We start from the raw sequence: 121,896 nt of genomic DNA on the forward strand, positions 1-121,896 counted from the left end.
TTTTTATTAATATACTTTTCTAAACTTGAAAAGTTTAGACTTTTCAAGTTTAGAAAAACTTCTAAACTCCTCAAATAAAATATGAGTTAAGGGGACAGAGAAGAAACTGTCTTATGTCTTTCTATATTTCTGGTTCCTAGTACAATTCACTTAATATTTGCAGAATCCCTGACATCAGCATTAAATGTTGTGTTGAAGAAGAGGGTTGCTGTTTTCTTGATTTCCACCTCACAATTCAAGAGCATATGTGAAGATCTGTTTCCCTTAATAACCCATGAGAAATATCTTCCATGACTTTTTCTATATTGTAAATATTTTAATCAACTGATCAACAAGTGTGTATTTATAATCTGTTTACTGTGTTTGGGGCCAGATGCCTTGTGAAGGTAAAAAGAAAGTAAACTATCTGCTTCCTTTGAATTGAAGGTTAAGAAGAAAAGACAGATAGTAGGAAACAAATGGAGAGTGAGAGTGAAGTTCTGTGGGACATACACTTCAGTTCAGAAAAGGGGAACTGAAAGTAGGCCTTGATAACCAAGGAACTTGGCAAAGTAAAGCCAACTTTGAAGGCTGTTAAAGCCAGAAGCATGTTTTACATTATGCTCTGGTAGACATCAGAGAGCCCATGAGGAGTTTTGAGAAGAAAGTCCACAAGATGAGTCCTCTGGTAAGATGAGACTCACACAGCCCAGTCTGGGAACAGATTAGAACAGGGAGAGGCAGCAGAAGGAAGACTACATCAGAGACTTGGTTTTAGCCTAAGTTGGAAGAATGCATGTCTTCCTAGGGCAGTGGCCATGGAACTAGGCCAGGAGCAGCTTTTGAGAGGAACACAGGTAGGATTTGGTGACTTACTTAAAGATGTGGGTGAGATGGTCAAAAATGACCCCAGGGTTTTGAGCACACATAAAAAAATAAGTTAATGTTTTTGAGCATTTGCTCTGTGCCAGTGTTTTGTGTGCTTTGCATGGATTTTCCTGAGTTTCATGATGCATTTATTGATGTAAGTACAAATATTTCCCCTGTTTTATAGGTGATGAAACAAATTCATATAGGAAATATAACTTGAGCGGAAATTTTAATCCAGGCAGCCTAGATTCAAATCCCATGCTCTTCACATCTAGGCTAGTCTCTATCTCATGTCCTAAAGAAATGAGGGTGACATAAATAAATTTGGGATGAGGAGCTAACTTGAAGAGAATAAGAAATAATGACTTATATTTGAAACAAAGTCTGGACTTGGGACAACAATATTTGCAAGTAGATGTGTCCAGGTAAGATTTGGAGATGAAAGCCCTCAGCTTTCAGATCTAAATTTGACAGTACGTGTCACAGAGATTTCAAAAGTTCTCTAGAGAAGAGAATACATCAAAGATATCAAAGACTGCATTTTTGCATAGATATTATTTCTCATAGGTAATGAATTTGGTAAGCATGCATATTGGTTATTTCATTTTATATGACCCTAGACCAGTTCTCTACAAACTCCTTTGGTCACATACCCCTAAGACACAATTTTTGAGCCTATGCCCTTATGTATGTAATGTATTCTCCATTATTTTCACTTGATAATGTAGCTAATGATGAGTTTATACTGGGAGAAGAGGCAGCTCCATTCTTTTCTTGTCTGTTTCTCCTTGCACTATGAACAGGAACTTCAATCTGCAGTTCTTCTGCAGACTACTTTTTAAATCCATTTGTTTGTTGAGTTAAAACTATTCTCTATTATCCAGGCACATGTGAACTGCACTCTGTTACAACCCTAGATCTCTCACTCATATTGCATTTTTACAGAGTTGGCACCAAAGATCTGATTTAGGAACTAAATTAGGGCACTGGTTTCATTCCACATATTAAATATCATGATTTTTTTTATTTGCAAATTGCCATGCTAGCATTTTCACACCCGTAATTTCTTTAGCTGTCCTCTACCTGACCAGGGAACTTCTCAGCACCTTGGAGACCACTGACTTTGTCTTAACTTCTCAAGGGCCAAAAGGTGCTTCCTCCATTGTCTTCTTCTAGCACCTGCTGAGTAGACGGGTATGAGAGCACTGTAACTGCACACTTCTGTCCAAAATGCACTTGGGCTTTTCCTTCCTGAATTAGAGGCCTTGGAGATTTTAGTCACTTCATGCAACATCATCACTTTTTTTTTTTTTTTTACCATCTTTGTTTCCCTTTTTCCTTATAATCACTTTAGCTTCAACCTTCTCCTGTTTTATCTTATGGTTCTTGGAATATGATGTCAAGAATTTCATAATTATTTTCAGAGTAAGCCCCCATAGATTGGTATGTGGATGGATCTATAGTCTCTATACGTTTCCAGAATTTCCTTTAAGAATACCCAGAAATTCATGTCTTTTTCAGTTCCACTCACTGTGAAATGAGTACCTCCCTTTTATTTATCAAAAGTTAAAGTAGTAACAGAGTCAGAACTTCTCAAAAAATATTTGCTCAGTGAGAAATAATTGGGAGATTAGAGTCAAATGATAATGTCAAAAATATTTACTAATCCTTGTCAGGTGAGTAGAAAATAATATCAAGTAATATGTCTTTTTTTATTAGGTTATTGCTTTTACCTTATTTTTAATTTCTATTTTTTTTGTTGATCATTTTATTGTTTTCTTTAGTCTTGAATTAAAGGTTTTCCTATGCTTGGGCAGATAATCTCACAGATAGGCTGGCCATGCTACACTTGGAAATATATTCTCATTTGAGCCATAGAAAATAAACCTTAACATTGAAAAATGGTAAGTGTGAAAATTCAGATGTCAGACAATAGCTGGGAACCCCAATTGGATTATTTGAAATAAGACACAATCCTGGCATAGTTAAGTACACAGTCCAGAAAGTGTCTGATATACTCATCTTTCCAATATATATAAATAATTAAACAGATGTTAAAATAACTTGTAACTTCTACCATAGTTCTGATGGAAGCCATTTATTATAACTGTCAATGGAAAAAAGTTGAAGAATTTATAAATAACTATAGACCAGATTTCTTCCTAGCCTAACAAGAACAAGAGCATTTACTTTTTGATTTGCAAACAAAAAATATGGTTTTGGTTTTACTTTAAACTCAAAATCAGTGTGGAAAGATATCTATTTCTTACTGAAATAAATGAAGCCAAATGGATATTGCCACAAGATGGCTCAGAATTAGGTCTATTTTAGTCATTTCATCAGAGCTGTTTGGCTAATTGGCTAATTGGCTGCTTGATTCATACACATTCAAGTTGATATAGGAGCAGAATTAACTTCTTTGTCCTTTCCATGCAGCATTTGTATTTTCACATGACAGATGTACTTAAGATCTTAGCAGTATAATTTTTTAAACCGACTTGGAAACAGTTTTACAAGAACACCCACTTCTGTTTCTGAAACAATTTAATAATAGTAAATATACATTTCTCCTTTCTCTTACTGGCAGTCACTGGATTGCACCTATTTACAGGGAACTGCAAAAGGGCTATAAGATTTGGAAGAGAGGGGAAGAAAAACTAAGTGAAGAACAGCAGAAGAGAACAACAGAATGGCACTTAGTGTGGGAAGAGTTTAAACGTGGCAGGCAGAAGTCAAGAGCCCCTGTGAACCTGGCAATGGAGCTATGGTTGATAAAATGTATTGTTCTCTGTGTACAAAAGAAAAAATTCAAATTAGGCTACTGTGAAATACAGCGCTGCTTTTGTCAACAACATTCTGGGTTCCTCATTGAAAAAGGACAGCGTAAGGACGTAGGCAGTGAAATGCAACAAAGAGCTATCAGCTTTGAAAAGTCCCTACCCTGTTACATTGGAGAACTTGAATTTGACAGTCATGAATAGAAGTCTTACAGGTGCTGGGGCAGACAAGAGGCAGCACATTGTCACGTTGTTTGCTGTTGCCTACACAATAGCTGAACTGGAAATTCCCTTGGCTAATTTTCTCTCATTGTCCAACTAGAAGTCCTCACGGAGCAGACTTGGGGCAAGACTACCCTGCTGAAAGTAAACGTAAGGCTCACCCACATCATTGGAAAAGCCGTCAAACATGATCTAACGATCACTGTTCAGCAAACCCAGTACTTTTCCATCCTTATTAATGGGTCTGAAAACACAAAGGTTAATGCCTATGAAATGAGGTATATGTTCTATATGGGTAAGACTCCCTTGCCAAATGTTAAATTATTGAGCTTAAACGAGGCCAAGCAGATGAATTCAGAAGGTTTGAAGAATAATTCTTAACACAGTCTCAAAACTTGGAGTAGATATAAAAACAAATGTATTAATGTAATGGATGATGCTATTAGCTCTAATTTCTAAATGAAGAGAGAAGTTTCTGACCTGCTCAAGCAGGAAATGCCTTTCCTACTTCCACTACCTTGTCTTTACCACTTAGAGAGCTAGCAGCTGTGAACACATTGAAAACACTGGCTTTGTTGACATTTTTGCCACACTTCTCTTTATAACTTACATCAGACAGCCCCTGTTTGTCTTTGTGAATTAAAGACTTCGGCAGAATTTGTGGAAGACTAGCAACACTAAAGAAAGAATGAGATGCACTAGTTACAACATAAAAAAACAGGTAGGCAGAGCCCTCATTTCCTGTGTTAGTGCCTCGGTTTATTTCTTTTTAACATTTATTTATTTATTTTGAGAGAGAGAAAGTGCACGTGTGAGTGAGGAGAGGGGCAAGAGGGAGAGGATCTCGAGTAGACTCCCGGCTGAGCCTGATGCGGGACTCAATCTCATGACCCATGAGATCATGATCTGAGCTGAAACCAAGAGTTAGATGCTTAACCAAGTGAGCCACCCAAGCGCCTCTGTGCCTCAGTTTAAAAGCATGAGAAGATCACAAGTCCAGTCCTACAAGTGAGAATCCAGGGCTACCTAAAGATATTGACTAGTCTAAAATTTGTCCTACATTTTCTACTTATCATTGAGATATTAGACCTATTCTCCAAATAGTGCTGTCTTCCAGAGGGACAGTGTGATTGGCTTTTTGTCACATCATTTCTTGAGAAGTGCTGCCTTACCTAGGAGGATCAAGAAAGGGATCTTATATGGTGCACTCAGTGATTTACTCATGAATGCAGTAAGAAACACAAAAGTAGCATCTTTCAGTAGAATCTGACTAAATGGAGGATAGCATTGTGATTAAAAATTTTAGGGAAAGAGCCCTCATTTATATTAATGCAATTCAAAATTGTGTGTATCACATTTTGGGGGGCTCCATAAAGAAGCTGCACCTCAGTGTTTAAAATTATTGGATGTAAAACTATGACCCACAAATGAGCAAGACTTAAATATGCAAAGAACTCAAAGTGTTTATTAATCCCTTTGAAGGACTACTACAATTAAATCGTGGATGCTTCCCAGTTGGCTAGAGAACGGGATTGCTCAAAGGTTTCAGGTTGAAAAGCCTCCCACAGCTCTCTAGGCCAGAAATTTGGCAGTGACAGTGAAAAACTACAAAGACAAATTCCCAAATATTTATCATATGATTTGTATTCTGCAGTCATTTCCAGTTTCAATGGCAACAGTGGAGAGGAAAGGATGAAGTCAGGTTACAGGACTAAAATGCTTGAGAAGGGGCTTGAATATCTAATGCACATTTCTGCAGAAGGCCCAGAGTCAGGACTATGTAACCACGGACCTGCTGTGAACCTTTCCTTACTAAAGCTCACCAGAACAAACAAATTACCTTTTGGCAAAAGACCCTCAGAAAACCTGTTTTGAAGGAGAACCATATTCTTCTAATTAAAAAAAATGAAGAAGCAGAATTTTCTACTCAAACTCCCTCTGTAAATCACCATTATCTCTATTTGTAAATTATGGAGAAGTGGCTGGTTTGTAGTAAAGTGTAATAATAGAGCTACTCTGGCAAAATAGAATGAAGAAGTGAGTACATTTCTTGGCATTAAGGGGTTATTGTGTGTCTATTTAGTTTTTAATGTTCATAGAAACAGCAGTGCTCTATGGAAAAGGAATTCAAGGGATTCAGCCAAGGGAAAGAAAGACTTGCTTGCTTGATTTTCACTTGACCACGTTTCTTAATTATGGAGAAAAAAATACACATATGTCCTGTATTAATAAATAGCAATATTTTGTCATGTTTATGTTTGCATTTTTATTTTCACTTTATCTTCACATATAGTTTAAAGGTAGAAATTGAAGTTATTTAATATTTTTAAAAACATTTTTTATTTATGTATTCGAGAGAGCAGAGTGTGTGTGGGGGGAGCAGAGGTAGAGGGACAGGTGGACTTTGTACTGAACACAGAGCCCAACTCGGGGCTCGATCTCATGACCCTGAGATAATGACCTGAGCTGAAACCAAGAGTCAGATATTTAACTGACTGAGCCACCCAAGTGCCCCTTGATGTTATTAATATTAAGTAGGCCTTGCCATTATCCTGTAAGTGTTAAAATGATCATATTTTATGTCATTATTTAGAAATTGCCCAAAAGGATGCAGCATGGCTTAATAGTTGGGTGGAGTTCATTATTCTGCCTTTATTCCGCATGGCATAAAACATGTCCAAACACTGCTGAGGGCACAGAGTAAAATTTAAAAATCACACCTATTCCTACTACCAAGCCAAACTACTTAAATGTCCCCTAATATTTACCAGAGTTCTTGGTACCTACCAAGGAAAGGCTCAGTTAATATTTGAATAAATAAAATCAGTTACTTGTAAATAGTCTGAAATTCACAGGATAGGATTTGTGGCAATAAAAGTATAATTCTGCAAGCAGTTCTTAGGTGAGCATTACAGAAACTGCCTAATTATTATTTGCTTCATCTCCATTGTGATATTTAAAAATTATATCATTTCATATATCTGTTATTGCATAATTAAGAACCAAAAATGAAGAACAGAAGATTCTTAAGTCTGTATTTATTCCCCATTTGCAACATTTCGTCGTACTTTCATAGAGGTGTTTCTGAATTTAGAACTCCATGCAGAGAACTACAGCCTTAACATAGGCAGAAAAAGAATAGTAATTTATACGCAGAAATTACAGGTGTTTACTATGAGAAATGCAAGCATATTGGTTTTAACAAACTCACACTTCTATACTTAGCATCTCAAGCATTAGGAAATCAGCTGCTCTCAAGTGTATTTAAAAAGGGTTGGTAGTGGGGCACCTGGGTGGCTCAGTCAGTTGAGTGTCTGTCTTCAGCTCAGGTCATGATCTCAGGGTCCTGGGATTGAGCCCTGAGTCCAGCTCTCTGCTCAGCGAGGAGCCTGATTCTCCCTTTCACTCTCCCTCTGTGCTCTGTCTCTCTCAAATAAATAAATAAAATCTTAAAAAAAAAAAAAGGAGTATGGAGTGTTCTAATATTGTCTTGCCCCAGTAACTATTTATTATAAATTTTCCAAGTTTCAAAATAGATCTACTGAAGTCATATGTACAATTGAAAAAGTTACACATTTTCCTGAGTTTATTATAACAAAAAATACAGCAGTGCAACCATATGAGTATTTAAAAATATAAATGCCAGTGTCTTTTTAAAAATTAAATTCTCATCTAGAATTATTTTCTATTTTAATACTAAAAGTCAAGTAAGTGGTAGGGGAAAACAGGAGGAAAAACTATAACAAGGAGTCATGGGAATACTTTTCCAAAGAGTGTTCTTTGAATTCTCACTCAAGAGAAGTGAGTCTATTAGAATAATGAAGCTAAGATTAATATTTTATAATAAATAGGATGAAACATATGTATTTTCTCTGGCAGAAGCTTTTCAAGTTACACCAATTTGGAAGTCATTATTTCACTTGATCATTAAAAAATTCTTTTAAATTGCTCTTCAATTCATGTTATTAGCCCAAAAGCTAACACAGCTTCTGTGTTCATCTTATCTTTAATATCGCTTTATCTTTCCCTAATAATATACATCCCTACAGTTACAGCAGAAAGCATTTTCAAAGCCAGAAATCATTGTCTTCTGTCTCACACTTGAGACCAGAGTAAATTCATGACTCTTACAAGTCATATTTTCCAATAAGCCTGTCTGGAGGGCAGTGGGAATCAGATATTTGTGGTGGGAGGTGGAGGTTGGAGATGAGGAAGTGTTCTAGGTAGAGAAACAACATTTGTGAAAGTCAAAGGTAGGATACAAGGATTAGATTATGAGAGACCTTGTAAACCATACGTTTAGTGTATTAATGTTATCTTCAGGGCAATGGTGAACACTGAATGGCTTCTTCTGGGTCAGGGAATTGCACCATGGGGTAGAGGGTGGTCGAATTTGCACTTTAAAGAGATCACTCTGGCTACTGTTTAAAAATGTGCTCAAGGGGAACAAGTCTGTAGGCCAGATTAGAAATCCAGGTAGGAAGAGATGCAGAGAAATGAACATGTTTTAGAGATAATTAAGAGGTAGAACAGATTTGACTTAGGTTCCAATTAGTTGTAAAGGTGAGGGAGAGAGATGATCTCCCAGTGTCACCCAGCTTCCCAGATCTCTAAGACGATAGCATTTATTAACTTAGAGAACACAGAAGGAAGATTAGCTTTTCGAGGAACTATGATAGATTCAGTTTGGAATACAGTGAGTTTGTGGACGCTCTGGGATCTGAAAGTCGATATCTGAATGGATTATGGCATAGTCATGGAATAGAGATGATGTGAATTTCTAAAATTTATGGAAGATCTGCCTATCGGTAGTAATTGAAGCAATTGAAAGATATTACCTCCGGAGGAAAGGTAGGATGAAAACATGAGAGAGTCAAGGCTAGAAACTGAGGAACGTGAACTTTTAAGGAATGGCCAGAAAGGATACAGAGAAATGGGAAAAAACAGGAGGGCTGAGGTACAGAAGGAAAGCAATGTTCAGAAGGGTGGGAATGTTTATCTCAAAGGTTGATGAGTGAAGATTAAGATAAAAACTAACCATGAGATTAAACCATATGGAGGTAATTTTTTTTACATTGGGCCTGAGCTTTTGATAGGATGGTGGGTACACGTACATGAGTAGATTGGGTTGGGTGAAGGGGCAGGGAGAGTGCGAGATATGTGAACATAGATTCTTTTTCAGAAGTTTGATGATGAATGGGGAGAAGCAACTGGGTAGTACTAGAGAGCTATGAGAGTTTAAGAGAGTCGTTTATTTAGTTGGGAAAGAACTCAGCATGTTTAAATGATGTGAACTCTGATAGAAAACTAACAGGTTTTCTTGTTAAAGGTAAAAAAAAATATCTAATGATCACAGTGAACATTTACTAAGTGCTTAATATACACTAGACAGTCTTCCAAGTTCTTCACATATATTAACTCTTCCTATGTTCACAATAACCCTATGAGATAGGTACTGTGATTATTCCATTTTACAGATAAAGAAATAGAAACCTGGAGTCTTGGAAGGACTAATGGATGGTATAACTTTCTTTAAGAGGTGGAAAGGGTGGGATCCAAAGCCCAAGTAAAGGAATTACCCTTGTACAGAAGAGGGATAACTTCCATTCTAAAGGACCAGAAATAGAGAGGATGGGGTGGAAGCAGATGAATTTGTAGGTTTGTAGGCAAGAGACTGAGTTATCTTAATAGCTTTTATTTTATGTCAATCAGGAGATAAGGGCATGGAATTGCATGAGGGTGGAGCTGGTAGGCTGGTAGATTGGAGGTGTGGGGGTTTCAAGTAGACCCCGTGGAGAATAGGAGAGCATGCTAACAAAGGGGCATACAATGATTGCCAGACAGCACCGTGGTCCCCCTGCAGCCGGACAACAAGTGCTAGTGTGTCATCCACCCTCAGGTATGTGAGGCATACCTAAAGCTCAGCTTCGGGGCAGAGGAGAGGTAGTGCTGTTCAGAGTATCCAAGAAAGGTCCAGAAGTCTTGGCCTGGAGTCCACCATGAAGTCAGAAGATCTTGGAGGCAAACCAAGCAGGTAGAGTGTGCGGAGAAGGGCAGGGAAGAAGTGAGGGGTGTAGATCCATTTGATAGGCACTTACTTGCACCTTCTTCAGAACTGGAGTTTAATTAGGAATCGATTGTGTCCAAAGATTAAAAAAAAAAAAAGGGAATGGGTTGTGTCCAAAATTATAAGATCTATTTTCTAATCTTTGAAAGATGTATAGGAACTCTATACTTCCTGCTTAATTTTTCCGTAAACCTAAAACTCAAAAAATATGGAGTCTAATAATTTAAGAAATAGATCTGGAAATACAGACAGTAAGGACTATCTGAATATGACTTACAAATATGACTTGACTTTGCTTGTCTACTACAGTGGCTCAGGAGATAAAAAGAAGAAAAGCATTCTGAACCATTATCTATCACACTACAAAGCACATACATATTATCACATGCCCACTGAATATTGAGTCTAGTCATTGGTATTCAGTTATGTGTAGCCTTAAACTTTGAAAATTTTCTGAAAGTGATGAAAATTTGAATAAGGACACTGTTAAGGTTTTTTGTGAAGACTGACTTGCAAACTAAAAGAACTTTACCTGTCAGGAGAAAAATTCACTAATGCACCAATAGGTGGCAGTATAACATGGTGTTCTTGAAATTTTAAATAATACTACTAATTAAAATATTGATTGAAGCACCAGGTATGTGCTTGATGCTGTATTAGGTAATCAGAACTCTGAGACAAAGCCCTTTCTTCCAGATGGTGACAGTCAGACAGTAAAGATTTAAGGGGAAACCTAAAGCTTCTCTCTGTATCAATCCATCATAGGCCAGTATGTAGGGCAGCAGGTCTCTCAAAGTAAGAAGGGTTGGGGGTGGCAGGGAGAAGGTCAAGGAAAGGGAGGGAAGGGGAAGAGAGGAGACAGAAAAGAACAGAAGGGAAAAAGAGAAAGGAACTCTAAAGCAGCCAAAATTATAAAAGGACCTACTCATCCCTTGAAATTCATTTCACAATTCACCCCTGGAAGGCTCAGACCCCAAACTAATTTGGACATTGGCAAGCCCTCAGGGCATTCATCTATCAGGATGCTAACACAATGAGTAGTGTAACAGCCAATGGCCATGCCCATGTCTCTATTGGACTGTGAGATACTTGAGGACAGGAAACACTGTCTTTTAATATTCTGGAAACAGTGCCTGAGCCAGTACCTGGCTCAGAATAGGAACAAAATAAACACTAATGGATAGATGGATGGATGATAGGTATCAGGCTATTTATCATGGCTTCTACCTTTTTAATCTTACTTTGGGAAGAAAAGTCCTGTCAATATCTTTTCCCATGGAAAATCCACTTTCTATCTCATAAGTTACCTGGGGAAAAACTTAATAAAAGTTAAAATAAAAATCTTCCAGATAAGGAGATTATGAAAAAAGCAAGCAGGAGGTAGAAATGGTGGTTGATCCTGAGAAAGAGAAGGTATGTATTAAGCTCTGCCATGTGCCGACATAAATGATAGGCTTTGCTTGTATTCTTATCTAATCCTTACAACAGTATTATGAAGTAATTACTGTTATTAAGTTCATTTTATAGGTGAGAAAATGAGGATCAGAGAAGTTAATTTTCCCAAAGACATTAACTGGTAGAAAATAACCTTCCAAGCAACCTTCCTTCCTCACACCCCCCTCCCTCCCCCGTCCCTCCCTCTCTCCTTCCCCCCTCCCTCCCTCCCTCCTTTCCTTCCTTCCTTCCATTTTTTCTTCCTTCCTTCTCCTTTTAATTAACATGCACTTATCATATGCTGAATCCTAGAGGGATTAAACAGTTTGTCTAAGCTTTCCCAGTCAGAAAGAGGCAAAGAAGGACTCACCAGCCTATGGGATATGACAATCCATATTCTTTATTAAACTACTTTTTTTTAGAACAGATGTCTTTGCAGACTTCTGGGAACTCATTTCACTTTCTTGTTGTCCCTTGAATCAGCATCACATTGTAGGAGGCCACTAGCTGGGCTTCTATTTGAAAGGGACACAGATGTTTTTCTACCAGCCTCTGAGTTGAGGTCATTTGTCAAGCTTGAATTTGCTATTCTCTAGCATACCACTGGCAACTCTTCTGAAACATTTGGCTGGTCCAGTAAACACTAGGGCCAGGAACCTGGGAAGCTACCCTTGAGCTTCTGAGTTTCTGGCTGCAGCCGCAGCTGTTTGTCAACAGTGGTAAGGAGGACCAAGAGCCTCATATCCTTGCCCAATCAGAGGAAAACAGAGGTAACTTCTGGGAAAACAGTGGGCATGGGAGCTTACCACAGCCATCCAGAAATAGCCAGATATGATGGCATCAAGAGGCCCCAAGTGAGAATTTTATTCTCATTTTAACAGTCTTGTTTTTGATGCTCAGTAGCCTGAAAGCAAATACACAAAGATGCTAACAGAAGGAGTATGGATAATTGATGTTAGGGCAAGGAGATGATGATTAGTTTTTTTTTCCCAAAATTTTGATGACATGGTTTTTGTATTCTTTAAAAAGAAAATACTAAAGCTATCTTTTTTAAAAGTACTTTTTTTTCTTCTTTGATGAAACAGTATTCTAGAAATAGCTAAAGAAGACACAGGCAGATGAAAGAACATCCCAAATTCTTGATTTATTCTTATACAGATTTTTCTGCAGTGTATTAGAAATTTAGCAGAGACTAAATTTACTCATTAGGTCACAGGATTTCAGGTGATGAGGGAAGAGGGTTCACAGCAATGACCTAGGAGGTGGAAATAAAGCAACCCCTTCCCCCACCCCACTCCGAAAGTCCAACTGGCTTGGTGCTTCTTGGTTTCCCTTGGACTCCTGCAGCTGCATCATAGCAGTTGGCCGCTAGGGGCGCTCTGTCCCATTGTGCAATACTGCTCTTGCCCTTTGAGTAGACAATCTCAAAATCCCCCCTCCTCCCATCTTTTAGTAGAAATAAAAGCAAAATTACAAAAAATAAATAAGTAAAAATAAGAAGAAGAGCATTTACTAGAAAGATGAGCATAAAACAAGTACAAAATCTTGGAAATAAATGATATAATGGAGAATAGATTCTTCTAATGTAACTCAAATCTAGCCGCAGATCTCCTTTCTGGGAACACATTATAAACTTCTTTTCTAAACTGAGACTGGTGTGGATGCTGAATCAATCCTTCAGAGCCTCTAACCTGGGCTACCTGCTGTGCCCCTGCTGCATGTGAAAAGAGTCTCAGCCTCATCTTCTCTTTAGGTAACTCTCCCACTGGGCTCAGGCAGCTTTTAACCACCCTATGCTTCTCATGCTTCTGGTCTCTTGGTCTCCTAAGAATGGAAGGTGATTTGCCCTCAGCCCAGAATTCAGCCTCTAGATTTAGGCCTTCCTATGCCTACCTTACAGATAACTTTCTTTGCCCTTTCTACAAGTCCATAAGACCCACACATCTTACTGTCCTTCTAGTCATTTGAAGCTTTTCATTGGGTAAATGTCAAGACTCAATTTCCCCTATCCAGATGGCAAACTTTACACTCATACTTTCCAGAGTATCTTAGTTTCAGTCATTCTAACCTACTGTCCCAATAAGTATACACGTACTTGTTCAACCACGTGTTCCCAATTTGTTCAATATAATCCCATCCCTATGTCTTTGGCTAGTATCTCCCCCTATTCTCAAAAATGGGCAAAAGGCCACAAACAGCAGATGGCATTTGAGGAGGACTACCTCATGTTTGCTCCCCCATCAGGCCAGTGGAAGACTGTATCCATATCATCCTTTCAAGCCCCAACCCTCAGCCTCTTCCTGTTTACCTGGATTTTCCCTTAATTCCTGTTCTTCACCTGAAAGATGCATCTGACTTAAGACTCATTTGCAGAGCAGAGATAACTGACACACTCTGAACCTGGCCTTGCCTCAGGTTACCCACTCCCCTTTCTGTCCCACGTACTCTCTGGGCTCCCTCCTCAGGGAGTGACCTTGCAGAATTCTACTCATTACAGTTTTAACATCAAAATCCCTTAACCATATAGTAACAATAACACACATACAGTAAGAGGAGGATTGATCACTCACACGCTTCTAAGGGAAAATGGGCAGCTCTCTCCCTGGTAAGAAAAATATGAGTCTCCACCCCACCACAAAAAATCCCAGGATGCCCCAGAATGCAGTTTCTTCTCCTCATGACGTGTTGTAAAGCACGTCAGCTGCTCCTTGTTGCTGTGCAGATCACCCAACATCGGGTCACTGAGACAGAAGGCAGCGCTAGCTCACACAGCTGATAGGATTAGGAGATGGTGCTTTGTCAGCCTTGACTGAGTCGAGAGAAGCCCTCAGCATACGCAGGTGAGCTGTGAGAGACAGAGTGGATGTGGGGGGCTGTGATGGGTCTCGGTTGTATGGTGCAGACGTTTTCTCTTTGCAATGCATTCGTGTGTATTATCTTTTCTGTTAAGTTTGCAGTCTGCTGGTGGGGGGGGGTTCCTAGTGATAAAAAACCTGTCCTTTATCATATCTGATTTCAGGGATTGGCCACATGCACCTCACAGGATTTTTGTGAGGCTCAAATGAGATTATATGTGTGAAAGAGCTCTGAAAATATAAAGTTTTGTGTAAATGAAAGCTATTATTCATTTAATTATAAATGTCACATAAAGAATTAGATAATATATCCCAAAATTGGGGGCATAATTACCTGTACACACTCCTTTTCCCCCAATCTATAAGACCCTATCTCCCATTCCTTCCGAGGCGCGGGCAGGGATGTTATTTATAATCTTGAAAGGTTCTAGCCTTCTAAAGCAGTTGATATTCTCTAAAAACCAGCATTACATTCATTTCTAAAGGAAAAACCGCAAAATTACAAAACAAGACAGGAAAATAAGTAAGTAGAAATGGAAAATGATGCATGAGAATATTTTAAAAGATGAAAGATGAATATAATACACTATATTAGATTATATCTCTTTGATGGTATAATCCAAACGTTATAAGACATTATTCTTAATGACATGAGAAACACTTAAATGAAATTAAAGGCGGCATAGATATTATCATTTGTAAAACTTGCCTTTTAGAACAGCAGAAAAACAGGCTTGGGTTCCAAAAGTACAGAGCTAAGAGCGGTTAGAGCACTAAATCATCAGCCTTTCCCTTGGCGGGGTTGCTATGGTGACAGCAGGGCTACCACACAGCCTCTCACTGCCTGCACTTCTGCAGTAGAAGCTCTCACTGAACACATGTTGGATTTTTTAGGCACACACCCCATCATCAAATACAAAGACATATTGGAAGCAGCTTTATGAGTCATTTGCAAAACAGAAGTTGTGTCTCTTTCCTTCATCCTGTACTGATGGGCCCCTTATGGGGTTATAGAATTCAGTCATTCATGCATTCGTTCCTTTGACTGTTGTATATTGAGTGCCTACTGTATGACAGGACCTGTACTAGGCGCTACCTATGATCCCTGGTGGAGACAGAAAGATAAATAGGGAATTCTGATACAAGATCATAACAGCTCTCCTGGGGTACATTAAAAACAGGTGTCCTGGAAATATGTAAGGACTGACCTTGGGGGATCAAGGGAGGTTTCCTGGAAGAAGCTGTCTCTAAAATGAAACTTATGTATCTTTAGGAGTGGAATAGGATTAAGGGGAGTGAGCTGCAAGAAAAGCTCTACACAGAGGGACCAGCATGTGAACAGTCTAGAGGAAAAAGTAAACGTGATACCTCCAGAGAACTGAAAGTTCTACAGTTTGAGTGTTATCCATGTGCATGGAGAGGCAGAGTTGCCAAGGGGTGGAGGGTAGGGATGGATGGGGGGAGGGATGGGTAGACAAGAAGTGGTAATAAATGAGCTCAGAGAGGTAAACAAGACCAGATCATGAAAGGCCTCTGTGCCATATGCAGGAGTTTGAATACTACTTGGAGGACAACTGAGAAGTCACTAATGAGTTTTAATGAAGAAACGTGGCTTGATCTGGCCATTCTGAAAGGCCTTGTGGAAAAATTTAAAAACTGTCAAGAAAGGAAGAAGAGGCAAGATTGGAAGCAAGACAACTCCAGTTAGACCACTACTGCAATAATCTGGGATGTTTGTGGTTTAGACTCTAAAGGAAGATTGTAGAGTTGTTGAACAGTGGACATAAGTAATCAGATTCAAGATATTATTACTAGAGTGGCATGGAGATAACTTGTTGGTTTCTGTTATGTGGGGGCCACATGAGGGAGATGAAAAAGTCTAGAATGACTCTGAGGTTTTTTGTTGTTGTTTTTAAGGTTTTATTTATTTATTTGACAGAGAGAGAGAGAGACACAGTGAGAGAGGGAACACAAGCAGGGGGAGTGGGAGAGGGAGAAGCAGGCTTCCTGCTGAGCAGGGAGTCCGATGCGGGGCTCGATCCCAGGACGCTGGGATCGTGACCTGAGCCGAAGGTAGACGCTTAACGACCGAGCCACCCAGGCGCCCCGACTCTGAGGTTCTGACCGGGTGTTTCTATTCTTAGGCCCCCAGATTCAATTCTCAGTTCTCAGTAGGTAAGTCAGAAGCACTTTTTGGCCCCTAACAGTCCATTCCTGTGTCATATGTCCTTGGGCTCCTAATTCTGGAAATAATAGACTGTAGGAATCATCCTGGACCATCACTTTCCTGAAGTCCTTATCTAAGACAGTGCGGGTATAGAAAGTATGAATTAATCGCCCCTCCCTCCAAATAAAGAATTCTAAGATTACCAAGCTCATTGCTTAAGAATTCTAAGTAGATTGAAAAGGCATAAAGATGTATGGGATAAAATTTCCTTAGGGATATAGGAAAAAGGCAAATTGATTTCACTAATCCTCTGATTTCAGGCTCTCTCTTGCTCATGCTGCTTATTCCTAGATTTGAGATTTGAGGACTCAGAAAAATGCTGTTTGGAGGACAAATGGGGATGGTGGTGGTTCAAATACAATTTTCAAGGATTACAGTCCTCCCACGTACAACGCTGGGTGTAAGGATCAGACTGTTTCCTGTCCACATTGCTGCTTAGAATATCCTCCAATTCTGAGTGAAGGACATCTAAGTTATATATGTTGAGTTCCATCATTAGATAAGATTATATCAGGTGTTGTAAATAAGGCCCATGACCCAGCTGATGATCTCTATTTTAACTTCTCAGTTGGCTGGGTTTTTGAGCTTTTTTGAACAAATTTGCCTCACAAATGCTTTTTCTGCCTGTCATGTAAGAGGCCTCAGCAAATATTGAAGGGGTGACCTGGGTGTGACTCAATGACCCCTTGTAAAGTTCTGTTCAATAAACTGGGTACAGCTGTTTTGTTTTCCCCATCTAATCCTCACAGGTACCTTTGAGGTAGATATTATTATTATTTTCCCTCAGTTTAACAAGCATAAACTTGAAGTTCACAGAGGTCAAGAACTTTATGGTAAAGGCACTCAGCTGGGAGGGAGTAGAGTGCTGCCTTGCACCCAGGTTTCTGAGTTCAAGTGTAGTGCCCTTCCCCTAGCAGTGTGCCTGGAGCTCATTCCCAGCTGCTGCAGGGCAGAGATGGAGAAAAGGCTGCCCTGGATCTTAAAACAGCCTGGCTTCCCCAAGCCCTTGGGAAGCAGCCTCGTCGTTCTTTTCCTGGCCCTTCTGATGCAAATCCCCCAAGGAGAATCGGCCTTTGAGATCCCTGAACGAGATGCTGTGTCAGTCCTGCAGCATTAAGGTTGCAAGCATTGGCTTGGCTGCGGTTCGGGTGCAGGGGAACCCGCCCCATCTCTCTCAGGCGAGGTAATTGTGGGGAGCCGACTGTTGACTTAAAACCGAGATGGCAGGGAGGGGCCGCGGGGGAAAAACTTTCTCCATTTTGGCCCTCAGTGATGTCGCAGCTTTTCTCCGCTCTCCTATCAGACGTGCGCCCCCCTTCAAATCGGACCCCAGGTGCCAAAGAGAGGGGGTCGGGCACTTGCCGGCTGGAGATGCTCACAGCCCGGGCCTGCCCCCTCGGTGTCGGGCTCAGCAGAGAGGGAGGGGCGCGCGGCGCTAGGGGGAAGTGCCAGCCGCGAGACCGGGCGGGCGGGCCCGACGAGTCACCCGGGGGTCCGGCAGGTGAGGGAGGTGGCGGGGAGGCGGCAGCGCCCGGGGAGCGGCGGCGGGCCGCGGCGGCGGCACCACGTGTCCGGCCGGGGCGGGGCGGCCGGGCGCGCCCTCGGAGCGGAGAGAGCGGCAGTGGGGGCAGCGGCGGCGGCGGCGGCGTGTCGGCCCCGCAGCAGCCGCCGCCTGCAGCCCGCGCGGGCTCAGCGCAGTGTCCTCGCTCCTGTGCCCGCAGGTGCCTCCTCCTGGACGGCGGCAGCGGCGGCGCGGGGACCCGGCGGGCAGCAGAGCGATGGGACCCCTTCGAGAGACCAAGGTAAGGAGGGCACGTCGTGCGGGCGCGGCTGGCAGCGTCCGTGGGCGCGGGAGAGCTGGGCGGAGGGAAGGTGGGCACTGCGGGGCGATGGGCGAGCCAGGTGAGGGCTGGAGGGGTGGCGTTCAGAGTCGCGGGGAATGGGGACAGGGAGGTGGTGGGGGACCCTGGGAGGGTAGAGGGGCATTTGCTCAGGTGATGAGACCCAGGAGATGGGAAGATGGTAGTGGAGGAAAAGATTTGAGGGGTTGACATGAGGATTAAAAGATTGACTTTGGAGGGTTAATCCATCTCCTGAAATTGGGGATTTGGGATCTGGCTCTCAAATGATGTCCAGTGTGTGATGTGAATAAAAAGGATTTGGTGTTCTGGTGACTGAGAAATAAGGTCCCCCTGCATGTCAGCGACCCAGCATTGGTTCAGGGTCTGCGGTGTGCTGAGAGTGGCTGACGTGGGATACCTGCTGGGTGACTGATGTGCCGAACAAATCCCGAGGCTGGGTGCGGCTTTCGCCCTGGATGGGGTGGATGCCTGAGCGACCTTAGGAGCTCCCCGCGGCTGAGGCTTTCCCTTCAGTTCCTGCACTGTGCAGACCTCGTGAGGTGTTGACTTTGGCAGCGACCCTTCCTGGTAAGCCTCGTGGAAATGGGCAGGAGGTCATGTTTCCAAATAGTGTTTGTTACCCAATCCAAACGCCTTTTTCAGTTGCAGAGGTTGGAGGGAGCGGTGAGTTTTTTGCAAAGAGCTCCTCCTAGGAATCCATTTTAATAAGGCAGGGTGGTGGTGACCCCGAAAAACACGACTTAAGGCTTGCTCTGCTTCTAGATGATATGCCTTGTTACCTAAGCTTTTAGTCTCAGTTTCCTCATCTGTAAATAGGGATTTAAGTTAGTGTCTTCTCTGTGGCTTGGGTTGTAAAGGTCAAATGGGATAATGGTTGGGAAAGCACTTTAAAAATTAGAAAACCTTGCCAAAATATTACTTTCTATGCATTTTTAAAACCAAGGCATCGCCCTCTGTGTTTAATGCCGTATTTTTAAGGAGAGAGAGAAAACTCTCTTCTCCTGGGTGTCCTGTAAGGAAAACAAAAGCTAAACATGATGTAAAAGGTGGAGCCATCTTACTGGGTATTGGATTTTTGTTTGCTTTTCTGTTGGCAACAAGCCTTGTGTACCAGGATATTAATAAATAATTAAGATCCTGGCCGGAAGAGGAGGGATTTGAAAGATAAGTCTGCATGATCTATCAGGAAAGAATTGTTCCAGGTATAGTGTTCTACTTTGTGAGCAGACCGGAAAGCAGAAATCAGATTGTCACAGCTAATTCAGGGAAAGCAAAATGGAAGTCTAGAGGAAATCAACTAATAAGCCAGAGTGTGCTGTGAGTAATAAAGAAAACCAGCGGAAGCTTGAATGTGAGAGAAAAAGCCAGAGTGGGGAGGTGAGTTAGGAATTGCATGGGTGAATGGAATGGCTTTCCTGCTAATGGGTGGAAGTGTGTGTGTGTGCACGTGTGTGTGCGCACGCTCACCCATGTTCAAGTATGTGCTCTTCAGTAGATTGGAAGGATTAGCTCGGTGGCAGAGTTTTGATGTTCGTTTAAGCTACTGAGATAAGGACTGCTCTGTGAAGATTCAATATTCAGAAATGTGATTTCTTAGATGCTGAGCCCAGAAGGAACAAACAGGAGGAGTTAAGAGGGGGGGAAACAAGTTTCCGTTTGTTTTCTTTTTAATGTCCAATTTTGAGAAGGAGCAGAGAGTGCAGCATCATGAGAAGGAGATTACCCGAAGCCGCATTCCCCGTTTGATTCTTCGGCCCCATCTGCCCCAGCAACAGCACAAAGTGTCCCCAGCTTCTGAGTCTCCCTTCTCTGAGGAAGAGAGCAGAGAGTTCAATGCCGGCAGCTCTGGGCGCTCAGCGAGGACCATAAGCAGCAACAGCTTCTGCTCAGGTATAGTACCCCTGGAAGCCACACAATCAAGAAGTGTGTGCTCTGCTGGTGCACTGTGAATGGACTGGGGTGTGCCCTTTAGAGCCTAGATCTACACTTCCACTATTAGGATGAATTGTCTGAAGATGCACCTTTTTGGCCCTTTTGACCTTCACATGGTTCAACCCTAATGGAAATTTGCACCTGTTTTTCTATGTTATTCTAGTTTATAATTTACCACATGAAACTAACTTGTTTCTATGACTGTTTAGAAAACGATTCCTTTGTTAAATCTGGGAAATGTGTTAGCTTGCGTTTTTATAATAGCAACCTTTATAAACCTGTGTACTTCTGATTATAGAATCCCCAAAGACAAAACACCTCCTAATGAATGAGGTCAGGATCCAGGAGGCTTATCTCCCAGGGCGAGCCTGACCTTGTCGTTTAGAGGAAAAGAGCAGAGGCTTTGTAATCTGCCACACCTGAGCTGGAACCCCTGACCTTTTCACCATTTACAAGCTGAATGACCTTGGGCAAGTGGCTTAACCTCCTTCAGCCTCAGTTGTTACATCCATAAAATGGGATGATAACACCTACCTTGTACAGTTGCTGTAGTGTTGAATGAGACCTAAAGGTAATCCTAGTACAGTGCCTGACATAGAGGCGCTTAATACATGATGGTTCTTAAAAAAAATGGACTAGGGATGTCACTTTTGGCACACGATTAAGGAAGTTTCCTTAAAGTTGTGAGCACATTTGGTAAAGGCACAAACCTCTTCATAGCTTCTCAAGGTGCCACCGTTATCAAAGACAGAGCCTATTACAACCCATTAAAGCACATGACTTGGACTGACTTGTATTCTTTGAGAAGTATTAGAAAATTGGGTAAAATTTAAAAGAGTGACTATCTTGTGAGTAATGAAGAATGTTTCATAGTGGATAATTTTTAGGGCTTATTTAGGGAAAATGTAATTAGAAGGTTTATGTATGTGAAGGGACATGTGAATCAAGATGTTGTGATTAATTTCCTAATTTAGCAGGATACAGTATCCCATTATTTTTAGTATCAATATATTTTTCAGGGTTCTTTTAAGTGCAGCTTTGGATTTCTTACATAATTTCATGGAATAATTCTATCCCATGCATAAATTGTACATTAGAAATACTATGCTGCTAATTATTTTTCTCTGTAAAGCCTCAGATTTTCTGCTTGATTCTGAAAAAGAATTCTATCCAAATATTTAAAGTTTGTTTCTTGCCATTTGGATTATATGAATCTAGTTTAAAATGAAGACCCACTGATGGTTTGCTTGATACTCTTGCAAAAAGAAAACACAAAGGTACCTAGAACCTGGAAACATGTTTGCTGAAGGCAGTGCTGTTTGCTTTAACTCCATTTTGGGGCTCAGGGATCACTCTGTTTGCGTGTGGACGAACCCAGGGGATATCATTTCCAACTGACATCCTTTGTTTACATAACTCCATTCCACATTTATTCCCGATATTTTCTCCATATAGTCATTTTCTCTGTGACTGACTTCAGGGTGAGTAGTGTTAGAAGAAAAAAAAATGGTCAAAACAAAAGAAAAACTCCACATATATTTTAGAAAATACATTAGGCAAACCAAGAAAATTATTAATTTTGGTTATGAGTCACTCTTTCCAAGACCCATTCCTGGATGATCGCTCCTTCCCAGGAGACCTGTCTCCCACTAAGGCCATAATGCTGTACATGAAAATCGAAAGGAGATATTGATCCTTCTGCCATTAACTAGCTGAGAATTGAGTGGCAGAAGCATCTAATTATGGACGTCCATAAACCTGTCTTTCCATCTTTAGCCTCGCATCCAGTCTCTGGGTAGGAGTCCCTCTGTTCCTAGGCCTCATCTTTCTGTGTTGGTGCTTCCACAAGGTTTTGGTCGGTGCCTTTCCTTCTTTGCCTTCCTTTCCTACGGAGCCCCCCCACCCAAGACCCCACGACAGCTTTGAGTGCTGCGCTGACTAAAATTGACAGGAACCCCCTTTGGGGGCATGTTAATGATGCTTTAGGAGGTCAGTTGGTGGATGGAAATAAATGGGCTTGGGACTATGGGGAGCATTAAAGCTGTAGGCAGTGAGGTAGAGAATGTACAACATGTCCAACCAGCAGGGGGAAATAGCTGGTTTTAATCCAGCCACTTTAACACTGAGGCGAGAGTATGTGTTGGCTGCTTAATCATGGCATTTAAGTTAGAGACCAAGGCACATGCAAACATTAAAAATGCCATCCTCTGCTAGGACTAAACTAAAATAATTTAGCGATCTTCTGTAGCTTCATAGCCTTACAAGTGATCATTCTGCATTAGCTTGTGTTCTTTATAAATCATCACGTTCAGTAATGCAAAAGGTGACATGCAGAGTTAGGGGGGAGTCTTACAATCAGGTAGTGAAATTATGGAGGAATATGATGCAATTTAATTTATTACATTTTCACAACTGCAAACTGGAGACTCTTTCCCCAAATTTGTATCAAAGGCATTAATTGGGAAGAGCGTCGTATGTTCTAAGATACTCAGTTTTTAGAAGAAGGATGTGGTGAGTTTACATGAAATTAAATTTACCTAATATAAAGAATTATCCTTTACTTTGAGAGTCTGGCTTTCCTATCCTTTATATGTTATATTATATTATATTTTTATTTTATAATGTTATAACAAAAGTCAGGATGGTGGATGGTGTTTAAACTTGAGCAAAACAAATGACAGTTCTACGTTGGTGTGTTCTCCACATCTACCTTACGTTTTTTTTTTAATTTTACTGATCTGTGAAATTAAAAGATCAGGAATTGTGTATTTTCAAAGTGACCTGTCCATTTTTGCGTACTCTCTCCATCCTTCCCCCACTTCACTGCCTTCCCCTTATTTTCCCCCGGGAGTCTTGACAAGGAACATTTAATGACTTGATATTCTATATGCTAATTTGTATGTTGTATCTCCCTCATTTCAGAGAAAGGAGTTGTGTGTGACCTTTTGCAATTCATTTGGGGTGTATCCCCAAAGAGCGTTTCTTTTAATAGCTTCTTATTAACAGATTTCTTTGAAGATATGCCTGTGTTTTGTGCATTTCATCGGCACGTACGTTTTGTACTCCGACATCAGTCTCCCGATAAAACAGTCTATCCTTTACAGTTTGTATTTGGTCTTAGTCACTGTGACCTTTATTGGACACAGTTAAGTTTATATGGTACTGGAAGCCAGGCCCTATTCTGTGTGCATGTCAAGTAAAATATTATATATTCTTGGTAAATATTAACTAAAGTTTAAAAAAAAAGAATACATAAGGAAGTACAGTTAACAGTAAGTCAATAGAAACAAAACATGCTTTCATGTCCCCTCTTTTATTTTTTAAGTTTATTTATTTTTAGAGAGAGGGAGAGAGAGCGAGCGAGCAGGGGAAGGGGCAGAGGGAGAAGGAGAGAATTTCAAGCAGACTGCCTGCTGAGCGCGGAGCCCACTACAGGGCTCCATCCCACAACCCTGAGATCTTGACCTGAACCGAATTCAGAAAGTTGTACACTTAAACGACTGAGCCACCCAGGTGCCCCCCCCACTTTTATTTTTAAACAGTTTTTGTAACCAGTGGCTCAGAATACCAACACTGCGTCTTCCTTCCCCCATCCCTTCTGCCCCGTTGTTTCTTGTTTTAACACACCATGAGAAGTGATAAAACCCGTATTTGTGATTTGTGTCCTGGGTGTGGCCCATTGAATTAGTCCTCTTGTCCATTCTTCACCCCTCTCTTTGTTGGTAGTGAATTCTGTTTGTCATCCTACCGTGATGGTAGGGTCAGCCACTCTTGGAAAAGCCCAGGACCTGCATAAGTCAGTCCCCTCCATCAGTCACTTGACATGGTTAGCAGCATGCTGTGCATTCCTCCCTGCTGAGCTGAGGTAATAATTACCCCTTGCAGCTGGGAGGCAGATGGATTGCCGGGTTTTACTCTAGTTCTCCTTGGGGTGCCTTGTAAACATGGCAGGTGGAATGAACTATGGGTAGAGAACACTGGTAGTTTTATGGGAGACCAGTGATTTCTCAGAGTTACTTCTATGTTGCTAAGGTGCACACACAGATACATAGGCAAGTTTGTGACTTAACCCATTAAACACATGTACCGGGTCAGTACACTAACCGGTCAGATTCTAAGATTCTCTGCCGTTGAATCCCGAGCAAGGTGTTTGTGGAAAGTATTTTGGGTTTTATAGTGGCTGGGAAAAAATCCTTCTTAGAGTGCCAATGACCTAGAGGTAATCATTGTTGCTGTTTGTGGGAAGAATAATTAAGGCAAATTACAACCTGACCAGTGCCCTGCTGCGACATGACAATACCTCCAAAAATTTGCCAGGCCTTGCCAAACAGAAATATTTCCTCTTTGCCTTTGTCCCGTTGCAGAAACTTGGCATCTGGATAGAGTAAGCCTTTGAACGTAATAATCAGAATGGAGATGAACTGCTTCAACTAAAATGAGCTGTAATACTGAATTACACTGTAATTGAATGATTGCCAACCTGCTGTGAAGAAAAAAAAACAAAAACCCTAAGACTTTAGTATCATTTTAATGAGTAGGGGACCCAGGCACTGTTGTGTAATATATGTTTCAAGTGCTTAGCTGCCTCAGCCGCAGAAATAAGTACCTAATGATATAGGTTACAAATGAAGGATACATGCGCAATATTTCTTTGTGGAGGATGTGGTGACTGCAATTAAGAGGGCAAGAGCAAAATTTTTTGCCATTTAATAACAAATACTTAGCAGCAGGGACAGTGAATGGTAATCATGATGGAATTGGACCATGCCTGAGAGCAGATTACGGTACTTAACATGAAAATCTTTTATGTTCTAAAATACTAAAGATTGTCCTAAAATAATCTGAATTGTTTCTCAATTCCAGAGAATGGTGTTTGTCCACTTTTGAATCCTCAGGAAAACTTGTTTAAAATGCAGATACCTTGGCCCCACCCTAACCTATTATCACAGAATGGGAGGACCCAGGAATCTGTATTTTATAGGCTTTCCAGATGACTCTTGTGCCTCATGAAGTCTAAGCCTCAGTGGCCTGTGTGGGTTTGGGAATTTTGGATGAGGGCTGTGAAGGGTATGCCCCAGTGGCATCACAAGATGAAGAAAGATCAAAGATGATAGAAGTGATGGCCAGCCAAGGTGTTTAAACTCAGGGCATGGGGCAAGGAAATTACCTCCACATTCCCTAGAAATGATAGCTTCTCACCCTGTATTTACAATTCCCATGTCATTAGTCTTAGCATTAATATTCTTTATATCTACATTATTGGTGTAACTTGTGTCCAAGTGGTAGACGAGTAAAAGGGGAGGAGAAAGCATTTTCTTCCTTTATTTTCCTATATAATCCTCTCTCTCTCTGGATTTACCATCTCTAGCATACTTCTCTTTTGCATTTACTCTCTTTGGTACTATGGTGATTTGGGGTACACTGGAAGCAGGTGTACTGGGTCCACTCTTGGTGAGTACCCAGTGGACTCACTGAAAAAGAAAAAAGAGGAACTGTAGCCTGGGAGGAACAGGAAATTCGCCCTTTTTGCAAGCTTCCACAAAAATGTAGTATCCAGTAAGCATTTATTAAATGCCTGCTGAGGATCAGAATTGTGCTAAAGCCATGATAATGAATAAAACAGAGATTGAAAAATCAATTACTGCCTGAAGCCTGGTGCCAAGACTAAGCGGGATAATACATCTTTAGATGCGATTCCCACACGACCACCTTTACTCACCTGTGTTGGTTTTCTGACCCTTTTATCTATGCTCACACTGCACACACTTCTTCCTTATAATCTGAGTTCATCGCTCCATTTATTATCAACATTGGCCTCTCACATTTCATAAACCCAAACATTCAAAGAATAACATTAGTTAGTGTGGTGTAGTGGATAAACTTGAGCCTTGACATCATAGACCTGAGTTAAAAGCACGAAATGAGATTAGCAAGGCAGGCCAGGCCACGTCAGGAAGGGTTTTATATGTTGTGCTAACCCAATCCGTGAGATCAAGGATCTATACAGAAACTAGACTAGTAGTATGGAGAGTGAGGCCATCTGAATAGACGACAAAAGAGGGGACTTTGGAACTGGACAGCATGTGCTCCTTCTAACAATACTCAAAATTTTAAGAATTCAGGTTTTTCACTAACTCTGCCAGCTAAGTACCATGCATAAATAGCCGAATGTGGCTCATGGGCTGCCATTTTGCAATTCCTAAAGATCTTGCAGCGTCATGGAAGGGTTTTCAGCAAGAAAGAGTTGTGACTGGATTTAGAATTTAGAAAAATCTTTCTGATTATGTGTTGGACAGTAGATGGAAGGAAGCAGGCATGATGGCAAGGGGCCTGCCTGGTTTGAAGGCCATTGTGGCAGTCTAGTTAAAGACCCTAAAATGATATGGGAGAGGATTTGGGGGCTAGAACATATGGGTCTTAGTCACCAGTTGCAAGGAGAAAGGGCAGGAAAGAGTTATATCTAAATTTCTCCACTGGATGAACACAAATGGAGCAGCAGGGCTGGGGAGAAGGACACTGAGTAAGATTACGGAGCTCAGATTAAGCTATGTGGCATTTGAGATAAAGAGTAAGGTCTGGAGCTCCAAAGAGAAGTCAGAGATGTTGGTAGCTCAAGTCCGGGGAGTTGGTAATATTACCCGAGGGCAGTGCCTGGAGAAAGATTAGAGGCCCAAGGCTAGACCTCCAAGACAAAGCAAGAGTAGACAGAAAAAGGAAACCAAGACACCCAAGAAAGAGTTCAGAGAGGAAGGAGGGGAGTCGGGAATGACAGTGTCTGTAATCCTAAGGGAAGAGTTTCAAGACGAAAATAGCCATCAGCTTCTGATGTCACAGCAAGATTAAGGACTAAGGACGGGGTGCACTAAAAAGTGTTCAAGGGTAAAAAACCACAGGTTATCAGTGATCTTAGGCAGAAACAGTACCAGAAAATCATAGGGATGGAATCCAAACTGTATCAAGCTGAGATGTGAATGGGAGGTGACTAAATAGAGTGTAGACAACTTTATAAAACAAACTTAACTGGGGTGGGAAAGAGGAAATAGAAAGGATGAATACCTACCATTTACATCAACATGGTTGGAACTGGAGGGGATTCTGCTAAGTGAAATAAGTCAATCAGAGAAAGACAATTATCATATGGTTTCACCCATATGTGGAATATAAGAAATAGGCACCGTTTACCATTTACTTCGACATGGATGGAAATGGAAAGGATTATGCTAAGTGAAATAAGTCAATCAGAGAAAGACAATTATCATATGGTTTCACCTATATGTGGAATATAAGAAATAGAGCAGAGAATCATATGGGAAAGGAGAAAAAACTGGGAAGAAATCAGAGAGGGAGCCAAACCGTCAGAGACTCTTGACTCTGGGAAACAAGCTGAGGGTTGTAGATAGGGAGGTGGGTAGGGGGATGGGGTAAGTGGGTGATGGGCATTAAGGAGGGTACGTGATGTGATGAGCACTGGGTGTTATACACAACTAATCATTGACTACTACACCAAAAAAAAAAAAAAACAAGTGTTGCATTTATAATAAAGATAGGGCTTTTATCAAATGACAGGTGTTTTGATAAAGTTTTTAGGCTGAGGGAAAATGGACAAGAAAGAAAAAAAGACACACACACATTGGGGGCAGGGAGGGAGAGAGAGAGAGAGAGATTAAGGGAGAATAGAAAAGTGTTAACTTTTTAACAAGACTCAGGTGGACCCAAAAAGACCTGTATAGGAAGAAAAGAAAGGCTGGATTTAAATATAGGTAAGTGTCAGGTCAGGGTACGTAGCTGAAGGATACATTTCACAGTTAGTTTAGGTGCCCCTTGACGCTTCCTCTGTCATACCACATGACCAACCTGGTTTTTAAATTTGATATTTAGTTACCTGAATCCCCAGTAGACTGTAAGCCTCATGAAGGCAGGCACAGTATATTTCCCTGCACTATACCAGACGTATAGCAGTTGCTTAATAAGTATTCATTGAAATCTGGTAGAAGGCATAATTATGAGAACAGGACAAGTATTTTTATCCATTTAATAAAATTTATTGAGAGCAGGTTCTGTGTTAGTAGTTGGGAGAATAAAACAACTAGAACAGTACCCAATATTCAACTTAACAGGCTTATTAAATGAAAGAAACATTCCTGTCCTTGAGAGTTCAGCGTCTCTAAATGTCAAAAAGAGTAATCTCTATAATAGAACCATGACTCCAGTGCTGTGGGTAGCTAGAAGAGAGATCTCTTGCTAGGAAAATCAGAAAATGCTCCACTCATGAATTGGCAGTTGCAAGCCCTGAGAAAAACCAGCAGCCCAGTTTGGAGTCAAGAAGGAACTTAGCCCAAAGCCACACACCCACATTTCCCAGGACTACAACTGGACAGGAGCCACCACCCCACCCTACTGGGGTGGTATTGAGAAAGCACCAGTCTCCTCCCACTGACCCAGGGGAGACCAGGTGCACTTCAGGTATGCAAGGCTGCTGAGTAAGCCTGTATTGGCAGGTGGCTTTGCAGGCCCCGGGCACACTAACCGCTCCACACGTCCCCTGCCGCTCAGCTTGGCCGTCTCCCGCTTCGGGGATACAGTGCAGGAGAGAGACGCCTGCCCCAGCTGCTCCTCACACAGCTAGACAGTCAGAGTGCCCCAGTCTGGGGTTACATCCTCTGGCTGACTGCTCTCTTTTCTTTAATTTTTATTTGCATATGGTTGACATATCATGTTACATTAGTTTCAAGCGTACAACATAGTAGTTCAGCAACTCTGTACCTTATGCTATGCTCACAAGTGTAGCTACCATCTGTCACTATGCAGTGCTGCTACAATACCATCGATTACATTCCCTGTGCTGGACCTTTTATCCCTGTGACTTGTTCATTCCATAACTGGCAGCCTATAGCTCCCACTGCCCTTCACCATTTTTCCCATCCCCCCATGACCTCCCCTCTGGCAACCACCAGTTTGTTCTCTGTATTTGTAAGTCTGAATGACGGCCCTCTATTTTTAGGGAACCCAGACCAAGCTTTGCAGTGCATACCAGTGCTCAGCTGTGGGCTCATCCAGCACTCACCCCCATCCCTGCAGAAACTCATCCTTCAGGCTTTTCCCTGCTCAGTGTGAATTTTCCTGGGGCCCCTCCTCTCTCCTGGCTGGCTCAGGCTTTATTCTGTCTTCTTTTGTTTGGGTGCTCTTACAGTTAGCATTCCTCGAAGACACCAAACTGACCCTCAGAATTCTTGGGTCTGTGGACCCTAACCCACCCTTCTATTTATTCTGAGGTGTTTGTGAGAATTATATTTTTAACGCTAATTATTGTATTTTTTAAACTCAAAAGTAATAAAAATATGCAAACACATTGAGTGGATGTAATCACACTTACAGGATTTATTTTGTTTAGCTTTTTGCCAAAGTGAGATCATGCTATATTGATCTGTGATCCTTTCTGTTTATTTGTTAAATGAATATTTATTGAACATCTGTTGTGGGCAGGGCACTATCCCAGGAGCTGATCTAGAGAGATGGACAATCGTGACAGAACTTTTGCCCTCCAGGAATGTGTATCCAGGTAGTACCTGTACGTGTCCTTGCTTGTCAGCACAGAGAGGTCCCCTCACTTGTTGTGATGATGGCACGTATTTCACCCTAGAGAGGGCCATCACATATTCGGCCATTCTCCTGCAGATGGACATTTTGTCTATGGGGCTAACCTTCAAAATTCAGAATCTTATTTTATGAATATCACTGGAATTAGACTGTTATGTGAGCATATTTCTCTTTCTCTGTTCCCTTTTTTAAACAAAGTAAATACCATGATACACATATATTACCTAAAACAATTTTTTTCAAATAGAAAAAACCCAAATGTAGCAATTGCAGGAACTATGAGTATTGTTTTTTCCTTAACTTTCTTCCATTTGTATCCCTTATTCCTTCTTGACTATCACTATGTTCAAATTCTCAATGTGAGAAAAATAGAACAGAAAGGGAAAATATTTACATTGCTACAAGACAGCTAACTAGTTCAGGTGTCCGTAGAGTGGTTTGCAGTGTCCTTGTTATAAAGTTTTCAAGAGATTACGAGATAGCTTCTTGGTCTGTGTCTTTGTCTCTCTCTCCTCTTTCTTTCTGACCCTGCTAGTTCTCCTTCCGTCTCCCCATCTCCCTCTCCCATCTTCTCCCATCAAGGAACCTAAAAAATAAATAAATAACTGAGTCTTTAGGAAGGCATGGCTTAGACATTGCAGATAAACTAATATTGCTAAGGAGAGAAGAGGCCAGATGTATTAGTTTCATGCTTATTTTGGAAAGATCATAACCTTACAAAGGACAGAGCAAGAGAAATGGAAGCTTGCGGGACAGATTCCCTCCCCACAGCCCCTGCCAGGCGCACTTGTCTTGGGGCAGTGACACAGCCACCCTCTTCCCGAGTTTCCACACCAGCTCCTCCCTCACCAGAACTCCTCCAGAGATTCTTTCCTCGCACTACATTCACTAGTTGGACCAAGATGTTTTCCTCTCCAAATTCCTTCCCCTCTGGCTGCTAACACAAATCAAACTTGAAGCTTGGTTAAAAAAAAAAAAAAAAAAAAACACCACTAGGGGCGCCTGGGTGGCTCAGTTGGTTAAGCGACTGCCTTCCGCTCAGGTCATGGTCCCAGGGTCCTGGAATCGAGTCCTGCATTGGGCTCCCTGCTCAGCGGGAAGCCTGCTTCTCCCTCTCCCACTCCCCCTGCTCGTGTTCCCTCTCTCGCTGTCTCTCTCTCTCTCTCTGTCAATTAAATAAATAAAATCTTAAAAAAAAAAAAAAAATACAAATAGAGGCCTTTGTTTCCAAGACAGCATGTGTCCTGTGAAGAAATGGAGACTTACCTCCCTTCACTTTGCGTCTTCCTCTATTGCTGAGGCCTGTGCCAACATGACGTAAGAGAGCACTCGAAGCTCCAAAATAGCTCAGAAATCCCAGGAATGTTTACATGTGAGATGATTATTTTGTCTCCAAGAAACCAGGGAGACATTCATTAAATAATTACTCCTCTCTCCGTTTTTATAGATGTAGGTGACAAGTCTTGGAGGAAGGGTTTCATTTGCATTCCTTCCCCAACTCATTTCCATCAGCTCACACATGCAATCACTCGCGTATACACACCCTTAAAAGAAAATAAGCTGCCTTTGACCTCTCATCTCCTTGTGCCTGCCATCATGTTTCTCTGCTTCTCTTCACAGCAAAACTCCATCATTTGCCCTTGTCAAGCATGTGGGTGACCAAACTAGCAGATCTTTCCCTTGTCTGCCTTCATTTTCTTGACTTCTCAGCAGCACTCAACACAATTGAACAGACCTTTACCTTAGGAAGGATTTTCCTCCTCAGCCTCTGTGGTCCCAACTCTTAGAGGTTCAAGGGGCGCCTGGGTGGCTCAGTCGTTAAACCAACTCTTAGAGGTTCCTCCTGCTTCTGAAGTCACTCCTTGGGCACCATTGCTGGCTCCCGCACTCTCCCTGTCCCCACAGTATCACATTACCCTCTTCTCCTCCTGGCCTCCCCAATGGTGGCCATCTTTAAATTGCTCAGCTGTTGGTTGGTGATGTTCCCAGCCTGTACCCTGAGCTTCCATCTCTCACATCCAACTGCCTACTTGATATCTTCAAGGTCCTTGTTAATTTGTGCTTCAAATTTAACATATCAAAAACAATTTTTTTAGAGAGAGAGAGAGCATGAGGTGGGGGAAGGGCAGAGAGAGAGGGGGATAGAGAATCTCAAGCAGACCCACACTCAGCACAGACCCTGATGCGGGGCTTGGTCTTACAACCCTGAGATCATGACCTGAGCTGAAGTCAAGAGTCAGTCACTTAACTGACTGAGCCAGCCAGGCGCCCCTCAAAAACAGAATTCTTGGCTTCAGCCCCTACACACTCAGAAACCCATTTTTTTCTAACTCAGAAATGACCACCATGGGCCAGTTGCTTATGCAAGAAACCTTAAAGACATCCTTGATCTCCCTATTTTTCACTATCATGAGTTAAATGCTTTGGATTATTTTTCCAAAATATATCCGAAATCCGTCTACTTTTTTCAATTTTCCCTGTCACACCACTGTCATCTCTGATTTCCACGATGGCAGGGGCCTCTGCACATTTATTGGCTTCAGCTCGTTCATTCCCAAACCGCAGCACAGTGCTTAAGAAGGAAGCTTTGGAGTTAGGCTGTTTGGATTCTTATCATGGCTCAACCGCTTACTGCCGCCTCAGGCGGGTGGCGTAAACATTCGTACTAGTTTTATATGCCCTCTGCAAAGCAAGATGGTACTAGTGCCCGTCTCAAAGGGGTATGGACTCCGTTAATTAAGACCTGTGTTAAGTGTCTGGAACATGCCTGGTACTCAGTAGGCACTCAGTAAATATTAGCCAGATGTACTATCACTACTACAGTCTCTTCTCCCACAAACCAAATTGTTGTCATCTGCTTAATGCACATTATGGCTTCTGTCGCACTTAACATAAACTTAGGATTCCTGGTCTAAGGTCCTGCATGTGCTCCGGCGTCTACGTCCCTTCAGCCTCATCAGTCCTCTCTCCCTCTCAGCCTTCCGAGCCTCCTTTCAGTTTCCTCAATGCACCAAACTCCTTGTTGTTCCTTCTGCCTGAAGTTCTTTTCCTTGCCTTTTCCATGATCGGTTCCTTCTCATTTTTTGGGTCTCAGCTCAGATTACCTCCTCAGGGCCTTCCATGACAACCTGTCTAAAGAAGTACCTTCCCACCCCCCACCTAGCTAGTCCATATAATATTACCCAGTTTGTTTCATTAATGGTACATCACAATCAAATATCTTCTGTATGTATTTCTTGTTTTACTTGCTTATTAACTGTCTCTTTCCACCACCAGAATGTAAACTTCTTCAGGACAAGGCTCTTAGGGAGTCTTGATCATCATCATATCCCTAATATCTAGAAGGCTATCTGGTACATAATAAGAAATTAGTAATTATTTGTGGAAAGAATTGATGGGTGGGGGGCAGGTGGGGTGGATGTATGGATGGATGGTTGGATGAATGGACAGATGGATGGATGGATGGATGGATAGGCTTCTTGCACTTCAACATTTACTATTGGGTAGTGTCACATTGCACAATACTAAAGCAAAATTAGCGTAGAGCCTTGTAGACTTGTGAATTCTCGCTCCAAAATGATGCTAAAATTAGGTAAAGGATAAGAAGTTCAGATTTTCCTGTTCAAAACCTAGAATACAAAATTTTCTAAATGGCAAGCATTATATGGTTACTGTGTTGAAGCAAGAATATTGGAAAACTAGAACCAGGTAGAATTTCTTGCCTCAAATTTTTGTGGCCTGTTTATTATGGGATGGCTTCTTTCTAACAGCTTCCTTTGTCTGTTTTTAATTTGAGCCATTCCAGAATTGCTGCTGTTTCCTCTTGGAACAAACATAGGTAGAAAATTTTAGAAAGAAACTAGCTTGCAGTGGTGAAAAAAACGGACTTTAGACTCCGGCAAACCTGAGTATGAATCTTGAGTCAGTTACTTAGTAGCTATGTGATTGTGGAATCCTTAACCTCTCTGAGCTTCAGTTGTCTCACCTATAAAATAAAATATTATTAAAAATTAGTGTTGGACGCCTGGGTGGCTCAGTTGTTTAAGCGACTGCCTTTGGCTCAGGTCATGATCCCAGAGTCCTGGGATCGAGTCCCGCCTGGGGCTCCCAGCTCAGCGGGGAGCCTGCTTCTCCCTCTGACCCTCTCCCCTCTCATGCTTTTTCTCTCTCTCTCTCTCAAACAAATAAATAACATCTTTAAAATAAATTTTTTAAAAAATAAAATAAAAATTAATGTTAAGTGATAGCTACTAATAAACATCACTTTTCTTATTTTACCTACATCCTTTCAGTGCATTTGAATGGTTTGTGGTAAGAATTTCACCAGATTCAGATTAACCATGAGTTTAAGCTGTGACATTTTATGTCTCTATCAGACTGTCTTGAGAAATGTCAGTATCTGGAGCAGAAAGAATACAAATACCTATACCAGTGTTTGGCACATAGTAGATAATAAATATTTGTTGAATGGTTGAATAAGTAGTCTGTATTATGCTTTGGTCATTCAAGAGAATCAACTAGATTTCCCTATAGTTTAAAGTGATGTTTCCTTAGAATAGCAATGATTTTGTCCTCCAAATTATGCAACTGAACATTGAACAGCATCAAACCATAACTGAATGTTTCAAGACATTATGGCACAAAACCACGTTTTCTTCTCCATGATGTTATTTTTAAGTATATCTTCTGGAATTGTTTAGTTCAGCATTTTGGAAAACAAATGAGTTCTGAGATCTAAATTCAAAAGTGAACCAGAAGTTTTAGAAATGTTTCTTGGACTTTGAAGAAATATTGTATTTGTAATCTTTAGAACCTCGTGTTTTATTCTTGTATGTAATTGGTGCAAGGATGTTGAAGTGGAGACTTGGTCATCATAATTGCCACCAAAAGTTTGATGACACTGATTGGTAGGCACTTAAGTGCCTACATAGGGAAATTATGTAATACACACATGCACACACACACACGCACATACACTTTGGGCAATCTTAATATTTTAAAATGTGGATTTTAAATGTATATATACACAAAAGCATATACATATTCACTTTGCAAAAACTATTCATTGCTTTCAAAATTTTATCAAAAAAGCATTGCAAAGTAATGTGGAAAGAATAGACTTCTTAAAATTAAAAAAAATAATAAAGTTAGTATTTAACCTCACACTGCATTTTAAAATGAATTCCAGATGGATTAAACTTATTTATTTATTTAGATTGTATTTGTTTATTCGTTTGCGAGAGAGACAGAGAGGGAGACAGAGAAAGAGAGCACAAGCAGGGGGAGCGGCAGGCAGAGGGAGAGGGAGAAGCAGCCTTCCTGCTGAGCTGGGAGCCTGATGTGGGGCTCCATCCCAGGACCTGGAGATCATGACCTGAGCCGAAGGCAGCTGCTTAACCATTTGAGCCACCCAGGAGCCTGAGATGGATTAAATTTATATGAAGAGTGAAACTATAAATATCTAGAAGAAAGTATAAGTAAATATTTAATTGATTTTAGAGTGAAGGATATTCTAAGTATTAAAACATTGGAAAAAATCACCAAGGAAAATATGGAGAGATTTGACAACTAGAAATAGAAAAAGGTTTAAATGTCAAAACATAAATAAAATATAAAAAAAGTCAAAACATTATAAATTAAAAACAAACGAACTCAGTGAAACATAATGCTTTTCATATATAAGGATTTCTTACAGATCGGTAAGAAATCCTTAATATCTTAGTAGAAAAATTGTCAAACTAACAATTCATAGAATAAGCAAAAAAGGCCAGCACACCTATGAAAGACATTAAGCCTCACTAATAATTAAATATGTGCAAACTAAAACATCAAAAATATATTTTTCATTATTAAGTTGGCAAAAATGCAAACAAATAGTATTCAATATTGGCAGGACTTTTCTAAGTGGGATACTGTCATTCAATAATAAGAATTTAAGTTGTCTCAAACTTCTTTGAAGGCTTAGTAATTCCACTTGGGATATACATTCCATGGGATAATAAAAAATTTGACCAAAGATTTATTTTTTTATTTTTTATTTTTATTTTTTGAGAGAGCGAGCTCGCATGCATGTAAGCGGAGCGAGGTGGGCAGCGGGAGAGGAAGAGAGAGAATCTTAAGCAGGCTGCACACCCAGCGTGTGAGCCCAACATGGGGCTTGATCTTGTGACACTGAGATCATGACCTGTGCTGAAATCAATTAACTGACTGAGCCACCCAGGCACCTAAAGATTTGTTTTTAAAAAATGTTATTAAAACAATTTCAATAATAGGACAACATTGGAAACAACCTAAGAAATGCTACAAGATGGAATTGATTTTTAGGTGATATGTTTATAATCTATTTTAAAAATTGCTCATTAAAATGTTTTTTGAGAAATTAAATAAAATGAATCTTTTTAAAACATACTCAAAAACAGAATATTACAATGAATTCCCATATACTGCTTTTGTCCAGATTAAGTAATGACAGGATATCATCATATTTGCTACATCTATTCCTTTTTTTTTTTTAGTTTGCTGAAGCATTTTAAAAAGCAAATCTCCAGACATCATGTCATTTCATATCCATCTACACACCTCAGCCTGCATTTCTTTAAAAACTGGACATTTTCTTACATAATCATAGTGCCATTTTCATTACTACACAATTAACATAATTCCTTGGTATGATAGAGAACATGGAAATAACCCCAGTTGTCTTGAAGGTGTCCGTTTGCTTCCTCATAGCATTTAACCCAGAGGCCGAGAAACTTTTTCGGTACAAAATAGTAAATATTTACAACTTTGCTAGCTGATGATCTGTGTCACAATTATTCAACTCTGCCCTTGTAGCTTGATAGCCACAGTGGACAATATCTAAAGGATTCAACATGGCTGTGTTCCAATAACATTCTGTCTACAAAAGTGGGCAGCAAGCAGAATTTGCCTGCAGGTTGCGGCTTGCCAGCCCCTGATTTGACTCATTACTCTCTATTCTCTATATATTTTAGAAGGTGGACATTGGCTTTAAAGCTTGGTTAGATGCAGGGGAAATTTTTATGGCAAGAATACTTCATGGGGAACGCTGAGTGTTTCATGTGGCATCCCATCAGAAGGTACATAATGTCCGTTTTCCCACCCTTGGTGATGCTGAGAATGGGTGCACATGGGTAAGGCCTGAGCCCTTCACTGTAAATTCTCTATCAGACTATTGTCTAATGGTTCTATCCATTATGTGGTTCTCTAAATCAATTATTTCATTAGAAATAATTTCAAAATAGTAACTTTCTGTTTCCCTTATTCCATCTATTTTCATTAACCAGATGCTTCCGTAAGGAAGAACTTTGTAACATCAATGAAGGGTTTCAGTTATACTGAAACATAGTTTGTATAGGAATGGTTTTTCAATCAGGACTTACCCTAGTTCTTTCTTTCCTTTTAATTACCAAATTTCAATACAAAGAATTGGTCCCTGGGCCACTGCCAATGAGCTCCAGTGCTTTGGGATTCTTTTAGGTGGAAAGGGTCTTTCTTTCCTTCTTTAGTTTCACTTTTTTGTATGACCATGGCTCACAGATTTTTTTTTTGGGGGGGGGGGGATATCCAGTGGTTATCAGTCAGTTGCATTAGTTGTTTGTTTTCTCTGATGCTCAAATTATTCCATCTTTGGCAATGTGGGCCCTTTTGTGTTGGCTCCTGTCAGTCTTTAATAGCTTCTTTCTTTATAGCCTAAGTTCCACAGGAAAGTGCTCAGTAACAGAGTAATGAAACCGAATATACTGTATGTTGAAGCAAAGCAAAAAGCAAGTGAGCAAGTAAACCATATGCATAATTAAAAAATCAAGACGTAGGCTGGATTGTTCAATATTTTTTCTGGGTACCACAGTTTTAGGAAACTGTTGTCCTTTTATTTTCTCTTTCCTTCTTTATACTCTTTTGCATTCTATCTAGATCCTCTGCATTAAGAATTATTACTTTGATAATATCAAAGATTAAGTTAAAATTTTAACAACCCCAACAGATTTCCTTTAATTCAGCAAGTTCCTTTAGTGCATTTAAAATAAGATACAAATTATTTTAAAAGATACATCTTTTTTCAGAATTGTAAGTAGAGTAATTGTCCAATTATTAACTATATCCCATATTCTCAAAGAGCTTGTAAAGAGAGAGGAAAAATAGATTAAAAAACATTTTTTTAACCACCTCCAGGCTACAAAATTATAATAGATGCCTATTTCTCTCATCTGTCCTTACAGACTTTAACCTTTTTATTCCTTAACAACAATTTGGAAACTATTTAGTAGGTGCATTTCTTACAGCACTTGAGATGGGCCACAACTTCTGGGATTTCCTGGATCTGTGAGTATTCTTTCTGTATCCTTCAACCTGTGTGTTGACAGATTCAAAGCAAATGAACAACAAGAACAAAATAACCTATCCCTTGGTGTAAATCAAGGAGGAAATGTGAATTAGTCTCCTTCCCTATAGATGGTGATCAAAAATAGCCTTAATAAGGGTCAGTTTTACCCGTGTTCCACCAGGGACCATCCTGGGCCCATTGAAGTGGGATTTAAAAATTAATGACCCCAGAAGGAAGTTATCCTATATTTTCAGACGGATCACAACATATATAACATGAAACGTGGTCCTGTTTTATTTTATTTATTTATTTATTTTTAAAGATTTTTTTTTTAATTTATTTGAGAGAGAGAGAGAGAGAGAGAGAGAGATCACAAGCAGGGGGAGGGGCAGAAGGAGAGGGAGAAGTGGACTCCCTGCTGCGCAGGACCTCAAGATCATGACCAGAACCTAAGGTAGATGCTTAGCCGACTGAGCTACCCAGGCACCCCTGTTTTATGTTTTTTTTTTTTAATGAAGTTATACTGACCATGAATAATGAAGAAGTGTAAAAGCTCAATTATGTAAGCACTGAGGGAGGGTGTGTGTGTGTGTGTGTATATTTTAAAAGAAAAACTCCTCTCTCTCCAGGGACTGACAGTCTTCCACATGCTCTTCCTAAAGCCTTGCAGCAAAACTTCCCTCTGCCAAAACCAGGCTGAAATGTTCATGTTTTTCTCAGGCATTTTTCTGGAAATTTGAAACACTCCACACTTTTTGGGTAGATCATTCAGGATTTCTGTCATTTCCTGCCCTGAAATAGTTTCCTCATGGTGTCCTATTAGAATTTTTTGTAATTGATAATTTCTTTATACTAACATAATAAAAGCCATAATTATAAATATTGTAGTTATAAATCTATGGATTCCACAGGACAAATTGAGCTAGTAGCAACAGGAAACAGAAGGCATACTCAAAGGGTTTAACCGAAGTGGGTTTAATAAATAAATCTGTTTTGTGTTTTTTTTTTTTTAAGATTTTATTTGACGGAGAGAGAGAGAACAAGCAGGGAGAGCTTCAGGCAGAAGGAGAGGGAGAAGCAGGCTTCCTGCTGAGCAGGGAGCCCGATGCGGGGCTCGATCCCAGGACCCTGGGATCATGACCTGAGTCGGAGGCAGACACTTAACCGACTGAGCCACCCAGGCACCCCAATAAATCTGTTTAATATGTGCTTGATCCACATGTAGTTTGGCACATAGTAAGATTAGACATGAGTAACCAAGGAGCATCAACTTGGCTTTAGTCTTCTTAGAATCTTGGAGTAAATGTGAAGGAAACATATTTTACATAGAATTTTGGGAAGGAGTATTGCTTTCATCTGGACTAGCAGTTTGCTTCCAGCTGTGACCATGAAGTTGAAAAGGTGGAGGAGAAGGGAAGGGGAGGGAAAGGGGGAAAGAAGCCTTAAACAAGACTTGCTGGAAAAAATGACTACTTTTTCAGTGCCGCACAGAGGAAAATACCTCAGGTGTCACAGGCTACCAGATGACTCCCTGGTCCATGAACCTTTGTTGCCTTTGCTCGGGTCTTACTTTGCATAAGTTAAAGTTTGTTCTCTCTAGTAGGAAAATCAATGCCCTTTCCTTTCCAAACTAGATACCTTTGTTCGTGTTGATCTCATCAGACGAAACAAGGTGAATACCCCAAACTAGATACCTTTGTTAGTGTTGATCTCATCAGACAAGACAAGGTGAATACCCCAAACTTCTCTGATAACTCACCGATTTTCTTGAGTATGGATTTGTTTTAAGAAGCTTGCCGGTTTGCGTTGTAAGTGATATTTACCCAACTCCTTTGCTTATTTATAAGCTCCATCTGTATGGGGGCTGGGTATAATGCCTGTGGGCTGAGTCAATGCCAAGACTTAGCTTAACCAATGAAAGATTATGTCTGTATTCCCCTTGTTTCTCCCTCAATATGAAGCACGATATTAGACAGTTAAGAGATGTTGGGGGGACACGTTTATGTAGTGATTCAGATGCTGTACGAGGTACTGAAAGTTAGATTTTATTTAGGTCTTCATCTTCTCAGTCCCTTCCCCTGGAGATACTAGCTGTAAATATTGATGACTTGTGAAACACATATTCCAGGTAAAAAAAATTTCTGCTACCTTCCCTAAACTGCCACTATTCTAAATAATTCCGGGTCCCAATTTTTAACCAGACCCTAGCACTTAATTCTTGACATTATTAGTACTGAAAACTTGGCTTATACATATTCCTTCTCATTTAACTCTGGCAAAATGATAGTAGAACCAACAAAGCACATTTGCTTTCTATTTAGTTAAATTATAATCTTGACAGTGTTTCTCAATACTGGAAATTGATTTTGTCCCCTTGAGTCTGAGTGTTTTCAAGAAAGATTTCTTTTTAGGTTAGAGACTCTGAAGCACAGACTTTTATTTATTTGGACCATCTCTCTTTCAAAAGAAGTAATTTATGGAAGTGACTCATAAGGAAATAATTCTAAAGGCAATGGATAATTTCGAATGATTAGACTGCGTTTGCTTGGGTTTATCTGCTTGGGGATCAGAAAAGAAGGAGCCCCTCCTGAGGTGATGTTCAGGCCTCTGAGCCTTGTAAGAATGCTGGAATCTGTCTGAGCAATTAGCAGCTTTGCCCCTTTAGAGGGGAGCTGGGCTTTCTTTGGGTTGCAGCATGGGACATGCAAATGTCACAGAAAGGCAGGGAAAATAAGCGATGAAAGAGCTGAGCAGTAACCGCCAGGAGGGGCTCTTAGCCCCCTCCTTCATGGCCAGAGTTTCTTCCGGAGTTTGGTAAGGACAGGGGACTCTAAGTGAGCAGCAAAGGCAGAAGGCATGAGCAGGGCACTAAAAACTACTCGCTTCCAGAAATGCGTCAGTGAGGTCCTGTGGATACTAATATGTCCAACAGGAAAAAAAACAGAAGAAGAAGAATATTCAGAGAAATGAATCATTTTACCAGTGCCAAGTTCACTTTGTTCCAGAAACTGGGGCTATTTCATAATAAAATCTGAAATGAAAGCCAAAAATGAAGCAATGGCCATGATTTTTTTAGATGGATTCTAGTCATCTTTATTCAGGCAACCAGTATATTTTATTCATGCCTAGTTCTGTTTCTGTCTTTATTAAAGCTGTGGAGTTGAAGAGAGCCTTTCACAGATGGCAATTTTTCTTCCTTTAATATTCATAAAAGTGTAATAGTCCTAAAAGGTATTAGTACTAAAAGTCTCTGGGTTTTTTGTTGTTGTTTTTTTTTTTTTTTTGTCTAATGAGTTACTAAAGTAGCTCTGCCATCAAAATATTTCTGTATAATAAAGAATTATTTAGTAATGAATATTTACCACTAATTGACTATTTGGAGGAGACAGACTTTAAGTAATATTGATTTACTTTAAATCCCCATACAATTCTCATCAAAGTATAAATGAATTAACCAACCATCATGAATATTTAATAAATATGAAAAGCATTTATAGGAGGTCAGCGGTATGACTTTCCTGTTTGCCTCATAAGCATCTACTCAGGTCACTTCCTATCATGCATATTAGCTTATAATAATGACCGTAGTAATAACCTATAACTTGAAAACTAAGGGAATATTTCTAATTTGAATATCATTTTCATTTTATCAGTTTATCCCAGACAGCAAGATACTGGATTGATATATTTTGGGGTGGGTATGTATGCTAATAAAACAGGATACTTAATAAAAAAAAAAAAAAAAACTTTTTTCCTGCTCCCTTGAACTTCAAAAGCCAGATCTCTTATCTATTAAACTCTGTTAACCAGTTGATGGGCCAAGTGATCAAAAACTGGGTGTGGTCAATAATATTCAAGTAACTTTTTTTTCCTAACACAAACAACTCTGAAGAGTTGTATGTGTTTACTCACAGTAATGCCCTTGGTTTGCTGTGGTGAACTCTTTATTACTAACTGCATCAAAAAAATCTATGAACAATTTTGACCCAAAAATATACTCCCTGAAGTGTTAAAACAGACAAACCTTTAAGTGTTGGCATGAAAGTTACGGAAATATTTGTGGTCCAAAAAGCTTAGAAGGTTTTGCTTTAAGATATGTTTTACGATACCCGTTATTTTCTTTGTTAACAAAATTGGCCAAAATATGGAAAATAAACGGCGAGGCATCCGCAGGCGTCTACCCAGGTCCTCATAAGCAAAGTACGTTTTGTGTGAGTGCGCGTCTGCATGGCTTCTCTTTGCCATCATTGATTTCCTCCTCATTAAACACTTACTGAATCCTGTCTTCCAGATGACACAGGCTGTCCTAGCAGCCAGTCAGTGTCTCCTGTAAAGACGCCCTCTGATACTGGAAACAGCCCTGTTGGCTTTTGCCCTGGAAGTGATGAAGACTTTTCCAGAAAGAAATGCACAGTTGGAATGGTTGGTGAAGGAAGCATCCAGTCATCTCGATATAAGAAGGAACCAAAGTCAGGCCTTGTAAAGCCAGGTAAACGCACTCACTCTTCATACTTTTCTCAGAACAGTTATGACTGGAGTGATTTCACATTTGAAATGAAAAGCCTGTATATCAGGACAGGGAATACAGTACTGATGCTGTTTCAGTACCCAGAAACATCTCCCTTTTTTTAGGGAGGTAGGGCAGAGAGTGGAATGTTTTCTGTACTGATGGTTAATAATTGAATAAGACAGGGATGTATGTGCATTATAGAGGCATAGAAAAGGAGCAAAGTTGGAGACATGTAAAGTGGATGGTCTAACAGACATTTAAACTATGTAATTCTAGCATAAATTTTACTAAGAAATTACTTGGTACTGTCTAAAGTGCCCACAGATTATGAAAAGAACAGGTTATCTTGATGGGAATCTATAGGTGAGCAGACTGACTAACCTAGTGATTTTATTTGCTTTTAAAGAATTAAATATGAGTATGATGTTATATGTATACATATAGATGTTCAACAGTTACAAAATATAAGACGAAATGGAGATTTTTGTTGCATAAGATACCATGAACGCCAGAAAATGTCAATTCCCAGAATTGGCAGTATATAAATAAATATTTTATATCCCAGAAATATATGCAGTATATGAGCAAGTATAGTTTTAATAAAACTAAAGTTATAACTTTTAAGTAAAAGACCCTGAGCGTTGACATTGAGAGACAGCCTGTATATTGCATTATTTTCTTCAATACCCACAGTTAATGCTGTACGTACTTATGAGCCTGAAAGGACAGATTAATGACTTTCATGAGTCCTCATTCCTTAACGTTTGTCTTCTCATTTTTTTGGTGATGGTATCATTGTGCAAGGAGCTATAGACGGTTTTTTTCAATGGAGCCAAGGCTTGGTCCTGTGTCCTCTTGCATCTCTGTCTGCTTTTGTTTTTCCTGAATAATTGATTTGCACAGCATATCTTAATGGATTATTCTTCATCTTGCTTTTGGTCAACCAGAGACAATGTTGTCTAGTCTCAGGGTAAAACTTAAACTGTGTGAGAAGGAAATCCCCTCGTTCCTAGGCTCCTGATAAACGGTAGTCATGATGAATTTGTGAACAGTCCTTTGCTTTGAAATAATATGAAAAAGAAAGGGAATGATACACAGTGGGGAAGCCAGCATATAAAAGAGAAAAATGGTTATTGTAAAAAGGGTGTTGGATACCTTCAATACCTGAGACGGAGACAGTGAGTTAAAGAGTATCATGTGATTAGAGCCAACAAATAAACCATTACCTGTGTACCCAAGAACGAGAATTGCCTCCTTCCCTCCTTCAGCTCAGTGGTTCTTTTTTAAATTGAGATACAATTCACATACCATAAAATTTACCCTTTTAAAGTATACAATTCACTGGTTTGTAGTATATTCAAAATTATAGTTTTGAAAAAGTTTATTCAAAAAAATCTAATTTCAGAACATTTTTATCATCCCACAAAAGAAGCCCCTTGCCCATTAGCCCCTCTCCACTCTCCCTTCCTCCCAGTCCCTGGCAACCACTAACCTCTCTCTCTGTGGACCTGCCCAGTCTGGACATCCCATAGACATGGAATCGTACAGTATGTGGCCTTTCATATTTGGCTTCTTTCACTTAGCATAATGTTTTCAGAGTTCATCAATGTAGCATGCATTTGAATTTCATTCATTTTTATGGCTCCATATTATTCCCTTGTATGGCTGTACCACACATTAAAATGGACTTTTTTTTTTTTTGAGCAATTTTAGGTTTACATGACAACGGAATGGAGAGTACAGAGAGTTCTCACATACCTCTCCAGCACTGCTACCTCCAGCTTTTTCTTTATTAACATCTTGTCTTGGTGTGGTTATACCCCCCATTTTGTTTATCCATTCACAGATGATGGACATTTGTGTTGTTTCTTCTTCTTGGCTCTTATGAATAATGATGCTGTGAACATCCATGGAAAAGTTTTTTGTGAATATGCTTTCAGTTTTCTTGGGTATATGCCTAGGTAAGAGATTGATGAGTCATATGGTAACCACGCTGAACTCTTTGAGGAACTGCCAGACTTTTCCAAAATGACTGCACCATGTTACATTCCCACCAGCAACGTATGAGGGTTCCACTTTCTCCTCATCCTTGTTGACGGCTGTTACTGTCTTTTTTATTATACTTATTCTCGTGAGTGTGAGCTGGTATTTCATAGTGTTTTGATTTACATTTCCTCGATGGCTGATGACAATGAGCATCTTTTCATGTGCTTATGGGCCATTTGTACATGTTCTTTGGAAAAATCTTCTCAATTTTCTTTTAACCTGAGAGTACTCACCAGTAGAATCTGTTTCTCTAACATATGGGATGTAAGTTTAGGAGCAGGAGCCTTGTCATCCCCTTTCTATTCCTACCACACAGAGTCCAGTGCATTGTGGGGGCTCGACAGCAAAGGTAGGCTGTGGGATTGAAAAGATAAAATGGTGCGGGAAAGAATGCCAGCTTCATGAATTGCAAAGAAAGTGTGACTTCACTGTGCAGGTATTGTAGGGTTTGAATGCAACTTAAAATTATTTCATTTTGGTTTCCCACGCCCCACCTCCCGCCTTATTCCAAAAACATTTTACAGTGGTGACAATACAAAGGAAGCAGGGACACAGGAGACAGGTATGGTGCAGCAAGAACAAACTAAGATTAAATGGAAGTTAAGATTATCATTGCCCTTCCTTGTTTCAATAATCATAAGAGGAATAATCAAATGTTAACATAAGGCTTAAAACCCTTTGTGTGTGTGCAGAATTCACACTGAGCAAGTCCTTAATCCTACAGTAGGTACTCAACTTGCTAAGGATCAGCCACTTGTCTTGCTGAGCATGTTTAAGGCCTTAGGTCATCCTGAAGAAAATGTAGACAAAAAATGAAGGGAGGGAGGAAAGAAGGAAGGAAGAATGGAAAAATGGGAGAAAACAAGAACAGTTCTTTGTGTTGTTTTAATTCATGGATCCTTTGAGAATCATGAAGGCCATGAAACCATGCTCTGGAAAAATACCCATACGCACAAAATATCACTTACTATTTCTGAGGTTTTTTGGACCTCCTTTCTTAGAAATTATGAATCCTAACTTAATGACCCTTGCCCAGAGGCAGAACCTGAAACATCACTTTTGTCAAACACCAACTTTTGTCACCAGAATTCTGATTTCCTTGCTCATAAGCATACATATCACCTAAGCAGCCTTTACCACGCGGTGTTTTTATTTATTTGCATTTAACCAAGGTCGAAGGGATCCCTAAAGTTTCTTTCTTAGTTGCCTAAAATTCCTAATGTCATCAATGAAAAAGTTGCTCGAGCTTTTGAGGAGGACCCAGTTCTGTACAGTAAGCTCTTTGTAGAAAAATCTGCACCATGACATATAGTTCTCTGAACTTTCAGCAGAATAGATCTGTCAGTCTCATAAATATGAAGAGAGGAAATCCTGGAAATGAGGCCCCCAGATGACTCCACAATTTATAAAATGCAGAGACATCATCTGTTAAACCACAAGAAGATAATGCTCTCAGGTTAAAATGTTCTCCCTCCTCCCCAGCCCCAAGTGACCGGCTCCCCTCAGCCCAAACCCATCCTCAGCTCTCTGTGTGCGCTCTACTTTTTTTAAAATAAATCAACTCGTTAGAACCAATACCAGTTTATTAAAATAGCAAGTAATTAGTGTCTCTTATACGGATGTTCTGGGCCTCTTCAACGTTAAATAACCCAAGCCCATTTAATTTTAGGTCCGTTGTTCTAGATTCTGGAAAACTGCTCTTCACCTCAAAAAGGAGTTCTTGAAATGCCCCTTTAGTCATTCAGATAAAGAGCTAAGATGCTCACTGAGCATCTGATGCAGAAGGAGAAGGAAGATCTGTCACAGGATGCTGGGAAAAGCTTAGGAAGGTGGGCTGAGCAAGCCTGCACCTTGCCAACTGGGCACCATGTGCACACAGCGTGCGAGACCTTCCTTCCTCAGGCAGGGCCTCAGGCAGGGCTTGTTCAGGAGCTTCTCAGAGGTGGTGAGCCTTCTGTCACTTTGGCTTCCATCACTTAATGCCTATGCAGATTTAATTAAAAATTGCCACCAAAGAGCAAAAGAAAACATCCCTACGGTCCAGCTGGATAATGGCTTTGCATTTTCATGGTTTCCTTTTATCTACCAGTCAATTCAGGAAACACTCAAGACGGAATTTCCAGAGCCTGATACGGTGCCTGTCATAAACTTGGTGTCCAGTAAATACTTAAATGAGAAACACAGTGTATACCATATACAAGGAATTGTGTTTGGCATGGGAAGAGCGTCGGAGAGACAGGGCAAAGAAGACCTCAGGGTCAGCCCTGCGTTTAGGGAGCTTATAACGGAAGCAGAATACCATGTGATAAATTTGGCCTATGGTGCCGATCAGGAGGAAAGGAATGAAGGCATTCCGTCTGGGAGCTCTGAGGAATCCACGGTGGAAACAATCCTTCTCCCAGGTGCAGTTTGGTCAAGTTTGGTCTGCAGTCTTCCTGACGTTCCCACCCAGACCTGCAAGGCCTGACTGCATTACTGCACCAGTACATTAAATGACATTCCTGGGCCTCCTTTAATGTGGGTTTACTACTTGGTGTAGCTTAGTCCAGGGAAGAAAAAGACCTGGTGTCATTATTTTACAGAAAGAAATACTGAATTCTTTCTCCACAAGGCTTGATGGAGAGCTGGGGAAACAATTACATGATTTAAACAAATAATCAGAAGACAAGAAAGGGAGAAAAAAAACACCGGCTGATCGAGGAGACAGATAAAGAGCAAATGGTTAGGGTCACTATAATTTAAAAGAAATCCACTTTTAGAAACTGAAATGTTGAAATATGTCACTGTGTGCCATCAACATTCAAACTAAGATAGTATTCCCTTGTCATCTGACACCACCGGGCTAAGGCAATTGGAGACCTGGCCAGATGAACTATAATAACCTCACAACAATAACAGAGGCCTGGTTACTTTTTAAAAAGGCTATTTCCCACATTCAAAGGCATATGCTAGGCATATGCCTAGAAGGCACCAACTAGGTTAGCAATTAATCGACACTGGTTCCTGTTGTAGATGGAGGCTCTTTCTCACACAGCAGATAGCTACAGATGTTCTTGTGCTTATCACGAGCTTGCTTTCACTTCCGAGTTAGTCACGTGAGATCAAAGAGAGCTAGACAACTTACCTGAGAGAAACCATTCTTAAAATAACATGAGCTACCTAGAGGGGAGTTGAGAGCGGAGACATGCACAGCTTCTTCCCCAGGTTACTCAGCTTGGCTTGTCCTTGGGGGGAAAAGTGTGTGTCAGAGCCACCAGACTCCGGTGTCCAACATACTAGGTTCAAATCTTCATGCCGCCACTTTATAACCATGTGTTCTTCAACTGCTTGTTATCTTCCCGAAACCTCGTATGCAGCATCTGTAGAATGGGTTGTTTCGAAGATCAAATAAACTAACGAATGTAAAGTGCCCATTGTTAGACCTGCCACAGAATAATTCCTCAGTAAATGTTCATAGTGGTCCTTTGTAGCTCCTAAAATATACGTCACAAATTCCATGCACTTTCTTTACAAGGAAACCCTTTAAAACTCTCATGCAGAACCTGTGTTTATTTGAAACAGCATTCTAGCATGTCCTGGGCTCCTAATTCACATAAAATGGGAGCAGTGTTTGCTCCAGGAGGACACTGACAACAGTATGAAGTGACGGCTGATGGCTTGACAACGAAGAGATGGGAAAATAGGAAAGAGCACAAAAAAGACCGCTAAAAAGCACAGTGGCCTCTAAGTGTTTAAGTGCTTTGTAGCACTTTGTGCAGTAATTAATGTTCTAGAAACAGACTGAGTCATTGTGATGGTGGAGTCGGCAGAAACTGATGAGTCTGAGGGCAGAAAAATGTCTCAAGCATTTTAGAAATATTTTCATAGAGTGGAAAAAATTAAAATTTTAGTGCTAAAAGATTTTGGTTCTATGGAAACTTCCAGCCTTCTTGGCAAGGTGGTATTTTTCTAATAGCTTATAATTACAATCAAAGGTCTTGCAGCAGCATAGCCCAGCCTCAAATAAAGGCTGTAATGTATTTTAGATACTGAAAACCTCATGAAAATATCTGGAAGGGCATATTGGATGTAATTGTGGGGCCTGAATAACTCTCTGAAATTGGATTTAAAAATTTTTTAGCTAGAGGTGCCTGGATGGCTCACGCCCTAGAGCATGCGACTCCTGATCTAAGGGTTGTGAGTTCAAGCCCCACGTTGGGTGTAGAGATTACTTAAAAAAAATAAAATCTTTTTTTAAAAAAAATTTTAGCAAACATTTATGGAGCGCTAACTGTCCCCAGCAAAAGTCCAAGCATGTCACTCTTTAATCCTAACATCCATGGGAGAAAAGGATACCCTTGTCCCCTGTGTTACAGATAGAAAAACTCAGGCACAGAGAAGTTAAGTAACTTATCCAGGGTGGCACAGCTTGTAAGCAGATTTTAAACAGAGCAGTCTTGCTACTATCTCTTAACCGTGGCACTGGTTGTAAAGTCCGCCTTCAAAGGAATAATTTTAATTACAATAAGGGAGCATGACAATTGAGAAAGATGTGATGAATAAGACGGAAATTATTTTTCTTTAATGTCTGTAGAGCCCTAAAAATTCTTACTAATTTTCATAAATTAGCTGATATAGCCCATATGTAGATTATGCCGGCTGTTGCTGATAACAAAGTCAATGAACCTCAGTGTAACTTCAATAAAAGTCCACAGAATTGAACACATAAGACTGTTTCGGGGCAGATCAATAAACTCTGAGGATATGAACATCAGAGGAATGATAAGGTCTTCAGTGTTCTCCACTTAATCATACACTAGTCCTTTCCTACTTGTCAAGATGTTTATTGTGCTACCCTGCATATCATGAATACTTTCCTAAGCAGAGATCATTAGACTTTGTCAATTTAAACAAGAGCTTTTGCATTTATACTGAAATGGGTCTCTGAAACTTTTCTTCCCCCAAGCGAAAGAATGTTCACCAAGGATAATGCCGAGAATGTTTTGTGGTGGACTGTTGTACAATCTATCACTTCTCCCCAACAGACACCAGACCAGTAAAATAAAGCTTAAATGTGATGAGTGGACTGAAGGGTTTACCTTTAAGGCAGGGTTACATATTTACTCCATGCCTTTCTCCCATCTGTGCTTTTCATGGTGCACCCGATCAATGTAATGGTGCCAAATGGTCCGTTAATGGTTTTTGCCTAAGAATTAGTGAATTATAATCCTCTTCTTCCCAAAGGTGACTGCCATCCAAATTCTGGGTCTGGTAGGATTTATTGCATGTACAGTGTTCTAAGCCACTGGTTTGGGGGCCTGCCAAATGCTTACTAAGTGCTCTAACGTATTGAGAACGAAGCATTACTGGTCTCCCATACATGGCAGACGTTCCAGCAGACCACACACCCACCGTGAAACATATTTATCGACTGCCAACATAAGAGAAATAAACCTAGAAACTTATTTTATACGTAAACTTGGAAACCAGGAGTTATAAATCATGCAGACATATGCTTTAGATTGGACCTTTTTTTTTTTTTCCTTTTTCTTTTTAAGAGTTTATTTATTTATTTGACAGGGAGAGACACAGCCAGAGAGGGAACACAAGCAGGGGGAGCAGCAGAGGGAGAGGGAGAAGCAGGCTTCCCGCCGAGCAGGGAGCCCCGATGCGGGACTTGATCCCAGGACCCTGGGATCATGACCTGAGCCGAAGGCAGACGCCCAACAACTGAGCCACCCAGGCCCCCACAGATTGGACCCTTTTTTTTTTTTGTACTAATTGAGGTGGGTTTATCGAAGAGACTGTATGCATGCAATGGGCATAATTAAGGGAATCCAACAAGGCATGGTGAAATGCTTGGCCCTGGCAACAGCTTGGAGCCATTCCCATATCCTCAAGGGCTGAGGGGAGGGTAGAGTTGCCCAGAACACAGAGGGAGAAAATTCTGAGGCCATGTGTGAAGCAGCTGTGCACTTTGGTAGAGGAATGAAGCCCCGGACAGGAAAAGAGCCAGAGTGGTAAATACCCTGACCTCTCTGTCTTCTTTGCTGGTATAATTTGTTGGGTGGCCTTTTGGTTTACAGCAGGGTTATTGACAAAAAGTTATGTGTTGAACCACATAGTGTGTTCGTTTGGGTAATTCACTACATTAACATTTTCTACCCCCTAAGCTCGTATCTGATAGCAGCCAAGGATGCAGGTCATGGTTAACTGAGGTATGGCTTCAGGAACCTGGCTGCGGTGCGCTTATACTTGAGATGCACGGGCTGGAATGTTTATGGCATTGTGGAAAGGTGATGTCCGTGCCCTAGTCTAAGTGAAGGAAAGGAAGGAAACACTCACTTTATCACATATAAGAGGTTTCCGTTAAACCTAGGTTTGAATCCTGGCTGTACATTGACTAGCTTGCTTTCTTTCATTCGTTCATTCATTCATTCATTCATTCATTCATTCAACTAACAGTTATTAAGCATTTACTCTGTGCTGACGCCGTTGCCCCAGGCATTAAGGATAGAGGGAAGAAACAGACAAGATACCTGTTCGCATGGAGTCTGCCTTCAACATGGGGAGAGGGCTGATAGACAAGCAGACAAACAAGATGAGTTCAGATAATGACAAGCAAAGCAAGATAATGCTATATAGACAGTGACTGGGGATGAGGCAAGGGAGTGTCTGGGGCAATTACATTTGAGCTGAGAACTTAGCATATTCCTTCCTGTTTAGGGAGGGTTGTAAGGGGTGGGTGGGGCAGTGAGTTGAGAAGGTAAAGAGGGGTAGCAGGTGAGGTCTGTATTGTTAGAGTACTGGAAAGCCATTGGAGGGTTTTTAAGAATAGAGACATAATTTAAGGTAAATATTCGAGATCCTTCCGGCTGCTCTGTGGAGCTTGGATTATCAGGAAGCAGGTACACTGCATTTAGATGGCCAACCTAAGAAGGAGGCAGTGGAGACAGAGAAAAGTATAGAGATACAGTGTATATGACCGAATATAATGTCCCCCCGTTTCCCTAATGATAATAAAAAAGTTTTGTTTCATTTGCTAGCTCGAGTAAATCTTTAGGGATATGGATGAAATAGTATCTGATGGGTTTTTTAGTTTGTTATCTTAGTTAAATGTGCTTAATTATACTATATTGTTAATTTAGAAACATTGATTTTTTTTTAAGAATTATTTGTTTGAGAGAGAGCATGGGAGTGGTGGGAGGAGGGGCAGAGGGAGAGGGAGAGGAGAGAATTCCAAACAGACTCCCCACTGAGTGCAGAGCCCAATGGGGGGCTCCGTCTCACAACCCTGAGTTCAGGACCTGAGCTGAAATCAAGAGTCGGACGCTTAACTGACTGAGCCACCCAGGCGCCCCTACAAACATTGATTTTTGTATTCATGGTTAATATAAAATTTTTTATTCAGTTGTTCTCACCCCTAGAGCTACTTTTCAACTCATCTGACTTTTCTAAAGCACATCATTTTCACTTTCATCCAATTTGTTTGATATGAAGCAATTTTGAATCCATGTCTGGTGCTCTCGTTGGACATTTTTTTAAGCCTACAAGTGTTGTGAGGGTAGCAGTTAAGTTACTGTAAAAAAAAAAAAAAAAAAAAAAAAACCTCTAAAATGCAGAGGTTAAAACCAGACAGAAGTTTGTCTTTTGCTAAACAAAAGGTATTTGTGTGATCCAGGCTGGTAGGCAGCTATGTCAGGTTGGCTGTCATCCACCGGGCAGTGGGAAGGGGGAAAGGGACCAAGGGGCACTCAGTCATTTTAAGGTCAGGACACGGAAGTCATTTGCAATTATATCCCAGGACCTTTAGTCAAATAGGCAGCTGTTACGGCGGAAGAAGGGGAGAATGAAGGTAGACACTGGAGGATAACCTGCAGGTTGTCACAGCATCCGCTGTGCAGCATAGGGACAGCTGGTTTTTCTGTTTTCCTGTGGATCTGTATAAATATCCTTCACTATCTGAAGCTACTTTGTTCTTGAGTTCAGTTTGCAAGGGATACGGGTTTTTGTGACCTGTACAATTTAACCATCGACTATATTGCTATTTAAAATGTTCTTTTAAAGGCTGGAAGAGTCCGAGGAGTTACAAAATCTGTTTTGTTTTGTTTTTTTATTTTCTTGGCCTCCTTCGTTTTAAACAATCTCATCAGTTGACCTCCAAAGACAGCCCAAACTGCACAGATTGAGGTCAATTCTGACTGATGTCTCTTTTTCAAATGGCACTTTTTGTTCAAAGAAGGTAATTATGAGCAAGAGCTCTGCAATAAGAGGCTTTGGAAAGACTCTAATATATGGAGTTTCTTCTTTTCTGAGAGGTAATTGTGGGAGGAGGGTTACATCACTTTATATTTAGACACTGAATAGGGTGGACCAGGCCACCTGCAGAGCTGTGGGGGAAGAGAAGTTAGTGGGCAGAAGAGTTTCTTTTGTAACATAAAAAAATATCTTTTCTTTTTCTTTGTAATATGGAGGAATAATTAATACTTGGCTTTTGCAGGTTACTGTGAGAATCATAAAATGTGGGGTATATAGCAAAGCATATGCATACTGCACACACTAGGAGGCCAACATGCACATCATGTATCTTTGCAAAAAGCATTGTTAGTACTGTGTTTGTAGTGATGGTGTTTGCCTGGTAGACAGTATGTGTTCAATCATTGATCCCTGGCATCATTGCTATTAAATAAGAAGTGGGGAAATTTTACCAGTTAGCACAGCTTCAGAGATAAATATGTACATCATGTATCTTTGCAAAAACCAGTGTCAGTATTTGGCAGGAAGCTGCGTTTGTAGTGATGGTGTTTGCCTGGTGGACAGTATGTGCTCCATAAATGATTACTGGCATTATTGCTATTAAATAAGAAATGGGGAAAGTTGACATATAGCACATATTAAGGCATTTGAATGTCCACTCACCATCTCCTCTGCATTGGTCTGGTTTTATCACAGATGCCTCTTTTGTAAGAATTGTTCTGATATAATGGAGGGTTTTGGTGGAAGCTTAATAAATGTGTTTACTCTAAGCAAACCCATTTGGAAGGACTATGCTGAGGTTGTCCCAGAGAGTCCTTGATTCCCTTTTCTCTCTTCAGAACAACAGATCTCTCCTGTTCCTCTCTCTCGGGCAGCACTGTGAAGTGCCTTGCATATTTAAGTAGCTGGAATTCATGGACTACACCAAGCATTTTTTTTCCCCAAAGCTTCACATGCTTGCCATTAAATTTAGGAATGTGTGGGGTTTTGCAGTGATTTCTTCCTTGCCCATTGGGATATTACCATTGTAGAAAGCCCAAGCGTTTAGCTCCAACATTGTCAGAGGATTAGCCCTGACTGTTGTGTAGGCATTTCCTTCTATTTGACAGTTTGGTATTTCTTTAAATGCTTTGTGTCCATTCATGAGGGCGATGGTTTCATTTGAAATGCTGCAGTCACCAGGGAGAAGCTCCTCTGCTCTTCCCTGATAGGCCAGGCATCCCTCTGCCTCCTGTTGCTATGGTGCCCAGCAGAGTAACTTCCTTGCCCTGCACATGGAGGAGGTTCTGTCTCCATGGATACCCCACTCTGAGACTGTACTCCGTGGAGAGATGAGCTGCTCATACTGTATTTCTGCACAAGACATACCCCCAGCCTGTGGCGGGAGGCTGTTTGCAGAGGAGTGTTTGCCATGAAAGTCTACGGAGCTAACCTTCTAAGTAAGTAGCATTAGTCACAGTAAGTAAATAATTATATCGAATCACAGAGGGTATGGTCTTTGTGTATGGATGTGTGTGTAAAGTTAGTTGTGGCAGGCTAAAAATGTAGACTGAAAACAAATTTTCAACTCTGCCTCTCAGATATTCTGAATGCAAAGTCTGTAACTAAACTTTTTAAACACACACACACACATACACATCTATTGTTTTAAATACCCCTTGTCACCTGTGAGTCTGCGCAATTTAAAGCCAAAATGAGAAAAATTGACCGTGGACTTTTACATTTTAGAATGCTCATCTAACTCTGAGCATTGCATGCTGTGTTTGTAAATGCAAAGCCTGGCCTTTACTCAGTCCTGTGCTATGGGAATAGATGATCGCAACCACAATTAATGCTAATTGGCACCGTACATAGTTGCAGCAGGCCTCTGTGTAGGCCGAGATGCGATGTATTTATTATCAAGAGAGAGCTTGCTCATGTGCTCATGTCTGCCGGTTCATGGAAATTATTCAGAGCACATCTCTGACCAGTTTTAATTTACTTTTCTCACGTAGCATCGAGTAGAAATTCTGAAACTCTTCGTGTTCATGGAATTGGGATGTGGAAGAGTGTTCTTTTTTTTTTTTTATTAACTGATTTGATCTAACACTTCCTCTTTACTCTGCATTCCAAGAACATACGGGTTGGGTTTGCAGTGTTGTAAAACACATGAGTCATCTTAAAGCGATTTTCATCTGGTGGGCAAATGATTAATGCCTGTGGTGTTGAAATTAATTAGTGGAAACAAAGAAAGACTTTACATATGGTAAGCCTAACTGTAGTTCAATAGCTTTGAAATTGTGTAAAATTTAGATTTTTAGACTATCCACAGTCGATAGCAGCATCAGGCAGCTCTAAACAAAAAGCACAACACGTGTTATGTGGTATAAGGGAAATTCAGTTTCATTCACATATAAGAGTGAGCACAGAATATCATGCTAGATTGTAAGTTTCTCTTATTTTTCTATACTATGACCGACCATTCAGCAAAGGACAACTGTTAGTCATGCCTCAATTTTAACTGCCCAAAATGGTGAAAAGGTACCACCCTTTTAGAATGTGAAATGGACCGTGTGTGACTTGTCTGCATCTGACTTTGTCACTGAGGTCAGGCTTTAGGTCATTGCCTCAATATTTTATAAATATAATTTCCAACTTTCAAAGGAACAACAGACAAATAAGGGGGCATGATGAGCTCGGTTGTGATCATGGTTTTGGAGACATGGAAACAATGTTGATGACACTTTTCCTGATGTTTTTCAGCCAACTGGTAGCATAAGGCCCCATTTCCCCATCCCAATATGTCTGCGATAAATTCTCCTGCCCATCTCTGCAAACCAGCATAATGTAGGATTTTTTTCCACCTCAAAATGGGTGAATCCCCTCTCTAAGACTGTTTTCTCATCTGTAGAGTGGAATAATAATAGCGCCTGTGACATAAAGCTGTTCTGAAAATTCAGTGACGTAATCAATGGCACATGGCAAACAAAAAATACTAGCTGTTGTCTTACAGTTCCTGTGAGCATCACCGTCACCATTTTTGCAGTGCTCTGTAGTTAAGGAAGGCTATAGCTCAGAGCCTGCACAATTCTTTAGTTTGGTTCCATTCAGCCTATCAAATCTTCTATCAAATACTTACTACTAAGAACCTAACTATGTGCTTGGTATTCTGCTGGGAATTATGGCATTCAGTGTACATAATGATGTGCCTAACAAAATGTGAGATGTATGTAATTGTTTTCTCTTTTCCAATGCATGCCTTTCTCTTTTTGTTAAATGGTTACACATACATATAATCAAATGTTTACCCACTCATTTTGCTGCCACTAATGGATATGGTAGCATTCCGTAATGGATTTGTTAGATAAAAGGGATTAAGCCATAGCATAAGTTGTTAATATTTATAATAAATTAAAAATGTGATGACAGTTAAAAATCTAGGTTCAAAGTTTAAGCTCACTTCCTTTCCTGAAAGGATTTCCGTTCAGAGTGCAGCAAATGACATACTTGAAAAGAGACCAGTTTCATTAAGTTGAAAGTTTGGGGAGTGATGGGAGAGGAAATGATTGATTAATCTGTATAAAAATAGGCCCCATGCTGGGATTTTTCCTTTTGCACTAATCCTGTGTGACATCTGAGCCAAAATATATATATATATATATATATATATATATAAAGCCCTATGCGCAGAGCCTGCTGGTGCTGATTTTAAAAACACATGAGGAGTTGACCTAAATTACATTTTGCAACTTTATTTTTATTTTTATGTCATTTTCATTTTCCATTTCTTCTTTCTGGCATATCCTCTCTTTCCATCTGTTTGCCCTGGAAAGAACGTGGCGTGTGGAACAAGGACTATACCAATTCACTTGAATGGAAGAAAGGGGAAGACATTTTTATGATGTGATTTAAAATGAGCTCTCTGGAGTTTGGGAACTTGAGAATCAACGTATGTCCAAATAGATACCTAATATATTATGCTAAACATAATTTCATATGCAGTATCACTCAGATAACGTAGCTAGAATAAGCCTTCTGTTGTAATGCTTCAAGGCAAACAGTAAATCCATAGCAACATCCCTGCCAACATGGTGACCTTTTATCTGTACCGTGCTGGTCTGTGACCAAAACAATGCCCCGCTTTCTTTTCCATTGTTATCGGTCACGCAGTCCCATGCTCTGTGATGCACAGTTTGTTGAGTGTTCGGTAGGCACTTGGTGCATCAGGCATGAGTTGGGGGTCCCATCCTTTTGTTGACCTCTGAGGAGCATTTTGAGCTCCCCGTTCTGTTTGCTGAGTCCTTTTTCAGCAGAGGGAGTTGGTGGTGGTTTCAGAGAGAGGGATGCTTCCTTGGCTTGTGGGGCAGCAGCACGGTTCAGGGAAACTGGATCTTCCTAAGTGTTTGGCTTCTTGTACTCACCCCTGTGGCTGAGATAGGCAGGCTCTGCAAGCCTCTGCCAGGAAGATCTGATTTCTGCCGAGACTATGGGCGGGCCTGACTGTTCTTGAGAGATGAAGGCTATGCCTGAACCTGATACAGCCTGACATCCAATGCTTTCCCCCTCAGTTAAGGGAAGAAGGGAAGGATCCAGGCCACAGGCTGAGAAGCTCTAGGGCATACGGAGCAGTGGGTTAGGATCTGTAAGTGTCGTACCCTGCCAAGCCTCGCTTACCAGGGATTGTAAAGCAGTTTTGTCTGTATAAAGCTGGGGCATTCTTGAATTTTCCATGGGAGTCTCCAGCTTTTCATTTTCACCCTTCCCTTTTCGCTTCAGTCTCAGCCACCACTTAACAGAACTGAACCAGTAATGCTACTCATTTGTTTTTCTAACAAGTAGTTATTGATGAGCCAGGAAGTGAGCCAGGTACTGGGATGTAATAGTAAACATGGGGCCCCCTGTAACAAGTGTAACATGTTCCTGGGGGAAGTGCAGGGTCCCATAAGTGTGCAGAGGAGGACCGTGGAACCCAGACTTTGGGAGTCTGGAAGGCATGGGGGGGTGGGTGGAAACTGTACTGACACTTACAAAGGGTTAAACCAAGCTCTTACATGCAAAGACACTTTGGTATCTGAATTTCACATGCCATTGCTATTAATTTAAATACTATGTACTCCCTTAGAGTTTTTTTATTTCTATTGTTATGGTAACCATGTTGTATTTAATAATTATTTTTTAGATGGCTCTTTCTTCTGCTGGGGTGTGAGCCTTTCTAGAACACGGACGATGTTTTCTTTCTTCCCTTATCATTTTATTATCTTTTATTTTAAATTCATTTTAGCTGCTTCCCTATTTCTTTTTAATATTATGTATACAGTGTGATGCATACAAGAATATATTACACACATGTAAGCCGTTCACTATAATAATAATAAGGCAAATATTTGTGACCCACCTTCCACTTTTATAATTACCACCCCCAAAGCTGCCTGGGTGATCTCCCAGATCCCATTCTCTGCCTCCCCCAGAGGTGACCGCTATATTGAAATGTGTTTTATCATTTCCTTGCACTTTAAAAACAATCTTACTTACCATCTTAAGTATGTGTCCCTAAAAATATACTGGAGACACAAGGGTAAAGTTTAAAAGTCCTGAAGCCATGTTTTCTTTGCTTTTATGGTCTCCATAATTAGCACAGTGCCTAGAACTTAGTCCTCCCTAGATGTTTGTGAATGAATGGATATGCCCCAGAGCCCAGAGGATATTCGTTTGATGCTGTATGTCAGGGAGATACTGGAATTCAACTTTTGTGAGCTTGTTCCTTTAAAGCCTTGTTAGTTTTACCTCTTTGGGGTGCTTATAGATGCAGACTACAGAAATTAATTACATACTATTTTAATTGTTTGGGGATGTTTTCAGACTACCATTTCCTACTTATCATACACACTGTTTTACCACCAAGCAGTTATTCTCCAGTGGTCCCAAAGAGAGTGGCCTCAGTATTTTTGTAACGGTCTGCTTTGCTTTTCCATTACATTTTGGTTTTTCAAAGAACATTGTGGGGTGAGGAGGAAAGGGACAGAGAGAAGAGAGAACACTGAGTACACTTGAATTTAAAAGTTAACTTGTGGAGGGCTGGGGGTGGGGCAGAATAGCAGGGCAAGCAAAGTGTTGGCCTGGGAATGTCTGTTCCGTGCCAGATGTCACATTGAGTTGAGATCCTGGGGAAGGTTCCATTAAACAAGTCCATGGAAATTCAGAACATAATTTGTGTGCAGAGCATAATCTAATTGTGAGTGCACTTCATTCTTTTTAAGTGCTAAAAAAAAACACACAAGAATCAGTACAGAACTTTCTCAGGGGGACGTTCAAAAGCATTTTGTTCAGAAGCTTGAAAGTGCAGATCATTTTTAACTGATAAACAATGGTGTGAGGTGAAATGCTGGAGCTTGTGGCTGGAAGCTGAGCTGGTTTGCCTTGTCTCTCTCCCCAACCTGCACCCAGCTACGAAAGGTCACAGTGGGAGCACTGCCTCCCAAGATGAAGTCCCCTCCCCAGGGCAGGTTCTCGGCTCAGCAAGGGCCTTGGACAGCCCTCTCTGGGCGAAGCGTGGGAGCTACCCACCTGCCCTGCACCTGCTCTCCTCCAAGTCAATCCTCTGATCCAGAATTCCCTCTGTTGTGCTGCCAGGCTTTCTCCTGGAAACATTTCCATGTGACATTATTACTCCCTCTGCCCGAGTCTCACTGTAGTTCCTTGAACACATGCCTGGATTAAAACAAACCCCTCTAGGCCTTCCATTTTTCCATTTGCTTCTGTTTCACCACTGTGCAGATGCCAGGAATGGCCAGAATTTACCCAGTTTATTTGTTCTATTTTATTGACATTTGTGCTTGCAAATAAAACATATTTGCATTAAAGATTGATTGCACAGTGCTAGATTAAAATCTAGCATTGATCTTGGAGCATCTCAATCCATTCTGATTAGATTATTTAATTTTTCACATAGTCCCCAGGCAATATGAGAAACTTTTTTTTTCCTTTCATTTGACTGAGATAATTCCTGTTTGATTTGTTTTTCCACTCTGGGCAGAAAACATACATATCTTCATTCAGTTGTTCTCTTATGTCAGTAACACTGCAGTCAAGCACCAAACACAAGGTGAAGGTGCTTGTTAACATTTCCTTTACTTTCTATTTTTCCTGTTTTAAATTCCTTTAAAACCTGGAGTTTTAAATGATTTTGACCCAGTGCAGTTAATTTTCTGGACCTAAGAACTCGATTCAGAACTAGAAAGGGTCTCCGCCGCCCGGGCTTTCTCCCCCCTCACTATATGACCCACCTCCTACCTGTAATAGTCACCTGCCCTGCCACAGTAGCCACATAAAACATCACTGTGTTCATATCAACACCCCATTCCGAACTCCTCATGCCTCCCTCTTGCCTTCAGAGTAAATGCCCTTGGCAGAGTGTTCACATTCTTCTGCCCTCCAGGTACAATTCACCTTTGTGGCTGCTTTATCTCGTCTGATCACTGTACTCCTGCCAAACAAGGGGTTCAGTATATTCTGAATATTCCTTGTGTTTTCCTTCCTCCATGTTTCAGTTCACACCATCCCTTTCACCTGAGGTCTGCTCCTTCTGCAGCCCCGACACTTCTTCATATTCTGCCCAGAGTGGCCTCTGGTCCATGACATATCCCCTCCCTGCTTCCCCTCAGCCTCGCTGGGAGTATGTCTTCTTCCTCTGTGTTCCCTCTGGACCCCTCTGTCTGTTTTGCACTCATGGTGTCCTCTCACATCCTCCTTGTTTGTCTGTGGAGCTCATCACCTCCTGAAAGGATCTTTGAGCAGTGCACTTGTCCTTCTGCAGGCCCTCCTCCCCAGCGCCACCCCCAGGGCCTTAGCAGGTGCAAGGTTCATCGCATATTCGAAGTGGACTAAATTGAGTGTTATCATCTTGGTTTCCAGTTCTTAGATCTTTGGGAATTCTGATCACAAAGTACCAAGCAGAGAGGGTAAAAAAGAAAGCAGACTCTGGAGTCAGAGAAGCCAGCTCTGCTGTTCACTAGCTTGTGGCTTGGGGCAAATCTCATCACGCTCAGGACAGTTTCCTTGTCGACACCCTGTGTTTTTGAGAGGAAGAATTCAACAAAATAGCAGACGTAGAGTTTTTAACACATGCTGCTTTTGGCAAATAGCAGCTCGTAACGTTAGTATCTGACTCTGTCCTTTGTTGTATTAGTTATCCCTCCAAGGCCTGTGGAATCCGTAGTCTGCCATCAGCGCCATACCTTTCATGTTTTCATTCGTGTCATTAATAAAGCATGTTAAGTAGGTTAAGGACGAGCAAGGAGTCAGGTGACACATTACTGGAGATTTCCCTCGAGGTTGACAGGCAATCCATTAGTCAACATCCTCTGTGTACTGGACTGTGCCATCATCCAGTGCGCATGTCAGCCTTTTCGTAAGACTCTTAAGTGTTTGACGACATGCCTACCGAATTCCGCATCTGTGATTCATGTGGCAGCCTGCAATCCTAAATCTGTCAGAAAAGGAAGGGAGAACTATTTTTCGTACCTGGTTCTTCGTGAACTCTTGCTGGCTCCTACTTGCCCCTACGGTTTTACTGCAGATCAACGCCAAACTTGGCAGTTTGTGATTTTCAGAATTTATCTTTTTCTCTGCTTTGAATCACGTGTATACTTTTTGTCCATATCCAACCTGCTACTTCTCTTCCTTTGCAATTTCTCAAAATAGTGGCGTTATTTCCACAGTCAAATCTACAAGTTTTTTCAGTACCTTTTTTCTCCTCATTCAGTAAGTATTCTTCTGAGCCTACATATGTGTCAGGCACTGTGCTTGGCCTTGAGGAGATAGGGATGAATAAGACAAAGGTCTTTCCAGGCTGCATGACTTTTGCATACCAAGTTTTGGGCCGAAAACTTGAGTTTTAAGAGATTTGGGCATGTGGGATGGAGATAGGAGTGGAGGGAATATTTTGCCTACTTGTAAATAATACTATACCATCAATCCAACTGAAGAGAGAGAAAGAAGAAGGTAACTCAGAGAGCCTTTCCAGGAACCACTGCTGAATGACAAGAGTGGAGGACCTTTAATAGTGTGAATTCTGTCAAGGCTACAGCACCTACTGTGTGCTAAAGGCTGTATTAGACACTGGAATACAAGGATGAACAAGCCCTCAAGATGACGCTGTGCTGGGAAATAGCAAGCAGGCATCACACCGCAATGTGATGCATGCTTCTTAAATTCTGGGTAGGATGAGGAGCATAAAGGAGGGGCACCTAATTCCCTTCCTGAAGCAATTTAAGGGTCAAGGCTGGAGACCTGAAAAACAGGTACTATTAGCCAGGCCCAGAGGGACAGGAGATTAATCCAGGTTGAGGGAGTCTGCAGAGTGTTGTGCTGCCTTCAGGAAATGGTGGTGTTTGCACCAGGTGGGGATGCAGTGGCAGCTGAAGAGATTCTGAAGGGCTTGTAAATTATGCCAGGGAGTTTGGACTTGATCTTAAGGACATGGGATGCCATTAGAGGGTTTCAACAGGGAAGTCACCTAATGAGATTTATGCTCTGGAGCATTGTGGAAGATGGAGTGCTCAGGGCCATGCCGAGCAGCTGGGACACGGTGTGGGGCTGCTTCAGTTAATTCTGGGCGAGAAATGCTGATGGCCTGGTGTGGAGCCTTCCGGACGGGAAGAAGGAGACAGAGCGCAGAGTTACTAAACAGCTCTGAGCAGATGGCTTGCAGTTTATAGTTAAATATCAAAAACAAGAGCCATTTACGATCATGTTTTTCATACTTTAGTGTGTGTAAAAGATTACCTGGGGACAGTTTGTAAAAATGTGGTTTATGGGAATGATGTCAAGAAATTTCAGTCCGCAAGTGTATTCCCAGCAAATAGCCTAGATGCCTCAGATGCAGGTGTCCTCAGACCACACCATGAAAAACCCCTTCCTATTAGATGTTTTCAAATGGCAATACTTCTTTTAAGTGCATTCACATTATGTTCACTTTTCAAAGATTGAAGATTCAATCCTGTTATCTCTGTTGAAAATACGTGAATGGCTCAACCCCAAGGGTTAATATGCTAAAAAAAAAAAAAAAGAGAGCAGTCTCCTTGCTAGTGTGGTCTGTGTTCACTAATTATTTGCTCCCCATAAGGGATGCAGAGCAGAGCAGAACAGTGATAATCTTGTTAAAACCTCTGCTGCTGCAGATTGCTTGTAAATGAATTTTCAAAGGTTTCAGTGTGCCCTTTGCAAGAGCAAGCAAGCAAACATTTATGGAGAAAACCGTATTTCCCCCAATTCTTGAAGTTCCTTGCAGGTGTGCATTCTTAGTGTTTAAGGCATATTTTGATGCATTTATTATTGAGATATTTCTCAAGCCAGTATGCCTGATTTCAAATCCCAGCTGCACCGTTTATGAGCCGTGTGACCACAAGCAAGTTACCTGTGCTTTCCTTCTCTCATCTGTAAAATGAGAATAAAACTGTACCTGTCTCATGGGCTTGCTGTGAGGATTAAATAAGAATACATGTAAACTACTTTGCACAGCATGTGAACTTAATAGGCCATTTCTGACCATTTCTGACAGAAGCCCAGTAGTCTATAAAAACCTTATGTCACCTGTATTAGAGGTTAGTCATATAATAAACACTTTGTCTTCTTATTTAAGTCATGGTACTTTAAAAACCAACACATTTATAGTACCCATATGCAAGAATTCTTAGAGCAGTGTAAGTGTTTAGCAATACATACCGAACACATGGATAAAAGTAGGCCAATCACAACAATGATGAGTATTTCTTGTGCACTTACAGTCTTTCCCAGTTGGTCCTTTAATTCTCACAGCAATCCCATCTGCGAGGCTTGCTCCATCCCTTCTTGGAGTGAGGAACTCAGGTGCAGAGAGATTAAGGGATTGCCTGCGGTCACGTTGTCATTAAAGAAAAAGATCCGATATTTGAACTCAGAAGCTACCAATGCCAGACCCTGTTCTTATCTACCGCTCAGAGATATGGTATTGTCAGTTATGTGAAGCATGGTTAGTAACACTCAGATGGATGCCAAGTAAATTAAGATATTGACTCATCCTGAATGTGAAATGTGTGAAAATGATTCCTGAAATGTGTGCGGTGGTGTTGTACAGCTCTGTTTCAAGTCACAGTCAAGCCCTGTGCTCTGTTTCTTCAAAGTAGCCATGCAGGTATTATGCTAGGTACTCTGGGAGGGATCTCGGTCGGGGGGGTTCTTAGAGCAGTGCTTCTCCAACCTGAGTGTACAGATATCTCAAGGTCCCCTGCCTCGGAGTTGCTGACTCAGTGGGTCTGGGGTGTGGTCTGAGAATCTGCATTCCTAACAAGGTCCCAGGTGATTCCGATGCTGCTGATTTGGGACCACACTTTGAGAACCACCATCTTAGAGGAATGAGATGATTGGTGAATTTGGGAGCAGAGGGTGGTTTAAAATCTACCCCTATAATTGCCTGACCTGCTTCACAGACCTAGTTACTAACTTCACAAAGACACTTGGAAGCGCCAAATCTTCAGCTCTACCATGGAGATACTTAGATGAAAATCAAAAGATAGAAATCTTTACTTTAGCCTTAACATTTCTGAAGCAGGGTGGTGGCTTTCTGACCTAGAAACTCCTACACGGTCTCTTCCCTTTCTCCAAAACAGTGGGGTCTTTTAAAAACCCAGATATTTCCCTTACCTATGGCTCAAACCCAGCATTTGGCTTTAGAACTAGGTACTTGGCCAAGTTCTGGGCTGCGTCAAGGAAGCCCCTTGTGTCCATTAGTCCCCACCCTGGAGCAAGAATTTTCTCCCTCAGTGAGGTTAGATTCGTAAAATATGGGCCAGCTTCTCATGTTCATGGGCTGGTCTCATTGCTGAGGCTAAGGGGCAAGGTCATGGAGTAACTTAAGCAAAACCCAAAATAACATCATGGAATTCCTGATCTTTTCGGGCTAGTTGGGGTCAGAATGACCCAAGAATGAAGGATCACCTTAGGCATGTTGGATCCTAAAACTGGGATAGGATAAAGCAGAGACTCTCTTTTGATTCTCCATGACAATGAGAGGGAAAGGTATGGAAAGACAAATGATCCGTAGAGCATTTCTTTTTGCCTGTGGAATATATTACCTAAAAGTGGATTCACTCCTTTGGTTTTTTCCTTAAGGAGACTTGTGCCTCTGGAAATACAAATAGTTGCTTATCAGAATGGAAACTCTGGCTAGATGAATAACTGGAATAAACCCAGTTTCATTTTCTCATCATCAGGAGAATGAAGAAATAAATTATGCATTAAGTCATACAAGGGAATATTATATAGCAGTCAAATGAATGCACTTCAGATACGTGGAGAATCTTAGCAAAATGATTTTGAATGTAAATCACCCCAAAAGTTTATAGATATCATGGTATCCTGCTTATTAAAAAGTGAAAGACAAAACAGAAAACAAAAAAGAATCTACTTTTTAGGAATACTTATAGATGTGATCATTCTTTATAAAAATGAAAGCAAGGAAATGGTAAACAGAATAGAATGAGGAGGTGAATATAAGTTAGTGTCGATGTTTTCGTTTTTTTGATGGGTGGTGGTTTCTTCATTTACTCTAGTATTAAATGTAAGGAAATAAACAAAAACGTAAGTACAATAAATAAATCCGAAATAAACATGACTACTGGCTCATACAAACCAGTCAGTTAAGAACTAAAATAAAGGTAGTCTTGCATGGACCAATGATGAGAGTGTGTCAGGAACCAAGGAATTTGATTAATCCAAATCAGTGCGCCTGTGACTCATAGATTTTCTGCAGAGAAAATAATGAAAAGTGACTCTCTGGGCCCCTGCTTTGTTCCCACACAGCACTGTGACCTGAAGTCTTTGCCACTTTCTCCCATCTCTCATTTCCATTGGTCCAGTTGGTTCTTTATACACGAAGATCACTGAGGGGTATCAGTAGGCCACTGAAGATTGCAGCAGAGTCACTTCAGAAGAAACCATGGCTGTGGTATCACTGGGGTAGGAAAAACGTGTGGTTCCTCTTCTCTGATCTCCACCTCTCTCAGGAAGGGAACATGTTGACATGTTTTCTCAGAGAAGCAAAGGTAGGAATTTTAGAAAATAAAAAAGACTGTGTCCAGTATGAGAAACTTGTTGCCAGACACAGACTTTGGCGCCCGTGGCTTAGAGGGATGTTCGACTAGGGGAGCCTAGGTGGTGCATTCAGGCAAGTGTTGGATCTTGATTTCGGCTCAGGTCGTGATCTCAGGTAGTGAGATCGAGTCCTAAGTCAGGCTCCACACTCAGCGGGGAGTCTGCATGAGACTCTATCTCCCTCTTCCTCTGCCCCTCCCCCTACACTCATGTTCTCTCTCTCTCAAATAAAGAAATAAATTTAAAAAAAAAGGAAGTTCAATTAACTGGCCCCTGAGCTGCCTTCATTGCCTCATTCCCTGCTGTCACTTCTCCCTCCAGGGCTGCTCCCTTCACCCTGGATGACTGTCTCCACTGCTCCTCATCTACGGGCTTGAAGAGTCATGGGTAGTTTTGAAAGCTAGCTAGTTCTGTGAGCCTCTTCCATGGAATCTTAATCCTTCCAACAGGAAATAATATTTCCCTTTGTTGACGTCTTTTAGAACCCAAGTTTGTGTCCCTTGCCAAGGCATTTGCCCCTTTCTCACGGCAGGATCAGTATCTCAACTGGACATCTGCTAGGGGTGCAAGGAGCTGTGGGGCATTCAAATAAGAACAGATGAAATCTTGCCTTTGCGGAACTTGTCTCCCACTGTGTGTGTGGCCCACAGCCTCTATGAGAAGGTCTCTATGATGTAGTGTGCTTCAGGCTTTCATGTGAAATTGGAGAGTTCAGTCAACATAGCCCAGAGCTGAGGATTTACTCATTAATTTATAATCTCAAAGGAGGAGGAAGAATCCTTACCACCCTCTGTCAGAACCATCTTCTATTTTCATGCTAGTTTTGTTGCTCACATCCCAGATGACAGCCTCCCCCTCACTCCTCGTTTCTCCTCCAACTCCTTTTCCCTGATTTTGGCCGCACGTGTGTTGAGACCCAGAAGTGGTTCAGAGAGGGTGGTCATAAGAAGAAAAATAAAAATAAAGGCAGTATTTTAAAGTGTTAACTGAGTGCCAGGCACTACTTTTTCATATATTAACTTATATAATTTTTCACCAACTCTATGAGATAGATACTATTATCTTTTCCCTTTTATAGAAGAAAGCAAGGCACAGAGAGGTTATGTGCCTCTGCCAAGGTCACACAGCTGTAACTGAGGCTACTAAACATATCACCTCATAAAAAGCAAAGAGAAACAACTTCACAGAGATTGAAAACAACTCTCTAAGAGAGAAACGGAGAGGGGATAGATCATTCATGAACGAAGGGGAAAGGACATCAAGATACTAGAAGTGGAGCATGGCTGAGTGCTGACAAGGTCCAGTGATGTAACTCCCTGGCAGACTGTGCCAGTATAGGAAAGGGGAAGGTCAGTGCTGCTGAGAAAGTGAAGGGAGCAGGTCCGAGTATGAGAGGCTGCTTCAGTGTAGATGTGGATTGTGGCACCCCATCACCACAGCCCTGGGTGGGGGAGCCTGTGGGTGGAGAACACATGCCGTGTGGTGTGCACCAGAGGCTGGCACACAGGGTGGGGAGGACGAGGGGGGCAGCCAAGGCTGTTAGGTCTTCGGGTCAGTTAGGAAAATGGTGCTTCTGACCGAAGTGAGGTTAAAAAAAAAATAAAATAAAACAAGGGGCCCCTGGGTGGCTCAGTCGGTTAAGCGTCTGACTCTTGATTTTTGTCTCAGGTCATGATCTCAGGGTCTGGGGATCAAGCGCCCCATTGGGTTCTGCCCTCAGCCTGGAGTCTGCTTGAGCTTCTCTCCCTCTGCCCCTCCCACTGTTGAGCTCTCTCCCTCTCTCTGTCTCCCTCAAATAAATAAATAAATGAGATCTTAAAAAAAAATAAAACAAAAAACCATGCTCTTTTAGAGTATTGTTGCAGGTCTCTGCAGCAAGTAGTAGATTATGTCATCTCTTCCTAGCAAGTGGGTGTTTTTGTTCCATTCGTGGTCTGGAACTGCCTGCAGACAACACCACTTCACTGGGAGTGGAAGATGAGGTGACTTCAAAAAAGACTCATCCTTTCCTTTTCTCTTATACTCTGGACTTAAAGTCACAGACCTCAGTGCTAGCCCTGCTCTGACTTTTTAGTGTTGGTGGCTTGTCAGTCCCCATTTCTCTCTCTCACCCCTTCATCACCTCCTTCCTCCCCTGTTAACTCCCGCAAAATGACACCCCTGCTCTGATCCCACCCCGCCACCTCGAGGGCTGCTTTTCCCTGATTTAGGTTTTCCTGCCAGAGTGCAGGGCAGGCACTTCATTTTGGTAAACACAGGATAAACACTTCTCCTTAAATAGAAGTTGCAGGCTCTCCAGCTAGATTTTTTTAAAGGGGCAGAAAGTCAATTCAGTTCAGTGAACTTGACAAGAAATTAAGGATAAGGAACATGTAAGAGTTTGGAAAATTCTTCAGGGAGGATTTGCTTTTGGTATTACCAGGCTCCCAAAATAATCAATTAGGATGAAGTTCATGGCCACAATGGATGTAACCCTCCCCAATCCTGTTCAGTGGGAGGCAACAGGAGACGGTTGTCCCTGAGCCCACCTGCCAAAGGGTTGGTGCTCGATGCTGATTCCGCATGGAGGATGGTGCATACCTATGTGGTTTGTTTGGCGCCATTCAGCATGTCAGCCATGGATACATCGACCACACTGAAAGCAGCAAGTTAGGGCTGATGAGATAACCCAGATGGGGAGTGTGCTAGATTGTGAGGTGATTCTCTCCGCTGAATGGTATTTGACACCCCCAGCTCCAAACTGGTCAGTCCCACCTCCTTATTTTTTTTAAATATTTTTTTAAGATTTAATTTATTTAAGAGAGAGAGCACAAGCTGGGGAGAAGGGGAGAGGGAGAAGCAGACTCCCCGCTGAATAGAGAGCCCGACGTGGGGCTCCATCCCAGAACGTCAGGATCATGATCTGAGCCAAAGGCAGACGCTTAACCAGCAGAACCACCCCGACGCCCCAGTCCCTCCTCTGTAAAACGGGATTATGAGGACTTCAAACCATGGACCAACTGCTAAGTATCCTACTAGCTTTACCAACAACGAGTGCATGAGTTTGGCTGGACCTGGGCAGTTTTCAAACAACGTGTGTCTTCTCTACGTCCCTGTCTCCCCTTCCAACCCTTTGAAGATGGATTTAACCCAGGAAGGGATTTCTGGAGAGCTGTGAGGGGGCAAGCCACTCTGGAAGTTAGACTCTTCTCTTCTGAGGGCTTGGTCCTTGACAAAGGTGATGGCTGGTCCACCTCAACTTCTGCTCACTCACCTTCAACTTCCCGTTGAAGAAGGTCCTTGCAATCTGACTGGACCTGGAGAAAGATTCCATGCGCTCTTTATCTTTGGAGCTCTCCTCCTTAGTGTGGTCTGTGACCACAGGCTGCATAGTCATCTGTAGTAATTATTGAAAATGCAGATTCCTGGATTACCCCCAGACCTTCTGAACTGGAATTTTTGTGAGTGTTACCCAGAAATCTGCACTAGTACTTAACTTTGCTGATGATCTTTAGGCACAGTAAGGTTTAGGAATCACTGCATTATTAATAATAATTATAGAATGAGTTTTTATGAGCCAGTCAAGCACTTCCCAAGCATTTCACTTTTCATTTATTTCAACTTCACAACAACCCTCCAAGATAGGAACTGCTATCTACCTAGAGGGGGCCTGACACATAACACATGAAAGATGCTCAATAAATTTTTGTTAAATTAATCATTTATATATACATATATATACACACACACACACATATACATGTACATACATATATACATAAATAAGAAAAATAAGGCTTAGCAAGGTTAAAATCACCTGGACAAGAACACATAGCTGCTGAGAGATGAAGCCAGAGTTTATAGTGCCTTCTTTAGGGAGAGCCTGTTGGTGTGTGACTTGGCAGGCTGGCGCCTCCTTCTGGTGCTGCTGGGTAGTGTGTGGCAACAGTGATAGAAGCTCCCAGAGGCACCTGATTGGCCTTGGGTTGAATTGACGGATCTCTTGTCTAGCGTTCTCTTCTTGGCCATCTCTGGTAAATTAACAGGGACACGTATTTATTTATTACTGATCAAAAGAACAGGCCCAGGGAAGCTGGGTGGTCATTCACAAAACCAAACAGCACCCATTGTCTTTCCTGTACTCTACTCAGGTTGGCCAATGCATGGTCTTAATTTTCCCTCCAGGTGATGCAGAGGGAGACTAGATATATCCTGGGTTCCTGTCAGAAATGTTCACTTCCCCCTGCTTTCTTGAAGTTTCTTTATGCCCGCTTTGTTTATCATTTCTTTCATCTGCTTTCTTGGTTGGCAAGTGTATTCCCTGTATTTCCACCAAGACAGGTAGTTGAGCCAGCCCAAGATAAAGGAGTGAACAAATGGAGATAGCTTTGACCCTCTCAGTCCCCTTGGGCCTCGTCTCCCATGTTCCCTCCCTTCCTGTTTCAGACCTTCAAAGCTACCTGGCTCAGGAGAGTGTCCTTTGGTAAGAAGAGATTTTTGGAGGAGGCCATGGAGAGTTTGTTTTAGGACCACAGGTTTTTTTAGACATAGTCTATTGTACATGCACACACACACACACACACACACAGATTAAAAAATAGAAACATACCCTCCACTGACAAATGGCTGAAGGAAAACTCTTTTGTAAAGAGTGTAAAAATGTTTGACTTAAGTAGGATAAGGCATTTTGTATTGTGGGGCTTTTTAAGGGAAAGATGTTTAAAAGCTCTCCTCTGGTCTTCAAGCCACTGTCCCAGTAGTTCTAACTAGAAATTATAACAGCTAACATAGATTGAGTGCTTGCTGTGTGCCAAGCACCGTTCTAAGTTCTTGGCATGCTTCACCTAATTCCTGCAATCCCTTAACAATACTTACTGTTAATATCTTCGTCTCCATTTTGCGGATATGGAAACTAAGGCAGAGGGAGGGTAAATAATTTGCCTAAGCCTTTACAGAGTTAGTAGAAGAGGCATGATTCAAACCCAAGTGATGGGACTCCAAAGCCCTCTTAATACTACATTAAACGGTGTGATTGTTTTTACTATAAAATGCTTTTTCTTTAAAAAATTTAGACCTTTTTCAAAGAAAAAATCAATTGTCCGTAATTTTAGTGTATCCTATTTTTTTTTAAAAGAAGAGTAATATGCACATGGTTAGAAAAGCCAAATGGCTCAGAAAGATATAAAATGAAGATGAGGGTCTCTTTAGATCCCCACTGTCCCATTCCCAAGGGAAACCACTATTAACAGGTCTTTTTTTATCCCTCAATAAAAAATGTCCTATGCATGTAGCCAGTTATATATTATTTAAAGATTTATTTATGAAGAAGCCAACATGCCACACCCACTATTCTGCATCTTGTTTTTCTTATCTAGCAACAGGGCTTCGACATGTTTTCACTCCAGCACGCACAGGTTCATGTCACTCCTTGTCATGATAGGTATTCTCCTAGGTGGACTGTACCACCTGACTTCAGCAGTCGTCGTTGATGGGCACTTAGGTTGTTTGTTTGATGCTCATGTGCAGGAGAAATTTCTCCTCACACTCTTGCTAACTCTTATCAGAGTATTTTTCTCAAAACTTCAACAGAACTAGTATTCTCAAACTTAGATTTTTAAATTTTTTGCCAATCTGGTAACTGAAAAAATCTCCTTGTTTACATTTACATTTTTAGTGCTATATATGAGATTGAATGGCTATTCATATTTATTGGTCATTTATTTTTCTTTATCTGCCATCTGCCTGTTCATGTCCTTTGCCCATTTCTCTGTTAGTTTTTTTTTCTAATTTGTATGAGTTTTTGGTAAATTAAGGAGATTGGCCCTTTGTGTGCCATATGTTATAAATATTTTCTTTCAGTTTATTATTTGTCTTTGACTGCTGTTTTCCCATAAGCAGTTTTGCTGTTATGTAGTCAGATTTTTCAATATAAAACTATTCTCCAAATACTTTAAATATGAACTTCCTTTTGTTTTTAATTTTATATATATATATATATATATATATATATATGCGCTTTTAAGCTTATGGTGGTTCTCCATCCATTGAACATCAATCATAATGAAGATAAATCCTTTCTGAAATTACAAAACAAATGAAAATGATATTTAGTTTTTCAGAAAGACCTCTGTTTTGAAATGCAAGAAAACCTGTGTATAAATTTTCCATCAGTTTATTGATCTTTTGATCAAATATTCCTTTCCTAAGATAAATACCTATAGGGGTTTTAGAGAATAGTTTGCAGAAACTAAAACAAAAAATCCCGTTTAGTTTGTGAAACATTTATTGGATTCACCGGCTGGGTGCTCCAGAGCTTCGCAGTTAAGAGTCTGTTCTACCTAATCTACTTTAGAGAAGCTTTTTTTTTTTTTTTTTGGTAAATAGTGTCTTCTGTAATTACATGTGTCCACTGCCCCAGCTGCTCCTTAATAGCTCTGCTTGGCTTCTGTGGAAATGGCTCCTCTCCTCCCTAGAGACCTTTAAATAAAAGATCTGTGTGTCTGTGTGTGTGTTGGGGGAGGGAGGAGGATGAAGGGATAGGGAACTATGTTTTTGTTTTTGTTTTTTCCTTTTTTAATTTGCTGCCTCTATTTGAGGTGGGGATGTAGGTGGCCAACCTGAATTAATTTGATAGCTTTGTGGTGACAAAGGATAAAGGAAGGTTTGGGGTTGCTACAATCAGTGGTTTAGAATGGCTTAACACAGCTTAGTAGACTCTGTTTTCAGAGGCTTGTGATGTTCTGATGTCTGAGGACTCCATAGTCTCCTGAGAGCAAAAAATAATAATGTCCTAAGAGACGAGATCGCAGGCAGTGTCTCAAAAAAATAAGTCTGGTTATCAGTTTTGGCACATACCCTTTTTCTTTCCAACTTTCCTTCCTTCTCTAATTCCTGGCCTTACTATCACATGCACAGAATGCTTATTACCCTAACGTTATGAAAACGAGTCATGCCTCGCAAGAGAATCCAGCAGTACTACAAGCAAAAGCCACCAGATCTTCTGGAGGCCAGGGAGCAGAGCTCACTGGTTGGAGAATGCCTTTTGCTGTAGGACGTGTAGTCACCAAGACATGGGCATCATGAGGTAAAGGTCATCAAGTTCATCCGCCCCATTCAGTCCTGGAATCCCGTTCCACCAACACCAGCAGCTGATCGGAGACAATATTGATGAGGATAACTTAGGCATTTAAAACTGCCTTCAGCTGTTCAAACACAAGTCTACAACGGCCAAATATTGTGTCCTGTGCTCTTTTGGAATATTCTCGGTGACATCAGAGATTTGCATTCAGGTATCTACACACAGCACATGGAGGCAAACATGTTCTTTAGCACAAAAACTGCTTAGGCTAATGCCATCCGAAAATACATATAAGGCAATATATGTTAAATTTCTTGAAATTGAGCATATCCTTTGGCTTAAACAGTCTTTGAGGCATTTATTCTAAAGAATAGCAGACAAGGGGGCATGCGGGTGGCTCAGTTGGTTAAGCGTCTGCCTTCGGCTCAGGTCATGATTTCAGGGGCCTGGGATCGAGCCCTGCATCAAGCCCTGAGTCAGACTCCCGGCTCAGCGGGGAGTCTTCTTGGCCTTGGTACAAGTCTTGCCTCCACTTCTTGATGGTTGTATCTCCTTGTGCATATCAGTCAACTTCTCTGCCTCATCTGTAATAGGGACTGATAATTGTCCCTACCTCACAGGGTCTGTACTATCATGAGAAATAAATAAGTTAATATGTAAATATGCTTAGGATGTTTTCTGGCAATACTGTTTGTTACTAATAATAGAAAAATTGAACATAGCCTATATACTCATTGATTTAATAAAACACAATGTAGGGGCACCTGGGTGGCTCAGTCGGTTAGGCATCTGACTCTTGGTTTCCTCTCAGGTCATGATCTCAGGGTTGTGGGATCCAGCTCTGCTTCATACTCCACACTCAGTGCAAAGTCTGCTTGAGTTTCTTTCTCCCTCTCCCTCTGCCCCTCCCCTTGCTCTCTCTCTCTCCCAAATAAATAAATCTTAAAAATATATATGTCTAAAAGCACCCAAATGTAGTATATTTTGAAAATATTCACATATTAAAAGAAAAGCAATTAGGTTACATAGTAATGTATTAACTAGGAATGCTGAGTAATTATATACCAAAAGGTTAACTTTAGTTATTTTTTGGTGATGGAATAATAGACTACATTTTATCCTACAGATCATTGCTATTTTATAAATTTTCTACAAAGGAACTGTGTAATAAAAGTTGTCTTTTTAACCCCTGCAGAAGAGTAACGGCTAACGTTTATTGAGAACTTACAAGGGATCAGGTGCTTTATATGTATGTGTGTGTGTGTGCATGTGTTTGTATACACGCACACACACGTTCCTTGCTTACAATAACCTTAAGAGGCAGAATCCATGATTATCATCTCCATGTAACAAATTTAGAAACAGAAGTGCAGAAAGGTGAAGTAACTTGCCTAAAGGCCCCCCCATCTAGTGAGTGGTAGTGGTGGGATTTGAACCCATGCTGTCTGACGCAGGGCCTGTGTTTTTAGGTTAGGTACTGTCTTTGTATGATTTGAATAATACAGATGAGCATTGAGCTACAGCCCCCACAGCAATAACCTAGTTGCACACACTGTTTAAAGGAAATGAATAGAGAGTGCCTCTCCTTCCCTGAGTCTTTGTTGCCAGCTGATAAACGGGGGGCTTTCAGATCTCCAGTCTTCCTCTTAGTTACCGTGCTTAGTAAATGGTAAGCGTATGTATATCAGATGATGTAGTACAATTGACATTTCTGTGTATCCCCTAAAAAGAGTGTATTGACTTTGCATTAACCAAACTGGAAATATATTTTAAAACATAGCAAAGTGAAATGGCATAAGTAGCATAGACGTTTTTCTCTATCCTATGACTCAGTCCTGATTGCCACCACTGGGTACCCTGAATGAGTCTTCTAACCTCTTTCAGAAGGTAAGTTAGAGAAGTATAGGAACAAACTTGGGCCCAGCCCATACATAAGAGTCAATACGTCGAGTTCCAGCAGCAATAAAGTGTAGAGCAAACTTGTCCCTTCAGTTCAGGGTACATACTTAGCACAGATCAAAGGCATCCTGAGGAAACAATGGATTTTCAGCAGTTGTCTGGTCTGTTTCTGTTCTAGAATTTCTGTTTTTATTCAGGCAGTTAAGTTATAATTGATGGGGTTTTGCGTTTCTTTTAAGGAATGAAAATTGAGTGTTTCAGAGTCATAATCTTACGCTAGAAAATAATATCTCAAACCTGCTGGCTGCAACCACTGCATCTATTTTTTGAAAATTGTCTGCCTTTATCACCTAATAACCAACCTGACAATTTACTAGCAGACAAGGCTGGTGGAATTAGGCTAGGCTGTCAGGACTAGCATATTGCTGGATAGCACTACCAATCTTGAATCCTTGAGATTGTAAAATACTACAGTTTAGCCAGTGCATTACTCAGAGGCAACTAATTACAGTCGGGGAGCTCATTACAACATTAGACAGAGAGTCTGAAATCCGGAAGGAATAGCCACTCTCAGTCCTGATAAACTGCCACCCTAATTCTCCCGGAATTCTTCTGGGAATTAGGATTCACTGCTGTCTTCTGTGCTAAGGGGTCATTTTTGTTGTCTTTCCCAGAAGAGGCTGAACTTCCAGAGAGGTCCTGGGAGCCAGGGAAGGGATTTTTCTCTCTCTGCCTCTCCATTGTCTTTTCTTCTAGCAAAACTAATACAGCCTGTCAGTGAGAGGATCTGTTCACCAGTGGGTGGGTCTGGCTGCATCTTGTACCAATGGGTCATCTCGGGCGTTAGGGAGATGGGAGTACATAGTGTATGCAGGAACCTCCCTGGTGCCCCTCTTTCTTCCCACTGCCTTCCTGAGGACGCAGCATGGTATGGGGAGAAATGGCATGGAGACTTGGTCCTGACCAGGATGTGTCCCCCACAAGCCTTGGACATCTGTCATCTTGGTTTTGATTTCTTCAGTAGTAGAATAGCGAGATTAATGTCTGCCTTACAGAGTTGTCAAGATTAACAGATACAAAGAATAGAAAATATGTCCTAGAGGGCCTGGTGCCTAGTAGGCACTCAATAAATAGTTATTATTGTGATGATAATTGTTCACTGCTTGTTAGAAACTCAAAGGATTTAGATTGTTCCTATTTTCCTCAACCCAGAAATGTGAGCTGGCTCTGGGTTCTAGACCAGAAGAGTCACAAACTGTTGTAGGAGTTGAGAGAGAAGGTCAAATAAAATCATATACCTAGATTAATTTTCTAAGAGCATATGGAATTTTACCTTTTAAAAAAAAGCCTCTCTTCCTTCTTCCCACTTGTTCTCTTTGGCCTCTTCCACACTCCTTCACTCCCCCAGGCAATCCATGGAATAGTTCTATTATTACCGTTTCAGAACGATGTATTTTTTTTGTTAGAAATGAATTTGTATTAATTATTCTGCCACACAGCATGTTTCTAATTACATAACGATCTGTAGTCTGTACCCCAAATGTAATTAGATTTTTGTAAACTAATGAACAACCTCCCTCCCCCTCCCCGCAACTAAAATGTCACATACCACGATATCCCACAGTTTCCATCTCTGTCGCTGCCTGTTTGGAAATGTTCAATTCCGGCTTTTCGTGAAGGTTGTGTTCTTACTAGAAAAACAGCGGCCGCAGTCAGAGCGGCTCACCAGACCGCGCCGGTGCAAGCCCTTCTCTGGGGTCAGGCGCTCTTCCCCACCGCTTCCCACTGGCTGGTTCTCTCCAGACCCTAACGGGCCAGATTCAAGCACAGCGAGCCGACTGCAGAAGCCCCAAGACACACTCTCCCAGAAAACCGGCTTTGGGACTGACGAGCATGCTTTTCCTTCTGCCTGAAGTTTGGGTCGCCGCGCGCCTGTCGTCGAGGGAGGGCCCCGGACGCGGACGCACAGGGAGAGGCGCGCGCTTCTGCCCCCATCGCGGCCCCTGTGGATTGTCTGCCGGAAGATCGGTCTTTATGAAACCAGCCTCGCTGTGCTTCTGAGCTGTGTTTATGAAATGATGTCGTTGTACTCGCCCCTTCTCTTGTTTGCTTTGAGGAAAAGGGCTGAGAGCCGGGAGGCTCTGGAATCCTGCACTTGCTGAGCCTAGAGTGTGCCCGTGCGGGACCCGGGGAGGGGGGCGGGGGCTGGCCAGGCAGGGAAGTGGCCTGCGTGTTCTCACGTTCCTTTCCTTCATGCCTTTCTCCACATACCCCCACCCCCCGCCCTTGTTTTTCAGGTAGTGAAGCGGATTTTAGCTCCTCGAGCAGCACGGGCAGCATTTCGGCTCCTGAGGTCCATATGTCTGCGGCGGGAAGCAAGCGGTCCTCTTTTTCACGCAAGTAGGCATCGTTTCCTGCTCTGTAATTAGTCAGAGGCTTTACACAGGTGACTTACCTGTACTTTATGCTTCTGTGGAACCACCTGGATGACTGTCAGTTCATATTTTGTTAGTATTCAGTGAGCAGGTTTTGCTTTTTATAATGATTTGCAATCGGAACTTTTCACTGTCTTACCAAGGTGCTCACAGCGCTTGGCCAGGGTGTGTCCGCCCGGGTCCCTCTCTCACCCGGTCCTTGGCTGTGTGGCCACTCATCCCTCTCTCCCTTCCGCTTCCCTCACTCACCTGTGTACTTACCTGGTATCAGGCTAGCAGTCTGCACTTCCTTCCTGCCTCCCCTTCGTGAATCTATCATCTCTTAGCCATGAAGCCTCTGACTTCACCATTTCTTTCCTCTAGCTGAGTTTGCCTTTTATCCTTGTGAAAGACATAGTGAGCCCTGACTCCTCCCAGCATTCACTTGGGGGAGGGGTGAAAAGAGAATAAAGCTCATAGACGTGGGTGGCCATGGCCATAGGAGGCATTAGCGCAGAGTAGCTGCAGATGCGGATGCAGATGTGGGCTCTAGAGCCAGGCTGCCTGGGTGTGAATGTCAGCTCTATCATCAACAGGCTGTGTGGCCCTGAGCAAGTTGCTTAACTTCTCTGTGCCTCAGTTTCCCATCTCTAAAATAGGGCAATAGTCATACCCACTTCAGAGAGTTTATTGTTAGGATTAAATTAGCTAATACGCATAAAGTGTGGGTCAGTGCTTGGAGCGTAGCAAGCATGAACAGATGTTCGCCATGGATGCTATTTGGGTTGGGAGAAGAGAGGGACTGTGAGAAATCATGAGCTATCATTCATTCATTCACATTTGGTGGGAAAGGTTGTAAGCCCAGGATTCTCTCCTGTTATCCGTGACTTTGTTCATTCAATAAGTATTTATTGAGCATCTACTATGAGGTTCTGGAGATATGGCAGTAAACAAAACTTTGTGGAAATTATATTCATTCTAGTAGGAAAAGAAAGACAATAAATACATAATATAATTATTTTTAAAAGCACACAGAGAAAGGATATTGAGAGTAATGGGATGTCTGATATATTTTGGATAGGCTGGTTCTAGGAGACCTCTGTGATACAGTGAGCTCTGAGCCAGGGACCCGAACAATTCAATGGAGTGAGCAGCAAGACTTCTGAGGATGATTTGTCTTTAGATTTTGGGCAAATCACTTGACTTTCCTGGGCCACAGTGTCCAAGTTTGTAAAAAGGGTCAGACCACATAATTTTTAAGGTCCCTTCATGGAGAAAAACTGATTAGTTTCTAAAAACTTGCATTCCCAGGATTCAACAAGCAGATATTTCCCATGTCTCTTCAGTGAGCAGAACATTTAGCTGATGTTTATAAAGGGACCTCTGAGACACCCTAGTGCACAGTTTTATTGTTAAAAATAAAGCTGAAGCCAGACAAACCTGTGACAAAAGAGTGAAGTCCACAATGAAAAAGCACAATTGTTCTATCCCCAAACACAATCTATTTTGGAAATAAAGTACCTCTGGGATCACAGAATATGAATATAAACATTTTCTGTATAAATCAGTGTGGCTTGCTCTGAGAATAAACCATTTATCTAACCCATTCAAGAAAATTGGCACATACCTATAGTACAAGGTATCAAAGAACAGAGAGCAAGAGAAAAAAGAAATGGCCTGTCAAAGAAGCCAATTTTATTAAGCATCTCAAAAGAATTTGTGTTTGTGGTTAAATTCCAAGGTAATGTCAACAATACTGAGTGACTTAGAGAAAATCGTCTAGTCTGGAATCCGTGGTTTCTCCAAATGACTAAAAATTGATGTTAAACATAAAATAGCTAAATAGAACTATGTGCAAATCAGATACATGCTTAATAGATGGAAAATTGGAATTGGCAGTGTTCTAGCCATTATCCTCACTTTTTTTTTTTAATCTGGCCCAGGCACAGAGCACAGTCAGTAGATTTCTGTGATGGGATATCTCGGGCATTTCACATAATTTTTGTGTTCTACAGGACGGTGCATTGAGGACAACTCCTAGATGGGTCGGGTATCCTTGCCAAACTTTATAATAGCTTATGATCCTTTTAAATGGCTTGCTTCTCCTATAATAAATGAATTTTCTCTGTGGAGAATTAGCTCCTGAGAGGAAGACGAGCAGGAACATTTGGTGAAGGGATGGGAAAAATAAATGACAGGTGGAGTTGGTGAGAATATTTCTGATTGGATTTTAAAAACAAAACTTAAAGATTTACAAATGATCTCTTCTTACAGAACACCAACTCTGCTGACATCTCTGAGGAATTTTTTCTCTTTTTTTTTTTAAAGATTTATTTACTTATTTATTTTGGGGCGGGGAACAGAGGAAGAAGGAGAGTCTTAAGCAGATTCTAGACTGAGCTCAGGGCTCAATCCCAATACCCTGAGATCATGACCTGAGCCAGAACCAAGAGCTGGACATGTAACCGAACGCGCCATCCAGGCACCCCTGAGGAATTCTCTTTCTTAAACTAAAATCCTCATCTGACCAAGGGCAGATAGAAGTGAGAAGGAAAAAAAATTTTTTTGGAATTTGGATTCAGAGAGACGTGGGCTTGAGTTTATCCTCCATTATTTATTATGTACATGAGCCAGAGCCCCGAGCCTTACTGTTCTGGAAAATGGGGGTAATAGTGGCAGCCACCTCACTGAATTAAATGAGCTAATGTATGAGTGCTTAACATGGTGCCCGGAATTTCATAAAAGGGTCGTAAATGGATATTTTCATTAGTAGTGATAAAAATAATACTGATGGACATAATGAAGGTGATGACAGTGGTGATGATGATCATCTTAGTTTGCTCAGGCTGCCGTCAAAAAACATCACAGACTGGGGGGCTCACACAGCAGGAACTCACCTTCTCACAATTCTGGGGGCTAGAAGTCCAAGATCCAGGTGTCAGCAGGATTGGCTTCTTTGGAAGCCTCTCTCCTTGGCTTAGTGATGGCCATCTTGTCTCTGCTTCTACAACAGAACCTTTCTCTGGGCCTCTGTCCACGTTTCCTCTTCTTATAAGGACACTAGTTGAATTGGAATAGGATTGAATTGGATTTAATTACCTTTCTTAAAAGCCATGCTTCCAAATACAGTCACATTCTTAGGGACTGGGGGTTGGGACTTCCACATTATGAATTGGGGGGGGGCACGATTCAGCCCATAACAGTAATCATGGTGATGACAATGATAGTATTGTTGCCTTGAAGTAAAGGACAACGTTGGGGGCAGGGGGAGGGGGATAGAAATTCACCTGGGCCCCTTGTAAGGTTCTCCTTCTCTTCACTTCCATTTACTGTGTTCAGGTGTGCAGGAAGGGACAGGGTCAGCAGAATTCTGTCTCCTCTGTGTGGACCGCATTCTCCTTGTCCACCACACCAAGGGGTTTAGGGTGGGCTGAGGAAAGTAGCATGGGGTTTGCCGGAGCCCGTGTTCTCTTCCGCTGCTCAGCCCAGCACCACTGGCTGCTGGAGTTGGTTTGTCACAAAGCCATCAGCCCATCTGTTCCATATAAAGTGTCCCCTTCTCACAAAAAGGAGGCAGAGTCTATCTGGATGATTTCAAAAGGAAAGAACTTTTTCACTTTAGAATTTGGTGATGTTTCATTTATATGTGATTTACTGGGTTGACAGCTAGTTGAAATTGCATTTGATTTTAAGTAAGTGTGGTTTCAGAGCCAGGTATACGTATACCACGCACACACTCACGTTTATACGCGTTCCTCCTTGAGATGTGTCTGTTGGATGCAGCTGTAATCAAAATTGCAAAACGGAGATGGTCAAAAAGCAGTATTTTTGTATGAAAGGTATTCTTGTTCTCTTGTAATGTCATCAAGAAATATTCCTGACACCGAACTGTTATCCTATTTAAGTAATTTCAACATTCTCAGGTGGCTTCCTTACATAGCAGGTGTCAAATCTCTGGAACTAGATGAATAGGGATGTCCAAACCAGTTGATCCTGTAATAATATCCTACAGCTGAATTGCCTTTCACATCTTATCAGATGCATTCACATGCATTCTTTGATTCACATCAACTCTGCGAGGAAGACAAGAAAGGTTATTATGGGTCCCTGTGTATTAAGTATCTTACTTGCCTAAGTTCCTAGTAAGTGGCAGTGCCAAGGCTCAGGCTCAGTTTATCCATTTAGTCGTCATTTCGGGAGCTCCCAGCATGTGCCAGGAAGCAGTGGGGACAGAACAGACTGTGCTCCTGCCCTGGGAATGCCCTCGTCTGGCGGGAAGGACACACAGTGTGGGGTTGTGATGCCATGAGATAAATTCCAGAATGGACATTTGCAGAGAGTACTAGGACCACCAAGGAGCCACATGTACGCAAGCCTAGGGAAGGAAGAAGCCAGAGAAGGCTGCTTGGAGTAGGCTCCCATTGGTCTCGAAGTCAGAAATATCCCAATGCTTAGGGTAGGGAGCAGGAGGATGTTCTAGGCAGAAAAAATTGTAAGTTCAAAAACATAAAGGTGCTGGAGAGTGTGAGTCGTCAGGAAACCGCAAGTTGTTTGGAATTCTGGAATACAGAGGGACAGTGGTAGAGGATGGGTTGGATGGGGAGGTAGGATTGGGCCTCGTGAGGCACTGGGGAGCCACTGAATGGCTTTGAGGACAGTGACATCCGGTTTTATTTTAGAAAGGCCACTCCAGCCAGAGAATCCGCCTCCTTGCTGAGGGGGCAAGATGACAGGCCAGGGAGCCAGGAGAGGGCTGTTAACAACATTTCAGCAGTTAAATGATAAAGGCTGTGTTAAGTCATTGGAGCATGGAAAGAAAAGGAAAGAAAATAGGTGGTTAAAGCTATAGGCTTGAGACGTTTGTTCTGTTCATCTGTCCTCTTTTCAGGGCAACAACCCCTTTTTCCTTATACTCCAAGTGAACTGTCACAGTTTTCTTACCTCAACATGAACCAAACCCAAACATGTTTAAGCTGAAATGGGTGTACTGGAACAGCCTTCAGAGGGAACCTCAACCAAATCAATATTTGACGTGGGTTGTGCTCTTAGCAAGCATTTGAGATTAATCCAAGACCAGCTTTACGGTCAGAAACTACTTGCGCGAACGGCAGAGGGTGAGGTTGCCTGTGCCCGTGGCAGAGGAAGGAAATCTCAGGCAGGCGGGACGAGGGCTGCTCGTAAGGACAGTTTGCACTAAGTGATTATGTTGCCCTTTCAACTCTGTACAATGGCTTTCCTTAGTTGTAACTAGCCTTACGCCGGAGCCAAGCATTAGCATTTGAGCCCTGGTCGCCCCAAGCATGTGAACATTTTACATGCTTTTCTTCCAGCCGAGGTCCCCATGGGCGGAGTAATGGAGCTTCGTCATACAAGTCTGGCAACAGCCCGCCCTCCCCACGGGAGAAGGACTTTCTGTCCATGCTGTGCAGGAATCAGCTGAGTCCCGTTAACATCCATCCCAGTTACGCGCCTTCCTCCCCAAGTAGTAGCAACTCCGGCTCCTACAAAGGAAGCGACGGCAGCCCAGTCATGAGGTGAGTGCCACTCATCTCCAGCTCCTGGTTCGGAGTTTGCCCTCCTCGGTAAGTTTTCTTTCAAACACTTAAAAAAAAAAAAAAAAAGGTATGCAACTCTGGAGCGTCTGCCTTACTCTGTAGTAAGTCACTTCTCTTTCCTTCCCTGCACTCAGCGAATCCTTCAAGGGCAGCTGCAGAAAGAACACAAAGCAGTTTCTGCTAAGGCTCAGCAGTCCGAGGAGTGACTGGCCAGGGAGGAAAAAATGGCACGGGGCAGTAGGAGGGACCTACGCCTTTCCCTCAGAACAGGAAAGAATCACTCTCGTGTTCACCGTTCATTCAAACATCAGATTTGTGTTAGTAGCACGTTGTGCCAGGCACCGTGTAGAGCACTGGGAATGGGACAGTGAACGGCAGAGAGGGTCCCCGTGCTTACTGCCCAGAGGATACCAAAGACGTTGCTCATCTAATGACAAAAACACATTTAAGGTTGTTCTGCGAGTACCTGTTGCTGCATGTGTATTTAAGAAGTCAGGAGGGGGTCCAGCTCAGTCTGGAGGGATCAGAGGAGGCCTCTGTGAGGAAATGACATTGAAATGAAATCTGAAGGTCAAGCAAGGAATTCATTAGTCCCGGGGCAGTTGGGGGGGGGGGGGCGGGGTGGGAAGGGCAGGAGGTTCTGGAAAAAAGGACCTATGCAACCAAAGGGGCCACAACAGGAGCACTAGAAGGTTGGGAGCTGAACACAGGCCATCTTGGATGGAGTGCAGGCTCATGGGGGAGCAGGGCGAGTGTAGCGGCCTGGCTGGCTCCAGAGTCAGGGAGGAAGCTGCCAGCCCTCCTCCCTCAGTCTCCTTCCTTCTGGGTGGCCATTCTCGTTCGTCAGCTCTTGTACAGCAGGGATGCCCAGCGCTTGGCCAGGCCTGAGAGGGGCTGACATTCCAGCTCAGGACGTTTTCTCGAACCCAGGGCACCTCTCTTACAAAACACACTCTGGTGACGGTGGAGTAGCCTTTTCCCTTTGGAAGAAGGAAACTTTCCTCCAGATGGGCCCCCTCACAGCGGGGATTGATCTCAGAACCATTTGAATCCAACTCCTAACCATCAGAATGTTTAGGCAGTGGCACACGGTGTGGAAAGTCAGGACGTCTCCCTCCTGGCCTTCCCTCCCGCCTGCCCCGCTCATTGTCCTCTCATCTAACAGTGTGTTACTCTGAACCCACAGGCAGGACCGTGCACAATTGTGCATTATTTTGTATGAGGTCATTCCTAAGCCATAGAAAATCCTCCCTCTCCACTGTCTCCACCCTCTCCACAAACACCCTCTGCACGGTCTCTCAAGTAATGCGCAGTCCTAAGATGGGCAGGTAGATTCCAGTCGCCCTTCCCAAGTGAAGCACATGTTATTGAGGTTTAAGACCCCAGTGCACAGCCGCCATCCCTTCTCAAGCTGTTAGCTGTGTCTTAACTTTTTTTTTTTTACAGAAGACGTAACATTTCATTGCTTGGATTATTTCAGGCGCTCTGGAAGGTACATGTCTTGTGGTGAAAATCATGGTGTCAAGCCCCCAAATCCAGAGCAATATTTGACTCCTCTGCAGCAGAAAGAGGTCACAGTGAGGCACCTAAAGACCAAGCTGAAGGAATCTGAGCGCCGACTTCATGAAAGGTGAATCTGCAGTCCTTTCACCCTGATTTAGGATGGTTTCTTTTTCCGTAAAGTGAAATACAAGTCCACACTCTAGAGAAATAGAAAAAAAGAAAAATGATTTCATTGAATTTTTGCCAAATTCCCTAAATCAGTCTTTCAAAAGAGCCCTTTCGTATTCCTGAGTGATTTGGTGTTTCAGGAGTTCAGGGGACCCTCTCAGGTTAGAGGGGGCCCCGTGCTTTTTCTGGGTGTGTACAGCTTTGACATGAAGCGTTGGGTGTGTGCGGTGGCTATTTTTAAATGGCAGGAACACTCGCAGGAACAAGCCCATACTTCCAGCAGAAAGGGTCACACACAGGGACCCCTATTAAGCCCTGTTTATCTCTCTGAGAGTGTGGATGACCATGTGTATTGTGATTCCTGCAAGCTATTTCTGTGCCGAAGGAAGAGGTTCATTATTCTTGGCTAAGTGTTAAGGTAAAAAAACAAAAACCAAAAAACAGCCCATGCTTGCGAGATCTTATCTCGGAGAGAAAAGACCTTTGACATCTTGGGGCAGGCCAGATTTTCTGCTTAATGATTTTCTCCTGGACCATTTTGGGAGAGCCAGATAGAGCTCTGACCAGGGTAGCTGTGAACTCAGGGTGAGGATAGTATGAGTCAGACCTTACTTTCTGGAAGTCTTTGTTTATGATTTGAGAATCTACCGGAGGGTTTGAGCACTCATGGTAGGGAAGCATGGTAAGGCAATGAACTGGAGAACACTCAGATCTAAACTAAGAGAAGCAAAACTGACACCATCCTTCATATATACCAGGATCTTCACTGCCTGGTCTTCATATCCACTGAGAATATGAGGACTTATATTTACATCGACTGTGAAGAAATGATATGTCAGGAAGAATTGTTCGACAAAGATCTTGAGATAGGGTCCCGTGAAGGACCTAAAACAGTGGGATGGATTTTCTTCAGTGTAGGATGGATCCCACATCCTCTTGCCTTGAGAAGAGACAGAATAATCAACTTTTCACACAGTCTTTGCAACATGCAGCATTTTCTAATTTAAAAAAAATTTCAGATTATTATATGATCAGAACAATGCTGCAGGCCATAACTTAACCCGTCTGCCTTCTGTCTGTGATGGGTAATTAAAAGTGAAACGAACTTTCCTTCCATGAAGTGTAGACATAGGAAAGGGTAGGCTATGGGTGTATAAGCAGGCAAAGAAGCTCTAATGCGATCTCGTAACAAATTTTCAAATATTAGGTACTGAATAGAGGATGATGCTTATACTTAGACTACTGCCTGACAGTGAGCACTCAGAAAGAAAGCAAACAGTTGCATTTTTGATTCTGAGTCTAGTTATTATCATTTTTGCTATTTTACAATTAAGGGGGGGCAGTTCCTGGCTAATACCTGTGAGAGAAAAACTCAGTAGTGATTTAGCCTCTGCGTTTCAAGGGGAAGAGTACAGGCTCTCGGCCGTGCGGCGGCAGGGCCGTCTGCGCGGTGGAAAGCCGCCCTTTCCCTTAGCCGCGCGGTGTCTTCTCGCCGCAGGGAAAGCGAGATCATGGAGCTCAAGTCCCAGCTGGCCCGCATGAGGGAAGACTGGATTGAGGAAGAGTGCCACCGCGTGGAGGCCCAGCTGGCCCTGAAGGAAGCCAGGAAAGAGATCAAACAGCTCAGACAGGTCATCGAAACGATGAGGAGCAGCTTGGCTGATAAAGATAAAGGCATTCAGAAGTATTTTGTGGACATAAACATCCAAAACAAGAAGCTGGAGTCTCTACTTCAGAGCATGGAGATGGCGCACAGCGGCTCTCTGAGGGACGAACTGTGCCTGGACTTCCCGTGCGATTCCCCGGAGAAAAGCTTCCCCCCCAGCACCCCTTTTGGCAAGATGGCGGATGGGCTGGCTCTGGAGGCGCAGGTCATGGAGGAAGGGGCTGGCAGCGAGCTGCTGGTGGGAGATAGTATGGCCGACGGCACGGATCTGTTTGATGGGATGGTGACGGCCACCGCCGCCGCCGCCACCATCACCACCACCACCACCACCGAGGCCCCCGACCTGGAGCTTCTTCGTTCAGCCCCTGGGGCCCAGGCCCTCGAGCTCCTCCCCCTGGCCGTGGGCCAGGAAGAGGCCAGAGCGCTGGTGGAGCGGGCCGTGCAGACCGACGTGGTGCCCTACAGCCCTGCGGTCTCGGAGCTCATTCGGCATGTGCTCAAGCTCCAGGACCCCTGTCCCTCGGGCTCAGCCTCGCCTGAGGAGTCCGGGGCTGACTCGACACAAAGCTTCCCCGAGTCCGTCTCCGCACTCCTGGTTGATCTAACGCCAAGAAATCCCAACTCCGCCATCCTTTTGTCTCCCGGGGAGACGCCATCGGCCGCGGTGGGTCCGGAAGCCCCTGCAAACCGCCTCATGAGCGAGCTGGATTTTGCAGGCTCCACGGAGGAGAGACCAGACGGCGTCCGCCCGCTGCCCCGGGGGGCCGTCGGGAGGCAGTACTGGAGCAGCAGCTTCCTGGTGGATCTCCTGGCCGTGGCTGCCCCGGTGGTGCCCACGGTTCTGTGGGCATTCAGTACTCAGAGGGGGGCGACCGATCCCGTCTACAACATCGGAGCGCTGCTGCGGGGCTGCTGTGTGGTCGCCCTGCATTCGCTCCGCCGCCGCGCCTCCCACGGCAAGACCTGAAGAGAAGTTGGCCCGTGGGGCGTGCTGCCCGGCGGGGAGACAGCGGGTCGACCTGGGGCGGTCTCTAGTCTGTCGTTTTGCTCCTCGGTATTTGATTTGCACTATATTTAGTTGACACCTGTTCACTGTTTAAAACCGGAGGTATCTTCAAAGGCATGGAGACTTGGTTCAAGTTAAATGTCCCACCAGTGGTAGAGAAAGCATGCTCCTGACCCTGCCGTGTCGTCCGAGGTACCCGTGCTTATATCCTAGTGGTTCAGGAAGAGAAAATGCAGAGTTTGCACTTTCAAGACAGCTTCTGTAAGGCTGGCATGTTAGCTCCTTGCTTTGCTTTGTGCCGTTTTAAAATGTGTAATTGTTACAGCATTCCAATGGTCTTGTGCACAGCAGGGGACTGTAACCAAAAATAAAACTGCATTCGTGTAATTGGTTTGAAGAAGTCTTGAATAGCTCCTTAGTGTCTTACTTGGGGTTGATAAGGTTTGAGTGTTTGCAGTTTTTTACTAAATGTAGCTCCAGAGTCGGAAAATGGCGTGTTTGTTCCTAAACCTGTTAATTGATGGAACTGTATGTAAGTTTACAATGTATTAACTTATTTTTTGCTTATTATATAGCGTTTTATTGGAAATTGTTTGTAACCACACACTTCAGCATGATGAAAATAAAGATTAGTGTTTCCATTTAAATAAATGTTTTATCCTCCTATAAAATAATTATCTGTTTAGTTTTACTCCTATATATGGTAAGAAAGACTAAATGGCTAGATCCTTTCTTCTTTGTCAGTAGGGGTCTATAAAAATGGAATTAACTTAAGAAATGAGAAAGGGGGAAAATTATTAAAGAAATGGGAGGGTTTCCTACTGTCTTTAAAAAAACATTGCTTCTGAATAAAAGTAGCTTTGATTGTTTGCTCTGAAATTACCCATATACTTGTTTGTTCATATATTTATTCGCTAAGGATGTGTTGAGTATTTGCAAAAAAAGTTGGGTTGCATGAAGGATACAGAGAGGGAGAACATGCTAATACCATGTGCTTTGTCCCCTTGGAATAATAGGGTGAGGGTGGGTGGCTGGGAAGGACGAGATAATATGTGATTTATATTACCTTATTTATTCCTCACACCAACTTTGTGAGGTGGGTATTATTCTGTTTTACAGATAAGGGAGCTAAACCCCAAAGAGGTAAACCACTCACAATTCCATGGTTTACCTTAGAAGCCAGGATTTCAAAGTGTCTGCAAAGCAAATGTTTTTTCCACTGTAAAGGGAAAAAGAGACAAGACTATCCTAAGTTTGCACCCAGAAACTCTCCTTGTCTAGCACTTACCACCTTTAAACATACTGTATTTTTACTTGATTTACTTGTCTTGATTATTGCCCATCTCTCCCACTAAAGTATTAGGTTTCTGAGGGCAGGGATCTGTGTCCTGTTTTGTTCACAGATGTATGTCAAGAACTTAGAACAGTATGTGGCACATAGTAGGGGTTCTAAAAATAGCCTTTGAATGAATTCATCCAACAAATACTTACTGGGTGCTAGGCACTTTACCAGATCAGCCATCAATACTAAAGGAGGCAGACAAGGCTTCTGCCCTCAGGGAGCTTAGGTTCTGTCTGTAAAAGCCCCAGAACATGCCTACAAATGAAGATCATTTTAGATGAAGGTAAGTACTTCCGAGCAAATAAAGTGTTTTGAACAAGAGTGACAGGGGTAAAGGTAAGGAACAAATCTCTCAAGAATAAGTAACACTAGTACTAATGGATTAAAAAGAGCCAGGTATGTGAAGATACGGGGGTAAAATGTTGCAAAAAGAACAGATGCAAAGGCCCTGAGTCAGAAAAGGGCGGGTCATGTTACTGGGGCAACAAGGAGGCCAGGGTGGCGCCACTGGAGTGGAGTAAGAAGTGTGGGAGGCGGGCTAGTGGAGAAGTCCACAAGAGGCTAGTGCATATGGGGCCATGTAAACCACGCTAGGGTTGGTCTGAATTGATCCCTAGTGCAGTGATAAATGTGAACGGACTTTAAACAGGACAATGATATGATCTGTGTTTTTTTTTTACTTTTTACTTTTTTTTTTTCAAACTATGGCTGCCGTGTGTAGGATGTATTGTAAGCGGAAAGGAGTGGGTGCAGGGAGACCACTGTAATAGTCTGGATGAGTGATTATGACAACTTGGAGGTGGAAGTGGACCTAGAGATTAAGTTGAATAAAGATACAACTTGAAGACCAAACTGAGGTGATTTGTGGAGAGATTGGATGTGGGGAGGCGATGCAGTAGAGTTTAAGGAAGAGAGAAATTAAGGATGACTCTCAGGTTTTTACTTGAGCACCTGGGTCAATGGTGGTGCCATTTACTGAGAATGGAAAGAGAAACACGTTTAGGAGAATAATTTTGAGACGAGTGAATATCTATGTGGAAATGTCGAGTAATTGCATATATGAATGTGAAACCACAGGCATTGTCAGGGCTAGAGTCATAAAATTGGGGTTCTTCAGCATTTATATACTATTTAAAACCACGAATTGGATGAAATCATCCAGAGAGTGGAAAGAAGGGAAGAAAGCCAAAGACAGACCCAGGGCACGTCCACATTCAGATAGAGATAGAGGATAGAGAACCAACAAAACAAGCTGGGAAGAGTCAGTCCAAAGGTAGAAGAACCCGGGGAAGGCGGTATTGTGAAAACCAAGAGAGGGCAGTGATTTAAGAGTGGAGTGGTCAACTGTGTGGAAATCCAATCAAGAAGCTGAGTAACACAAGAACAGATACATGCCCACTGGCTTTGACGAAGTTTTAGCGACTGTCAAGATCCTTTCCTTTGGAGAAGTGGAGATGGAAGCCAGTTGAAGTGGGTTAGAGAGTGAATGGAGGAGGAAAAGTAGAAATCAATGTGTACTGTTAATTTTTTTTTTTTAAGTTTTACTGAAAGGGAGCAGGGACGTTGGTGGTAATTATAAGGGAATATGAGTTACAAGTGTTTATTTTTCAATATGGAGAGGAGATAGAACGTGTCTGTGTGCTTTTGTAGTTGAGCAATGGAGGAAAAGAAATTATTAACCCAGGGGAGGAAGGATTCGTGGAGGGAGGGAAGCGCTTGGGAAGATGAGAAGGGATGGGACGTCCATTGGGTACGAGGATGTAGGTGTGGAGAGAGGTGGTTTGTCTCTGATAGGGCGTTTCTTCTCCTGGAGTTCACACGTGCCTCAGGACACACATGGCCACTTAGCACACTGTAGAGCAATTTGGCCGAAATGGAAGGGAAACTCTTTCTGGAGGTGAATAACCGGAAATGTCCCAAAATAATGAGCAGCGCTGACTCAGGTCCCTTCCTGTAGTCCAGCCCCAGCCTCGACCAATACCTCGATGCCGTTATCTTCCTTACGGTCCCTCCTTGGGTCTATTTTTGGTCGTTGCAAAATTAAAGCATTTTTCCCTTAAGAAAAAATGTAAGCTTGTTTTCGGGATCCCCTATTCCTCCAGAAATGAATATAACACACAAACTCAGAGCTGTTCTTCATCAATTCAAGATGGATGGAAAGATGGGCTCTGGTGAAGAAGAATTCTCCATGAACCACAAATATTTATGTTGATTATCAAATTAGAGACAGCTGATCACAAACAGTGAATTGCTTTGTCATAATGATCTGTATCCCTCTTTCAGTAAACCAGAAGATGCAAACAAAATGACCTCATCTGAAACATGGGACGCTGCATGTCCTTTCCACACTGAAACAAATGTGTGCAAAGGTGAAGCGGGAGATCCTGGACCCTTTGTTCTGTTTTTCTTTTCCTCGCCCTCAGCCTCCCCGCCCTTCCTCCTCCTTCTTCAGGGTTTCAGTGTGTATAGTCTGTGGAAAATTACTGCTTTTATTCAGAGCAGCCTCTCACAAATGAGTCCCTTGGAGTAAGTAAAAGATGGAACATAGCTTGCCTTTCGGAAGCCCAAGGCGTTGGCTGGGTTTGTGGACAGGATGATCTGATCTCATAGAAGCGCTCAAAGTTGCATTCAGTAATTTGTGTGCCTGTGATGTACAAATAGGCAGGAAAATGGAAAAAGAAGAATTCCACCCTATTGAATAAATTGCTGTCCCATCAAAGCAAATGTTAAATATTTCCTACAGTTATGTGTGCAAACATTCCAATTTATAAGAAAAGATTTTTTTCCCAAAGGGATATGCTGACCTTTCCAAGTTAAGCTGTTCAGAAAGGGGGGGAAATGCATTGTACTCAGATGCCAAGCGTTTCTGACATTTGTGGCAGGAGAAAAAGGAAGTCTGTGATTTGCATCTGTCATAGGCCCTGCCTAAGTAGTGCTTAGGTCTGATATGTTTTCCTCTTGAGGACTTTTCATTTTAAAGGTTTAGGGGCAGTTTCCAATTTCCAATTTGGCTCAGTGAGCAGTTCTACAAACTTCATCTATTCCCCATCTTACCAGGCAAAGTGTGCACAATGAACCAGTAACGTAGGAAATCAAAACTAATGGTTTTTAGCAATCAAATCTTGAAAGAATGTCAAACTCCCAGTTGTCCCAAACACACACAATTAGAAAGTCCACATAGAATAAGACAGGTGGATACCAGGTAAGATTTTTAAGCCATTGGAAGACATGCTCTGCTGCGACTACTGATTCTCGGGCAGTCACAATGGCTGTGATGGCTGATGGTTACAACCGTCATTCCAAACAATTATTAAAATCCCAAAAAGATTGGAATGCTACTCATAAGGGTTTGTATTAAAAGATTCAATACTTCGGGCGCCTGGGTGGCTCGGTCGGTTAAGCGTCTGCCTTCGGCTCAGGTCATGATCTCAGGGTCCTGGATTGAGCCCCGCCTCGGGCTCCCTGCTCAGTGGGGAGCCTGCTTCTCCCTCTGTCTGCCGCTCCCCCAGCTTGTGCTCTCTTGCTCTGATAATAAATAAAATCTTAAAAAAAAAAAAAAGGTTGGAATACTTCAGTACTGTTAAGTTTTGTAAAAGGTGTATCTCTTTTAAAAGACGTTTTCCACGTAAAAATCCCCATACATAAGTCACATAAAAGTGAAGTTTGGGCACGGGGGCACCAGGTCCAGAGCCCTGCCATTCGCCTCCCTCTCGTCCCCTGCAGCGGTCTCAGCATCACCTCTGAGAACAGCTAAGAAACCAGCTCACTACATATCGGGTGCTTTGAAAACTGCCAGTCACCTGCAGGGTGACTCCCGGTCCCCGGGACTAGTATTCTGGGCAATGCTAAAGAGCTCGATCCTCTACTGTCCTGAACGGATGAATGCTTCGTGGAAGTGTTTTCTAATCTTTCCTCACACAAGTTTGTTTGCCAGTGATCTGCTGGTTTAACTGTGAGGAGGCTCTCGCTCCCGAGCTCGTATTAGCGCCTGGGACTCTGAGGATGCACAAGGATGCTGGCTGGAGCACCCCGTCTGGCTCCCTTGTGAATGTGCTGAAAGGCAGGCATCCTACACCGCTGCTCTTCGCTGCCCTAGAGTTCCTCCCCATGGTGATCTTATCTGACCCACCATCAGGGATAATTTCACTCTCATTCCCTGAAGGTGTTTGATCAAAGTGATTTTGAGTAACTTTGAAAAATTACATTTTCGCCAGACTGGAGTTGTAATGAACTGGAGTATGAAAACCATTAACAACAACTGCAATGTTTCTCCAATCTGATGGTGCAGTAAGGCCCTCCCTCCCCTTCCTTGCAATCAGATAGCTCACAGTGTTTGAAATGGTCTGCCAGCCTTACTTTCTACAGTAAACAATAGGTGCTGGCATTTTAAACTGACCTTTCATTCTTCTGAACCAGCACATTATTTCTGGCTTGTTGGTTATATAGAGAAAACGAACGACGAAAGCAGTCTTAATAATTTTCACATCTCCCACTGAAAGCAGTCCATGGAAAAAATGTCTTAAAAATGATGACCCATGTAATTACCTTGCTCCACGAGGGTTCCTTCTAATCAAGACAGATTGACAGTTATGAGGTTCAGATGTGCTGTGAAGCTTCAAAAAGAAATAAAAAGCACCTGTATTCTTGTGTACTTTAAACTTAAATGAAGCAAGTGAAATATATCTGTAGCCTTACGTACATCTTCATTTACCACTAAAAAAAGTCAAAAACCTTTTTAAAAATTTATTTCATAAGCCAATATATCTAATGATGACATTTTTCTCCATAAAGTAGGTAAGCACTGGTTTTATTTAGGAATAATCAACAGGTTTGGAAACTGCCTTGATGTATAAATTAAGAATTGACTATTTTAACAAATGAAACTGATTTGGGGCAGAAGTTAATATCTTATAATGGGCCAAAATTGATATAAGAGTAAGAAACCATAATGATTTACCTCAACATACCACCAACTTGGAGTATGTCCTTTGAATTTCCTATGCCTGGAACTGATTTTTTCTGTGTCATTTATACTCCCAATCAGATCCTAAAGACACATGTTCACAAGATAACCGGACAAAGGTCAGGGACACAGGTTGTGGCAGGAGGGTCTCTGGGTACAGCTGTGGTTTGCACATGCACAAAACCTGTGACCTTGGCCTCACTGGAACAATGATCCAATCAAGGGAGCTAATTGGCCTATTTTTGCAACTGTGTGAATATAAACCACATTTCATTTTGCCTTGATTATAATATCTGACCCAAGTAAACTGGGAATACAGTCATAATGGCATTGACATTCAACTATGATTGTTATTTATATAATAAAAAAGCAAACTAATTTCCTTATTTATTAAATAAGTTCTTAGAAAACACAAATAGGTGTTACCTACTATAATTTGTAACATTTTCACTGAGCTAAGAACTAGATAGGAAATTCTAATGGTGAACTTTTGGCAGGGGGCAGTTTCTAGTGAAGAGGCCTTTGAAATCATAGTCCACATTGGTTGCTGATTAACCACTAAGGTAACCTGCCCTCAAATCTTGTTTTCCTGTTAAGCACACAACTGCCTTTCTAAGCCTTGGTTTCTTCATATGTGCAATGGGGTAATGTCTATGTCACTGGATTGGGAAGAGTCATTGATACAGACTCTCAGATACTGCTGAACACATAATGCTTTCCCTCTCTTAATTAAACCTGCAGTTCACCATAAAGGTGTGTAAAGATTAATACGGCAAGATCAGCCAGCCTCTCCCATTGTCCACAGGGAGGGGGCTGCCAAGAGTGCACAGCAAAATGTGGAATCGTAACAACTACCATGTGCTGTTTATGTGCCACAGGCACTATGATGAACACTTGAGTCTCAGTCAATCCTTAAAACCATCATCTTCATTAAAAGATTTGCAAACTTGAGTCTCAGTCAATCCTTAAAACCATCATCTTCATTAAAAGATTTGCAAACTCAGGCAATTTAATACTGCATCATTTCTACAGCTCTGAGAACTCTGAGCTCTCAGAATTGATGCAATCAGATCAATATATAGGCAAAGCACCTGAATTAATATCCGTGGAAGTTCCTAGAAGGGAAGACTGCAATTACCCTGGCTGGCCACACACTTCTAGCCTAAGTTTCTACGCAAGAGATCCCGCTTGGTGAATTAGCAGGTGTCAGTAGCAGGTATGCAGGGTAGAAATCCGGGGGGGGGGGGGGATGGGGTGGAGGGGGTGCTAGGTATGTGCGCAAGAGGGTGTTCCTAGAATAGTGTCTGTTTCCAGCTCTGGAAGATCAAGGCTTTTGGTAAAAAGAAGCTATGACTCTCAAAACTTACCCTGGTTCCTTAATGAGCATGCCCAATGGCCACAACTAAGGGGCATGGAAAATAAAGTTGGGAAGCAAAGTAAAAAAACAGTTAAATACAAAAGGAGCCACAAGCTAATCCTATTAACCTTGGAACCCCATTGGTTATACTAAAGTAGAGTAAATTATATTAAGATAAAAAGAGCTCCCTTTTGATATCAGGAGACAGTACCTCAAATTTTAAAAAACTATTTAAACAGTAAACACAAGTTCATTAAGTTATTCACTAATGAAATAAGCTCTTCATGAACCCACCATCTTCCTCATCCCTCCAATTCATCTGAGGAGAAACTTCTTCCCATAAACAATCTGTAAGCCCTAGTGCACCCCTACTCCCCAAAGTGGCTTCAGCCAAAACTACTCACCACAGTACTGTTGTTTGCTTACACACCTTATGAAGATTTCTTTTGAACAACGGGCTAAAGGCTGTGAAAATTGTTGCAGTAGGTTAGTTTAAAGCTGAACTACATAGGATTAAACAAGACGTGTGTTCGCTATATCTGGCCCAGACCATCCCTTTAGTAATTACATCATTAGTGACAAAACAGGCTTTTTGGAACACTGGCCATGGTTAGGTTTGCACTACACCGGTAGAGTATAGAGTGCTGTTGGAAGCTCCAACCAGATGCCGGTTTCTACAGCTATCACCATCTTCCCAACCACCAATCTTCATCTAAAAGAATAGTTGCCATCCTGGCCGGAGGCGAGTACATTTCAAAACAGGAATTTAGATGCTGAATTTTAAATTCTAATTTCTAAAATGTTGACTCAATTAAATATGCTACTAAAAAGGAGCCAAAGTTGGGGCGCCTGGGTGGCTCAGTCGTTAAGCGTCTGCCTTCGGCTCAGGTCATGATCCCAGGGTCCTGGGATGGGAGCCCCGCATCAGGCTCCCTGCTTGGCGGGAAGCCTGCTTCTCCCTCTCCCACTCCCCCTGCTTGTGTTCTCTCTCTCGCTGTGTCTCTCTCTGTCAAATAAATAAAATCTTTAAAAATAAATAAATAAATAAAAAGGAGCCAAAGTCAACTAGAAGATATCCTCAGCTACAGCTTAATAAGAGTGGAAACCATACATATATAGAAATACACAAAATACAAAGTTTCACATTCTGTACATCACTTGGTATCTCAATACACGAAATGCACAATTCAGATAATGGGTAGCATTTCACTATCTATGCCTACCCATATTTCTTCTTTACTTTTACTAATCGGCTTCTAAGACTGGTAATTCTTAATTAAAACAAAAACAAACTATAAATTTCAAAGCTAAAAGTCAAGTTTGTTACCATGAAGTGTTTATCATATGTATTTAACTCACTTCACAACTTCTTTTGGGACATTACACCCAACTTAACACAGGAATTCAGTTTATATACTAAGAGAGGTTAAAAAAAAATCCCAAAATTACTATTTATTCTTTTCATTTAAAAAAATCTTTCTTTCTAATTAATCATACAATTTCTAACCAGTCTTTACTTTTTTTAAAAATTTTTAAGGGTTTTTTTTTTTTTTTTTTTTAATTTGCGAGAGAGAGAGCGAGAAAGGGAACACAAGCAGGGGGAGTGGGAGAGGGAGAAGCAGGCTTCCCGCTGAGCAGGGAGCCCCATGCAGGGCTCGATCTCAGGACCCCGGGACCACGACCCGAGCCGAAGGCAGACACCTAACAACTGAGCCACCCAGGGGCCCTTAATCAAACAAAAATAAAAAAGCCAACAAAAAAACACAAAATGCCACATCATGAAAGTCATGACCAAAGTAGACTTCAATACTTGTCAACTACTGGGGAAAAGCAGTAAAATTTATTGTACTAAAGGAGAGGTTATCCTTTATGAACCCCAAATTTAGAGAAATCATGTAGCATTCCCATAACTAAAAATAAATAAATACAAATAAAAGAAGAGAATACATTTATTACTAAAAATTTGAATCTAATTCTATTTAATTGGAAGTTTATTGGCAGAAGTTCTAATAAAATGATAACTGAAAATGTGGCTTGGGATTATAAAAAGCAGATTTTTACCAAAGTTAAATTTCAACTAGATTCTACAATCACATTTAGTCTAGGAGCTTAGGCTAAGGACTTAGGGTGATCTCACTGTACAGGCTATGATTTTACTATGAAATACCATTTTAATTCAAACATATCAGCAGTAGTTAGCCTGTAGAGTATCTAGGACACTAAAAAAACCCCACAGAATGTTAATTTTGGGCAACAACTTTTATGAAAGTAAAAATCTTTAAAAATTCTAAAGCCATAGAAAATCAGTTTGAATGTATTTTAATCCTGGAGAAAAAAATTGATGGGATTTAAACTATCAAACCTATTTTTTTCCTGTGAACACAGTATGTATCTATTTCCTTGAAACTATTTTAGAGGCAGTCAACACCCCCAAATAAAAATATTATTCCTATCTCAGTTTAAAATCTAATAAATCAGTATTATCTTAGCCAACAACACAGTAAACTGCATTATGTCAGATATATAAAGTTGATACAGAAATCATCTGAAAGCTTTGAAATATTAGAACCGAAGGCTTTCTGCGTTTGTAAATTAATGGCTTTTGTGGCGGAGGGACTAAGGTACTTAAAACACTGTAACATCTTAAAATCTACAACAAAAGGAAAAAAATTACTAATACTAGTTTTTAAAATTCACAAGTTAAAATAATGCAAAACAAATTTGTCATTTTTGCTGATTTTCAATGTTTATACATGCAGTATAAATTACAAATATATATACCATTACAACACCATCTAAAAGAAAACAATGATGTATAAAATCTTTATGATAAATAAAATTATTGCATTTAATGTCATTTTCTTGAAAACCAGTCATCAAATTCCTTAACGTCATATTAAACATAAACATTACCAGTTCAAACTAGAAGAAATGTATGCCAATACCAGCTTCTGACAACAAAAATAAAGAGGTTAAAAGCCCTGCAGTTTGTCTGAGTTAGGTCAGATAATCATGGAAACAAAGGAATATTTAAAATTATTTATTTTATCATTATGCACAATGAAGGAAAGCATTATAGAGAGCAGAGTTCTTTCCCACCATAAAATTATTTACATCCATTTATTTAGCTAGAAACACTAGCTAGAAGAGGTACTGGTATATTCCATTTGTAATAATTTTTTACAGCAAACAATTGTCTTACACTTGGAGCATGTTGAAAAAAAATATTGCCTCGTAGGTCTTTTTTTGTTTTTGAGTCTCAGTCACTAAGAGCTCAAGGTACTTTGAGAGAATCCTGGTCTCCTAGATGGTCTGATGAATGCATTAAAATCAAGCAATGTGTTTGTATTCTGAAAATATTCGTAAATCCATATAAATGTTGCTTGAGTCGTGGAGCTCATCTCTCTCTTACTGGCACTATGACACATGACGGACATCCATTATGAAAGCTTCACGCCAATTTTGTTCTGTTCCTTTTTCATTAGCCGCTGTGCCTCCTTCTCCATTTTCTTCCTTTGTTGTTCTGCTGCTCTCTTTTCTCTGTCTGCTATCTTCTGCTGCCTAAAAAGGAACATATTCCTATTTTTACTTTTAGAAAATACCACACAGGTAAAATGGCAAATAAATTCCAGAAAGAAATAGCGGTGCCTTTTTACCAACATCAAATGTAAGTTCGAAAAATCTTTCTTCTCACTGCTTTGAAAATTTCAAAGATTTTCAAAAACAGTGTTTCTTTTAATCCTCCGAACACAACTTGCAAAATAAAAGAGTGTTGTCTCTATGTTACAAATAAGTAAAATGAGGCAGAGGCTAAGTGACTTACCCAAAGTCGTAAGATTAAGTACAAGGAGAAGAACCCACATCTTCTAATCCCTCTTCTTCAGATTATTTTCACTAAAACACTACGTCCATTGGACCACACCTTCTTTTTGATACCATTCTGAAAAGCCTGATGTTGAGGACTAAATCTGTTATTATAATAGTTAGAAACACTCTGCTGAAGGAAGTCAAGAACACAGATGTGCAGAACACAATGCACAAAGAAAACAAATGAAGCACAAGCCTTCCAACTGGAAGCTAGAAATCTATTTAAGGATTAGCATTTGGCCAGCTCTACTGAGGAAGGGGCAGAATAGTGGGTACTTGCTGATTATACATTATGAGATACTTCCCTCCTCCCTGGCCCCTCCTTGACTCCACTGAGCTAGAACCACTGGCCTCTTTTGTTACTGATTGACTTGTGTGGAGAGTGGAAGTAGCAGGGGGGTGACGAGATAGGACAAAGAACAGAAGCTGGTCCCGGATCTAAGGTTTAAGGCACGAGAAAATAGTGAAGCACGCAAGGTTGAGGGAGGAAGCTGTAGGTCACAGTTACACATGGGATGGGCAACAGGAGGTTATAAAACAGAAGAATCCAGTGTGGATTACCTATGTTTGGGATAGCTCAAAGGGGACTCTGGCAAGTGAAACATATATACCATTCTCAACATATTTATAAGTGGGAGTGAGCAGAGTTGTGTATGACCAAAATTCAAGAAAGTAGAGACACTTATTTTAGGCAATATTTTGACCTTCACCATCAATTAACTAAAGTTTCAGAAGAACAGTTTAACAGAAATCTACTTTTCACTAGCTCTGATCACTTCCTAGCAAAACTGATAATGTGCCCCCTAAAAAAGTCAAAATGCCCATGGCAAAAAGGGAGCTGGAAAAGAATTATAAAGAGCTGGCTAGCTTACAAACAAACAAGATCATCAAGCTTTCACCAGGTTATTAGTTAAAGCATAAACATCAACAGTTAATGTTCCTGGAAAATGAGGCAATTTAGAGATGAATGCAGACAAAATCTGTTTTCCCTCTCCAGATACACACCCGGAATTACTGAAGTACCAGAATCTCCTTCCTTAACTTTACGGATTACTGTACTGGCAGTATTAAAAGTGGCAATGGAAAACAGACTGAGAGGACACACAGCGTGACCACACTTCAAAACTTCGCAGTGTTCTTCCGGGGGCAGTAACAGCGCAGGAGTCGTCCAAGTGTCTTTGACTTTAATTTATGCAAATGGTAGCAGGAAGCATGCGTATTACCAACTGATAGGTTCCCTCTCCTAAGCTGTCATATAACATAAAACACTAGGTTTAGGGTTTTGTTTTTTGTTTTTGTTTTGTTTTGTTTTGTTCAGAGTGCAAGAGGGTAGCGTGGAAAAAAGGTACAGTGGGTATTAAGATACTTGTGAACTCATCAACTCTATAGTGCTGTCGTTAAGATTACTGGATTCAGAATGAACAGGCCCCTCTCCTTTATCCTGTGGCTAATGACACTAAAAAGCACTAGAACCCCTGAAAATGTTCTAAAACACTTGGACTTCTATATCTATGATGTATCCAAAAAAGAGTAAAAGAAATAGATAACTTTTTTTGATAATCCATGCAAAATAAATGTTGCCATTTACAATTTTAAAAAGTCCTTTTACAGTGAATAATAATTAAATAAAAACTAAATATTTAAAACTCTCACAACTTTACTGACTTTTAAAAAGTGATACATCCCTATTTAAAAAAAAAGCTGAAAATAGGAAGGACCAGACCAAAAAAAGTCAGCCATAACTCAACCGCACCCTCTGCTGGCTGTTTAAGGTAACTGTAGTTAACTGACGAAGACAGGAAGGGAAAACACAAAAATGAAATCAGTTGTTTTGTTATTTATTTTCTATCCCTATTATAAAAACAATCTTTTAAGATAAAAAACTTACATCACTGTGTTTTACTATATCATCTTTAAAAATAAAAAAATAATTTAGATACATTTAAATATCTGAGCTTTTCACCAGTGATGATGGTCACAAACTTTTTTAGGGTAAATATTTTGTTTACTCTTTGACCTAATGCAGCAGTAGCAAGAATTAAGTTTATTTGCTCACAAAAACAAAGAAATAAGAATATAACACCAAAAAACACAAACTTGAAGACCTCAGGAATAGTATTTTCTTCTCTGTAGAATGGATAGTACCTGACATAATTATTTACCTCACAGGGCATCAGTTGAGTACATCAACTGAGCTATATATACAAATGTAGAGTGCTATATAAGTTATTTCCATCCGAATGTGCAGTGCTGGGCAGTATTCTAGACCATGGGGAAACAAAAATAAAGGTATAACTTCTGACCTGGAGGAATATATAATGGTGGCTCACGTTTCAAGAGATAACTATGTTTTACAGCGAATGGAATACAAAGCAAATAGTATAATATGATGTATATATATATAGAAGATCTAATTTGCCATTAATAACATTATTACTCTTTTGTTCCTATAATGCTTTAAATTCTAAGTTTCTGTGAGGTTTTAATCATATAAATAGCATATGCAGTCTGAAATTTAAAAATCCTATATTACCTAAGCTCAAGTGAGAAAGAATGAAGAAAAACACAACTTTTCAGCTTTCTTGACCTCAAATGCAACATGAACAAATTGAGTTCTTCTACTCAAACTATAACGTAAGTATAACTAAAATACCTCAGAACTTCTTCTGCTTGCCAGGCCGCATCTTCTTCTTCTTCCCACGCGTTGGTATTTTCCTGCCAGGTATCTAAGTCACCTAATTCAGGCTACAACAAAGTACAAAACAAAATTATGATAGTAAAGAGCTCCTCTTTCTCCACTTAGCAGTCAAGAAGAGTATCTTTTATAACATGACGCAGACCCTGTCACTCCCCTGTGCCTTCTTCACGTCCTCTGTAAGGCCCAGGTGACCAGGCCCCTGGTCTGCCTGGAACGGAGCTGTTTCTTGTGATGCATGACTTTCAGTACTCAACGGTCCTGGGCAGGTCCAGCTTTCTTCTATTTTATGTTTTATACTGATTCTTTTTTTTTTTTCTGCCTACTTTAAGTTGGAATGGACAAGAATAGAACATTTCTTCTTTCTGTTTCTCTCTTTTTAGTGAAAGGACAGGGTGGGGGCAAGAGAAGAGACTGACTGGAGATGGAATTAGAGATGCCTAACTACTCTGTGCTGAGATGAATCGGAGGACCCGAAGTTTCCAAATTGGCACAGCCATTTTCATTTAAGCATAAGTAATTTATAGATTTTTCAGTGGTTCTTACTAGGTGGGTCCAAGGCAAAAACAACAGATCAGGCAAAATTTGCTCTTTCCCCGAGTACTTCCCCATTGTACTTTTGTTGCCTGTCCTACTTACCTGATCTCAGTAGGCTGGCCTTCCACTATTTCTTCCATTACACTTTCCAATATTCCCCAGGCTGGACCTCTGAAAGTCCACTTTTTCTTCCACAAACCAATAAAAATGCTTATTCTGGAATGTTTAGTTAGGTGCGGAAGTGACTATGAGCATAAAATAACTGGCACCAATCTATGAATAGATTTATTACACTTTCTTTTGAGCACTTACACTTAAAATTGAAATAAAATGTGTGGTTTTTCTCCGCCTAACCATAAACATAATACCATCCTCTGTTAAAACTTTTTAGTGTATTTCTGATTATCTGTTTAATGTAAGTCTCTAAAAGTAAAATACCTACATCAAATGAATTTTTTTTCAAGCCACTGAACCAAAATACAAATGACCCTCTTGAAAAACTATCCCAACTTACCCTACTGGCAGCAACAGGTGGAAGTCTTGTTCCCCTGTACCTTTGTCAATACTGGTAATAGCCTTCTTTCATCTTTGCTAATTGGTTAAGATTTGATAATGGTGTCTTGTTATTTTACTTTCGATTTCTTTGAGAACTAATAAGATCAAACTTTTCTTCATGTTATCAGGCTATGTCTATTTCTTATTTGTAAGTGTATCCATTTTTCCACTGAGGTGTTTGACTTTCTGTATATAAAACATTTAGACATAAAAAAAGTGAACTAAAACCACAAAAAGAGTGATATCTGATCCTTTAGTAGAGATGGCCTTCCAAGTTAAAAAGTTTTAAAGGATAAGATGGATAGAGTTGCTACATAAAAACTAAACATAGGGCACCTGAGTGGCTCAGTTGGTGAAGTGTCCAACTCTTAATCTCAGCTCAGGTCTTGATCTCAGGGTTGTGAGTTTAAGCCCCGCACTGGGCTCCACACAGGGCATGGAGCCTACTTAAAAAAAAAAAAAAAACAAAAAACCCTAAACATATCTGCCCATCAAAAACATCTAAACCAAATTATAAAGGCAACAACAAACCAAAAAATTGTAAGATGACAGAAAAAAGTTAATATCCCTAGTATAAAAAGCTATCACAACAATACAAATGATTAAACTCCAGAAAAAAAAAATAGAATGTGGAATTTAAAAGAAGAACCTAATTGGTAGAATGGGTGGTAAGATATTTTTGGAGTGGAGAACAAAGTGCAGTAGATTTACCATTCTCTCCTAAACAATGCCCCCTTATTTCGTCTGCTGGGAGGAAAATACGTGGAAATAGCATTGGAGACATTCTCCATCTACCCTATTTACCCTTTCCAACTCTGTGAGGAGTTATATATTTACAACGTCATAATGAGCTATATTAGTGTTATAAAAACTTATAATTACAAGTGGCAAACATTTACAAATTCACTGGATAAGTCTGAACCACTTTACCAATATGGATCAAACACATGTGAATAAAGTATAAAATTTAGAAATATAAAATAAAAAATTAAACATGCTGTGCTACTTTAGAGAAATATCTATGGTGCTACTGTGCTCTCATAGCATGATGTAAATGCACAGGAGTAGGGGCACCTGGGTGGCTCAGATGGTTAAGCGTCTGCCTTTGGCTCAAGTCATCTCAGGGTCCTGGGATTGAGCCACAGAGTAGACTCTTTTCCCTCTATCCACTCATGCTCTTTCTGTCTCTCTCAAATAAATAAATAAAATAAAAATAAAAAAGTAAACGCTAGGAGTTATCAAAATTTATGTGCAATCATTTATTTAATACTACACCTTCCCTACTAGAATGCATTCTTTTGAAGGAAGGACTCTTACTTTCCACTATAGTACTAGCACCAAGCACCCTGTCTCACATTAGTAGGAATAATTTCTGACCAATGAATTAAAAACATACATAAACATGGGTCCCCTAGAGAGACGGGGCCTCTGAAGCACCCATGCAGTTTCAACAAACAAATAAGATAGGCCGATGTGGTGGTTTAAAACTATGTCTGCAAATTCTTTGGCACTCTTCCTTCAGAGGTAGAGCTTAATTCCTCTCCCCTTGCATGTGGGCTAGATTTAGGGACTAACATCCAATGAATAAAATAATGTGGAGGTGACAATGACTTAAGACTAAGTCATAAACAAGCATTGTGGCTTCACCTCTGCCTGCCTTCTCTTTCTCGGGGATTGCTTGTTCTGGGACTGTCAACGGTTATGTTGTATGGAAACTCAAGCAGCCCTATGGAGAGGTCCATGGCAAGGAACTGAGGTTTCATGCAACCAACCAGCATTAATTTGCCAGGCATGTAAAGTGAGCCCCTTTGAAATGAATCCTCCAATTCCAGTCAAGTCTTCAGATGACTACAACCCCAACTAATGATTTGCCTGGAAACTCAGAAACCCTGAGCGAGAACCACCCAGTTGAGTCACTCCTGGATTCCCAATCTATAGATACTATATGAGATAAAGAATATTTACTGTTTTAAGCCACTAAATGTGGGGTTGTTATATAATAATAACATAATAAATTGGTCAATAATTACTAATCAATAATTAGTCAATCAAAACATGCTTAAGCTTAGATCTGGGGAGAAGTCTGGACATTTTTTTTTTTTTTTAAAGTTATGGAGAGTTCTTTGATGATGATGACTACCTAGAGCGTCAGACTGAAAATTTTTTTTAAAAGATTTTATTTATTTATTTATTTATTTATTTATTTATTTATTTGAGAGAGAGAGAGCACGAACAGTGGGGAGAAGCAGATTCCCCACCAAGCAGTGAGCCCAATGCGGGGCTCCACCCCAGGACCCTGAGATCATGACCTGAGCCAAAGGCAGACACTCAACCAACTGAGCCACCCACGTACCCCTGGACATTGGTGTTTTTAAGAAAATTCAAAACTGATTCTCAGATACTTTCAAGGCTGAGAACCACAGTTATATACTTTCCTCACTACTTTTTGTCCTTCAAAGTGATGCATTTAAGTCAAACCTACTACAAGTCAAATTATACTTTAAATGTAAGTATACTCTACTAGGGAAACAATTCATGACTCACTTAAAAATAACCCGCTTTTAAGTTTAAATTTCAGTGGTAATCTCTTTAAAGGTCACATTTTTTTAAAACGTTTTTTTAGAGAAGGAAAGTGAGAAAGCACGAATGTGTGCACATGTGTGTGAAAAGGGGAGGGGCAGAGAGAGAGAGGGAGAGAGAGAATCTTCAGCAGGCTCTGTGCTAGGCACAGAGCCCAAGGCAGGTCTCAATCTCACAACCCTGAGATCATGACCTGAGCCGACATCAAGAGTTGGACACTCAACCAACTGAGCCACCCAGGCACCCCTAAAGGTCACATTTTGTAAGTACATATTGTATTTGTCTTTTATGTGTACATTGGGACACTGATCTTAGTAGCCGATGTAATTTACAATCTCATAAAAGGAAAAGACTGCAAAACTCCAGATTAACGTCCCTCATCTGCTAAGCCTGTTTTGAAGCACAGAAATACAAATATTATGTTCAATTCATTTTGATTTTTTTCAAGAAAACAAAAACCCTTGCCTATATATTATTAACATACTTACAGATTGATGAATAAAAGGCATATCCTGTGTAGCGGCTAATCTACTAGAGAAACCCGTGCTACCATCTGGGATGCCAAAATTTAATGGTTCTCTCTTCTTAATAATGATCTGAAAAATTGAAACAGAATTATGGGAATATTTTATGCATCTATAAAAACAGACAAGCTAATTAAGTGACCAAAGTATTCTGTAATTATTTCAAATATGTCCTACCTTTCTTCTTTTAAAATTTATAATGTAAAGGTTTTTTTTTTTAAGTCTGTAAAGACTATCAAAATTCCTAGGCAATTGTCACACAAATCACATACTAAGAAAAATTCCATTTTACTTATTCTTTTTTTTTTAAAGATTTTATTTTATTTTATTTATTTGAGAGAGAAAATGAGATAGAGAGAGCATGAGAGGGGGGAGGGTCAGAGGGAGAAGCAGACTCCCTGCTGAGCAGGGAGCCTGATGCGGGACTCGATCCCGGGACTCCAGGATCATGACCTGAGCCGAAGGCAGTTGCTTAACCAACTGAGCCACTCAGGCGCCCCCCATTTTACTTTTCCTAAAAAAACAAATTTTCCTCTTCTCTCTTGAGACCCACAAAATATAAGTTGGCACTTTTAGTCACCATATTAAATAAGAACACGTGTCACATTCTACTAAAGTATAACCATCTCTCTTCATATGGTCATCTATGAATGCATTAGCTCTTTCAAGGCAGGAGTGTTAGCTTTGTAGCTTAAAAACATTTTCAGTCTAACTAGTTTATTAAGGTACTATTGAAATATTCTAGGTTCCTCTTAAGAGCAGCAATATACTTCCAAAATATAAGGTATTCATCTACTAAGACATGCAAACTCCTTGAGTTTGAGTTCAGCACGGAGTCATTTGGACAACTTAACAAAAACAAAACTGATTACAGAATGTAAATGTTATCAGCCTTGAAATTGTAAAAATAAATTTATAGCTGAAAATGGTTGGGAGGTAGAAGAGGGTGAGAAGCCCTATTAGGAAAGGGTGGAATAAATAATGTCCTCATTTTATAAAGTGTGTTTTTAAGAAATATTTTCTATGCATGCCTGAACAAGAAATGGAACTCTAAGCATGTTTTTTTGTTTTTTTTTTTTAGAAAAAAAAGCAGAGTGACTAGTGAGGTAGACTGGAATAACAGCATCATAATATTTGGAAGAGGGGGAAGAGCAGTGAGGGTAGTATAAAATAAACCCTCATCCACCATAGTACGAAGTCAATGGACAATGTCTGTGATTAGTAAATCAAGGCACAGTAACATAAGCATATTATATATAGATATGATTTGAAAAAAACAACAATAGTATAAGCCCAAACAGGGAAAGTTATCAGTGGTTGCTTCTGAGAAGTTGAAATGGCTGTTGCTTTTCATTATAAGCTCTTCTATATTCTTTGATTTAATTTTTTTTTTAAAAAGTACATGTACTATTTTTGATAAAAAGAAAGGAAAATATTTAGCTACTGTTCTTTTCCCAATAATTCCCTCCACCTTTAAGTGATCTTCCATATCCAATTCAAAAGGGATTAAGCAAAGTGTGGACGACTAACATAAGCCCACAACAATTATTCTGAGAGTCCTACATCAGTTTTATTAATGGTTACAAACAATGGAAACTACACCTATCAGTCTGTAGTCATCACTAAACTGTGAACTCTTTTAAGGTCAGAACTTCATCTTAATCAGCTTAGTCTCTATAGCAGAGACTGCAGTCTAGAATCTGGTCTACTGTTGGATTTCAGCAAATGCAAATATAACTTTAAAAGACTTGGGGGTGCAACTTACTAGATCTATGTCTAGGTCACTTGAATATATAAGCTTGTTTAATATGTTAAAAAACACAACAAATTGATCATTAGAAATAGGCTTTCTGACAAATATTAATTATACTGTCTGATTTAAATATAGGAATCTGAAAAACAGTTTAATTATTTAACCTCCCAAACCAATCTTTTACATACTTTCTGAGTTTTCCTTATAGTTGGTGTCATGTCCTTAAAATAGTCAGGTTCCAGTTGTTCCAAAGCATTTTGTTGTGTTGCTACATTCCCACTGCCTCCTTCAATCTTTACACTTGTGGGGGCGTCTTCGTCCCAGGAAGTCCACTCTTCAACATCGGTCTTCATTGAATCCATCAACAGTGTCAGCCACAAAGGGGTAATTTAACATCTCATTCATCATTTATTAGAAAAACAGGCTTTCTAAAACATTGGTTTTCAAACTTTTTGACCAACAGGAAAATAAAAATTTTATAAAACATACCAAAACTAGATCAAAAGTTTAAAAAAACACTTACTTTTACTAGAAGTTAGACAACTGGTTCTATCCATTAAAAAACAAAAAACGAAACAAAAGCAAATGCTTTAAAATGTGAACTGACATTTAGAACTACAGTCCACAGAAAGAATATTGAAACTTGCATCCTAAGCCTAACCAGGCTGATTGCCTGATTGAAAAAAAAAAAAAAAAAAATTCTTGATAGGATTTATATAAGACAGAGTCTCAAATATAATATTCAAAATGTCCATGAAACAACCCAAAATTATTCAGTAAACAATCAGTAAATTTCAACTTGCATGGAATGATAACACAAATGTTATAATTATCTAAGACTTAAAATGGTTATAAAAATACTTTAACAAGCAAAAGCAAACACTCTTGAAACCTATGGAAAAATAAAATAGAAAATTTCAGCAAAGTAACAGAAAATACTGTGAAGAACCAAATAAAAATTTTAGAATTAAAAAATATAACAACAACAAAAGCCTGACCTGACTACCAAATTAACTTCCTGACATACTAATTAATAGTCTGTAGTCCAGTTTGAAAACCATGGTTCTGGAGCACTTATTCAAACTTAAACAAAAATTACCTGTTTAGGAACTGATGAATAATCAACTGTAGTTGGCAAAGTTATCTGGTCTCCACTTAATTTCCGTCCTCTGCCAGATCTAAAATAAAAATGAAATAGCTTATTTCAATAATTACCAAAACAAGCCTGGGTAAAAGCACTATGGACAGTAACTGGAAGCTTATAAAAAAGGTCTTTTATGGGGCGCCGGGGCAGCTCAGTCATTAAACGTCTGCCTTCGGCTCAGGTCAAGATCCCAGGGTCCTGGGATCGAGCCCCACATCAGGCTCCCTGCTCAGTGAGAAGCCTGCTTCTCCCTTTCCCACTCGCCCTGCTTGTGTTCCTTCTCTCGCTGTCAAATAAATGAAATCTTTAAAAAAAAAGGTATAATTTTACAATTATTTATTTTTAATAATTAAGAGTTGCTCATCAAAATATGAAAAGAAAAGGCATGCATCAAGTATCTTTTAAATGTGTTTAAAATCTTGGACAGGACAACAAAACTGCTTTTGGCTTAGGACTCACAATTATAGATAAACTCAGGAGGCATATAAAGACAAAAACAAAAACAAAAATGCAAAGTAATTTCAAACCATATTCCTTCGAACGCTCTGTTGGTGAAGATCTGGGACACCTATCCCTTTTTGTGTGTGTGTGTGGTTTTTTTTGTTTGTTTTTTGGGGTTTTTTTTTTAAGATTATTTGAGAGAGAGAGAGAACACACCCATGCACAACAGCAGGGGGAGGAGTAGAGGGGGAGAATCTTCAAGCAGACTCCCCATGGAGCTCGGTCCCATGACCCATGAGGTCATGACCTGAGACAAACCAAGAGTTGGATGCTCAGCCAACTGAGCCACCCAGGCGCCCCCACCTATGCCGTTTTAACCAGGATGGCTTGGCTTTTGTTTGTTTTACTGATTTGGTTTTTTGGTAAGATTACCTATCAAACTATTAAAAGTTTGAAAATCACTGGGTTGAACTAAACTGTAATTGATAAGGATTAGTAGGAGAAGCACTATATTTTTTTTTAATTTTTTATTGTTATGTTAATCACCATATATTACATCATTTGTTTTGGTGTAGTGTTCCATAATTCATTGTTTGTTCATAACGGAGAAGCACTATATTAAACAAAATAGGTATAACTCAATTGCTAAAAGCATGGGCTATGGAAACTATGTAAACCATAGTTTTAAATGTTACTTCTATTAATTATGAGTCTAGTTAGAATCAACAGGCCTCTCAGCTTCAATATCCTCATTTGCAAAATGTAGGTATTCAAACCTACTTTTGCAGGTTTGTTATAAAGATTTAACTAAATAACATATTTAAAGCAGCTAGACACTAAGTGCCCAGTATATACTAAAAAAGAAAAAAATGGTAGCTATTATAAATGATTAATCACTTACTTCATTTCAAATAATCTATACAGCATCTACTTAGAGCAAACTGGTAAAGTTAGTTATTTTTACTACAAGATTAGAAATCATATTTTGTTTAGGGCGCCTGGGTGGCTCAGCTGGTTGGGCGTCTGCCTTCGGCTCAGGTCACGCTCCCAGAGTCCTGGGATCGAGTCCCACATCGGGCTCCCTGCTCCTTGGGAGCCTGCTTCTCCCTCTGCCTCTCTCTCTCTCTCTGTCTCTCATGAATAAATAAATAAAAAAAAAAATCTTTAAAAAAAAAAGAAATCATATTTTGTTTAAAGGATAAATAGAAAACACAGTCTACTACAAAATTTATGATGTGGACCTGCTACTTTTAGAACACAGGATCTAGGTTCCTTCTGACACGTAAGAAAAGCTTATTCTAACAAGTCAGTTTTCTTTAAAAGTGAACATACAATCAATCCTAAATAAATTATTGTGAAATTTATAGTGGCAACAACTGTCCTTAATATTTTTTAAATCAAATGCATTCTTTTACTAAAAGTATTTTAGTTTTAGAAAATACATATGTAAAGAGAAAAACACCCATAATTTATCTGCTGTTAACCTTCTGGGAATTAATACCTAGTCTTACCCTACTTTACTTGGTGAATTTCTGGCCATTCCTCCTCACGCTCTGATGATCTGAGCACTTAGTTCACTATTTTCCCTACTTCCCAAACCCGGTCTTCTTCCTGGGTAAGTTCTATAGTCACCAAAATTTTCCATTTCTTTCTTGACCTTTCTTCCTCCAGTGATCATCTGCACTCTATTTCATCCACTCATTTCCTTTGCCATACTATGGACCTATTTTTTAAAAAATCCCAAATCACTCTACTTCTAACAATAAATGTCCTTAATCCTCAGAGGTTTTTTTTTTTTAAGATTTTATTTATTTAAGAGAGAGAGAATGAGAGATAGAGTTTTAATAGTTATAAATGGCCACTTAGCCAGAGAATATATTTCCTGGCCTCCTTTGAAGCTAGGTGGTCATATGATCCCTAGCATATGTTTAAGCTCTAGACAGTAAGCTTGAGAATAGAAGTGTTGTGTGCAACTTCTAAATCAAGTCCGCTAAAAAAGAGAGCTGACAGCTTTCTACTTCCTCTTTTATTATACCCTCCTCTGTGTGTCAGTACTTTTTTTTTTTTCACAGTACTCCTGGCCAAAACAAATACCTAACAGTTCCATTGATTACATAGTTAGACCCAAACAATTTAATACTTATTTATGTCCTAACTACACAGCAGCCATTTGCAAAAATACTACATATAAAGAAAAATTGTATTTTGATTTCATTCTTAAAGAACCACAATCACTAATGAAACATATGTGTGGGGCTACTGGATACTGCACAGCTTCTCAAAACTCAAAATCAGATTGGATACTACCGTCCTCACTTTCTGTTCCATATTAATTTTAGGTTCAGTACTTGCTTTAGTTACAACCTAAATCTTAACTTTGCAAAGACAGGTCACTAAAAATACAAGTAAACAAAAACTTATCTCAAACATTCGAGAATATCTGCAAAAGTAATGCTGCACTATCTAATGTTACAAATGTGAACTACCTTGAGCTAGTAGTTTGTGCAGCGTTTAACAGATATTGACTATCCCATTCACTGTTTTGCTAGAAATTTAAAAAAATCCTGATGATACCCCTGTGAGTTTAATGTGAAGCCCTGAAGTGCTTCTGCACATAGTTCTAGGGTACAGTATAGAACTACAGAACTATAGCTCTACGGTATATCTGTGTGACAAAATAGAAGGAATTCCAATCTTTGGATGACTTACTGAAGTAGAATGATTTATCTGACTAGGACTAAACAGTCCACATTCCACATTCTGGAATATTATTTAAGAGACCAAAAACAAAAATCTATTTTGTGTGGGGTTTTTCCGTTTAAGTTTTTTTTTAAATACAAAAACAACATTCATATTATAGTATATAAAGAAATACTTATTCCTAATTCCACCTAACCATCTTAAAACATTCTGGTAATGAAATAATTATGTACATAAAAACTGTCTTATTACAATGAAAATTGGTCTGCTTTTTTCTGAAATTCTATAGGAATAAGAATATGATTTTAATTAAAGATGTAAGAATTTGAAAGAATGAAAAGAAGTAAAACTCTACTTTCTAGATCTGAAGTACAGAAAATAATAAAAAAAATACCAGACAGTAACGAATGAATACTATAATCAAGTTATTTAGCTTAAGTATAGTCTGCCCTGCCTTTTTGTAATTATGAAGGCATCCAAAACCAGCAAGAAGATAAACAAGTCAATTTGAACATAAAATTTGTTTACCTGCATATTAATCTCTTTAGGAATGAGAATACTGTAGCGAGGCAGGTGCAAACTTTAAATAACCGAAACTGTGTGATAGCCATGGTCGAAATCAAAACCTGTGGAAAAAGCATAAAAATAAATGCACTTAGCTGATTTCATAAGCTATATTCCCATTCTCAAGTCAAGCTGAAAGGTCCTATTATGAGCTCTGAAAATCAGACATTTTTTACTTTTCTTCAGAAACCACAAATATAACACAGTAAATTTTATTTTATTTTATTTTAAGGCTTTTGTTTATTTGAGAGAGCGAGAGCACATGCGACAAGGGGGCAGGGAGAGGCAGAGGGAGAGAAAGAATCTCAAGCAGACTCTGTGCTACGCATGGAGCCCAATGCAAGGCTTGATCTCACAACCCTGACATCACTACCTGAGCCAAAATCAAGAGTCAGGCACTCAACCAACTGAGTCACCCAGGCGCCCCATACACAGTAAATTTTAAAATTAAAATGTAAATTATACCGACAATTCAAGAAACAAGATTTTTTTTTAAGATTTTATTTATTTATTTGACAGAGAGAGACACAGAGAGAGAGGGAACACAAGCAGGGGGAGTGGGAGAGGGAGAAGCAGGCTTCCCATGGAGCAGGGAGCCCAATGCAGCGCTCGATCCCAGGACCCTGGGACCATGACCTGAGCCGAAGGCAGATGCTTAATGACTAAGCCACCCAGGTGCCCCCAAGAAACAAGATTTTTAAGTTTTCAATAGATGAGAGGAAAAAAGTCTTTCTGAAATATTCTCAGAATATTTTTTAACTGAATTTCAATTACCTATTTATGTATTATTTTCTACTAAAAAATCAAAAAAGCATAAAACAGTATATATTGAATCTTTTGTACCTTTCGAAGTTTGAACCACATGAACATAACAGTACTATTCAAAATATTTTTAAACATTTTTAACTTTTAGATAGATACATTTTATTATGCTCATTTTAGAGATGAGGAAATTAAATTAAGAGAGGTCAAATAACTTGCCCAAAGTCACATAGCTACTAACTTGCAAGTAACAATAGAGATCATCTAGTCCAGTGGTTCACATATCTGGGGATCCTTTAAAGAAATGATACCTGGGTCTAACCCCAGTAAATCAATTAAATCATATTCTCCAAGGGGCAAGTTCCACTTAAACTAATAAGACTACAAAGGAGACAAAATATAGTCAACAGAAAAGGGAGCCAAAAAAAAAAAAAAAAAAAAAAAAACAGAAAAAAGCAGGGGAGAACAGAAAACAAGGTAAAGGGGAACAAAAAACAGATGGGACAAGAATAGGGAAAATACACCATGCTAACACTAATCAAAAAGAAGTTGAAGTGACTATTTCAATGTCAAAGAATAGATTTCAGAGAAAATATTATTAGCAGGCATAAAAATGGTCCTTTCATAATGATAAAAGGGTCAGTAAATCAAAAGCACATAATAATCCAAAATATGTAAGTCCCTAATAACAGAATTATGCCAATATCATAAATAAGAGGTGACATTACCAGAGTCTGCAGATATTAAAAGGGTATTGAGAAAGTATTACAAACAACTTTATGCCTATATCTATAGGCATATAGTTCTATGCTTCAGTCTGAGTAATAGCAACACCAGCATACTACATATACTGTTTGTAGGTTATGCCTTATATAAAAGTTCAAAACAAAAATATAAAAACAAAACAAAAACAGAAAGCAAGGAAACACAGTTAACTCTTGTGATACCTGATCCTAATTATTCTGTAGAGCCACTACTGCCATTCCCTTCAAAGAAGGGCAAAACACACAGCTAGCTCTTTTTATTTCTAGAATTACAAATGTAGAAAGGCCAAGCAGACTCTTCACAGTAACAAAAGTTCCAAAAGGCTCCCTTAGCAATGCCCATACATTGAGGTTGTATCTCCACATGAGCTCAATGATTTACTGAATGCCTATATTTGGAGTTGACATACTAATTGCAAGGATGGAAAGAACAGTGACTCTAAGAGTATGAACCAAAAAAATTTTAAGAATTTCACTATTCAAGTAACTTAAATACTTCTGACAAAAAAAAAAAGAAACCAATTAGTGGTTTACTAGGTTTAAAAAAATGCAACAATTTTGACTTCTCCTTTCTCTTAGCCCTGTATGTCCAAACTGCCAAAAGGCCTTACTCCATTTCCTAATACTGCCTATAGTCTTCCCTATTTCCACTGCAATCTCCCTAGCATAAGCCTTTATTACTTCTTGCTGGGGTATTATAAAACCTTTTTTTTTAAGATTGATTTATTTGAGAAAGAGAGAGAGAATGAGTGTGGGGAGGGGCAGAGGGAGAGAATCTTCAAGCAGAGCCCCCACTGACCACAGAGCCCTGTGCAGGGCTTGATCCCAGAACCCATGCGTGAGATCTTGACCTGAGCCGGAACTAAGAGTCAGACGCTTAATCGACTAAGTCACCCAGGTGCCCGTGCCCCTATTATAAAGTCTTCTTAATTCCAGTATTTTTCTCTTACCACACTTACATTCTCTACTTCGTACTATAGTTATTTCTATATACCTTATCTGCCCCGTACAATCCTTCCCCAGAGGATCTTGTGTATCTCGTACCTCCAGTTATCAGTTGCAAAGTAACACCTGAAAGGTTTAACTACTTCATTATGACTAGAACGACCTGACAGTTAAGATGATGAATAAAAGTTCCATTTTAAAGCTGATTTGTCAAGAATAAAACTCTTAACCAAAAGAAGGCAAACTTCCCTATATGAAAATTCAGGCTAAATTTTTATAAAAATTATAAACAAAATAAGATAGCTAGAAAAGAGATTGTATGGAATGTGGCACTTGGGGGGAAAGGGGACAGAACTGAGGAAATACTCAATCAGTAAGTTTTGAAGGGAGAAGACATTTAATATTTAAGGACTGGGGAGAGGAGTGGGTCTCAGGATACATACATGAATGCAGAGTTGAAAATAAATTTCATATAGAGCCTTGGTAACCACTGTCACCACCTTGCCACAAATATTATTGTATGTCATTGTTCAGTATTTGTCAACTTGAATGACTTCAATGGTAACCGGAAACAAAATTTAAAATTTTGTCCAACAGAAAAACAGAAAATGGGACTATTATTGACAAGAGAATAGAATTCTCTTCGTAGCAATTAAGAATATCCTCATTCTTCAGAAAATTTGCTTTTGTAATTATCAAAAGGATCTAATATTCGTTGACCAACTCCTATATGCTAAGCATGATCTAAAAATTATGTCTCTTAACCCATAAAACCATCTTATGACATAGATACTACTGCTCTCATTTCATAGAACTGAAGCACAGAGAGTAAGCACACGTTTCCATGCTCCTACAACCAATGACTCAGATTTAAACCTAGGTCTATTTAATTCAAAAGCCAAGAACATCTCACTAACAATAAACATTCTTACTAATTCAGTGATGATATTATAATTTCCAGACTAAATTTTCCAGCCGGTTGCAATGAAATGGGGAAAATGCAATCAAGTTAACTATCAGAACTTTTTATTTTATCAATTACATTGATTTGCAGGCTGGAATATTCTTTAGGAGCCACAGTTACTTAATGTTCCAATTCAATTCAACAAACATATATATTTAGCACCTACTATCTAACAGATGCTACCCTGGGTAATGGGAAAAACTACTAACCCAATACAGAGAAACCAAGTGTTTGTTGCTCAGTTGTCACAGGCTAGTGACAATGCAAAGGACTGAGGAGACAGGGCCCCAATCAGTCTTGCTCAGTTTGGTATTTCTAGGTCTTAGCCAATGCCAAGCACACAGCAGGTACTCAACTATTTGTTGAAGGGAAATTAATGTTCCTTGAGCACTCAGTATGTTCAAAACATAGTTCTAGACAATGTATCTTCTATCATATCGCTGGAATCCTCTAAGGACAAAGGAGGTAAATTCCACTATACCCATTTAACACATGTGGCTGACAGGCTCCAGAGGATTTACTCACCCACGATTTAAAGAGACTGACCCCAAGCCTAGGCTCTCCTCACACCATATCCCGTTTGATAAACCTTTTAATTTTATACTCATTGCCTCCTTTTTTTTTAAGATTTTATTTATTTATTTGACAGAGAGACACAGCGAGAGAAGGAACACATGCAGGAGGAGTGGGAGAGGGAGAAGCAGGCTTCCCGCCCAGCAGGGAATCCGATGCGGGGCTGGATCCCGGGACCATGACTGGAGCTGAAGGCAGACGCTTAACAACTGAGCCACCCAAGCGCCCCCTCAGTTTGATTTTTGAAATGCTCTCTAGGTAGCCAATTTAAGTGGGCATCTTAGGCTACTTTGCACTTTGGTTACTTAAAAATACTTTCTAAAACTGAGAATTGCTAATATAACCTAATTTTCAAATTAAAATTTCCTTTAAAATTAGGTGGAAAATACAAAAACTTGAGATATAGCAGGAAAAGGATCAGAATTATGAAGCAACCTATTCTCAAGGCTTTTGGAGAAATGACCTCTCTAGGAAATCAACAGGAATGAGAACTCAGCTAGGTCAAGTGAGGAAGATTCACCTACAATTTTAAAATACACTGCGTTAGAAGCTGCAAGATTAAGTATATCTTTCTTTCTTGAAATTCCCCGTAAACTGCGGGCGAGACCCTTTCAGTAGTCACTGTATCACAATGTTAAACAAGCCACGCCAAAATCTTTTAGTACACACTAGAGTAAGTAAGTCTTCAATTGCTGTAATTCTAAAAATATGTCTGAAATTTTTCAGTACCAAAATTTTAAAAACCATGTGACTTAGTACAATACAGAACAGCCTCAAATTGTTTGTAACTCTCAAGCTGATTAAGGACTATCGCAAGTCTCCAAAAATAAAATTTACCTGAACTCACTTACGTGAAAAACCAAGGAGAAAGGGAACTAAATGTACAATGTGGGAGCGGGTTGTAAAGTGGACTGCACCATCTCTGGCCACTCAAAGTCAGGCCCTCAAATATGTGACACCAACTCTTACGAGGGCAGAGTTAAGGTCTCCTGAATGACTCAAAAGGCAAGAGTTCCATAACTAAAATGCTTTAACTTCTGATTACCCACCTGAAATTGGATGATAAAAAAAATCATACCCACTGTACAGATGAGAAAAAAAGACAAGAGCATTTTCAGGTTGCACAATCCGACGCCATACACTCGGCGCTCTGTGAAACGCTCTAAACCGCTGGAGGTGGGTGCAGGGTAGGTTGGGATTTGGATTTTGGAAAAATCTGGGAAGCAACAAGGCCTGTGGGGGGGGGCAGGAAGGACGAGCAAATTTCCCTGCTGGAGGCCCATTCCGGGACTGGATGGTTTCTGCGCCCGCGTCCCGCAGGCGTGTCTCCCACGCGTGAGCGCGGCATGGTGAGGGCTGCGCGCTCGGGGCCCGCTCCCAGTCGCAGTTCCTTCACCCCAGAGGTCACTCCGACCCGGAAACAGTACCCCAGAGTGGCAGGCGGCCGTGGAAGGGAGAAACCCGGTGGAGAGACGAAAAGGTGGGAGGGCGGGAAGTGCGAGGCGAAGAGGAGGGCTAACCAGGCAAAAGCAGAAGACCCCCACCCCACCCAAGGACCAGGTTGGGTTTGGGGGGCAAGGGGGGAGGAAAGCCCCTCGCGGGCACGCGCGAGTCGCACACACTCACCTGCCCCTCCCCCTCCCCGCCCGCCCGGCGGAGGCTCCGACTGCCGCGGGCCGCGCGCGCACACAAGGCGCGCGCACGCGCACTGCCGGTCGCTTCCTCGAACTCGCGCTCCGCCCGTTCAGTCCCAGCCCCGCTCATTCAAAGCCGGGCGCGCGCTCCGTCGCAGCCGCCGTTGCCTCCGCGCAGCTGCCATGGCCGCCCCCTCCTCGGGAAACCCTCCCCCAACCCCTCCCACTTCGCCCTCCTGGAAGGCGGTTCTCGGTGGTCTCCAGGCCCTCACTTCCGCACCCCGCCCAGATCCTGTCTGGCCCAATAGACGAGAGTCTGAGGGTCCGGCGACTGGGCTAAGCCAATGAGCGCCTGGGGGGCGGGCCGAGCGGCGGCCGGCGTGGCTGTGGCGGAGGCTCGGTCAGGGGTTGATGTTTTATGACCGTTTTGGGCTGTACAGGCTGTTCTGCTGCACAGTGCATGGGCTCCTTACGTGTTGCCCTACTTTCAGTGCAGAGTACCTCCGCGCCAACCATGCCCCTTTTCGTTTGGCCCACAGACTCCCCCTGCCTGATGGGACCAAGGGAAAGCAGTGTTTAGGTTGCCAAATTGAGGGAGCTGCGGCTTTCTCAGGGTGATTTGGCTGTCGGGAGGCCAGATCTCAATCATTCCTCCACTTTAGGGGTGCGAAACGTTGAGTTTAATTCAGGACTTTGCCTCCTCCAAGTAACTTTGATTGAATTTCCTTTAGAGGTTAAAAAACGGAACTTAACCTTGTCCCTGCATTTGTTCCTCCCTTGCCTCGCAGGCTAGCCATTCTCCCAAACTAAGGTTTTCTTTTTCTATGGTTCTCCCTTTGAAGTCTCTTACTTTTTGTCTTCTTTTTATCCCGTATGCTATGAAAAGGCCAAGGTTCTTTGCTTATGGGCGAGGGGCTCTTAAACTATCGGCTCCACTGTTGCATGGTGAGAGGCTGAAAGCAGTTCATGTTTTTCTACCTTTTTCGCTACAACTGTCTTGTCCTGTCACCCTGACCAGCCTCCATCTACCCGCTTACGTTCTAGTATCCACCCACCCGTGCACTCCAAATCTGTACCACATTTCTAGTCATTGACCTTGTTTATCCCCAAGAGGGGAAGGAAGAGAATGTTTATAACTCTTGCTCTAGAATGATTCTATGTAACTTTGGATACATTATTTCATCTCTAAAGCTCAGCTTCCTTATCAGTAAAATGACCATAATAGCGCCTACTTCATAGGATGGCTAACCCTTTCAAAGCTCTTAGGGCAGAGCCCGGCACATAGCAAACATACACAGATTAATAGCTGTTACCGCAGCTGCTGCTAACTGCTCACTACTAGTAGTACTACTAGTAGTAGTAGTGATAGTAGTAGGGGTAGTAGTAGTAGTACTAGTACTACTACTACTACCACCACCGCACTATTGCATCATCATTCCCAGTTACTACGCCTCCCTAAATCCACTAAATCCTCTGCAGTCTTTTAAACACCTGTTCTAACCTTAATCTCTTCAAATGCCTAAATTCGAAGAATTAAAAGTCTCCAAATTTTTTTTGATTCCTCTAATCAATAATCCAAAATAGGCTACATCTTGACATAAACGTTTTCAAAGGTATGTCTTTGCTTCAAATTATTATATCCCTATGATATTTTTCTTCATTCTTCATTCTTCAGTTTTCTTTATTAAATTTGCCATTTCCAAGTGAAATAAAAGATATATTTTTCTAGAAACAACTAGTAGTGAATATTTGTTTCCAACACACTAAAAAACAAAACTTGTCAAAGATTGCAAACTTAGTTTACTTTAAAAATATCTATGAAATAATAGTTTAAAATCATCTTTAGTCACTGAGTAATAATTCCATAATTGGGGATCATAGGTGCCAATAATTTGGGATCTTTCATGGGGACCACCTCTTGGGAGTGTGCAATTTGAAGTCCAGTCCTCTGACCAAGGCTTGGGTGGAGTAGGGATAGGGACCACCAAATGTCAAGTGGGAGGAGCATAAGGGATAGACTTGGTATATCAAAGATTTCTTTCTGAATTGCCTGTATTCCATATGTTAACAGTTAATTCTACCTGCTCTTTATTCAGACCATTTTGCCCACTTTAAGGTCTCTGATTTGCCTCTGCCCAATCCCTAATCACCAGCTTGATTTATTCACTTTTAACAGCTTCCAGCTCACCATTTAATCTCCCAAGTCAAAGCCTTTATAGGTTTTGTTGTTCCGAGTTCTCCCCGTTGGTCTGAGTAGTGTTTTGTCAACTGACCTCCCATCCCTGCCCAGTAGTAGTTCAGGCAGACCTTGCAAACACAGCCCAGTGCTTCCCAATCTCCCTAACCCAATTCTCTGGCTTTTCACTAAAGGGATGATTTTTTCCTCAAGCATAATTTTAGACCTGCTGTTCTGACTTGGTCTTTAATGGCTTTTTATTAATGAGCAGCTGTCCATGGTTGAATACAGATTATAAAGTCACATTCATTTCTTGAGCAAGCAAAACAAAGCCTTGGAGCTCACAGTGACGGTTTTGAATAGATACGTTTGAGAGCAAAGGATATTCTGATGATAATTTTAATGGATTGTTTTATTGTCTTTCTATTCTAGAGACTTGTGCTCGCTTTCAAAATCATACATTTTAATATTCTGAAAAATTATAACTTATTTTTTAATCTCCACATCACCATTTAATAGTTAGGATCAGATGTTTAATAGAGAGACCGACAAATCTGAGGCAGCTTTTTAAATTTCCTTTCTATTAAAATAAAATTGACTCTCTGTGAAGCATCTAAATATTTTCCATCATAAATATTACTATAATGTATCTCTATAGTGATTTTTATTGCTAAATACAGGAAGACCCAAGGTTTAAGAACAATTTAGAGTTAACCAAATTAACCTTCGGAAGATGCCTAGATAGGAATAGAGAAAAATAATCCATGTCCTTTATTAGAAATGGATTCAATTGGGGGCGCCTGGGTGCCTCAGTCGTTAAGTGTCTGCCTTCGGCTCAGGTCATGATCCCAGGGTCCTGGGATTGAGTCCCACATCAGGCTCCCTGCTCGGCGGGAAGCCTGCTTCTCCCTCTCCCTCTGCTGCTCCCCCTGCTTGTGTTCCCTCTGTCATCTCTCTATCAATAAATAAATAAAATCTTTAAAAAAAAAGAAATGGATTCAAATGAAAACACTTCTGTGTTTCAGTAGTGAGGTACAACCATGTAATACCTCTTGGCCACATTGTTATTAGAGCTATAATACAGTTCAGCTCTATTATGAGTTAAGTAGACTTGATCTGAGTAGATCTGGCAATGTAAGGCCATTTATTATTTCTAAGGGTAAATGTGTTAAGATTCACTCAAGTAACAGCTTGTCATATGTACAATACAATCTGCCTTGTACATGAAAACTTAAAAATGAAACAACACTGAACCAACAAAGCCTAATTCATTCAGCTATAACATGAACTATAGCTATGGCTTGAACACATTTGAGCCTTGGTTTTCTCATCTGCAAAATCAGATTAATAATTCCTGCCTTATAGGATTATTTTGCAAAATGTATGTGTTGGAAACAAAGCAGATCAATGAAAGTTTTATCATTTTCAAGTCCAGTAGAATCTTCTTTCAGCTCACAGCAGGGAATAGAGCTTCCAGGAAAACAGGAGTGAATTTTCTCTCATCAGCAACCAGAAATAGACATGTTTGTTAGTTACACATAAAAAAGGGGAAAGAAGCTTTTAAAGTTTCATTCTGAGCACATCACCTACCTCCTTTGCCCCCTTTGATTTTAAAGACAGAGGGTGAAAAAACAGTTGTTAAAGGAAAGCACCCACAATCCTACCCTCTCTGTGCTTTTTCTCACTACTTATGGGATATTTTGCTCATAACGGTGTCTGTTGCCAAG

At 40.9% G+C, this 121,896-nt stretch overlaps 2 protein-coding genes across 4 annotated transcripts; one reads left to right on the forward strand and one right to left on the reverse strand.

Moving 5' to 3' along the window:
- The first annotated feature begins 17,706 nt into the window (after window positions 1-17,706).
- SYBU (syntabulin) lies at window positions 17,707-87,290 on the forward strand. 2 transcript variants are annotated; one of them, XM_028122526.2, is made up of 8 exons: window positions 17,707-17,764; window positions 18,153-18,233; window positions 19,979-20,183; window positions 42,455-42,652; window positions 77,315-77,417; window positions 82,762-82,965; window positions 84,467-84,616; window positions 86,156-87,290. In XM_028122526.2, the coding sequence occupies exons 2-8, from the start codon at window positions 18,210-18,212 to the stop codon at window positions 87,288-87,290; spliced, it is 2,019 nt and encodes a 672-aa protein (XP_027978327.1). In that variant the 5' UTR covers window positions 17,707-17,764; window positions 18,153-18,209. The 2 variants fall into 2 exon arrangements, with proteins under 2 accessions (XP_027978327.1, XP_027978326.1); XM_028122525.2 differs by lacking the exon at window positions 17,707-17,764 and having other exon boundaries at window positions 18,210-18,233; window positions 19,982-20,183.
- Window positions 87,291-96,953: 9,663 nt separating this feature from the next.
- On the reverse strand, window positions 96,954-118,188 carry EBAG9 (estrogen receptor binding site associated antigen 9). Of its 2 annotated transcripts, none has more exons than XM_028122533.2 (7): window positions 117,986-118,188; window positions 112,316-112,413; window positions 108,602-108,680; window positions 107,691-107,849; window positions 105,714-105,821; window positions 101,512-101,603; window positions 96,954-98,552 (listed from the first exon to the last, which is right to left on the reverse strand). In XM_028122533.2, the coding sequence occupies exons 1-7, from the start codon at window positions 118,121-118,123 to the stop codon at window positions 98,432-98,434; spliced, it is 795 nt and encodes a 264-aa protein (XP_027978334.1). In that variant the 5' UTR covers window positions 118,124-118,188; the 3' UTR covers window positions 96,954-98,431. The 2 variants fall into 2 exon arrangements, with proteins under 2 accessions (XP_027978334.1, XP_027978336.1); XM_028122535.2 differs by lacking the exon at window positions 117,986-118,188 and adding an exon at window positions 117,409-117,493.
- Between the last annotated feature and the right edge of the window lie 3,708 nt (window positions 118,189-121,896).

The sequence above is a fragment of the Eumetopias jubatus genome, unplaced genomic scaffold (assembly GCF_037043125.1).
Source record: "Eumetopias jubatus isolate StellerSeaLion01/CBP00866 unplaced genomic scaffold, mEumJub1_p1.0 scaffold_4, whole genome shotgun sequence".
Taxonomy (NCBI): domain Eukaryota; kingdom Metazoa; phylum Chordata; class Mammalia; order Carnivora; family Otariidae; genus Eumetopias; species Eumetopias jubatus.

Bases quoted from the DNA above. Each gene is read 5' to 3' on its own strand.
- SYBU (XM_028122526.2), top strand. From the start codon at position 18,210: ATGGGACCCCTTCGAGAGACCAAG. The intron at 77,418-82,761 runs GTAGGCATCGTT...CTTTTCTTCCAG, and splicing joins CGGTCCTCTTTTTCACGCAA to CCGAGGTCCCCATGGGCGGA. The intron at 82,966-84,466 runs GTGAGTGCCACT...GGATTATTTCAG, and splicing joins GACGGCAGCCCAGTCATGAG to GCGCTCTGGAAGGTACATGT.
- EBAG9 (XM_028122533.2), bottom strand. From the start codon at position 118,123: ATGAGCGGGGCTGGGACTGAACGGGCGGAGCGCGAGTTCGAGGAAGCG. The intron at 107,850-108,601 runs GTAATTTTTGTT...GATTCAATGAAG, and splicing joins ATTCATCAGTTCCTAAACAG to ACCGATGTTGAAGAGTGGAC. The intron at 98,553-101,511 runs GTATTTTAGTTA...GTTCCTTTTTAG, and splicing joins CAAGCAGAAGAAGTTCTGAG to GCAGCAGAAGATAGCAGACA.